Genomic DNA, 141,104 nt, shown 5'->3' with positions numbered 1-141,104 from the left:
ATAGGACTACGTGGGCACTCAGTATGTGCTAGGCACAGTAAGGCTAAGAACTCTACGTGCATTGGCTTGATTTGTATGACAACCCCACAGAAGCTGTGGTCTCTTACAATACCCATTTTACAGATGGGTCAAATGAGTCGCTGGGGCCTCAAGAGTTAGAGCTGAGATTTGCACCTAACTAGGTTCACCCAGGAGCCTGTAGCTTTTGCCTGATCCACGAGTAGGGACACAGGCACATGTTAACAGGCCATCAAGACAGTGCGACCATTCAGAGCAGGACAGCGAGCCTCTAGAGTGGGCGGGGAGGAGACTTGCACTGGCCCATGGGCGGGAGAGGGAGAGGCAGCAGCACCTGTTGGCTCCTTCCAATGGTTACCTGGAAGGAGCGAGGGTCATACGTTGCTGGGGATCCAGATTTTTATGTGGATGCTCCCAACACTTAAATGCTACCCATTCCACAATTTAAACAACTTGGTGAATGCCCAAGAAAGCATGTCACAGAAGGTTGGGATTGAAAGACTAGGAATTTCATTGCATCAGATGGTTTGGTTTTATGTATGGGGAAACTGAGGCTCTGGGAGGATCTGGGCCAGATCACCCAGAATGTCCTAGGCTGGTTGGCCTCCTTTTTGGTGCTCATCCAGGAGCTCAGGCTACACCTCCTGCCCAGGCATTGGGCTGAGGGACCTGCCTTGGAGTAGGCCAATCTGGATGCAGGTGTGGTCCTCACCCTGTGACCACCGCCCCAGGCCCCTTCCCCAGCACACACACTCCCTTCCCTAGGCCTGCCGGCCATGCAGTCCGTTCCTCGACCAGCAGAAATTATTAAAGACTCTGCCCCCAAGGACTTCTTTTCCCTAGCATAGTTCTGGCACAGAAAATTACAAACCCAGCTGAAGGGGTTGGGGAGGGTGGTGCAGGTGGAATTTGGACAGGGACAGAGTCAGGTGGGTGGGAGGAGAGGAGGAGAGTGGACCCCATGCAGTCAGGCTATGGATCCAGGGGAAGGGGGTGCTTACGGCGGGGGCAGGGAGGCTGCTCCTGAAATAAGAGAAATAAGCGGCGCTGCTCAGTGGGGGCTTCCAGAGGGGCCAGCAAGGTGGACGAGCAGCTTTCGGCCTTTGAGCGGGGGATGGGACGGTGGCCCCTGTTCTCTGCCCCTCCCTGTCTCTGGGGCTGTCTGCCTTCTCTCTGTGGACCGGCACATGCTGCTGGGCCTTGGTGCCCAGCTACTTTGTTGCCATTTCCTCCCTCCCTCCCACCCTCTGCGGCTGCTGCCTGGCCCTCCGCCCCCTCCCTCCTGCTTCCTGCCTTGCTCTTTACCCACCTCCTCTCTCATCTCCAGCTCGTCCACCTCACCCCTGTTCTCTTTGGAACAAGTGCTATTGTTTGGCTAATTCTAAAAGTCGTACTTGTGTATCACACCCCGCCCTCCAAGCCATAAACAGGGACAGGAGGAGACCACCTGTAAGCCTCGAGTGCTCATCCCTGCCAATCACAAGGGATGGTCCTTCCAGACTTGCTTTCGGTGCCCAAAATATTTCTAAAATTTGAGATATTATTATATGCACTGTTTTGTAAGCAGCCTCCTTTGCTTAGCTGTATACAACAGACGTCTCTCCATGCCAATAAATATAGATCGACAACATGTTTTTTAATCGCCGCATAGATTCCATCATAAGGCAGGGCTGTGATTGACGGAAGGACTCCCACATTGCTAGACCTTCCCAGCAGGTTCTCTCTTTTCCTCTTGAGTCTCCCAGGACCCTGGAGGGCTGGGGGGTCCAAGGTGTTTAATACCAGCTCCCCTGCATCAGACGTGTGCCATCTCATTAGCGAGCCTGTCCCCCCAAGTGAGGCAGGCAGGAGTCACAGTAGCAGCAAGAGGCCTAATTGAATGTAACTAATTATTCACTCCTTTAAATGGGCCTGGGAGGGACAGAATTACTCACTCTGAACTGGGGAGACAGGGAACTGGCCGGCTGGCAAACAAATCCTGGGGCCTGCAGAGAAGGCTCTCCTTGGAATACTAATTAGGGCAGAGCGATGGGATAAAATCAGGCTCACGGACGCCTCTCTCTGCCCCCTTCCTCATCCAGGAAGTTGGGGTGTGGAGGAGGAATGGTTCTTGTGTGATTCTAACTGGAGGACCCAGGGAGGGGTCATATGGGGCAGGGGGAAATGAAATGCTGAGCCTGGGGCCTCAGGCAGGCCGTGGCTATCATTTATTATGAACAGAGAAAGAAGGGCCCTTGCAGGCCGGGAGGGAAGCAGCCAGGGTATGTGCGTAGGGTGGGTGTTAGCAAGCAACTTCACCCCACCTACAGCCACCGTGGGGTCCCAGCTGACTCTGAAAACAGAGCCCCTCCGCAGAGTCCCGAGCCCTACTAAGTGACAGTCCCTGTACCGAAGCCTGGATGCCCACAATCCTTTGGATACCTGCTGTCTCCTGGGAGGGAAACGGAGGCTCAGAGAGGAGAGTGACCCATTGATTCACGATCAGGCAGCCGAGCCGGGCACAGCTGGCATTCTGTTCTAACTGCAGAGCTTCAGTTCCTAGACCCTAGGATTCCCCAGGCTTCACCACTCCAGAACAACAAAATAACATTTCTGTGGGGCAAGGTTGATGACCGTCACCTAGGCAGCAGAACTGTCAGAACTTCCTCTATGATTCCAACGTTCAGCCAGCATTAAACTGTTGGTTTAAGGCTTTATTACCCGACTGGAGTCTGTGCTCCGACTTCAGTCCTGTGGTTTGTGGGGTCCATGCTTCTTCTCCGCCAACTCCTCCCAAGCGACCTCTAGGTCCCGATCTCCCCTGGGACAGAAGAGTAGCCCGAGGGAGGAGGCTAGGGTAGCGAGGCTTGGATGTCAAGGGAGCTGGGGTAGAGGAGCTCAGTGGGCTTCAGGGAGCGCTGGGCTGCACCATGTGGGCAGCGTCTGCAGGTCAGAGGTGAGAGGTTGGTTAGGGTTGTGCAGACATGGCAAAGGGAGAATCAGGCTCTGGAGAGATGCGGGGTGGAGAGATTGGGTAGGGGGTGGTGGGAGTGGCCCATGACATGGGTACCGTAATTATAAGTCTAGATGCCATTCACGTGTTAGGAATATCTCTCATATTATCTCACTTGGTCCTCGCAACAATCCTTTGAGGGCGTGTGTTTATTCTTGCAGCAGAGCAAGGTCGGCTCAGAGAGGTTGAGTGAGTGGCCCAAGGCCACATAGCAGAGCTAGTATCAATTTCTGGCTGTCTTTACTTCCCAATCCCATGTTCCTTTCTCCTGTGCTGCATTGATTCTGCTATTGTGTTTGTGATCTCTTCACTAGTAGGCGTTAATGTGGGCGTGCTACTATTCTGTGTGTGTGTACATGTTTGTTAGATGTGTGTGTGCTTGTGTGTGTGTGTTTGCCCTCCTGAAAGGAGCTAGCTGTTGACAAGTCTCCTACTCACACCCAGCACAATGCCTCCTGCTGACCAGCCAGACAAGGGAGGAGGGGCCACCCCACTTCCTGCTCCCTCGGCCCCCCAGCCAGCTCTGGTGCCCACACAGCTTGGGGCTGCCGGCTGAGGAGGGTCAGGGAAGGCTGGTCCTCCCGCAGTGGGTGACAAATAGCCTCGTTGGTAACAAAGGTGGAGCAGAACCTTTCTAGTTCTCTGGCAGAGAAGCCCCCCTTTTCCTGGCTTTCAAGCTGCCCCGCACCTCCAGTGAAGGTGGCAGGAAGAGGTGGGCAGCACCCTGTCACCCCCGCCTCCCCTTCTGCTCCCCTACCCAGGTTCTGGGGACTCTGTGGGAGCTCCACAGAGGGGCAGCAAATTTATGAGCCCAACACTGATTCCCCAGTCATCTCACCTGCTAATCCATCTTTCTGAAGCCAGGGATGAAATGGAATTATTTCAAAATAAATCTGTACAGATGATGGAGGTGTGAGGGAGGTCGGGATGTGAGCTGCAGAGGGGGTGGAGTTCCAGCGGGAGGCCACTGCCGCTGCTCTCTTAGGGACTCCGTTGGCTTCCCTCCCTCTGAGTCTGGGGTCAGGGCTGGGGTCGAGCTCTGACTGTGCCTCCACATTTCCCTGAAGCCCTCTGCCCTCTCTCACCTACAGGGTGGGGCAGGCCCTTCCAGCTGCTGATGGGTCCTGAGTCACCCACGCTTCCAGGCCCCAGGGTCAGAGAGCCAGAAGGGCAGTTTGGGGGAGGAGAGAAGGGGGGGAAGCAGAGGGGAGGGGTGGGGGGAGAGAGGGGACAGAGTGTAGCACTAAGGCCCTGGGTGATGCTGCCCATCATTACCCGCCTGTACTCATGGTCAACGACCGATCCAGGGGCCAGGGAGGGGCAGGTCCTGGAGGGAGGCGCCCCACAGTGCCAGGCAATAACTCTAACCTCTGGGAATGAAGGGAAGGGACCTGGTCCCGGATACTCGGACAGTGAGGAGGCATCACCAGGTTTCCAGCTGGTTGGGAGGTCACTGGGGACTGTGAAAGAGTACAGCTGGGCTGGTGGGTAACAGCCAAGTGCTCGTTTTGGTGCAGGGCAAGGGTTGGGGTACCATGCCCCCCAAAGTCCTGGGCCCCCTCTCTCCCCTTGGGATGGGTCCAGAGCCCTGAGTATGAGGTCCCCTGCTTCCCCTCCACCCCAGCCGGATGCCGGGGGGCTCCTGCACCCCGAGCACTGAGCTGCACAGGGACTCAACCAGTCAGCTGGGATATGACCACTGGGCCTCCTGAGCACAGCCAGCCTTGGCCACAGGGAAGCCATGAGGTCCTGTGAGGAATCTAGGTGGGGACAGGAATGACCCTGGCCCAGGACCCTTTCTCCTCCCCTTCCCAGGAAGGGGCACAGTGGCTTTGGAGATTGATAAGGGCCAGACAGGCAGACCTACTGGTGTCGCAGGCCGGGCGGGGTGGGTGTCTGAGTTCAGCCCCAGGCTCTCAGTGGGTGCGGTGGCAGGGGAGCCAGGCATAGGCTGCTCTGGAAATGAGATTTGCCTGGTTATCTGTGCTGGCTCAGGCTGAGGCCTTGGGCACCAAGCAGCCCATCCAGGGAGTTAAGGAGGGGCTGCACAAACCCTCCCCCAGGCTGGAGGACAGAGCACCTGCTGGAATATGTGCGTGTGTGTGTGTGCGCGCGCGTGCGCGTGTGCGCACGTGCATGCACACTTGTGGGGTTTTGCCTCCAGAAGTATGTGATTTTCCTGGTTAGTGTGGATGTCCATCACAATGTGTGTATACATGCTTTACCTCCTGCCTGTGTGTGTTGCTGTTTCTTCAGTGTTGTCTGTGTTGCTGACATTGGCATGAGTGTGTGTTACTTGAATGCATGTGTATATGCATGCACACCCACATGCTCCAGATGGTTCTGTGTGTGCATGCCCTGTTCACACCCAGCCCACAAAGAAGCCTGCAGGCCCAGGCACAGCCTAGTGGACAGAACCAGGTGGGCCTGGCAGGCAGGCTGCAGACACCCAGGGGTGGTCTGGGTCAAACTGGGCCCAGAGGTGGGTAGGGCTGGGCGTCTTCCAGAGGCAGCAGCCTGGCAGGGAACAAAGGGGCAATCAGCTGAGAGGCCACAAGAGCACTGATTGAGGAAGAGGAATTAGTGAGGAGGCTCACAGGGCCCTGCAGGGGGCGGTGGGCGGGCAGTGGGGGGGCGCTGGCACTGTGATTAGGAAAGAGCAGGTGCAGGGGGCTTACCTGAGCCACGGGAGGGTGGGCAGTGGTGGGGAGCTGGGAGGCAGAGAGGAAAGCCTGAGAAGGGAACAGGGATGCTTGGAGCAGACTGCCACCTGGACCCAGAACCTTGGGGGAGAAGAGTCAGGAGTCCTGGAGAAGGTACAGCACGGAGAGCAGATGTCGTCCGCACCCTAAGTGTCTGCTCCCTCCTGCTTCTCCAGAGCTCGATGTGGGCCTGGTAGTGCACTAAGCTCCTGCCGCATAATCCTTCCAACACGGAGGCTGGTTCTGTCATTGGCCAGGCGAGCAGATGAGGGAATGGGTGCCCAGAGAGGCGAGGTGACTAGCTTAAAGCCAGCCAGCTATGAACACAGGTCTGCTTGCCTTTATTTAATTTTTTTGTGGTGCCGAGAATTGAACTCAGGGCTTTGCATATGTTAGGCAAGTGCTCTACCACCAGTCTACCCCCCGCCCCAGCCCTTCTGCTGGGTGTCAGCATGCTTATTTTAACGTTATGTTGCCATGCCCCTCCCCAGGCCTCTGCTACATCACTAGTGGGGAGAGATTTCAAGAAGACAGATTGCTGATACAGAAGAAAGGAATTTACACATCCACCCATCCAACAAAACAGATTGACCTGGGAGGTGGTGAAATGCCCATCCCTGGAGGTACACAAGGGATGGCTCACAGATGAAGGCATTGCTTACTAGACGGAAGGCTGGATTCTCTGCATTCTTGTGAGGTGGACTTCAGTCAGAGCCCCTGAGCGCCATGTTAACTCACTGTGTGACCTTGGGCCGCTTGTTAGTCCTCTCTGTGCTTCGGTTTTCTTGTGTATAAAGTAGACGGTTATAAAGATTGAATGGGTCCTACATGTGAAGTGCTAAGAATAGTGCCTGGTGCCTACTAAGCACTCCCTAAGTCCCAGCACTGCATTTTGAGAGGAGAGGAGCAGTGGAGGCCAAAGAGCTGGGGAGAAGAGGTGGGGTGCAGGATGAACAGAAAGCAAAGGGAAAAGCAGGTTTCTGGCTGTGAGGCTGAGCCAGGAGGGCTTGAATTGGGCCCAGGTGATCTCTGGAAGGCGTCCCGCCTCCACACTTCGTACCAGGCCATTCCTCCAGCTCTTTTCTGTGCAGTCTTCCCTTCTTCAGTCCAATCTCTGCCCCCTTAATTTAACCGCTCCTGTCTCCTCATCTGCAAAGTGTGCCAGGAGAACCCCTGGAATGGGGGCATGATCTTGGGTGACTCATCATCTGGGTCCCCTGGGGACTTTCCAGTTCTCTTTTGATGCCCATTTAGGGGCTGGTTCGTCTAGCACACCTCTTGCTGAAGGGCGTTTAGACTGGGTTCAGACTACTGGGAAACAGCTGTGTCTGGTTAGAACTCAGTAACACTAATTGGTTTTTTTGTGGGGTTTTGTTTTTTTTTTTGGTACCAGGGATCAAACTTTAGTCCTGCATTTGCGAGGCAGGCGGCAGAACCACTGAGCTAAATCCCCGGCCCAACACTAATTAGTTTTAAAGTTCAGTTTCTTCCACCTCTTCCTGGCTCCTCAACACCACTGTCTCTTGTTTTTATCGTGCTGCCTGGGTGCCTCCCTCATTTCCTTCTTTGTTCCTCCATTGTGATGGTCCCCCCACCCTGAAGGTGTTCTTGCAGTCTGCTCCAAACCCCCTCATGTTGAGAAGCCCATCTAGCCCCATGGCTGAAACACCAGTAGTGATTTCATGCTGCTAACTTTCCAGCTCCCTTCTTGACATCTCCACGTGGATGTCCAACAGGTGTCTCTAAGCTAGGGGTCCTCAAGGGAGCCCTGTTTTATCCCCAACTCTGCCTCCCCTGATCTAAGAGATGGCTAAACATCTAGGTGTTAGCAGGCATGGTGGTGATGCCTGTAATCCCAGCAATCTGGGGGGCTGAGGCAGGAGGATCACAAGTTGGAGGCCAGCCTGGGGAATTTAGTGACCTAGTGAGACCTTGTTCCAAAATAATTTTTAAAAAGGCTGGGGATGTAGCTCCGTGGGAAGGTCCTGGGTTCCATCCCCAGTACCACACACACACACACACACACACACACACACACACACACACTGAAGAAAAGTGAAAAGACACCCTCAAACCAAAACCAAACCAAAAAAACATCTAGGACTTGTCATTGAATCTTCTCAGTCCTTGCCTGCCACATCCAATCGGTCAGCCACCCCGCCAAGTTCACCTGCAGACGCATTCTGACTGGCCAGTTCTCTCCATTTCCTCCTGTCTGGTCTGAGCTGCCTCACTCCTCGCTTTCATGCTGCAGCAGTCACTGTGCGGGGCTTGCTACTTCTACCTTGCTCCTGCAGCCCACCATGAAGCAGCCAGAGGGGCTTTTAAAAGCATGAACAGATTATGTCACCCCATTGCTTATAACTCTCAGAGGGCATTCCCCTGCGCTCACACAAATCCGGCCCTTTTCTCTGGCCTGCAAGGCCTTGGGGGTGGGGGTGGGGGAGTTCCCTGTCCATTCTCCTCCTAGCACATTGCCCTGTGCTATCCTCGAACATTCTGAGCTCAGCTCCTCTTTATTGCCTTGCCCAGATTTCCTCCCCATGGTCTTGGCTCAGCACTTTCTTCCTTTAGCTGGTCACTTGGGTGTCACCTCCTCAGAGAAGTCTTCCCTGACCATCTGAGAGTATAGTCACCCCTGGATGCTGTCTTCCAGCCCTCTGTGGAGCAATATGAGCAGGAATGTCACCTGTCTTGTTCAGTGCCAACAATGGAGCCTAAGTCACAGAGAGGATTATTAAGAATTTCTTGATTGAACTAATGAATTGTATTTATTTTTATAATTCCCTTTGTATTACAAGTGTCACTTGTAAGAGTAAAGCAAAAAGGATCTATAAGAGACTTATATCCAAAATATACAAAGACTTTTTACAACTCAACAATTAAAAAATATAATTAAAAGCTGAACAAAGGATGTGAAGAGACTTTTCTCCAACAAAGACACACAAATTGCCAATAAGCACAAGAAAAGATGCTCAGCGTCATCTGCCATTAGGGAAATGCAAACCCAAACCACAGTGAAATACTTTGAACCACAGTTGCATATCATTTCACTAGAATGGCTAAAATAAAAACAAAGATAGACAATAAGAAGTGTTGGCAAGAATAGAGAGAAAGTACAATGCTAATACAATGCTGTTGGGATTGTAAAATGGTACAGGTACTTTGGAAATATTTTGGCAGGTACTCAAAAAATTAGAGATGGGGTTACCATGTGATCCAGAAATTTTCTCCTAGGTGGGGTCCCAAGAAGAATGAAAAGACACATCCACATGAATATTGACAGCATTATTATTATTATTATTATTATTATTATTATTATTATATTTTTGGTACCAGGGATCGAAATTGGGACCTTTTGTTTGCGAGGCAGGCGGCGGAACCACTGAGCTAAATCCCTAGTCCCCAACAGCAGTATTATTCAAATAGCCAGAATGTAGAAAAACAGCTCACTGTCCACTAACTGATGAAATGGATGAACAAAACTCTGTGGTATATGCATGCAATGCAGTATTTTTGACAACAGAAAGGAATAAAATACATACATGCCACATGGATGAATCCTCAAAACTGTGCTGAGAGAAGCCAGTCACAGAAAAGGTCATATATGGTATGACTTCATTTATGTGAAATGCCCAGGACAGGCAAATCTACACAAGTAAAATATATATATGGGGCTGGAGGACCTAATGGGTACAAGATTTTTTGGGAGGTTAGAGAGTGGCGATGTTTGTGAAACTGTCAACACAAAGTCTCTGAGCTACATTTTACAAGAATGAAGTCTATGCTATTTGAATTATATCCCAATAATGCTGTTATTTTTTCAAAAGAGTAAAAAGCAGTTGACTTTTTTTCCTTTAAATTATCAATAGCACAGGGCCACCTGAATCTTGGTGAAGTCATGGAAGAGGACTGTGAATGATTGAAGCTGGCTTATGGGCTCATAAGGATAAAGTTTAGAGACCTCGCTTTAATGACCAAGGCTTACTCGAAACTCCAGCTGCACTCCTGTCCTTCTTACAGTGGCCATGGTAGTCTGCTCCCTGTTCCTGCAGCACCTCGGATTCTTTCAAACCGCTTGTTGTTGCAAATGTTGGCCCTGCCTGGGACGCCCTTTCCCCTTTTCTCCACCAGTCAACATAGATGGGCTTGCCAGGGAGGGGCACAGGGCAGGCCTGTCCTTGGGGGTGCGTTACAGTGCAGAGAAGCAGGCAGATGTGGTCGGAGCCCCTGCCCGGCCCACACAGGACAGGGCAGACAGCGGAGCACTCTGCACAATAGGGCTTCCAGAAGAGTCCCGGGCTGTGGGGTGTCCCCTGGAGACCCTGCCACAGCCTGAGAGATGAGGAGGCCGCCCTGGAAAGGGCCACTGTAGCTGAGGAGTTAGCCAGGCAGAGAAGAGAGGGAGAGGGCCCCAGACTCCAGATGGTCCGGGTGACAGCTCCCGGAGGGCAGCGTGGGTTTCAGGAATCATCAGAAGGTGGGGTGAATGGAATGTGCCCCCGGAGGTGGGGAGAAGGGCTGCATCTGCCAGGGAACGTGGGTGTGTCTGGAGCTCAGTGAGCTTCCATGCTGCACATTAGGGTGATTTTTCCTTTGAATCACTGATCATCCCCACATTAGTCATCCATCTGTTTATTATCTCTCCCCCTACCAGAAAGGACACAGATTTTGTGCTGTTCACTGCTGTGTTCCCAACAGTCACAACAGTGCCTGGCTCATGTAGACACTCGATAAATACTTATCGAATGCATGAATTTACTCGCCTGTCTCTTCTGCTTAACTGAGTTATTTAAAATCAGAGACCTGGTGGATTCATCATCATGTCCCCAAGGGCCCAACACAGGGCTTGGAATTCACTTGCTGCTTTATAAATATTTAAGGAATAAGTGAGTGAATGAATGACTGAATGAACAAATGAATGAATGTCTCCCCCAAGCTGTTACGAAATCCTGAAGGGCAGGGACTACCCGATCTATGTCCCCAGTTCCAACACATTTCCTGGCAGGGAGCAGCACTCAATAGATGTTTGTTGAACTAAATAGGAATCTTCTGGACAGGGCCCCTGGGCAGGCCTGCAGCAGAAGCTAAATCCAGAGCAGCAGGCTCGACCCTGCTAGTCCTTGGGCAGGAAGAGGAGACGTCCAGCTGGCCAAGGCGATGTGAGCCTGTGGACAGGACCAGCCGGGTGTGTGTTGCAAGTGAGGAGACCACGAGCATGAAGGAGGGCTTCCTGGAGGTCCCGGTCATCTGTCCCCTAGCCCTGCCCTCCTCTGGCAAGTGACAGGCAGCTCCACCACTGAGGTGCTGGTGCAGCTGGGGGTGGTGGTGGGATGGGACAGATGGTGGGAGACAAGGAAACTCCTATGTTCTTCCCCATCTGTTATGTTTAATTGACTTCCCGCAGAAAGAAAAAAGAAAATAAACCAGTTGCAAGGATGAAATTGCTAATTAAAAGTTCCCCTGATTAGATAGACAAATATTTACCAATTACGCCTGACCCTGTCTGTCCCTCTGATGTCTGAAAACTTCCCCATGAGCACCAGGGCTGCATCCCACCCAGCTGGTTGCTCTCCCACCAATCATCTCCTGGGGCTCAGCCTGGCTCTGGGTACAACAGGGTAGAAGAGAAGCAAATACTTGCAAAGAGTCATTCGACAAACCCTCACAATGCCTAGTGTACATTCAGGCTCATTGCTGGGCCCCAGAAAGCCAGGATTTCCATGGACAGTTTTTACATTGTGTGCTACACAAAGGTACACACGACAGAGTTAGAGCTCTACTTGTCAACCTAGAATTGCAGGTGCCAGAAAAGGGGGCTTTTCCTTTGCATGATGAGGGATTAGCTTGTGAAGCCAAATCTGTGAGATTGTTGTGCCTGCCAGAGGGGGCATAATTTCTAATTCACATGGGATGGGCCAGGGGCCGCTCTGTGGAGTTCAGCTCTTGATCCTTAAGGGCTCTTGGTATAGTGGGGAAGAAAAATACCCCTACGATAAGGAAACATTCATTTAACAAACATTTATTAGGCATTTAATGCTTGCCAAACACTGTTAGGTGCTAGGGGAGAAAGATGGATAATACACATTTCCTGCCTTCTCGGAGTCCAATCTAGTTGGAAGAGATGTGCATCAGTTGGCTTTTCATCGCTGTGACAAAGTACCTGAGACAGACAACTTAGAAGAGGGAAGATTTATTTTGACTCATGGTTTCAGGGGATTCATTCTGTGGTCTGCCAGCACCATTGCTTTAGGCCTGTGGGGAGGCAGAAGCATCCCGGCGGAAGGGCATGGCGAAGGAACGAGGCTCACCCTGTGTATATGGCAGCTGGGAAACCGAAAGAGAAAGAGCCAGGGAGAAAGTGGCTGGGCCCCATCACACCTCGTGATCCACTCCCTCCAGTGATGAAGTTAGAGCACCATGATCCAATCACTCCTGAAGAAGTTCGTCAGCTGGCGACCAAGCCTTTAGCACATGGATTTTGGGAGGATTTCAAATCCAAACCCTAACAAAATGGACAAATGTGCCTGAGTCAGCCTTTCCTTTTTTTGCCTTCCATCCTTCGTTCCAAATAATCTTCAGGAATCCCTGAGAGATAAAAGTCATAGCGCTGGATTTATACCACTTACACTCAAATCCTGGCTCCATTACATCCTGTCTGTGTAACCTTGAGCAAGTTATCTCACCTCTCTGAGCCTTAGGTTCCTTTTCTGTAATGTGGAGATAGTATTGGTAATAGCATCACAGGGTTATTATAATGATCAAATGAGCTAATGCTTGGAACGCATGCCTGGCACATAGTAAGTGCTCAATAAAGGTTAGCTATTTTGTGTGAGTGTTTTCATACTTACTGTGTGTCAGACCCAGTCTCTTGGGGACACAGAGTTGTACTGGTCCTGTTTCTTCTTCCTTTAGAACATGCACAGAGAAATCCATCAACACACAGTGGCTCACACACACTCAGGTTGTGCTGAAAGAAAGTTGTAGCAATGGAGTGTGGTTCTAGAATGAATGAGTCTTGTCAGAAGATTTGGGGTTGTCTTAAGTCCAGGCTGGGAAAATGCAATGGTTGCCTGGGAAGGTAGTGAACTCTCCATCACTAGAGGTGTGCAAGCCACAGTGTGAGGTAGCCACAGAGAGGACCCTGGCTGTGGGAGTAAAGCAGTGCAGTTACACGAGGCGGACCCTAGTGTCTGGTAGGACAGGCCCCTCTTGGGACAGTGAGACAAGTTTCCCAGGACCAGCTGGGCAGGCTTGTGGAAGCCTGGCACTAGGTAATGTCCTGGGCTCCATTCCTGTCCCAACGGGACAGCTGGGTTTGCTATCCTCCGGGTCAGTTCCCTGGGGCACGCACTGAATGGCAGGACCACAGGGAGAGGCAGCAAGAGCCCACCTCCGGCCCCTAGTAGGAAGCCCATGGTGAGGTAGTGTGACCATTGTCCTTTTATTCCCTCTCCCTGAGCCTCAATTTCATCATCTGTAAAATGGGAAGAGCACGGGCCAGATAACATCAGTTTCTCTCTCTCGCCCATCCCCAAATTGCAGACAACATGTATGGATCACTTAGTACATGCCGAGCCCTGGGCTAAGCCTGTGGCATGTAGCATCTCATTTAAATGTCTCAGCCACATAGGAGACAGGCACTATTATTGTCGTGCCCACTTCACAGATGAGGAAACTGAGGCCCTCAGAAGTAAAGGAGGTTGTCCAAGTTCACCCAGCATGGAAGTAGTAGAGCCAGGTCTTAAGTTCAGGCCTGGCTGCCCCTGAACCCTGGGATGCCAGTAACCTCCTGCCCATCGGTTCTGCCAGGCTCTCTAGGATGGCCCCTGCATCCCCCCTCCCCAGGCCTGGGAACACTTCTCTACTTCCTGTCCCCATGCTGGGCTCATACCACGAAAGCCCCATGCAGAGTCTTCTACTCTAGAGGGATATATATTATCTAAATTTGATAAGACAACTTAATTCCACTCCGTGTCTGTTACCGGCGATAAAACCAGGAGACTTTTATGACCCAGCGTCCTCGGCAAGATTGTCAGGAACTTATTATACAAGGTCTAACTGGATTTCTCTCTGCAGATGGCTGGGAGCCATGGGCTGGAACGCAATTCGGCAACACATTTGGGGGAATAAATGCAAAATGCTTGCTCCAGAGACTTAGATAAGGCAGCAGGCCTCCGAGTTCCCTGAGAACTGGCCCTGCCTCTTCTGGGCCCTGCAGGGTGATGTGGGGAGGATTTGCCCCCTCGGAGGAGGAAGGGCTCTCTCTCCCCCTCACTCCTTGATCCTCTGCAGCCCAGGGAAGGAATGTTAAGACTTGGGTGCAACAAAGCAACTCTTGGAGAGCTAGGGATTCTGGGAGAGGTGAGGAAGGGGTGGTACAGGGGATATGGGGGCTGTGTGCATTCAAAGGGGGGCAGAGAACAAAGGACAGGGGGCCTGGCTAGCCTCATCTGCTGCCTGAGACTCCTTCCTACAGCCCAGAGATGCCCGGCTCCTTCTCAGACAGCTCCAGGGGAATGTGGACCCTCACATCAGGGCTCCCAAGATGACCCCGCTCCTGAACATGGGGTTCATACTAGGGCCAGATGATCCTCTCCTCATAGATGGGCTCACAGACACTCCAAACTCAGCACTCTCCCTAGGACAGGTCTCCCACTCGGGCTTATGTGCAGGTTGGGCACCACCCCAACTCAGACACCTCCCCAAACTAGGGTGGGCACCCAGCATCACTCCCAGCAGGACTGGAGGGTCACCTCGGATCCAGGCATCCCCTGACCAAGGTCACACTGAGCTTGGGGTCCAGCTCTACCAGTCCCAGCTCCCACCCAAGGGCAGGGAAGCTGCTTCCTCACCGATGGAGTCTGCAGTCTGACCTGGCTTTGCCCTGTAACTCTGAGCCCTTTCTGCAGGGCCAGGGAGGCAGCCAAGACACAGCTGCATGCCTTTTCATGATGGCGACAGGTTCCGAGGAATGTGTCATCGGGTGATTTTGATGTGCGAACATCATAGGGTGCGCTTTCACAGATGAAGAGAACTATGACACCAGTAGGCTGCGCGATTTTTGGTGCGGAGATACTGAAGATTGAACCAGGGCCTTTGCAGTGAGTTACATCCCTAGCCCGTTTTTATTTTTTAAGACAGGGTCTCACTAAGTCCCGAAGTTGCCCATGCGGGCTCCAACTTGCCATCCTCCTGCTTCGGTCTTCCAGAGTGTTGGGATTACAGGCATGTACCCCCGGCCCAGTTCCAGGCTGTGTAATCCCATGCGCCCACCACAGAGTGTCTGGTCTTTGACCAGGGCAGTGCATGACCATATTTTTATCCGTCGCTCGCCTCCCGGCTGCCTCATTTACCTCTCTTTTGATGGGTTCCGTAGTCCACTAGGGGAAGTTCCATTTCATCTTCTCAGCCCTGTCTTGCCTCCTTCTTGTGCCATCCCAGTTAGATCCTTCCTCTCCAGGATTTGTGGAGAGGAGGGTAATGTTCCCAGCACCCTCTGTGTGCCAGGGCTGGTATATCTGTGGTCTCATCTATTCCTCGCCACAACATTTCCGGCTCCTGCAGCTGAGGAAAGCACAGAGAGGTTAAGAAACTTGTCTGAAGGTGCACAGCCCAGAAAGGTGGGAGCTTTTCTCCGTCGGGATAGCTGGCCCATGACTTGGAGCAGAGCTTGGGAGGGCCCCGTGGATCTGGGGTTTGGAGGAGCCGCTGCCTGGGTAGAAGGCTGAGGCAAGTGATGTCGCTGAGCCCGAGCTGGTAGTGTTTCCTCACTGGCAAAACAAATTATTTCCCGCAGACAGGAGGCTGGGGGTGGGGACACAGGAGTGGAGGACACTGCGGTGAGATCAAAGGCAAGGGCTGCCAGGGCCAGGAGCTGGGGGCGGGGACAGAGCTGGCCTTTGCCAGGAGACGGTGATGAGTGGGCCAGGCCCCAGCCAGGGGTGCTGACGGCAAGCGGAGCAAGCGGAGACTCGGCTCCTGCTGGCAGGGTGGGAGTCAGAAGTCGCCGCCACCCTGGAGAAGCAGGGAGGGCCTCTGAATGCTAGCGAGCTCTGCTGTCTTGCAGGGTGCAGGGAGCAGGCTGGAGCCTACGGTCCCCGGTCTCAGTCTCCTCATCGTCAGCTCTGCGGGTCCCTGGACTGAGGATGAGGCGAGGACCAGGGCCTGGGTGGGAAAGAGCCTGGCTGTGGTAGGGAGAACGTGCGTGTTGGACTCAGGCCCTGCCGTTTCCTAGCTGTGTGATCTTGGCCTCTTCACTTTGCCTCTCTGAGCCTCAGGCACATGCAAGTGGGTGCAGTGATATTGACCTGGGGGCCCGTGAGGGCAAAGTGTGTGCTGGTTCAGCAGATGGGGCCTCATCTATGAAGGGCTCCCCAGGTCTGCACCCTAATAAGCAGACCCTGTCCAAGGAGGGTGGAGCCTGAAAAATTCCCCAAGTCTCCTAGCTGAGAGGGATTTTATTTTTTAGAAGAGGAACGAGTCATAGCATCCTCAAAGGATTTTCCCTCTTGGCTCTAAAAAAAAAAAAGCTAACATCTTCATTTCCAACGCCCCCCTTAAGCTAATTTGTGGAAAATTAAAATGGGGAACTCAGTGAGTCTGGCATTTTAATTGGATCTTCTCTGGCGTCCTCTCTAGGATTCCCTGATTAGCTGCCTCCTTTAAATCCTCCCTGCTCTGTTTAGCCTAGTTCCTGCCTCAGTGGAGCCTGGGACCTGCAGGGTGGCCCACGCCCCTGGGTGACTCTTCACATAGGAAAGGGTCTCTGCCTTGTCCCTGCTGTGCTGAGACTCTGTGGTTGGAGGGGCCCAGGTTGGACGCTCTGACCGGCAGACTGACTGCATCTGTTTACCTCATCAGGAAATGAGGTCACCTGAATGACTTCCCTGGGTCCGAACCACCCCCTCCTGAGATGGGGGGGCTCCCCCAGGCCCTGAGGGCAGAGCCACTTCCCACCTCTACCAGGTACCTGGTCTCTACTTCTAAAGGCAGTTAGCATCTGGGCATGGTGGTACAGGCCTGTAATCCCAGCATTCTGAGAGGCTGAGGCAGGAGGATCATAAATTTGAGCCCAGCCTGGGCAATTTAGAGATTTAGGGAGAATTTGTCTCAAAATAAAAAGGCTTGGGGATATAGCTCAATGTGGAAGGCCCTGAGTTTAATCTTTACACTGGAAAATAAAAGCCAGGTAGAGGCTTTCCCCACTTCCAGGGATTTGAACAATAACAATAACAAGGACTGTGATGTGTCTTGTGTGTTCACTTCCCATCAGGTGCCACCAGTAGAATCTTGCTTTGTCCTCAGAGCAACCAAAGGAGGGGAGACTATTATTATCTTCCCATTTGATGGATGAAGAAACAGAGGCTCAGAGAGGATAAGTAACTTGCTCACAGCCACAGAGGTGGCTTTAGTGGCAGAGTCAGAATTAGAATTCAGGTCATCTGGCCCCCAAAAGGTCAGCTCAGGCTCACTTTCCTGGTTTTGGATGAAAATGTTTCCCCTGGCCCTGGATTCAAGTGTGTCCCTTGAGGGGTAGGTGGGGGGATCTACCCCTGGCAGCCAGCCTGGTTGAAGGCTGGCAGGTGAGGGATAGGAGGGTGAGAGGGGCCAGCAGCACCCCATCACCCCCAGGCCCAGCCCCAAGGTGGGACTCCCACTTCTGCCTGGTAGGGGCTGCAATCAGCACCAATCAGCCGCTGCCAATCACCCCACATATGGGGAGGGGAGCTCAGTGGCACCAGGAAGGACTGGGTCCCTTCCAGTCTGGATTTGGCACAGTGGGATGCTGACTGATGTTCTTCCTTTCTGGGCCTGTTTCCCTAGCTACAGATAAGGCCAAGTGAAAGCAGGAGGTCTCTAACTCTAAAAGCCAAGGGAAAGAGCCTTGTGGCCACCCACCAAAAGCCCAGGGCAGTTGCGTAGCTTCCAGCTGGGGGCATGGACTGAGCTGGGTTTAAACTTCTGTGCTAGAGCAACTACGTGAATCAATCACCTCTCACTTTTTGCATCCCTTAACCGGGAGAAAGTTAAAGCACTGACATCCACCTCTTATAGTTGTTGGGAGGATTCAATATGGTAACGGGAACGGTTCCCAGCATATAGTAAGTGCTCAATAAATGGCAGCTTCTGGGTAATGCTGACATCATCTCATGTTATTCACAGAACAATCTGGTGAGGGAGGCATTGTGGCAGACAGGGAAACTGAGGCTCACAGAGGAAAAAGGCCTTGCTTTGCAGAGCTAGCTTCTTTTTATCCCTGTCTTCATCTTTATTCATGCCAATCATCCCTGACCATTCACTGAGTGCTCACTGAGCTCCACACCCATTATTGAAAGAGATACACAGAGGTGCTGCCTTCTAGGGATCAGATTCCCGAAATTTGAATCCCCACCCTCCTGGCTCCCCTGGGAGGATCCCTTCCCCACCCCTTTGGAGGAGCTGGAGAGGATCTAAACGGGGAGGCCCAAGGAGTGGAAACCGGGCTGCCTAATGAACCCCCTTCTCATAAACACTGCATGGAAATTCCTTTCATAATTACAATGAAAGCTATCAAGCTATCTAATTTAATTTCTTTGTGAAAATAAATAGCTAAAGTGGCTCTAGGTACTGGCATAAATACCTCAGGCAGAACAGGCTGAGATTGTTGCTCAAGAAGGCCCGACCGACCAGCCGCAGAACACACTCACTAAGTACTCCTTTACGCCCCCCGCATCAGCAGAGGCAGGGTTTCTGCTGAGTGAGTGGAAGGTGAGAGCAGCCACTGGGCCCATAGCGCTAATGTGGGGTGGAGGGGAGGGAGCAGAGGGAAAATACACCGTGTAATTAATCATCCGTCTTTGCACATCCATAACTTTTTATTAAACAAATATGCAAATGCTGCCTAACAGGCCGCCTTTGGGCTGGGCTGCCTCCCGATGCCTGTTAGACAGCAGCTCAGCCCCTGCGGAGGAGGCCTGTCTGTGAAGCGGGCCAGGACTGGGCCAGTCTCTCCTCCCTCCCTCACTTGCTGTGGCTCCCCTGGTCTGCTGGTCCCCACCTCTTACCTCGATGTGCTTGCCCAAGGCCAGAGGACTGTGCATTCTTAATACCACTGCTCAGTATTCTTACCTCCCTTCCCTGCTTCCTGGGCTCAGTATCAGTCATCATCCTCTTGATGTGGCATCTGTAATCCTCCAGCCTCATTTCCTGTCGTTCTCCCAATTGCTTGGTGTGCCTCAATGGTACTGGCCTCCACCCAAACCCTGGACCTCAGGACCTTTGCACCAGCTGTTGTGTGGAATACTGCCTTTCCATGGTCAGTACTTTCCTTTCATTCAAGTTTAAATGGAATGTTGCCCAGTGGAAAGTACCCTTTTCACTTTGATGCTACCTTGCTTTACTATTTTTTTCACTGTTACCTGTTACTCTGTAATTTTCTTTTTTATTTATTGGTTTTTCAAGTTTATTTTTCTCGCTGGCTAGAATGTAACTGCCAAGGGAGAACAGTCTTGTGTTACTCATTGCTGCACCCTAGCGCCTAGAACGATGGTTGGTAAATCTCTGTTCCTTAAATGGTTGAATTGCTCCTCTTCTTGCTCCCCAGTCACCCTCTTCTATTCTCCATTCCATTTGGGATCATCTTTTAAAAACACAAATCTTGCTGTAGTTCTTTGGGAGAAGATCCAGACTCCTCACTGGAGCTTTTCCTACCTGGCCTCTCTCTACCTTGCTAGCCCCTTCTCTGCCCATCCTGGTCCCTTTCATCACACACACACACACACACACACACACACACACACACACACGCACAGCACCCACACAGCTGATCCGGGAGCCATACTCTCTTCTGTGTGCTTCTCTGCCAGGTCTGCCTGGTATCACCGCCTCCAGGAAGGCTTCCTGCCTGATCAGCTTGGCCTTCCTGTTTTCATTTTTCTGCTCACTGCCCTACTTGCCTGTTTCCCTTCCTGGGTGAGGAGCTTCAGGAGGGCAGGGGTGGGGCTGGGGTGGGCTCCAGAGTCTGTATCAGAAGTCTGGGTTCAGCCCACCTAGCTTGCAGGACAGCTCTGCGGTCTGCCCGCTGGAGTAGACCCCTGCAGGCGATGCTCAGGGGTGTGGAGGCATCTGCTACTCATGCCTTTGTGCAGAATCCACCAGAGTGAGGGAGACCCAGGAGTCTGCTCCTAATAAACAGAATCCCCCAAGAAGAATGGGGCTCAGTCATCTCAAAGGCAGTGGCTTCCATCTTGGGCATGGTTTCTTGCTGATATCTTCAGCCAATAGACACGAGACCTGGGCCCCAGCTATGGGGCCTGCCAGTCAGAAACTCAGATAACAAACGTTTCTGGTTTTAAGCTGCTAAGGTTGGGACTCATTTATTACCCAGCAGTAGATATCTAAATGCTGGGTGGTCATGGGCAAGTCACCTGACTGTTCTGTGCCTCAGTCTCTGTATCTGTAAGATGGGGGCAATCACCCTGCCTACCTTGTGGGGTCGTCACGAGGGCTGAGTGAGTTAGTGTGCGTCAAGCACTTCCAACAGCGCCTGGCACACAGTAAGTGGTATATAAATGTAGCTGCTGTGACCTCATCAGCGCCTAGGAGAGCGAAACAGAAGTCCACTGTAAGGGTAATACTGCTCCTTGATACTTGTCCTGCAGTACATCTTCTAGAGATGGCATTCAAGGCTTTTTACAAACCCCTAACCTCTCTCAGCTTTGCAGTTGTGTTTCTGAACACTATTTTCATCCCACCCATACCTCATTTCATCCTTGCCACAACCCTGTGAGGTAGGGGCCCGTTAATAAATGCAGAGCCTTGGGTTCAGAGAAGTTAAGCCCCTTGCCCAAGTCTCACAGCCAGAAGCAGATTAAGCTAAGATTTGAATCCAGGAATGTCTGATATTTTTGTTCAGTTTATCTGTAGGTCCTCAGCGCCTCCCATAGGTGCGATACAAAGTGAAGTGGGCCTACACCCCGGAAAATGTGGCTCCCCACCCCGTCCGTGAGGTGAGAAAGCAACAGCAAAGGTCGGCCCTGCTGAGAGGTTTTGGAGAACATCGCTTAACCCAGAAGGCTGCACCCCCAGTGGGGGCCGGGGACCTGTGCCTGGTGACTCTGCTCAGTGGCCCAATTAATGGAGGGGGAGGCCGCTGCGGCGGGAGCCAGCAGGGAGACTGCCCATTAGCCCTAATTAGCAGCCCGTCTGGAAACGAGCTTGGGCTGAAATTAAGATGCTGTCAGTGGGTCCCAGCTGGGTCGTAGCAGAGTAGCAGCTGCAACGTTTCCAGAGCCTGAGCTTGAAACACCCAGCTGGGAGGGCCTTTCTGCCTGCCTCCACGTGGGCCCAGCGCCCGGGAAGGAGGCAGCCAGCCCCTGGGCAGCTGGGCAGTGATCTCCAAGCCCCTCCTGAGTGCAGGGGACTCACAGACCTCCTGTGTCCTGGTGCCTCTGTGGGCCCTCAGAGACCGCACCTATGTACCCATTTTGCAGAAGAAGAAACGAGTCCCTGAGAGTTTTAAGACTCAGTTGTGTCCAAGACAACTAGGGAGCAGCAGAGCCGGGGGCCCCCCGAGCCCCTACTTGGGTCCAAGGCTGAGGGTGGGAAGGGGAGGCCGGAGAGATCCTGATTCGGACTGGGGCTGAGTCACCAGGAGGACAGAGCACGGGGCTCCAGGTCGCTGCCACTGCTTCCTCCCGCATCCCCGAACGTGGCAGAGGTCCCAGTGCCCTCTTCTCTGGGGGAGCAGACAAGTTGTGCTGGGAAAGTAGATTAGGTGAGGGGAAGAGGGAGGGGTGGAAGAGTCGGCAACAAGTGCCAGGCAAGGCCCAGCTGCCTCCCAAACCACCACTTCCTCTCTTCAAGGGCTAAGAATAAACGGGGATTTAAAATCAAACTTAAAAAAAAAAAAATCACAAAAGCCCAAAGCTGCCTTCCAGGCAATCAATGGCTGTGATCTGTGCAGCAGATGTGCCAGGGAGAGAGCCCCACAGGAGGCAGGTGGAGGACGGGAAGCGGCCGGCCTCGGCAGTGCTGTTGCTCATAGTAGTAATGGACAGGGCACCCAGGGTACCAGACACTGCTGAGTGCCTTGAGAGACTGACTTGAATCCTTGGCTCAGCCTCGTCGGGCTGGGTGTAAATTGGTCCCTGCAGCCTAGTTTGGGAAGTAGTTGCAGAAGGAGGCTTCCGGCAGTGAAGAGGTCTGTCCAGGGCCAGAGTGAGATTTCCAAGCCTAATCTGTGGGTCTCTGGGCCTTCCATGTGTCTCAGCCACACCACGTTGAAACGAGAGGCTGTCTGTGCCGAGGGAGCTTGAGGCTTCCCCTTAGAGAATGATTTAGTCTTTTCTGATGAGTAAGTTTGGAAAGCGCAGGGGAGAGAAATCAGGCAGCCAGTGGTGACCAGGGAGGTGTGGGGGCAGATTGCCTGCCTGGAGGGAGGCGAGGGCCTCACGGCGGACCAGTGCTACCCTTCCCAGACCTGGAAGTTGCGGGAATTTCCCCTGAGCCTGGGGCCTCCTTCATCCCAGAGGCCGACCAGAGTATGGTGAAGCACCTCCCATGAGCCCTGTCCTTGCTGTTTCACCAACAAAGTTTGATGGGAACGCAGCCACACCCCCTCGTTTAAGAATGCAGATGAGTAGTCAGAGCTACCACCTGGCCCTCGAAGCTGAAACTATTTACTACTGACCCTGTACAGAAAACTGCTGAAATCCTATCCTATGAACTCTATCCTAGATGGCATAACCATCCACCTTTAGATCTCACAATTCCAGAATATCAGAACTCAAAAGCATCTACAGAAAATCTTCTGTCCAATAGAGGCACGGAGAGGAGAAGGCACTCAGCCAAGGCCATACAGCAAGTAGTAAAAGAATCAAAAAGAAAATCCCTGGCAAGACCACCACGGCCAGCATGTTAGTCCCAGGAGCTCCTGAGGGTTGGTCTCAAAGCTAGAGTCTCCAAAGGGTGGTTTGTATGCCTAACAATGAACTGTCACCTGCCAAGAAAGGTTGCTCCTGCCTAGCCCTCTCCCGGTCTTCTAATTACCTGGAGGAGAAAGTTGGGCTGGCGATCACACGTCTGTAACACACTGCTCAAATTCTCTGGACTCCTCCTGGGTGACAGAGAGCGCAGGACCCATGGAGGCATCTGCAGGCAGCATTCTGGGGCTGGCATCAATACCACTGTTTGATTTTAGTGTGCTCAGTTTTACATCACCATCGATGTCCTGCGTTATTCCTTTCCTACTTAATGTACTGATATAAGTTTTGCTTTCAAAATAAAATTAGGTATAAAAAGGGGACTGTTAGAGGAAGAAAAATGTTAAGTAAGTAATAGCCCAAGTGCTACTTGGATATGGCAGAAGTCATAAATATGGCATTCGAATGGCTGAAGCAGGGAAAACGCTGATCGATTCCATTCTATTTCCAGAGCTGAAGCTCTAAGGCTCTGGGATTTGGGAGCAGACACAATCTTACAGTGAGGGTGCTGCCATGGAGGCTCAGGGTGGCTATGCACAAGGCTGCTGGGCGCTCACCTGGACCAAAGTGCCTTCTAATTTACATGAAGGTGTGCTATGGGCTGGGAGCCTTCACCTCTGGCTTCTAAGCTGACATATAATTCTCCTTAGGACATCTTGGAGGTAGCCAGGTGACTGGCAGAGGTCAGAGTTTAGAGGTTGCTGAGATGGCCACTCTGCCTGCAGTGAGGCAACTCCCATCCCAAGCTGCCTGGTGGCAATGTAGGTCTTGGTGGCATGAGCTGGCCTGGATTCAGAGGAGCTAGGGCTGGGATCAGATCAACCTGGATTTGAGGCTAACTCTGCCACACCCTTGCTGTGCGACTTCAGGCAACTTCTTTTACCTCTCTGAGCTGCAGTTGGTTCAACTGTGATATGGATCTTCTTTGTGGTTGGATCTGTCTTTGTGTTGGATCTGTCCCCCAAAGGTATCCTGAGGATTTGGATTGGCTGGCGCAGGGGAGTGAGGGACATACAGGGAGCATTCCCAAGGCTGAAGGTGATCCTCTGGGGTTCCTGGGTGAGCAGTTCTGCCATGGTCATGCCTAGGTGAGCACAAAGCTGCAGGGCTGGGCTGCTGCCCATAGCCAGGAGCTCTGAGGAGTGCCTCCCACTGCCCTGCCAGGTTGATGGCAACTAGCTCACTGGCTGATGTTTCTAGTGCAGATCACAGGTAATGAGCTTTCCCTCTAGGACCTGAGGACATTCTAGAAAATCATGTTCTGGTTGGACAATGGGAGGGGAAGAGCAGGGCCAGGAAGTGAGAGGCTTCCTGTCGCTGCTCACCTCCATCCGCTCTCTGCCAGGGGGGGACCTGAAACCAGTTCTGGGGTGGGGCAGGGCACCAGGGCCAGACAGGAGGCAGGCCCTCTTCTTTCATGGGACACCTTTGTCCTGCCTCTGTGGTCATGGAGGTTGGCTCCCTAGTATTACAGATGGCATTACCTGTGCTCCAGGGTGCTCCCATCTTCTGGGTACATGTTGTACATTAAGTATGCATCCACTCAAGAGGTATCCATGGAGTGCTGTCCTCTGCCAGGCACTGGGGAAGGCTCTGAAGACCAGGTGGTGGACAGGACAGAAGGAGGTCCTGTCTTAAGAATATTCACTCACTCTTCTATTCAACAGATGCTTACTGAGCTCCTTCATATGTAGCTACTAATGGCTAGTAGACATGCAGTCATTGTCAAAAAGGACACCATCCCTATGCTTGGTGGCATCATTTCCACTTTAGGGACAAAACTCCTGGCATATACAACTTAAAGGAAAAAAGGTTTGTTTTGGCTCACGGTTTCAGAGGTTTCAGTCCATGGCTGGCTGGTTCCAATGTAGAAACATCAGAATGGAGGAAAGCTGCTTACTTCATCATGGTCAGGAAGCAGAGAGAGCAGGAAGTACCAGAGACAGAGAGGGGGACATCCTTCAAAGGCACACCCTCAGTGACCCAGCCGGGACACACCTCCTAATAGCCCATTCACCTATGAGCTCATGAGTGGATTATTCTCTTAATGAGGTTAACATCTTCATGGTGCAATTGGGTTTCAAAAGCCCCATCTCTGAATACATGAGACTTCTGGGAGTTCTTCTAGACACAAAGCATATCTGTGAGGCAGCTGATCTGTGTTTGGGATGAATGCCGGTGGGTGTTCCTGATAATACAGGTGACAGGTGACAGACCTCTCAGAACACTGATGATGGGCACTGATGGTGGCTCAAAGTCATCACTGGTGATTTCCATCAGGGATCGTGTCCTTGGGGGCAATGTTGCTAAGCACTGATAGGGCCCAGGACATGCAATGGACACTGATGCTCCTGTGAATCATGGGTGGGCCTGCTGGGGTCCCCCAAGGCCACTAGTGCTGGCCACTGACAGTGCTCTGATGACATCAGTGATGGGCACTAGTGGAACAGGGACCTCCTTTGTTTCAGCTGCATGTCTCAGATGCCCCTGCCCCCTTGCTCCCTCTCCATCCAACTTAAGGGCTTGCAGGCAGGTGGACTTGGGCCGGCCCTGGGGCTTACAACATGATGCAAGTGTGGTGGCCCCATGGCTTCCCCCTCTCCGAAGGCTGGCTTCCCATCAGAGACCAGTTGATCCCCTTCCCTGGGAGTTTCTCGCTGAAGCTAGAATGTCATTTTCCACCAAAAACCCCTTCTTCTTTCTGGTAATTACTGAGAATTACTTATGAAGAGAAAGAGTGCATACACGTATTGATTACCACCCTGAGAAGCTCAGGAATCATTTCAAGTAGATTAACCTAACTTTCTTTTGCCTTTTGGGAAGTTGGACTCCGAGTTATTTAAGAAGATTAATCAGCTCTTAAGAGATCCAGACAGACTTCCCACCTCTCCTATCTCCTTTTGGACTGGCTGAGGCCACGTCACTTTCACCCTGCCTGCAAAACATCCTCTCCCCACCCCCCGCCACCCTGTCTGTGTTTCTGCAATCACTGCCTGGTGCTTTGGGTCAGCAGGGTTCTTTGCAGGCCTCTCTTGGGGGCAGCCACATCTCTGGCTGCTGTTGGTTTAAGTGAAGAGCCTTGTTGCCAGGATCTCAGGCTGGGCACAACCTCCAGGAGGGCTGGGCACCTCAAGCAAGTCTCCCTCACCCAAGCTTGAGTCTCCACAGCTGCCACACAGGCTAATGCAGCTGTCCCATTCCTGGAAAGGCAGTAATTTCCTCTTGGTATGAGCTTGCATGTGAGTTTGGCAGATCTACCTTTCTGAACCACTCTTCCAGGTGCCCAGGAAGCCACCATTTCCGGGAGGAGTGGTTCTGCTTAGTGCATGGAGAGGAGAAGACTAGGAGGAGAGAGGAAGCCAGAAAGAGGAAGGGGAGGAGGAGGGAAAGACGGTGAGATCCCAGGGAGGACTTAGCACCTACCTGGTTGGAGTAGAAAGAGGCCATCAGACTGGAGTACAAACCTCAGCTCCTACCCTTCCTGGATGTGTGACTTTGGGCAAGTCACTTTGCCTCTCTGAGCTTTAGGCCCTTCATCATTCAAATAGGCTGAGTAGTTCCCCCCTCACAAAGTTATCATCACCACTGCCCAATGAGGGCAGGTGGGTGACAGGCTTCAAACAAGGCCTGGGTTGCTTAGTAGGTGCTTCACTGATAGCAGGCAGATCTCACCAGGCCCAGACTGGGCAGGAGCCTCAGTAGATCTTCTGTGAAGAGTTGCTGTCTGGTCCAGGACTTCATCTCTGCTTTGGGGACCTCCATTGCTCCTCCATAACCTGTTACCCAGTTGGAGACAGAAGGGGAGCGGGAGCCCGGGTCTCTGGAGGTGAGGCTGCGCTTCTCAGCTCCACGGTCCAGGATATTGCAGAATCTTGCAGGCGCTCACTGTGCCCACTCTGCTGCTTCTCTCCCTTTCCAGGAAAGAAGTGTGAAGTCGAATGGGTCCTGAGGTGGAGTATTTTCCAAATGTCAGTGCAATCTGTAGCACATTACAGCTAAATGCGATCATCTCAGTGCCCGCTCTGAATGTCAGCGCACGGGCCGTGATGGAGTGACAAGCAGTAGGTTGACAGGTGGGGCTTGGCTCCCTCTCCTGGGAGCTCAGCCTGGCCGGTCAGGGAATTGGGCTGTCTTGGGCTCAGCAGGCAGGGACCAGAGACCTCTGTGGGGACACTCAGTGGGCAGGGCGGGGGGGGCACGTCCTGCACATTTACGTGTCCACAGACTCTGGGTCCCATGCCTGTACCCTTCCCCTGCCTCCTCACCACGTGTCAGTGTGCACACAAGCTCACTAAGCACAGTCCGGGACCTGTGTGTGGTGTGTGCATGCATTCTCCGTCTCCAGGTGCCAGCATCTACCTGTGCGCTTGCACACATTAGTAGGAGCTGTGGGAGTGTACATGCATTTGCACTGATCGTTGGATTGTGGGCATCTGTGTAGGTATGTGTACCACCTACTCATGGGGCCTTGACATTTGCTGTCTACACAGGCTTTCCTGGGCTCACATGGGGAGTTGTGCGTGCGTGTGCAACTGTGCGAATATGTGATTGTGTCTGACTTCATAGTCTCAGGGTGTCTGCATGCGCGTGTGTATGTATTTCTAGGTGTGTACATCCCATCTCAACTGCAGAAGTAGGAAGGGAGCAGGATGGGGAGGAGCTCTCTGCCACCCTGCCCTGGTGTGGGGTTCTTTTGACGGCTGCCTGCTCGGTGGGGCCTGTGATCGGCTGGGCGGGATGGGGATTAAATTGCCTCTAATTACCAGGGAGTGCACAGGGAGCTGTGAGGCTGGAAGTATGCGGCGTGAATGCCAGGGTCTGCCAGCCACAGCAGGATTAAAAGTCCCATGGCTGGGGATTTAGCTCAGTGGTTCCACCACCTGCCTCGCAAGCACAAGGTCCCCAGTTCGATCCCCAGTACCAAAAAAAAAAAGCCCCATGGATGTGAACGCCCCTGTGGCTGTGTGGATGCGAGCACCTGTGACCGTGTGTTGTGTGTCTCTGAGTGCAGGGCTGAGTGTTAGGTATTGTGTGAACACAGAGGCATTCCCTGTGTCTATCCCAAGGGCTGTCACTGTGCCTGTATGAGTATGCTAGCGGGCATCTGTGGGTCTGAGGGCTGTGTGTGAGCTGTGACCCGCGTTGCTGTGCCTCCAGCTTGTGTGTGAGGGCCTGCATGGGAGTCTTTGGGTGTGTGTCTTTGAGTGGGCTTCATAAATTGGCTGGGTCCCTATGGTTCCTGAGTAGCATGTGTGTGTGCTTAAATGTGAGCATCCAAGCGAGTCAGTGGCTGTGAGAAGGGGGAGGGGGAAAATACTCCCCACGCCCACTCCACCCCAGCTGTGGCCAGAGTCCAGGCCTCCTCCCTCTGACTTCCACCACAGGGAAGGAGCTCGCTGGGGCTGTGGTGACAGAGGGGAGATTACGGGTAAATTGTGCCCGCCTAAGTTTCATATGTTGAAGTCCTAAAACCTTGCCACTTTAAACGTGACTTCATTTGGAAATAGGGTTGATGCAGATGTAATTAGTTGAGATGAGGTCGTATGTAGTCAGGCGGGTCACTAATCCAACAAGGCTCTGTCCTTGTAGAAAGGGGGATTTCTGGCGGTGACACAGGCATGTGTAGAGGGAAGAAGAAGGGAAGAGACACGGGCTAGAGTGGGCATCTACGAGCCAAGTAGAACAGCCTGGAGCGGCTCCGGCCCGACAGCCCTCAGGGCTCTGATACTGGGAGAGGAGGACTTCCCGCTGTCTGACACCCAGTGTATGGCTTTTTGTTATGGCAGCCTGAGCCAGTGGAGCTGGGGGAAGTGAACACCACAGCTCTTCACCTACCTGCTCCCTTCTCCTCCCTAAAAGCCCACTTCCCAGGTGTGTGCTGCGGCCGGTGGCTGCCTCCTTTGTGCTCTGCACACTGGGCAACTACTGGTCTCCGTCCAGCTCTGAGCTCTCTCAGATCACCCCACCCCTGCCCCTCTTCTGGGTGTCCTGGAACACATCTTGCTTCAAACTCCTGCCAAGCCTGGCTCATCCCCTGTTCGTTCAGAGGTAAGCGCACCGACCTCTCCCGTGTGTCTCCGGCCCCACTATAGCTCCACGTCCTTTGTGCAGCAGGTGTCCCTGGAGGCCTTCAACCTCTTTCTGGGCATGGGGCGGGAAGGGGAGGCCTCATCTCTGTTCTCCCCCTCCCCACATCACACTCCCCTCCCCCTCCTCAGAAGAGCTGCCATTTATTCTGCACTCACTCGGGCCCGGCCAGGCCTTGGTATTGGAGTCTCCTCCTCTGAACAAACACTGGGCCTCGAAGCACTTTGTAAAGCCCCATTTCCAAAGAAGAAGTGACTCCCAGGGAGGAGAAGTGAGCTGTCTCCAGTCACACCTAAGATTCTTGGCGGTCAGCTCAGGAAGGAGCCGTGGGAACAGGCAGGCTGCCCCTCTTGCCCGCTCCCATTTGCAGCTGGGCCGACTGAGGTCCGAATGTCTCCCTTCCCTCCACCTGGCCCCAGGGCTCCTCAGGTTCCCCCTTCACGCTCCGATCTGTCACCCTACGCACTCTGCCTGGACCCTGCTCGCTCTTTCCGTTAGCTCTCCCGTGCATGGGGTGGCCAGCCCTTCTCTCCCTGCTGCCCCTCCTCTTTCTGATCTCCAGTGCTGAATTTCTAAATCTTATGCCCAGGGCCTGCAGGCCCCTCAGGCTCAATACGTCTAAAATCAAACTGATATCACCTGACCTCACATCTAAGTCTTCTCCCAGGCTCCCTGGCTCATTACCAGCTTCTCTGCCCCTGTCACTCAAGCCCGAAGACTTTGACCTCTTCTATCCACCACCCCCACATCCAGTCAACTGCCAGCTCCTGCCAGACTTTCTGCTATATATTCCTCAAACCCGCTGTTGCTGACCCAGTTTAAGTCCTGCTATTTCTCTCTGGCTCTTAGATTCCTATGTCAACTTCCCGTATCTGCCTGTGTTAGGCTTCGGTATTTGGGAAGACCAAAATGACTCTGACTTCACCAAGTTGAAGTTTATTTCTCTCTCATGTAAACCAAGTTTGGAGATGAGAAGGTTGGGGCTGGTATGGTCGTTCCCTGTCCAAAGGAATCAAATCTCAGTCTAGTTCACTGTCTGACATTTATCCTCGTGGTTCAAGGTGGCTGCTTGAGCTCCAACCATCTCAGCTGTGTTCAGCTAGCAGACAAGAGAAAGGGGCAGAAAAAAAGAGGCAAAAGGCATGGGTCAATAGTTTTTTAAAGGAGTGACCCAGAAATTGCCACAGGCCGATTTTGCTTAGTTCACACACTTAACATAGCTGTGATAGAGGCTAGAGAGTGTGGTCATTGTAAATACGATGGTCATGTGCCCAGTGAAAAATTGGGATTTCCTGACTAAGATGAAGGCCAGACTCTGATACCTTCTCTTATCATCTCTCACTTTCATCTATCTTTTTTTCACCCTCTGTTCCACCCTGGTCACAGTAGCCAGAACGATCTTTGTAAAATGTAAATTTGTACAAAGGGTTGCCATGTTTAGCAAAGAAGGACACAGGCTTTCCAGTTAAATGGGAATTTCTGATAACATGTAAGTGCTTTAGGGTAACAATGTCCTATGCAGCATTTAGGATTCTAATACTGGAAAAAGTATTTGTCAACTGGAATTCAGCTCTGCCTGGGGGCCCTGTATTCCTCCGTCAGTCCGGACTCTGCCACTGTTACGGGTCGCCATTGCTCTCCCGGGTTTGACCTGGCCCTTGACTACGGAGCCTCTAGCTGGTCTGTGATCTGTGCTTCCTAAACAACCACCCCCTGCTCTCGGTGTCTCTGGGTCCCTGAGCTTTCACTTTGGCGGTTTCCTTGCCCTGTTCATCCCATAGCATCTGTATCTCTAGATTCCTCAGGACACGGCAGGGCTGAGAAACTGTCAATGCCAGTCCAAGGCCACCAGCAAATAAGTGGCAAGGTTGGAGTGAATTCTGGGGCATCATGACTCCTTCCACAGTGCTCTGCTCCCTGTGTCTGGGGCCTTCATTCCCTGCAACCCGACATGAGAGCACAGCGTCCCCAGCACACAGGGGGTTAAGCCAGCCTTGGAGTTGGGAGCTGGAGTCCATGGAGTCCTTCCTGACAATAAAGCTAATGAATCCCTCCTTGCCATTTTCTCTTACACAATAACATTTAATCATCATTTGCACAGCAGATGAGAAGTTTGCAGCAGATGCAATTCTACGTGCGAGGCGATTTGTGTGTGTGGGCGCCATTCCTGCTGTCCCCAGCACACCTGACGGTCTGGGGCTGGGGTGGGCTGCACCCCGGAGGGGGCATATGTGCCTCCACGTGCTGAGAGCAGACTGCATCCTCGCAGGGGAGAGGGGCTCCGGAGGCACGTGTCTGTTTGTGTGTGTGCTGGTCTGTGGAGCCAGGCACATGTGGCATGGCTGTGGGGGAAGGAAGCTTGGTGGGCCTGCCTGAAAGGAGCACATGCACAGAGGGGGTTCAGTGCCTAAAGTGGAGGTGCCTGCACATAGGAGGCAGATGCACAGGAGTCCGTATTCTTGCACGTGTGTGCATGAAGGTGTATTATCTGTGCGCTTGTTGGAGGCAGCCTGTCTAGGTGCTGACGGGTTATATATATTATGCTCGTACACGCAGACGTACGGGCTCATCAGTGCAAACACAACTCTGGGCATCAAGCACTTGAATTTGGAGTTTGTAACCAACTTCCTGAGGCTATGCATGCTTCCGGGAGCATGCATGCAAAGTGCACATGCATTAAGAGTGAGTGTGTAGAGTTCTGTGTTCATGTGCACAAGTGTATCGGGGGCTGTACACCATACACATGTGCTGTGCACTTGAATGGGAGCTCCTGGGGAAGGCACATATGTGTACACGGGCATGCTTGAATAGGAAAATATGTTCACCGAAGAGTACTGGTAGGCACACATGTACACATACATGTACAGGTGCGCAGAGACCATACTTCCAGGAGGCACAGATATGCTCTGTTTACAAACATGAGTGCACACACAAGGCTTTGTCTCTATGCTGCATATGACACATTTGCAGAGTGCAGGGATACCCCGTGTGCATGGCTCTGTACACGCATGTGTCTGTGTTGTGCGAGCAGGTGTTACCTGTGCTCTGGGACAGTGTGCGCATGTACCATGTGCTCCATGCTCCTGCACCCACGCGTGCACTGAAGCACGAGGCCTCTCACTTCAAAGTGAGGGCTGACAGGGTTACATTTTTTAAAGGCTCAGCGGCCAGTGACAGAGCTGGCCTGAGTGCACTTGCTGGCAGGAGGTAAGTGGAGCTGCTGATTTCATGACCTGGGGTGGGCGGTGCTGATGGCTGGCTGACGGATGCGGGCGCTTAGCCGCCCCCTATGACAGCAGCAGGGTCTCTGAATCAGGAGGTGAGAGGCTGGTTCTTGACCTGTGGTGCTCGCCACTGGCTTCCTGCCTCCTGGAGCCCATCTGCAGCCATGTGTGGACACAGGTACATTGGTACACACCAGAGAGGCAGGCCAGGCTTGCACTGCAGCCAGCCAGCTCTGACCCCCTCCGGCGTGCTCCCCAGCTCGGCCACCAATCTCGAATGTCTCCCCTTCTTCCCAGCTGCTTCTCCCCCCACCCCAACTCCACTGAGAATCTGAGCCGCCTAGGTCCCGTGCAGAGCCGAGGGGTGGGGGCTGGGGAGGTTACAGGCTTTGTGCCCTTGAGTGAGACCCTCCTCATCCGTGAGCTCTGAGTCCCTTCTCTCAGCCTCATAAAATAGGGCTAATAAAAGCATTGGGTTAAAATTAAACAAGGCACATGATGTAAAGTGCTAAATACTGAACATAGAGTCCGTTCTCCATGAGTGTCATCTCTATTAATATTAATTACCTACAGTGCTTAGTACAGCACCTGGCATGCAGCTAGTGCTACATAAGTGTGCTGCCATCATCATCATTACCATCATCGTCATTGTCATTCACATCCCTGGGTTTTAAAATTCTTGGCCAGTTATGCATCAATTCTTGCTCAAGACCCTGAATAGTCTTTTATCCCGTGATAAGGATGGTGATGGTGATGGGGATGATGACAATAAAAGGGGATTTTTTCTGTTCGCTTTCCTAGATGCCTTGCAAGGAGGGCAGTCATGGTGAGCAGAAGGCCCATCGTTCTCTGAGCTTCCTGGGGAGCCACTGTGCTTATTTGGAGCCTGGAGGTGGGGGTGGGGGCTGTATTCTCTGCCTAACACAGGGGGAGGCTTTGGCACTCTTGGGGAACCTGGTGGGAATCAATGAGACAGATGGCCAAAGGCTGTGTGCCTCATAACAAGACCCTTCTCTGTGACCCCAAATCATGGGAAAGCTCATGGAGTGCTTGGTGTGAGAGGGCACCTCATGAGAGTTCTCACTCCAGGCTGGCCCAGTGCCCGAGCAGAAAGACAGCAAGCAAACAGGATGGCGGGGGGGGGGGGCTGTTGTTCCCTCCATGCCCCACCCCGAACTAGCAGAAACCGTGGGAGGCTGGAGGAATCACAGGCTGTTGGGGTGGGGGGCAGCAGTGGCAACCAGGTCCCCCAGAGCATGGACTTCAGATGCACCAGGATGTTTCTGGGGCTGCCTGGAACAGTGGGTTCTGGGGGACCAGAGGGCCCAGCTTTAAATCTTCACATCTCCCCTTACTAGCTGCTGGACAGCCGGGGGTGGGGGGGTGGTTCACACCTGATATCCCAACATTCCGGGAGGCCAAAGCAATTTAGCGGGACCCTGTCTCAAAATTTAAAAAGACTGGGGCTGTAGCTCAATGCAAAGGCCCTGGGTTCAATCCCCAGTACTGCTGAGAAGAGGGGCCTACCCCTTGGATCGTTGGGGATTGAGTTAATTCATGTGCAGGGCTTAGAGCGCACAGGAAGTACAGAGTCAGCTGCTGTCACTGCATTTTATCCTCACTACAACTGGTGGAGTGGTGTTGACAGCCTGTGCACTTTATGGGTAGGAAAATGGAGGTAGAGAGTGGGTAAATAACTTGTCCAAAGTTGCACAGTGGTTACATTGCAGAGCCATGGGCTCAGAAGGTGAACCTGGGAGAACAAAGTTGGTTTGTTTGTTTCTTTTTTCTAGTAAGATCTTTATAACCTTGGTAAGTCATTCCCCATGTGTGGGGTTTGAACAGATTTTGAAGGGACTTATGACTCCATGGCCCCCGGACATGTAACCTACCTGTAATCTCGGCAGGGTCAGAATCTGCCAAGGCAACTAATGCATGTGGAAGGAGCAGCAACTTGGAGTTAGGAGGCCTGTGTGACTCCAGTTTGGCCTCATACCAGCTGAGTGACCTTGAGCCAGTCACTTCATTCCTCTCTGGTTCCCCTCTACAGTGGAGGTGTCGGTGACCAGCCTCAGAATAGTCGCTGGGGTTTTGTCATTGAGATATGGTGACCATAGGTGGAAGAGCTGATTGTACATCTCCCCTTCCTCTGGTCCCACCAGGCCCCTTGGTGGTACAAGCCATGGGAACTACGGGCAAAGGGTCCTACGTGGGATGAACTGCAGTTTCCAAGTGGTCCCTGGTAGGGGACTCCACCCCCTGCCATTAGCCACCTCCAGGGACTTTAGCGGACATGTTCCAGTTGAACAAAGCATGCTTAGCCTGGCTTTCAAGTTCTTTTACGACCTGCCTCCAACTGCCCCTCCCTGGCTTACCCCTGACCACTGCCCCTGCCTGCCATCGAGCCCCTGGGACCACGAACCCTCCCTAAAGCTGCCACTTGCTCTTGCCCCCTGCCCACCTCTACCCTGCTCTTTGGACATGATCTCCTTGCTGCCTGGAATGTTTACACTTGCATGGTCATCTCATACTCAATCTTCAAGACCCAGCCAGAGTCATGTCCTCTGAGAAGCCCTCCAGGAGTTATCCAGTCTTTCTTCCTTCAGTGTTTCCAGGATCTTATTCTGTCAATTCTGCCACATCTCTTAATAAACACATGATTATTGGATGTCTTTGCTTCTGACCAGTTCAGTCCTGAGCTACTTGTCACCTGTGTAACCTTCAGCAGGTTGCTGCTCATGGAGCCTGTTCCTCACCCGTGAGGCTGCCAGTACCTAATTTAGATGAAATAATACAGGTAAGGTGCTCAGGACCTGCTGGCCATCTCTGGATCTATCACAGTGGACCTCGGCAAACATGGAGGGCTGAACGAAAGCTCCCTGGAAGGGTAACACAAAAAGGGTGAATGAGCATTTATCAAGCCTTTTCCATGTATCAGGAAGGGACTGAGGTCAGAGCTGATGACATCACCTATCAGCCTCAATAACCCTTTATGAGAGAAACTACCATCATCCCCACTTTGCAGATAAGGAAACTGAGGCTATGGCAGTTTGAAGACCTTGATAAAGGATGGCCAGCTCACAGGAGCTGGAATTCACAGGGATCCACGTGGAACAAGTCCTTCACTTGGGGGTAGGACTGGGATGGGGGAAGAAGTAACCTACATCTTACACTCATGGTTTTACAATTGGACATTCTTGGTGATGACTTTGCCCGGGGCTTCTTAAGTTGATAGGGAGACATGGGTTCCTACATGAGACAAATAAGGACCCCTCCATGTCCAGGGGCTTCTACCCCTCTGTCTCTGGCCAGCCCTTCCACCCCCACCCCAAGTCTGGAGCTGCCCAGGTTGTCCTCTCGGGACACCTCTTTTGCTGATGTGGCCTCAGACTCCAGAGCCACTGGGAGCATCCCTGTCCCCCAGTCAGGGCGGATCAGGAGCTGACAGTTGGGGCCACCCCTGCCCCCGAGATGTTGGGAAAAGGAGAGGGCAGATGGGAGCCAGGAAAGCAGCTCAGATCCAAGGGGCAGACACAGGGGCTTCTAATAATGTCAGAGATGACAAAAGCAACAAAGGCGAACATTTATTGGACACCTACTATGTGCCAGGCACTGCCCTAACCACCCAACACACGAACCCTTCTTATCCTCACAACTCTTCGAGGTAGGTTCTGTTATTAACCTCATTTGACAGATGAGGAAACTGAGGCCCAGAGAAGTGAAATGACTTGTCCAAGGCCAGGTTAGTGCCAGAGGCCCCAGCATGCACCGGCTATGTGTTCCCGGACAGGTCACAACCACTTCTCTGGGGGGGTCTTCCCCATCTGGTACCTGCAGGACCCCACCTCGTGGTTACCACGACGACTCCTTACAGCGTCCCAGCACACAGTGGGTGCACAGTAAATGGTCAGCCCTCCTGTCCTCTTAACTTTGATGCAGGAAACCAGGGTGGGGGCATCTCAGCGCATCCTCCCTCCAGCACTGCGCTCCAAGCCAGGCCTGAGCGGCATCCTTCCTGACCGCAGAGTCACGCAGCGCCAGTCTCGCCTCTTTTAATGACATGGCCATAATTCTGCACCTCTGGGCCCGAAAGCTGCACCCTGGGGGGGCGCCGGAGAGTCCGCCCCTAACAAGCCCCCCTCCGGTCCCGCCGCCCTGGGAGGATGGGGAGGTTGAGGAAGGGGCTGAGTGGGGAACTGCATGGTCCAGTGGGGGGCTAGGAGGCTTGGCCCTCGTCGTCCACGCGGTGGCCGGCGTAGAGCGCGGCCAGCGGCCGGAAGCGCGGGCCCCAGCTGCTGAGATAGGCGAAGTCCTGCTCCGAGCTCGAGGAGCCACTGTGCAGCGAGCTGAGCGAGGCGGCCGGTGAGTCCGCCCCCTCGAAGGCGTAAGTCTGGAATGCGTCGTAGGGCGGCACCGAGAGGTCCCCGTCCGCCAGCGCCACCTTGCGGCTGATGAAGTCCCTGAACACTGAGAAGTCCGGCTCGGGGCTCGGCGGGCCCTGAGGGAGCGAGTGGCGCTCGGAGGACAGGTGGGCCTGAGGGGGGCTGCTCGCGCCCCCGCCCGCGCCTCCGCCGCCGCCCGCGTCGCCGCCCTTGAGCTCGCCGAAGTCGTAGAGGCTCCGCAAGGCCGACATGTCATAAGCCTCCGTGTCCTGCTCGCCGCCGCCCTCGTCGTTGTACTTGATGACGTTGTCCCGCATGTCCTCGTCCTCATCCGAGCTCAGGTGGCTCTTGTGGTGGCGCCTGAGGGTGAGGATCAGCAGCACCAGCACTGGGCAGGGAGGGAGAAGGGGGCACAGAGTGAGGGCCGAGTGGGGCCCAGGGCATTACTGGGACCCCACTCCACCCCTCAGGGGAGCAGGCCCAGCCTCAACACTGCATAGTTCCCTTCAAAAGCACCTTACAGTCAGAAATGAGCCGTCTGGATAGGTGGAGAGCTGCCCTTCTACAGAGGTGTGCAAATGGAGGCCAGATCACCCCTGGGGGTGGAGGTGGCAAACAGCAGTTTGGGGTATTCATGAGTGCCCAGGGCGGGAGCCAACCTCTGAGGTCTCTGTCCTCAGTTCTATGAAGAGTGCACCTCCCTGGACTGCCATGCTGGGGCTGTGAAGGAGTCAGCTGAAAGAGAAAGATGTCCTGACTCTGAGCTCTCTTCCACCCTCGCCCTCTCCTGTCTGCTCGGGAAGGCCTGTGATCTCAGGTTGCGCCCTGCACAAACGAGCCCCTTCTGAGCTCCAGGCGGGGCTCAGCGCCTTCACCCCCAAGCTCCCCTGGAAAGGGGTTTCTCCCTGTGTCACGCCAGCTCTGCGTGTGGCCCTGGGCCAGCAGCAGCAGCCGCCCCTTGTCTTCAGGTCCACCCTAGATTTGCTGGGGGAGGGGAGGGGAGCAGCCTCTGTTTTCACAAGGTTCTGGGTGATGAAGGAGCCACTGGAGATGAGAGTCACAGCGCTGCCACACACTGGATCCTGCTCTGTGGCATGTCTGCCTCCCGCTGCCTCTGCAATACACACCCTAAACTATGCCCTGGGACCTGGGAATGTTCCTCTAACTTGGTGCTTGGCATGTAGTAAACAATTGACTCATGCTTCTGAATGAATGAATGAATGAATGGAGAATTGAATGGAGAATATGGAGACTGGGTGAGTGAATGAATGTGAGAATAAATGAATGGTCTGTCCCCTTCTAGGGTTTTTTTTTTCTGTACTGGGGACTGAACCCAAAGTCTTCACATTGAGCTACACTGTCAGCCCCCTTTAGAATTTTTTGTTTTGGAGACAGGATCTTGTTAAGTTGCTCAGTGTGGGCTCAAAGTTGCAATCCTCCTGCCTCAGCCTCTCAGAGTGTTGGGATTACAGAAGTGTGCCACCACATCTGGGTTGGCTTTCTTCTTCAGCTGGCGGAACTCTACACCCCCCTTTCTCCTTCCACATCACTGATGCTCATTCTGTGTCTTCTAAGTGGGCCTCTCCTTCGGGTCAGATGACCGGGATTCAGAGCTGACCCTCCATCCACACTCCCTCTCTAGGTGCCCTCGTACATCTCCTGGCTTTAGTTCCATTTAGAAGACAACACCTTCCCTATCTCAGCAGAACTGTTCCCCTGAAATCCAGATCGTACATCCAATTTCCCACTCAATACATCCTCTTGGTTGACCAAGAGAATTTGAAATGTAATGTGTCTAAAGTGGCAATAATAATCCTTTCCCCTTCCCCGCCGTCAGTCTCCCCCATCTCAGTGGTGACAACTCCAATGTTCCAGTTACTCAGGACTTTCAAAGGTTTCTTTTGTTCACTGATGAACACCAGTGCCTGGAACAGTCTAGCATATAGGTAGGACTCGCTGGATAGATATGTAGGTAAAGGATGGTGGGTAGGTGGATGGACAGATGGGTGGACAGACACATGTTGGGTACTGGGGCATGAATTAGTCTCCTCTTGCTATTTCAAACAGTTCCAGCCAGGCCACTGGCCAGAGCCAGCTGCTAGGGCCATGGGGCAGGGTGCTGGCTCACCACTTAGCAAGGGAGCTTCTGACAGGGGAAGGGACAGACCTATGGGGAGGGCTAGAGGGAGGGAAGGGGTCAAGGGAGAGGTGGGGACGATGGGTGGGCAGCTTTCAGAGCTAGAAGCTGGGAGCTGCAGAGGGGATACCCGAGAGAGCAGATGGTGGGGATTGCGGGCGGCGGGCGACAGATGTGCCAGGCCTGATCAGTGATTCTGCCCGTCACCTTTAGAGCACTGATGTGCACTTTCTTCGTTTGTGGGCAATTAGGCAGAAATTTGTTTGCACTGCCTCAGAAAATGAAACCGCTGTAAAGTGCACTCTCTGGAAAAAGGTTTTCTGAGCCATAGGCTGGGCCCAGGGAGAGGGGGGCTGGGCTTCTTCCCAGCAAGGTGGAGCCTGCCCAGGGCCTCTACAAGGACCAGAGGTGCAGCAGGCCCTTGGAAGCTGGGCAGCAGCCATGCCAGCGGTGGGCAGCATGAGGTGGGGACAGCTGCCATCTCCCAGGAAATGAGCAAAACTAACATCTGTCACCTGCACCTCCCAAGAGCCCCCCGCTCTGGCTGCACCATGAGCCGAGAGGCAGGACTGGAGCATCAGTGCCTTTCTGTATTTGGGTGGCTCTGCTGCGATAGAACCCCACTTGATCCCTAAATGGCTCCTGAAATTTGACTTCTTCACTGGGGACACTGGAGTTCAGATGGCTGCTGATGGGGCCAGTACCTATGTGGATCTCGCCCCTCCCTACCATGTCTTAAGGTTTTGCCACAGGTGCCCAAAGATTTGCTCCCAGCTTAAATTCATAGCAGGTTAGGGGAGCAGGGAACACAGAGTGAGAGAACCTAACTGGAAGTCAGATGACTACTGAGTACCCTTACACAAGCCACTTAACCTCTCTGAGCCTCAGTTTCCTCATCTGAAAAATGGTTCGGTGTACCTGGCCATGCATTCTCTTTATGGAGACCCAGAAAAGGATCACAGACACAAGAGGATTAAAAATAGGTTTGGTTTTTAAACACTGGGGAGAGGTTTGGGCTGTGAAGAGGCTCAGGGGTCTGAACTGCTCCAGATGGGAGGCCACCATCTGGATTAGGTGAAAGGCTGCTCTGTGCTGAGGAGACTTCCCATAGGAGCTGCATTTAGATGGCGAACATGGTTCAGGCCAGTCCATTCTTCCATGCAGGGGAAACTGAGGGCGCACAAGGGCCAGCACGGAAGGTAACTTGGGGACCCAGGATGGAGGACAATCAGGAAGAGTGGGTGGTTTTGATGGACTCACCGACCAGGATGAGGACACAGACCAAGAGAGCGATGAGAGCCCCAGGGCTGAGGGAGGCAGCCATGACGAAAGCTGTGGTGTTGCAGGACTGGATGGCACCGGAGCTGTCACAGCTGCAGATGCGAATGGTGAGAGTGCCCGTGCTGCTGAGCGTGGGCGGCCCACTGTCCACCACGAGGATGGGCAGGAAGAACACGTCCTGCTCCTGCCGGTTGAAGCCCACGTGCTGCGTGTGCACGGCAGCTGTGTTGTCTGCTCCAGAGGGAGGGGGTGGTGTGTGACTTGGGGCCAGGATCAACGCGCCCCCACCGCGTCCCAGGGACCCCATGATTCCTCCTCGAGATTCGCTTCTCTACACCCTGGATTTCTGCCTCCCACTGATTCTTAGGTCTGTTCCCAGATCTCCCTCAAATTCTGCTCCCAGCTGCCTGAGATCCTGTCCTCAGCCACATAACCCGCAGTTCTGTCCTCAGCTGTCCCAAAATTCTGTTCACAGCTGTCTCAGATGCTGTTTTCAGCTCTTGTAAGATTTCGTTCCCAGCTGTGCCAAGGTACTATCCTCAGCTAGTCCACGATTCTGTCCCCAGCTGGACCAAGGTCCTGGCCCTGGCTATGTAAAAAAAAAAAGAAAAAAATTTTTTTGAGCCATGCATCTCAACAGCTTGCTTTTGTTCTAAATTCCACTCCAGCCCAGAAGTCCTGTGGTGTTTGGGTTGTGGTTTGCTGGCCCCTGACAAGTCCAGGGTCATCAGAGAGGACTGGGAAACTGGCTGGGACCTGCCTTTGGCTGAGGGACCTTTCTGTCTTTCATGCCAGCCGAGAGGCCGGGCCCTCAGGTTGGAGGCCTGGCCTCTGGGGCCTGATGAAGGGACCCTAAAGCATCATCACTCACATCTCCTTACCCTCATCTTTCCTTTCTACCCAGGCCAGAGAGGTTGGTGAGGCGGCACAGAGGGTGGTCACTCTCAGCTCCAGTCTACTCGTGAGAAAGCCAGACAAGCCTCAGGGACCTGTCTGTTGGCTGTTGGGGCACAAGACCCAGTTTCTCCGTCTCCCCTGCCTCCTCACATTTGCCCTGTACCAGTCAGGCCACCTGACCCCTGATCACTGCTGGTTCCTCTCAGTTCTGCAGTGCGGTGGCATGAAGGCTGCAGAAACTTGAGGGTGGCGACTCTCCCTTACAGCCAGCTCCCGAAAGGGGGCTCTGTCTTCTTGCAGGGGGGGCTTTTGGCCCTTCTCCCTGCCCTCGAAGTCTTCAGACTGGACTCCGACCTCAGACTTTGGAAGCCAGGGTCCCTACTGAACTTTGCAGCCCCAGATCATTCAGACCAGCCTGTCCTTGTATAGAGAGGGAAACTGAGGCCTGAGGGGGCTAGTCGGGAAGGAAACCCAGGGTCCCAGGATAGAGCCGATTCCTTCTCCAGCTGTCCCCCCTTTCAGCACTCCAGATATGGACTTCCTCTCACAGACATGGCGCAGGAAAAAGAATCCTTGTGAGGGCTGACTGGTGACCTTGGGCACATGCAGGAAGTGGACTGTAGGTCTGCATGAGACAAGGTTTGTCATGACTTGGTTGCCCATGAGGTGACAAGCTCAGGAGTCTTATGGCCCTGTCAGCTTTTGTCTAAATTTGAACATTTCCATACAAATGGTAAAAAAATAATACTGAGTGTATCATTTACTGGCTTGGAAAACTCAGCTTCCTTGAGCCTCAGTTTCCTCATCTGTAAACTAAGAAAAAGCGTATCAGGTAGATGTGAGGGTTTAATGGGAAAATTGATGTGTAAGCTTTAGAATAATTCCCAGCACATAGAAATTCTCCATAAATACTTGCTAATACATTTTGCAGATTCTGCCCCATTTGCTCTGTGCCTTCCCCTGTGTCTTTCCTCGTAAAGTTCCTGCTCTCTGGAACACCCTCTCCACCTGCTTGCCTGGGCACATTCCTCATCCATCACGCTCCAGCTAAATGTCACCTCCTTTCCACGGCCTCCTTTCTCTGCTTCCCTGGGAAGGAAGGATTTATGGGTCCCCCTCCCTGCTCCAACGACACAGGTGCCACGCACAGTTCTGCCACGGCACTTGTGAGGTTATGGAAAGCTAGCGTGCACCCATCCCTCTGCTACCCCGACAGCCAGGGCCCGGCACTGAGCCAGTCTGCAGAAATGACGCCCGAATGAACCGCATCTTTCAGCTAACTCGTGGTCGAGGGTCAGCGCTGCAAGCTCTGGCTTGAGCCTCTGATTCAGACTCTAGTCCTCCTGTCAAAGGGTGAGTCAAAGCATCTGCCTTTCGCTGGGGAATAAAGGAGATGCAAGAGCAAGTGGAGAAAAGCAGGAATGGTGTGGGACTCATTTGTGGGACTGACTGGATGCTTTTGGTACATTAAGAACTCTGTGGGTAACTTAAATCCATAGCAATATTTGATCTTCCCAACAGCCAAGAGCTGTAGCATTGCATTTCTGGCATATATGGAAATTGAGGCTCAGAGAGAATGACTTGTTTTGAACGTATCTAGTGAAATCATTCACCCATCTCTCCATTTATCATCCATCCACCCATCCATCCATCCTCCATCTATCCACACGTTTCACCACAGTCTATTCATTTTCCTTCTTTCTTTTTTTTCCTTTTTCTGTCCTTCCTCCTTCCTTCAAATAAATCTTCATTAACTACTATATGCTAGGCACCAAGCTAGTCACAAGAGGGAACTCACAGAGAGCTAAATCAGCTGTAGTCCTGGATCACAGCTCAAATTCCAATGTGAGACACAAATGCTAATTAAATAAATCCACAATTTGGTTTTACAATTACAAACCATGGTGAGTGTTGTGAAGGAAAAGTAGAGAAAAAGCATACGACAGAGGACTTGATCTAACCTGGGAGGTCAGGGAGAGCTTTTGGAAGAAGTGGTATTATTTCTGAGCCTTGGAATAATGAGGCCAGGGGAAGGGAATATCCCAGGCAAAGGCCTTGAGGTGGGAAAAAGCAGTCCTTTGGGCGGGAGGGGGAGGCAGGAGCACATCATGGCAAGTTTGGGAGGCCGACTCTGGTAAGGAGCTTGGTTCTTTGCTTTTTGAGATAGGGTCTCGCTATGTCCTCCACTGTCCTTGAAATCACTATGTAGCCCAGGCTGGCCTCAAACTCCTGGCGATCCTCCTGCCTCAGCCTCCCAGGGGGTAGGATTACAGGTATGCGCCACCACTCCTGGTTATTTTCTTAAAAGTAGTGGGAGGCCACTGACTGGTGGGTTTTAAGTAAAGAAGTAAATTAGTAAATCAGGACTCAAAGGTATAATAGATGATGTGAAATGGGAAGGAAAGGGGCAAAGGGGAAGGGGAGGTGGGAGGGGTAGGGGAAAGGAAAGAAGGGAATGGAATTAATATGAGAAAATGAGAAAATGGAAACAAAGTCTTTGTAAAGAGGGAGGGATGGAGGGGTTGAAGGGAGGGCAGGGGAAGGGGGAAAAAATAAGAACCAAGAGAGATTGTGTAAAGGTGCAAATTTCCAATGATGAATGTCATTATATGATATACCTAAAATATACCAATAAAATTAATTAAAAATTTTTTCATCAGTAAAAAAAGAAAAGAAAAGAAAAGAAAACTGACCAATACAGGGATCATGTTCCAAAAAATTTTTTAAAAAAAGAAGTAATTTAGTGACGTACCCATTTATTCAACAGCAAATAGGAGGTGAGCACCCTGTACAGTGGACCCTTGACTTATGAACTCAATTCATTCGTGAGAGCTGGTTGTAACTGAAGATGGTCAATGAAGGCTCAGGCTCCTCTACACAGCCTTCAAAGTCTCTCTCCTGTACACAGGCAGATCTCAGTATCCTTAGAGAGACACTGGCCCAGGATTTCTCAATTAACCCCACACAAGAAAGGATGTCGTCATGTTCCTTCCAGAACTCTTTAAGGGTTAAATCCGTATCTGAGACCATCTGGAAGCACATGTGGCCGGCATTTGGGTTGTAACTCAAGACTTTGTTGTCGTAAGTTAAACCCCAAATGCTGGTCGTAACCCAAGTCATTTGTCTTTTGGGCCGGTTGTAACTTGAGGGTCCACTGTGTGTGTCAGGACGGTTTTAGGCCCTGGGGACATCATAATGAATAAGACAGGCCTGGTGCCTGCCCTGGAGGAGCCCACCTTCTACATAAGGGAGCTTAGAGTGTAAAATACAGGAGTGGATGTGAAAGAAAAGTTAAAAGCGCTTCGTGTGAGCTTCTAGTTTAGTGGTGGCACAGAGAAATTGGCAGATTTGAGAAAGGAGAGGCTGGCCCCAGCTCAGGCTTGAACTGCCAAGCAGGAACAGAGATGTTTGCCTCTCCGGTTGCCGCCGTGGCCATGCTGCCATATGTTGTGAGAGATGCGGTCCCTGCTACTCCTCCGCCTCGTGAAAGGGATTCCCCAGTACCATCCTTGAACCCCTCAAGCTCCCCTCCCGGCAGCAGCTGCCTCCCACCGAGGAAACCGCTGGGCCCCCAAGCCCCACCCCACCCTTCTAGGCTGGATCTCCGCCCAGGCCTGCAACCATGCATCTGGCCTGATATCCATCAGTGTCAATCCCTGGCTACAAAAGCAATATTTATAAACCACGTTTCCAAACTGGCAACACATTTGTACAAAGAAACAGATGGGTTGGGGTAGCCGTTTGTCACCTCCGATATTTATACAGTGAGGAGGAGGGGCCTGGCGCGCTCCGGGAAGGGGCTGAGGGACTGGCGGGGGTGCCTTCTCTGTCAGCTCTGACCCCAGCGTGCTGCTGCCACCCTCTTCCCAGAGACGCTCACACCAGAAGGAGCTCTGGGAGCCACAAGCCGAAGAGAAACAGCTGGGACAGAACCTCTGGCTCCTCGGGTTGGGAAGACTTTGAACCTGCAGAATTCAGTCTAGGCCTCTCTGCATCTCCTGGGGCAGCTCAGGATATTTCTAGACTATGTAGGCTGGGCCGTACCAGTTGTTAAAATACTTCCAAAAAGGTTTAAATTGTCATGGCTCTCAGCCCTCTCTCCCAAGTTCTTCCCGGTGCCTCACTTGGCCTTTCTCTCAAGCATCTGCCTAACTTCGACACTGTCAAGCCATGAAGGAGTTAATGCCAGGCACAGTCGGGGCTTCGGGGTCCTGCCCGCGTGGCAGTGAGCATCCTTTCTGGTCCTATCTGATCGGCTGCACTGCTTGTTACATAGTTTTAATATGGCTCCCGGAACTGCAAATAGGCCCGGATGAAGAGTCTTCTAGGGGTTCTCCCTTTTGAGGGGTGGAGTATAAAGGTTCTGGGGGAGAACCTGACCTGTCCCAGGGCCAGAAGGGAGCAACACAATCTGGACCCCAGGGTCTCTCTGATTATATCCCCTCCTGGTCCCATCTCTCACTCCCTCTAGCCATGCAGGTTGTCTTCTGTACTTTGAACGGCCCAACCCTTCTACCTCAGGGCCTTTGCACTTGCTGTTTCTTCCCCCTGGATAGTTCTTAGTCCAGTTATCTGCATGGCTCACTCCTTTGTTTCCTTTAGATCCCTCCTCATTATGGATCCCCTCAGATAGGTCTTCCCAGACCCCCTTATTTAAAGTAACTTCTACTCTCATCTGGCTTTATGTTTTGGTTTAAGGTAACACATTTCAATGAGCATCTACGATGTGCCAGGCATTGCTCTAGGCACTCAGTAATGAGCAAAATAAAATCCAGACTCTTGTGAAGGAGATTTCATTTTTCCTCCTTCCACTAACCACCTAGCATCTCCAACATATTATTTGTTTGACTTCCGTCTCACCTCATTAGTGCATAACCTCCCTGTCCTGTCTGACGTCGCATTCCCAGGACCCAGAGCAGAGCCTGACTACAGGCACCGTGTCTCAGTAATGACCAATAATGTGTTCAATAAGTAATTGCTGCACCTAGAGGTCGACACGTTCTAAGTATAACTATGGATGTTTAGTAGCCCTCGTCCTTCTGGGCCACCCAGCCCTCAAGGAGGGGCTGTGTCAGCGCCAGTTTACAGATGGTGAAACCGAGATCCCAGGAGGGACAGACACTGGCCAGTGTTACACACAGAGCCACCAACAGAACCCGGCCGGCACTGGCACTGGGCGGAACCTGCCTCCCTTTCAGTCCATTCCTTAAGGGCTGAAACTTCAGTTTCACGTGGACGTGGGTTGGAAGTGGGTCCCACTCATATTCAGCCCAGCATGAGTGGGGAGATTCACTGCACAGATGGTGAGCAGAGAGCAGAGGCAGGGCCCCTGTACCTGACACCCAGGGGACCTGGACGGGTTCCTTTCCCTCTTAGAGCCTCAATTTTTTTACCAAAAAATGGGAAGGAGTAGGAAAACCAGCCTCCAGGGTGTCATGAGGGTGCCAAGGGAAATGTGAGTGCAGGAAGCACTTCTGAGCGCACAGGGAGGGGTGCGTGTGTGTGTGTGTGTGTCTTCTTTTGTCATCACTTAAACAGGGTCCTCGCCCCAACTCTGACCTGATCAGCCCCCCAAGCCCTCTCTAAATCTTTCCAATACTATTCCCTACCTTTGGGATGCCCCCTCTTCACTCTGCCAACCCACAGCCTGCAGGGGACTGGGCCCCAGCCCCAGTCCGGCCCAGACTTCCTGTGATCCTGGACCTAACACTTGCTCTCTGAGTGTCTCAGTCCCTCCATCTTTAATGAGGGAAGAGGGCAGGAGAGGCAGGCCCCTCCCTCCAAGCATCTGGGGATGTGGTGGCTCGCACCTAACTCACCTTGGATGTCAAGTAGAGAGAAATGAGGATTACTGGGCGCCTCAGGCACCAGGCGGAAATAGAAGCGGTGCCCACCCTGGGGCTCATCTCTGTCCACCACACTGATGGTCTGGATGAGCTGAAGGGAGAGGAGGGGCAGGGGGTGCTGGTGAGGCAGAGGCCATCCTGGGCCCAGTTACATGGGGCCCCGGTGCCCAGCCCCTCAGTGGTACCTGGCCTGGCTTGGCATCCTCACACACAGCTGCCTCATAGGGTGTGGCTAGTTCTGGGGGATTGTCGTTCACGTCGAGGATTCGGATCCTTAGGGATGCCCGGGATAGCTGAGCATGATTGTCTGTGATAAGAGCACAGAAGTAGGGTGAGAGGCATCAAGCATGAGTGGTAGACAAACTCCATCTGCTACCATGACAAGATTAGGCACTGGGGTCATGCTGAGATTATTTTTTGAGTCGGCCAAGCTGGTACAAGGGCCAGGACTGCACACATCTGGACTTAGGGGAATACTCATGACCATCATCAACCCCACCTCCATCACGGTACCATCACCATAATTACCACTAGCATTGGCACCACTGGCATCATTACCGCCCCTCTATGATGATAAACACCAGTACCAGCTCATCCCCAATGCCGCCATCAGCACCTGCACCATCACTACCTTCACCATCCCACCACCATTACGCCACGAGGACTAACACTGTCATCTACCAACTGAACCAGCTGCGCCACCATCGCCATCCACACCACGGTCACCAGCACCACACAGTTGCCATCACCCCCAGGAGATCATCAGCATCACTCCCGTTGCCACTCGGATTAGCACCCTCATTATAGCCACTAGCTCTACCCTCACCATCTCTCCAGCATCCAGAGTATTAAGAGCATCTACAATCACCACCTTCACCACCACTAGCATCCCTCTGTCAGCATCACCCAAAGCATTACTACCATCATCACCAGTGCCATCCCCATCCCCACCATAACCGCCACAACCATGACCAGCCTCACTCCTGCTACTGTGACCCCACATAATGCCCGCTATGGCTATCACATCCCCCAGCCTCACCTGTCTCACCACCTAGGGTGCCCAGAACGTGCCTGGAGCATCCACAGCTATTACACCCCTAACCCCTGCTCTCTGCACATCTCCTCCTGAAAGGGCCAGAAAAGCCCAAGGTTGTGGCCAGCAAAGCCGCTAAGTCCCCACTCCTCCGACCGAAGTGTCCTTGAGCTCAAGACCCCTGTCTCATTTCTCTCTGGGTCCCCAGCACTCTGGGATGTGGCGCAGAGTAAGTAGGCTCTCTACGTTTATTGAGGGATGGAGGAAGCCTAGAAGGATGGAGACTGTAGGAGGCCTGGATTCCAGGTGTAGCTGTGATCCTGACCCACTGACTGGTCTTGGGTAAGATCCTGCTGTCTCTGATACCAGCTTCCACTCGGGGAAAAGGAACAGGGCCTGGCGACTAAGGGAAAGGATCTGAGGCTAATATTTGAAGGGGCTGTGTGATTGGAGTCAGGTCACTTAACTTCTTTGTGCCTCAGTTTATCACCTGCAAAACAGGTCTAAGAGTAATAGGTTGACTAAGAGTTAATATCTGTTAAGCACTTAACACGGTGTGTACGACACATAGTAAGTGCAATATAAACAGACATCCTAGAAAGGATCCTAGATGCCACACCCCATCCCAGCCTGGCCTCTGGAAGCAACAGTCTCATGTTGGTCCTTCCTGGCCTCCCACCCCTGTCCCTGGGCATTGAGTGTCCTTACCCCAGCCCTAGCTGTCCTCACCGTGTGCTGATTGCTGACCTGCTCCACTTGCCACTGACCTTAGAAGCATCACCTGGGAGCAGAAACTCCACCCACCTCCAAGCAGGGACTTGGATGACAGGAGTCTCCAGCCAAGAGCCCCATGAGTTTTGAGAGGAGTGGACCGGTCCGGCTGCCTCCTTCTCTAAACCCAGGGACCTACTGGATGCTGACGCCAGCTGCTGGTGTGTTGATAAAAAGAGAAAAGGAGACAGGAGGGCAGGTGGGGCCACCTTCCGGAGCCCAGGGGAAGGAGGGGGAGTGTTTCATTAGCTCAGGGCCGAGCCCTCCCTGCAGTTCCCCTTCGCCCCGACACCTTATCGTCTAGGCTCATCCAGAACTGCTGTCTCAATGATTAGAAGGGGCTCTTCTCAGGGCGAGAGGTGGAAGTGGTGACTGGGAATGCCGGGTGAGCTGTTATTTTTAAAGCACATCGCCAGACAACCTCGACAGACAGATTGGGGTGCTCTGGAGAGGTGGAGGGCAAGGCGCACAGGCGCCCCCTCTCCGCATCTCCCAGCTGAAGCCAAGGTAGGCTGGGCTGGGCCAAGGCCTGAGGGCAGTTGGGGGCGGGCGGCAGGGCTGAGGGAGAGATGTAGATGGGCCAGTGTGCAGACTGAGGAGGACAGACTGCTCCGTGGCGGTCACCCCCCTGAAGTGTTAAACCCACTGCAGGGGAGGCTCCCACTGTCACACTGCTGCTGTGGGTTACACCCAGGCCTCTCCTACCTCCCCTTTTAAAATGTTACAGGTCACCCCTTGGGAAAGCCCTGACCCCTCTGACATGAGCGAGGCAGACAGCTGAGTGGGCTTCTAAGTTGTCACAGCTGCCACCTGCAGAGCTTGTCCTAGGGAACTGGGGCTGGCCTGGAACTCCCAGAGTTACAGGCGGTCCCAGTGCCCTTGACATGGGGCCAGTAGTTCTCTGGCCTGACTATAAGTTGGAATCACCTGAGAAGCCTTTAAAAATACTGGTTCCCAAGGCTTGGCCAGTGGTTTTTTAATAGTTCCTGAGAGTACTCTAAGTGTATCAAAGATAGCAAACCACGGCCCTAGGGTGACAGGTGGAGGAGTCCAGCCTGATGTCCGGCTCTGATGGCTCCTCCACAGCCCTCCTGATCATGATCTGTGTCATTTATAATAACCAATAACTTCTGTGGCTGCCACCTTACGTGCTTCTGTCATAAAACAAAGAATCTGCTGGTTGTTTCATCTTGACTTTTGTGCAGAATTTTCCAAATTATGATGCCCTTTCTTATCTGTGACTTCATGTGAGCCTCAAAACAACCCCCAAAGGAGGTATCATTAAATCCATTTTGTAGATGAGAAAACTCCCCACAAGGGATAGGAATTTCGCTCGAGACAAAGTGAGTCAGCAGCTGGGCTGGGGTCGGGCCGTAAGTCCCCTGATTCTAAGACTTGGTCCAGGTCCAATGGCAGGGGCTTCCTGCTGCCAGGGTCTTTGTCCACCCAGTGGCAGCTGCTGCTCAGACACAGGCCCACGCTGACCTTACCCAGTGGCCAGGAGCAGCTGCCCCATGGGGGCTTCGTCCCCATGGCCCTCCCCCACCTTGGCATCTCAGTTCAGCTGACTGACATGCAAATTAGTTTAATTATTTCTTCTTCTAAAATAAATTATATTTTGCAGTAGCTGCAATATGTTGTGTCAGGCAAAATTACATTCAATATTTTTAAACTAATTGATGCAGCCTTGAGGAAGGCTGATTGACAGCCCGGAGCCGAGCAGGTCTGCAGCCTTAACCGATTCCTAAATTAAAATTAAACGTGCTCCGGCCTGGTGCTTCCTCCTGAGCTGGCTTAACATCAATCTGAGAGGTGGCAGGTGGGGTTCCGGGGCTGAGGGGCCCGAGGAGACCGGGCAGCTCAGTGGGTGCCTCTGGGAGGAACCCAGCTTGGGCAGGAGAAGGCTGTGCAGCGTGGCAGATCTCGTCCCCTCCTTGGCCTTCGCGTTCCTCAAGCGCAGCAGATGGGGTTTGGACTGGGCAGTTTGGAACAGAGACTTGTGGTTTTTGCTGACAACTACGGGATTGAAGCCTCCATGGCAACGAGCAAAAACAACCTGGTCTCCTGGTCCAGTGGCAGACATTGGTCTAGACTGTGACAGGGATATCTGTCCTGGAGTAGGTGACATTTCTGCTGAGGGCTGACTGGGAAATAACCAGGGAAAGGGGATGGAGAGGGAAAGACTGTTCTATGGGGTGGGATCAACATGTGCAAAGGCCCTGGGGTGGGAAGGAAGGAAGGCTATGGATCTCTTCCATAGACCCATCTCTTCCAAGACCCCAGCCCCTGGCAGAGTCACTTGCCTGGCATCTGGACCAAGCTGAGCAGGAAGTGGGGGTGGGATGGGTATGGTGGCAGCTGGAAGCCAGTGAAAGGAAGAGGAGATGGGGCCTGGTCTGGCAAGCTGAGCAATGCGTTCCTTCTCAGAGGATGGCAGCAAACCCTTATCGAGCACTTGCCACGGGGCGGGATCCGTGATGTGCATCTCGTCCTGTCGGCTACTGCAGGAGGTCGGGACCATTGCCGTGCCACTGATGAGGAAATGGGCTCCAAGGAGTGGGGATATTTGCCCAGTCTCACAGGGAATGACTGACAAAGCCAGGACTCAAAAGAGGCCTAGCTCCCTCGGGACTTTTGGACCCCAAGGCAGTACTACCTCCCTTAGTGTCCTTCTTGCCTGCAGGGCCCTGGAGGAAGGCCCCACCTCCTCCAGGAAGCTTTCCTTGACTGCCCTCTGCCATAAGCAGTCAGGATAAGTTCAAGTCCTACGCATCCACCAGGCGCTGCACGTCATCCTGCTGCTGCCACCCTGGCTCCATCCTCACCTTCCTTCCTTCCCTCTGCCAGGTGTTTGCCCAGCTGTCCTCTTCCTCCCTCGTTTGCCCCCGGCTGAGGCTGCCCTGCTTTACTTCTCAAGGCAGTGCTCATCTCGCTCCCCTATGGTCTTATTCAACTCGCTTCTCCTCTTCTCCTCCCCTAGCGCGCCAGTGGGATTTCTATGTTGTTTACTGCTGTACGCCCAGCACACAGTAGGTGATTAATAAAGACATGCCACGTGAGTGTCCTGTGGCAGCCCTGTGTCCTGACTTCTGTGAGGGAGGCTGGGAGGGCTCAGGGAGACAAAGCCCTTCCTGATTGTCTGGGGCTGCAACCCTCCAGATCCCACCGCGGGAGAAGGGTGCAGAACGGGACCCTCTCCCTGCCTCTCTCGGGACCAGCATCTTCTCATCAGTTAAAAAAAAAATGGAGGTGGGCACTGTGGATCTCGGCTGTCACAGACAGAGAGGCCTTGAGAGAGAGGGAGAAGCGGGGTGGGAGTGGGAGTGGGCAGGAGTGAGAAGTGGGGGAGCGGAGGACAAGCGCCCCTCGAGCAGCTGCAGGGTACCTCCCTCCCACCCACTTGCAGGGCTGGGCGGGGCTGATGGACCCTCTCCTCCGTGGCCCCCAGCCCTCCCTCCTCCTGAGGGAATTAAATTGCCTCTGAACACCAGGCTCTGATTGGCGCTGGCCAGCTGGGCAGGAAGATTGATCATCTCAATTACCCACTGCCAAGACAGGCAGCATGAGGGAGAAGGGGCTGGGTGAGCAGGTGGGGTACTCCAGGGAAGAGGTGCCCAGCAGCCAGGATGGCCTCCTAAACTCCCCACCCTGTCCCCACACCCCTCTGGTGGGAGGAGGAGGTTTGGGGAGCCTTCTCTGGCTCTTAGGGATGTGGAGCATCTGGTTTGACTTCCAGTTGGAAAGTGGAGGCTTTGACCTTGTCGGGGAAAGGGGACCGAGGGGTGAAGAAGGCTGCTGGCTGAAGTAGGAGCTCTGACACCATAGCACCCCCAAGCTTTGGGGGAAGAGGGATGGGAGAAATTTCCATTCGGGGGGGTTAGTGGTTCCTGATGTTTGGGCTGTCCCACTGAGACTTGATGGGCCTCACAAAAACTTAGTCCTTGTTGGCATCTATGGTATTAATGTGGCACAGGATCCCAGGTGTCACCCAGCCCGAGAGGAGCCCACACTGGATTGACTTGTCTCTGATGAGAGGGAGTTCACTACCTCAAGAAGCAGTCCCTCCCGTGCAGAGCTGCCCTCTGCCACTGCCACCTCCCTGGGGCTCCCTCCCACTGCAGCAGAGGGGACACACGCGCCCTCTTCCTGTCTGTCCCTCTCCAGCCCACTCTGCCCTGGAACCTGAGGGAACCAGGGGGACCCACATCTGCATGTGCGTTCTGCTCCAAATCCTGTCTGGTTCCTCAGGGGGCCTCGAGGCCCTTTCTGTACAGGCCAGTGAGCACTTCACTCTCACTGCAGCCCACCAACTCCAGCCATACCTGTTCCTCTGCCTTCAGAATGGGCAGGGGGCACCTGGCTTCCAGGCCTTGGCACCCAGGGCTCTTTCTGCCAGGGGCACTGGAATCCTCTATCTGCTCCAAAGTCTTCCTCAGCCTTTGAGACCTTTCTCTGTCCTCAAGGGGTGGGCCAGGCCCTCACTCCTCCTTAGGGCCCCCGCAGGGCCCCTAACTTGCACTGAGTTGTCACTGACTGCTGCCCTCCCTCTCTGCTGCCCTCCCAAGAGCCCTATAGCAGTAGACAGGCCTGCTGTCACCAGGTCTCAGTGTCAGCCCCTGGCTGAGAGAGGACTTGGGGGAAGAGACCCTGGAGGAAAGCAAGCACTATGCTGACCAGACTCTGCAGTGACCCCCACTCCCTGCCCTACTCCTGCCTCCAGGCCCTGCAGACCCCTCTGTGGTCCTCCGAGGAGCACTGGTCTGGAGTCACATGGCCTCCTCGGCAGACTGAGGCAAGCTGCCCCCTTCCTAGGCCTCAGTCTCCCCAGCTGTGAATCAAGGTACAGTGGGCTGGAGCCCAACATCTCTGACGTTCCCTCGCTCCTCCAATTCCTCCTCTGCTCTGCGTCAGGCAGGCACTGTGCTAGGCACTTGCTGGTTGCGATTTCTAATCTCCAGGGCATTTATGTTTAATGTGAAACACACAGACAATGTCTGGCACAGGGTAAGCTTTAAATAAACAGAAGCTGCTATTGTCATTAGCTGTCATCTGCAGCATCCAGTAAGTAGGCATTATTGTCACCATTCTACAGATGAGAAATCAGAGGCCACGAGAGAGGAGGGAGTGACTGTCCAATCCCACTGATCTTGGAACTGCGAGACCACAGTCCGGCTCATCACGCAGCTCTGCCTCCTTCCTAAGGGGGTGGGTGCACATTCCTGGTCTACATTTGCCCACTCGGTAAATATTGATATTGCCTGACGCATGCCTGGCCACAGAGACGGGACACTGTCCTCATGGGAGGTACAGTCTGCTGGGGAGAAGGGATCGCTCAACACTCACAAAAATACATCTGTAAACTGCAAAGTGCACTCAGTGTTATGCAGGAAAATGCAGGGCACTGGAGATGTGAGTCGGTCTGGGGTGACCCAGATGGGAAGTTTCTAACCGTCAGGTTAACCTCTGGGTCCTGGACAGCTAGACATCACCCCTCCAAACCAGCTGCAGGCCTGATGATCCTGAGGAGATGGCTGTCTGCAGCCCCTGGGGACCCCCAGGGCCCAGAACACATGCCCCAGACCCCCGCCCCCGTCTCTTTGAAGACTGTCCATTTCTAGCTGCCCTTTCCATGGAAGGATTCAGACACAAATTGTACTTTAAATTCAATATCGGTCATTAATATTTCATGATTACAAAACGTTAAAGATAATGTCAGTGGAAGGAGCGTCTGCATGGGCAGAATGGATGACTCAGAAGTTCGGGGAGAGGGGAGCTGGCATACTAAGTGGGTTGGGAGTCTTTGAGGTAATCTGGTGTGACAGGCGAGGCTCCCGGTTGAGGGCAACATTCTCCGAGGTGCTCACAAAGCTTCGCGGCTGTGTATAAATATTTCCCCTCTGATTCTTGTCACCCACGTTTGTTACCCCCTGTGCATCCTCTCTGTTTCAGAGGAAGCCGGATGGGCGACTCCCAGGGAGGACACAGGGCCAGGCAGGCAGAGCCTTGGCATTGGGCTTGGGGCGCTGCCTGGCTCCTAGGGGCAGGAGGTCGGGGGTGGAGCCCTGGGCTTGCAAGGACAGGGTGTGGGGTCTAGAGGCCATTGCTGTTCCTCCCTGAGCCTGTTTCCTCACCTGTAATATGGGGATAGATAATTTTGTCTTCATCTCACAGAGGTGGCAGGAAGGTGGTGGAGCCGGTGGGTTATTTGCCCCAGCTCCTGATCTGTGGCAGCTCCAAGGAAATATGATTGGAAGGTCAGGGGTGAGGGGCTCTGGAGTCAGGTGGGTGGGGCTGGGACTCCAGACAAATGACTTCCTGTCTCCGAGTCTCAGTGCTGTCATCCACACTTTGGGGACAGTGGTAAGATCAGCACCTTGGGCTCAGCACTGTAAAGGGCCCGGCCCAGAGTTGCCGCTTAAGCCAGGTGCAGAGTCCAGGCCATCCGATAACCACTGAGTGAACGCTCACTAGGTCCCAGCCACTAGGCACAGTGCTCTCTATATGTCATGTTTAATTCTCCCAGCTGCAATGTGAAATGGATGCGTTTCTTTCCCATCAGTGTCCTGGCTGAGGGATGGGCAGGGGTGGCAGGTTGCAGCTCAGGGAGGAGGTCTGCATGTCCTTGGGAAAGTCTCCTAACTCTCTGAGACTCAGTTTTCTCACCAGCAAAACGGGTAGTGATCATGCTACTGATCAAGATGCAGGATTCAATAAAAATATGAGCGGGAAGGCATCAAGCCCAGAATATGTATTTAATTGTCAGTGTTTGGGGAGGTGCATCCCCTGATCCTTTGTCCTGTGGAATGGTGCCATTACAGGCTTGTATGCTACCCTAGCTGTTTTCTAAGACCTGCTGTGTAGAAGCATAATGCTTAATCCAGGAAGGGGCTCAGTAGTGGTGGGACTTCAGGTAGTGACAGGCAGTGACAGGCAGGTGGGGGTGAATCTTTGTGGAAGGGAGAGGAGAGCTCTGCTCAGCAGGTGGGCTATGACCCCTCCTGCCTCTGCCTGCAACCGGCAGCCTCAGTTGCTTCCCGGGGAGCAGGTTTGGGAGGGAGGGGCAGAGGGGGAGCTCTCTTCCCAAGTCCAGCCCCACTTCCTCTCCAGCCACCTTTGTTCCCTCTCTTTCAAGTGGAGGAAGAGCGGATTCAAAGGCTGGGAGCAGCAGGCACTGAGAGTGGAGCTGGCTTTGTGTTTTCTTTTAAACTGCAGTTGAAAGAGAGGAAGGGAACTTCAGCCTAGGGACTTCCTTGCCTGCCCAGAAAGGGGCAAGGGCCCTGCGGCCTGGGAAGTGGGAGGGAGGGAGAGGAAGAGGAGGAAAGCGGGGAGGGGCTGCAGCTGGCCACGAAGGGGCTGGTTTGAGCAGTGTGTGCTGCCTGCGGCTCAGAGATCAACAGTGTTTCTGGTGTTGAGACTGCTTCCCGGTGGCTCAGTTGGCTTCCGAGATCTTGGGAAATGTGTGTGTGTGTGTGTGTGTGTGTGTGTGTGTGTGTGTGTGTGTGTGTGTGCTTGGAGAGCAGGTGGAGGCAGAAAAGTGGTGGTGGGCAGTCACCCTGCCCGCTCCTGGTGCCCAGTGAGGCTCTGCATCTCCACGGCCCAGCCCCGCCCCAACCAGCTTACACTGCCCTCCGTGCATGCCTCATGACGCCAAACTGCCTGTAATACGCACACAAACAAGGCTCTTCTAGAAACCTCTCCCCACCTGTGACTCACTTGAGACTCAGGCCAAGCACCTTGTCATTGCCCTGACCCTCCTCCATCGTCAGGTCCCACTGACGCAACCTCCAAGGGTGAACTCCAAAGCTAGCCACCTCTTGCCTCCCCTGCCATTGCCCTTGGCCGGGCCAACACCCCACATCCCCAGCACTATGGCATTTTGCTTCTAACTGAGCCTTGGCTCCCCCTTCAGCTCCCAGTCCATGTCCAGTATGGCAGCCAGAGGTGCCTGTAGACGCCTTCCTCTGCTCAATCCCTTCCTGTGACTCCCACCTCACTTAAAGGCCAAAGACCCCATAGCGTTGCGCGCTCTACCCCTCTCCAGCCAGGCTGGCTACCCTGCTGTCCCTCTCACGAGCAGCAGCCACAACCTCATACCCTCTGCACTGGCTCTTCCCTCTGCCCGGACTGCTCTTACCCCAGAAGTTGACATGAGCACTCATTTTACTGAGGTCTTTGTTGAAATGTCTTCTTCCCAGAATAGCCTTCCTCTAAGAGAAGCAACTCCCCTCTTCCTTCCCACCCCCTTTCTCTGCTTTCTTTTCCCCTCAATTCTTGGCACTTTGTATCACCTGACACACCATGTCTGTCCTTTCTCACTGTCCATGGCTGAGCTCTCTCCTATGGGGACAGGTACCTTCCCCATCTCGGTCAAGGCTGTATTCCCAGACACTAGAACAGGGCTTGGCATGTAGTAGGTGCCCAATGTACAAGGGAGGAAAACTTGTCTCACAATCAGTCCTATTCCCTTGGATTGGCTTGGCTTGGGACTCCTCCTGGCTTGTTCCTGAAAGTCAGCTGTTGTCCCCCACCTTCACTCAAGTGGGATCTTTGCCCCGCCTCCCGGGGCCTTGATTGACAGTTCAGCCTTTGCCCCACCCCTGACATTAGCCCCGCCCACCCCACCCCTCAGGGTTGGCCCCTCCCCCCATATTTGACTGGGGGCACCACCCAGCTCACCTGCCTCCATGGCCAGCACGGTGATGTTGTGCCAGCCAGCTGTCTCACGGTCCAGTCCCTTGCCAGTCACGATGGCACCTGTGTCGGCATCAATGTCAAAGATCTGGTCCAAATCCGAGTCGCGGTCAATGGCATACCTGAGGGGTGCAGTGCAGGGCTGATTGAAGGTGTTTCAGCACCAGAGGGAGCCTGTGCCCTTCCAAGAGAGGCACCACCTGCCCCAGGCTCACAGGAGGCAGGAACCCCTCAGAAGGGAGGAGCGGGAAGCCATCTGGGCTTGCACCTCAGGGACACAGTGCCTGCTGTGTGTCCATGGGCGACCCGCAGCATTTATGAGCTGTTTCCTCATCTGGGCAACAGGGCCAATAATCATTTGCACTCCACTCTTGTGAGGGGAGGAAATAGGTAATGTGCTTGGCACATGGTGACAGATGTTCCATTCTTATTTTTCAATAAGAGGTGACCCTGGATTTGGACTTGACCCCTGGGAACTAGGAGGGGGTGGCATTCAGGGGAGGGGCACAGAGGCAAGTGAGACTTATTCAGGAGTGGCTAAGGGTGCAGAGCAGTCAGACCTGGGAAGCGTGGTGTGCACCGAAGCTCACAGGCACGGAGCTGAGTCTCGAGTGGCCTGGGGAGCCAGCGGGGCATTTTGAGCAGGAGGGAAGGGGGTGGCTATGGGTTACAGGGGGCTTATCCGCCGTAACAGCCAGCGGAGGCCCCTGACCAGAGATAGGGCCCAGCGTGCCATGGGGAGGGCTCTGGGCTTGGCCGCCAGCTCCTCCCGCCTGCAAAGCACACAGCACGTACAAGCTAATCTGTGGCTTTTCAGTTGCTGTGTGAAAAAGCCCTTTGTTCCGCCTTCTTCCCGGGTCTTTGTGTGGCGGCTCCAGGCCTGAAAAGCCCGTGTCCAACACATGTCTCGGGCGGCAGCAGCCCAGAGAGGCCCCACCAGTGCCGGCCCTGCTTCTCCACACTGATAACGCTGGCAGGGGCACAGCCAGGCTGTGGGCAGACAAAGGCCTCAAATGCCAGGCAAAGGCTCATTGTGCAGCCAGGACAAAGCATCCCAGTGGGGAGGGAACAGCCGGAGCCATGGCCCCTCCTTCAGGCAGGAGGAAAGAAGCCCCTCCTCCAAATCCCAGAGAGGGAAACTGGGGCCCAGCTAACCAGAGGCACTGCCTGCTGGAGGCCCAAAGCCTTGAGCTGACCTTCAGAGGGGCCTTGGCTGCATGGCCAAAACTCTCTGGGCCTCAGTTTCTCCATCTCTTCAGTGGGGATAATGACACCTGTGGGGCTGCACAGATCTGAAAGCAGTCAGCTGGGGCTGATTCCTCAGCCACTCACTCTTCCTGTGTGACCCTGGACAAGCCCGGGACCCCCTTGGCCTCCACCTTCTATGGGTGACAGCCTCTATTCTATTCATATTCACTGTTGTAGAGGAGGGGGACATGGGGCAAACTGTAAAGGGCTGCAAACAAGGGCAGAGCGGACATAGCCAGCCTCCCGAATGTTCAGTTCATGCTCCTTCCTGTCCCCAACCTACTATGCCCGCACGCGTGCTCCCTGCCCCTGACCAGTCCAGGTCTCACTGACGTGGGAGGTTGACACCCAAGATGATCATTCCTCTTCCTAGCACACACTTCACAGTTTGTAGAGCACATTTTCCCCAGCTGTCCCCTTACCCATTCCTTCATGCCCCAAGCAATCAAGTGCTTCCTCTGTGCTAGGCCCCAGGATACACAGGCCAAGGGTACAGGCAAGGGCTCTGCTGGGCAATGAAGCCATGGAGGCTCGAGAGGAAACTTGCCAAGCTCAGGGCTGCTGAGTACAGCTGTACAGGTTGTGTTATGCACAAAGGTACCAGACTGAAAGGGGAGAAGGGATGAGTTCCATCCAGCATTCGCTTGGCAAGCCATGTGTTCTGGCACAGGGAGGATCTTCTCCAAGAGGGGGCTTTTTCTTTTTTTTTTCTTTTTTTTTTTTTTTACCAGAGATTGAACTCAGGACCTTGTGCTTGCAAGGCAGGCACAGTGCCACTGAGCTACTTCCCTAGCCCGGGGACTTTTTATTTACACAAAGATGCCACCTGGCTAGTAATGATCCTGCCTGGGTTGCACAGCAACTCTTAGGAAATTGGAATTTGTACCCAGTTTGGAGGCTACGTACCAGAGATCTCTCTAGCTTGTTGCACCACCAAAGGCCTCAATGCACTGAGCCTCAGGTCTCCTTTGCTCCTAGCCTGGCCTTCGCAGATGTCAGGATCCAGAGGAGGTATGACAAGTCATTCCAGCCTTCTGGCTTCAGCTTTTCCCTTCTCTGCTTAGACCTCTCCCCTCCCTCCTCCCAGCTTCTCGCTGGTTCCCTCCTAGAGCAGAAGAGAGGGGCTGGAACCTAAGTGGAGGCAGCTGTTCCCAAGGCCGTGGGGGTGGGTGGGCAGGGACACATTAACCAGCCAAAGACTAGGGCTGCAGGTCAATGTGGTTGGCTGGCTGGCTGAACCCAGGTGTGTTTTTGTTCCAGCTCAGGGAACAGAGAGTGAGTGGGAGGGAGGGATGGGAAGGGCTTGGTGCGTGGCAAGGACTGTGACCTGGCAGTCACGGGGTAGGGCAAGCTTGGGTTGTAGGTACAGCACGGGTTGTGTGTCTGGTTGGTGTTGTCAGGGTTTGTGTGACATGAATGTGTGTGTGTGTGTCTGTTGTGTACAACACAGCGTGTTGCAGTTGGAGCAGCAAAGGCTCAAGAGGCAGCTGCTCCACCCTGGGTCTGAAGCCAGGTCCCCGCTGCCCCCAGACAAGTCATTTGAGTCTTAATTTTCTGCAAAACAGATGTGAATCCTACCCTGGGTGTTGTTGGGAGGATGAAATGCATACGAGGTGCCTTGCTGAGTTCCAGGAAAATTACTCCATGAGTGGGAACTACTCTCATTCTAATTAGGACTCAGAAATGTCTGGCATGGAGGACACAGGAGTCCCCTCAACCCAGTGTGTGGCCTGTGGGGGGGAAGTGGGAGGGAGGGGCACAGCGTAGGCATGCTGGAGCACTGCCAGAGGTCTCAGGCAGGAGCAGCTGTGGCCTGGGAGGTCCCTCTTGGACATGGCTCTTCTGCTTCTCATTTGATCAGGCAGGGGAACAGAGCAGGTATGGGTGGGAGGGAGCAATGTGAGCCTACTGTGTGTGTGCACACACGTGTGTTAGCATGCATGTACGCTTGCCCATGTATGCAAAGGAGACTGGGGAATGGGGGCTGCAAGTGTTGCTCTGATGCCATCTGCCTAGATTTGGAACCTAGCTGTGTGACCTTGGGCAAGCCACCTAACCCCTCTGCTCTTCACTATCTTCCTCTTGAAAATGGAGGTAGCAATACCTATCCCACAGGCTGGCTGTGAGGCTTACACACGTGACTACCAACCAAGCACTCAGGACAGTGCCGGCACCACCGACAGGATATGGCTCAGCTCTCATTTTTATCGGGAGAGCTTTACTTTCATGAGCTCCTCAAATCATCCCCATACCCTCACCCTTCCTGCTTTACAGGTGAGGAAACTGAGGCTCAAAGAAGCCAGGTAATTTTCCCTGGGTCACAAAAGACTAGCTAGTAGCAGAGCCAAGTTCCCATCTGATGTCTGTCCAGATCTCCAGATCTAAGACCCACGGAGGGCCAGCCCAGATACACCCGCGGGCATTCCATGCACTGTGGATGGCACAGAACACTGCTGATGTCAGGGTGGGGAAATGGGGTGGGCATTGCTGCCTGGCTTGTGTGAGCATGTTTTTTTTCCTGCATAAATGTATGCATGTATAACACATGGCCATAACAAACACAAAAGGCAGCAGGCTCACATAGGCACCAGCTTCCTGCATGAGGCACAGAACACGAACCAAATGGGGCAGCTCGCCCAGGCTAAGTGGGGCAGAAATCTCCAATACAAAGCAGGTTGCCTGCGCCCACCCCATCAAATGACTCCTCTCTGCTTACCCCATCCTACCTGTGACTCTGTCCCTCACCCCCTTTAAGGTACATACTCAGAAGGCTGCACACAATGCCCAGAAAGGTGCATGTGGTTAGTACTGGCTACAGAACAGAGAAAAATGGATGTCCAGATCACCAAGGAAAATGGTAATGTGCATTTCCCGCAGGCCTACTATGTGCTAAGCACTGACTCCTCCCTCCAACCCTGGGGCTTCTGAGCACAGAACATGGTACATAGTAGACCTTTAACATGTACAAATGAAGCAGGAACTATCACGAGGCCCATTTTAGATGGGGAAACTGATGCTCAAAGAGGGGCAGTGTGGCTTGCTCAAAATTCTGCAACTGAGTTGGGCTTTGGACCCAGGTCTTCACTGACTCCAAAGCCCATGCACTTTCTGCTGCAGCCCACCATGGAATGCTGGGTAGAAGTGAAGTGACCACTTCCTCTGGCCCAGCACGGACTTGCTGGTTTGGATGTTTAAAGGTGGCTCAGGGTGGGAGTAAGGCTGCTAGGAACAGGATTGGGCTCATCAAGGGCCGGTCCATCTGCAGGGTCGCTTCAGACACCCGAGCCCTCTCCTCCTTCCTCCTGGAGCACCCTAAGGCTTCCTCCTGCCTGTGGGATAAAGTCCCACTTCCTCACCAGGGTCCTCCACAGCCTGTCGCCAAGTGCCTGTCTGTCCTCATCTCCCACCAGGCCTGATGTGGGCTCCTCCAACAGATGGCCCTGCTCTGGAACTTAAACTCCTGGGTCTGTCTGTTCGGGTCACGTGGCCCTCATTGTGACTCCAGTGAGGAGCACCCTCTCCCCGCTCCATGCCTTGGTGCAAAGTTCCTGCTCCTCCTTGGAGCTCCCCAAGTGCCTATCCCAGCCCAAAGCAGTGAGATGAGGACTGTCACTGGATTCACCTACGAAAGGCTCAGGCTTTCACTGGCCCATGTCTGACTCCTCCATGGCCTGAGCACAAAGGAGGGCACAGTACAAATATGGAAACGTCACTGTTATGGTTTGGATCTGAAATGTCTCCTGAAGGCTTCTGCGTTGAAGGCTTGGTCCAGGTACAGAGGCAGGGCCTAGAAAGGTGACTGGATCATGAGGGTGCCAACCTCGTCAAAGGATTCATCTGAGTAGGCTATTAGGAAGAGTGGCCCTAACCTCTTCCTCTCTGGCTCTTTCCCTCTCTCTGCTTCCTGTCTGCCATGAGGTGAGCAGCTTTCTTTCACCATACTCTTCCACTGTAATGTTTCTGCCTTGCCTCAGGCCCAAAGTAACAGAGCCAGAAGACCATGGACTGAAACCTCTGCAACCGTGAGACAAAATAAGCCTCTTCTCTTTTAAGTTGTTTATGTCAGGTATTTTGTCTTGGCAATGAAATGCTGACTGACACATGAGCCAACAGCAAAGACAGGAAGAAGCAGAGGTGAAGTGGCAGAGGGCTGAATTCAGGAAGCTGTGAGTTAAATCCCAGACCTTCCCCTCGGACTGGATGACCTCGGGGAATTCACTTGCCCTCTCTGTCTCTCACTATAATACTTCCAAAGGGTAGGTGCAGCAATACAAGGCACCTTGCAGTCCCCCAGTGCAAAAGCCCTGGAAAGTCAGTGCACAGTTCATTTCTGTCCTTTTCAGGTGCTCACTGTGCCCCATGAACTGTGGCAGATGACATCTCTAGGACCCCACTTTACTTCTTCATTTCCAGGAACATGCCATTTTTCTTCCTGCCTGCCACAGGAACATTGCACTTGCTGCTCCTTCTACCCAGAACGCCCTCCTTCACACCTCTGTCTGGTTGGCTCTGCCCTGATCTCAGCTCCTTTCTTACATCCTTGACCACCCAATCCTCTGTTTTCTTCCTAGCTCTTGTCAGCGTTTAAACATTTGCTGACTGTCTCCTCCCAGGAGAAGGCAAGCTCTAGGTGGGCTGAGCTCCTGTCTTGTCATCTGCTTCCCCACTGCACAGATGACTCAGTGACCCTTAGAGCCTGGAGGTGGGACAGAGCAGGCTCTGGGTAGCACACACGGCCTGTGGGGACCCCTTTGGGGGCTCCTGTCTGTTCCCATGTCTATATCCCCTTCCTGGGAGCCCCAGCCCAGCTCTGCCCTTGGCCATTATCCTGGTATCCCCAGGCAGGGCTCAGGGCCACACGAGGATGGGGAGTTGGGTAAATATTTGTGGTGTTAAACTGGACCTGTCTGAAGCTCCTGTCTGATGCATTTGAGGAGCCCCAGGGAAGGGGCTGGCGAAGGAGATGAAAGCAGGCAGAAGCTGGTTTCAAAGTTGGCCCTTTTGGTGCTGATAAAAGGAGAGGGCAGCAGAGAGGCTGGGGAGGGAGAGGAGTTGACTGAGGAGGGATGTGGAGAAGAGGCAGGCACACTGACTACTGCTCTTGCACCCCGAGAGCCCACCAAAGCTGCCCCCTCTCTGGGCCTCAGTTTCCGGGCAAATGGGGGTGACAGTGCTCTCTCTGGAGAGGCTGGGGCCTGGCCATAGGCCAAGGCAGGTATTTCCAGCCTGGACTGACAGCCAGGTAGAGGGAGATGAGGGATGTCGAGGCAGGCAGAGGCGGGGCAGTTTGGGCAGTGAGGGGCAGAAGCAGAGCCGCAGTTCTGGTTTTGGACTGTCTGTGAGCAGCTCAGCCTGCCTGAGGCTCCCCTCGGCTCCCCTTTGGGGCTCACCTCCCTCTAGCACAGCCCACTCCTCTCTAGGCCCACTGACTGACGCTCCTCTGCCCCACACATCTGAACAAGCTGTTCCTCCTCTTTACACCTGACCAGACCAGGTGCCCAGCTCAGTTCAATTCTTCCCTCTTGGGGACATCTTCCCAGAACCCTGAGGCAATTTCCCGGTCTGAGAGCTGTGGGCAGTCGAACAAGACAGCATCTTTGTGCCTCATCACCTAGGGCTGCCATGTAAGGTTGCACAAGCCAGATACTCAACAGTTCCTAGAAGACTGTTCAGACAGACCAGGATGGAATGTTATCCTGTGGGACTGTACAATGCAGCGACCCTTAAATTCACTTCTCCCTTCTCTCTCCTCAACAGAGTGAGGCCCAGAATCAGCTCAAGGATTTCTCACTGACTACACACAGCGGTTGCAGGAAGGATCAGGGAGCCCAGGGCATCTTCCCCATCCATGGAACACTGGGGACCTGCTCACCCCTCCTGTGGACCCTGCCTCTGGGTCACCTTCCTGCCTCCTCCCACTTTGTTTTTTTTTTTTTTTTGTACTCGGGTCCTTGCGCTTGCTCAGCAGGCGGTGAAACCACTGAGCTAAATCCCCGGCCCCCTTCCTGCCTCCTCTTCTATTGGACTTTCGTCCAACTTCAGACGCCCAAACCCTGCAGCTCCAGGGCCTTCCGGGGACGCCACCTGCCCCCTCGGTGCCCCGCCTGTCTCTCCATGTGCTAGCTCTTGCCTCCCTGGCATTCTCTGCAAGGCTCCCCTCCCTGTGTCTGCTTTGCCAGGCAGCCTCAAGCTTCCTCTCTGTACTGGCTCCTGTCTTCCTCTACCTCTCCCTCTCCTGGGTGGCCTGGCTACCTCTCCTGTCTCTTGGTCCTTCTCTACTTGCACATTTCATTCACTCAGCATAACTCCCATGAGTGTCCCCAAGTGCAGGGCTGCAGGCCAGGCTCCGAGGACCCAGTGGGGAACGAATCAGGGCACATCCCTCCCTTCATGGAGTTTCCCTTTGAGTGGGGAAGCAAATAGCATCCCCAGAAAAACAGTTCAGGAGAAGTATAGTGAGGGAATGCAGGGTGGAGTGTCAGGGCTGGTGTGGACATTTTAGGAAGAGAGGCCAAGCTGAGAGGGTGACTTCTAAGCAAAGAGGGAGGTTGGGGGAGGCCATTCTAGGGGCCAGCAGTCACACAGGCTCTCAGGGGAGGTGAGTGTGGTGAATTGGGGAGTGGGGATGAGGTGCAGTGGTTGGAGCAGCGGACAGGGAGGCGGCAGGGAGTGCACGGGAGGGGGTGTAGAGGGTATGGGAGGCCAGGCCATGCAAGGTCAGGGGCACTGAGAGGACGTGCCTGGCATCCTGAGCCCTACAGGTGCCTTGGGAGGGTTTAGAGCAGACAGCAGGACCAGACTAGCTTTTGCCAGGCACGGTGGTGCACACCTGTAATCCCAGCACTCACGGAGGCTGAGGCAGCAGGATTGAAAATTGGAACTCATCCTGAGTAATTTACCCTGTCTCAAAATAAAGAAATAAAAAGGGGGTGGGGGTGTAGATCAGTGTGAAGGCCCTGAGTTCAATCAGCAGGACCACAAACAAACAAACAAACAACACCTGTGTGGATTCTAGATCAGAGAGGGGCAGGGAGAAAACCAAGGGCCTCTGCAGAGACCCAGCAGCTCCGGTGGCCTGGCCGACTGGCGGACGAGGGGAGAAGCAGCCTGGCTCTGGGCATGTTTCCAGGCAGAAACCCCAGGGTTTGCGGAGGGAGGGCAGAGAGGAGCGAGGGTCCTGGAGACGGGCGTGACTCCCCGCGAACAACAGCTTTGGTTTTGATTTGCTTTCCCTTTCGCTGGAAAGACAGGGGCTGGTTCTGAGCAGGGTGACTCGAGGTGGCTGGTGGGCACTACGCGAGGGTGCTGAGAGAGGCAGGCCCAGCGTGGCCGCCCTCCTTCGCTCTGCCCCTCTGTGCCCCTCCTGACTCCCCTGGCTCCCTCTCTGTGCCATCCCCTCTTTGTCCTGGGCTCCCTGGTGCTCTCCTCCTCCTCCCTCCCGGCCTCCTCCCCCCTCTGCCCGCCTTCGGTCGCGGGCCATGGCAGGGTAGCAGGCAGCAGGCGTCGGCCCCGGGCAGGGGTCTCACCGGACGGGCCGGTTGGCGGCGTCGGGGTCCCGCGCCGTCACCACGCCGACCAGGGAGCCCACCTGCGCGTCCTCCTGCACCTCCAGGAGGCCGGAGGGCGGCCGGAACTCGGGGGGCTCGTCCACGTCGGTCACAGACACACGCACGATCGCCTGGTCGCGGAACGTGCCCAGGTCAGCGAAGCGGGGGTCCACGAACTTGTTGAGGGCCTCCAGGACCACGGTGTGCACGGGCTGGGATTCAAAGTCCAGGCGCTGGGGAGGGAACAGAGGGCGGGTCAGCGGCTGGGGCTTGGTGGACAGGGCACAGGAGGGATGGGGCTGGCCCAAGGTCACAGGTTAACTCAGTGGAGGGCTCAGTGTACTGAGGTTGCTCCTTGGAACTGGCTGTCGGAGACTCAGACCAACACTTTCCAGCTGCAGGCGGAGAAACTGAGGCTCTAAGGGTAGCAATCTTGCCTAGAAGCCAACAGTCGCTCTAGCTGAGTCTGAACGCCCAGACTTCCTGCCTTCCTGCATAGCAGGTTGGGACATTCATTAATTTTTTTGAACAAACACAAAGCACTTACTATGTGTTAGTGGTTTAATTTATTAACTCAGTTTCACTTACGGCAATTGTATTATTATCTCATTTTACACCTGAGTAAAGGCATAACTTGCTCCAGAGTCACTAGCAGAGCCAGGATTCAAACCCAGGCATTGTGGCTCCCAAGCCCTGGCTGTCACACTGGTGGACAGGGTCCTGGATTTGCAGTCCCACAGACCTGGGTCTGATCCTGGCCCTGCTGCAGACCACTATGACTGGCATCCTAGTTAGCCTCTGGGGCCTCAGGGTAAGTAGAAGTCAGTCCCTGCTACCCAGGAGGTGGTGACTCACAGGACTTGCATCTGATGAGCCCGGCTGCCTTGTGCTTTCCTGGAGCCCTGGCTGAATGCACACTGAGCTGTGTGACCTCTGATGAATGAGCTCCCTGGCTGTGCGGCAGCTCTGGCCAGCTAAAGACAGCGTTCAGAGCAGAGAACTGCAGCGGTGGAGTGGCAGATGGCCTGGTTGCATGGAGTTGTTATGCTGGCCAGAGACCCCCAGATGGTGCCTCTGTGGACAGGGTCCCCTCATGCTTCCCAGAAGGCCCACTCTGCCTTCCCTGGCAGCACAAAAGGCCACCCCCTTTTTCCATCCTGCTGCCTGGGAAATGAGGGTGCAGGGAGGCAGGCAGGGACCCGGCCCAGGAGTGAGCCATGGACTCAGCCTGGAACCAGGACATCAATCAGGTGGGGCTCTGCTCCCTGCACTGTCATTGATACCCACAGAAACCTCAGTGGCTCTGGAGCAGGTGGGAGCTGTGGGGAGCCAGGACAGAGGAGCTCTATGGGTGTGGGAACCCCAAAGCCAGGCTAGGGGCTGATTCTGCTGCTCTAGGATGGTAGGCCTCTCTGGGCTTCCAATTCTATATCTGTGAAATGGGCTCATCTTACAGTAAGTATGCATAGAGAGCAAAAGGCTCAAAACCACACGAGGCTTAGAAGGGTGGTTCTGGAGCCAGAATCCCTGGGCGTAGCCCTACTGGGTATATGTGGTCCCCGGCAAATTACTGACCCTCTCAAGGGCTCAGTTTCTCATCTGTAAAGTGGACAATGATAAGACTTGGTTAGTGTAGAGACTGAGTTAATATGTGGGAAGCAGCAGAAGAGCACCTGGCCTATGGTAAGCACTTTAGAATTGGCCACGGTGGTATTATCCTCCAGAAAGGCACTGAGGGAACTGGGTACTTTCTCTACCCTCCAACTCTCAAGGCAAGGTCAAGAGTGGGCCATTGTGTGCTTGCAGAGTGAACAAAGGGCCGCTGGGGGCAGACATCGGTGTCCTAGAAGGCAGAGCCCAGGTTGGTCAGAGAAAATCTGAAGTGGCAGAGCCCAGCTGAGTGGAAGGACTAGGAGCTGGACAACAACAGAGAGTGAACCTCCTGTCCCTGAGAGCACACAAAGGCCTATGACAACTTGTGGGCCAATGCAGAGGATTTCCGCCTCCCTGGGGGAAAGTGGGATTTTGTGGAGAGTCTTAAAGGCCTGCACAGCCCTGAGTTACCAAGCCCCTAGCCAAATCCTGGAAGGTGGACTTCTGCTTCCTTATTTGACCTCCACCCCCCTCTCCTAGCAGTGGGTGAATTTGCAGTTTTAGCTTTCTGGTTCCCGGGTCACCCGGTGAGTAAGGAAGGCTGTTAGGTAGAAAAGAGCTTTGAACACGCAGGACTTGGGTACAAATCCTAACTCTATCCCTTACAGATGAGATCTGGGGCAAAGCCCTCTACCTGAGTTTGTTTTCTCACCTGTAAACATGAGGATAAAGACCTCTCTTTTAGAAGAAAGGATAAGAATTAAAGGAAATTATGTGTGAAGGGCCTGAAATGGAGCTGAAGTAGCCTAAGTAGCATAGCATAGCATTTAAGAGCTCGGATTCAAATCTGTATTGAATCTTGGCTTTGGTAAGTAGCTGTGCAACCTGGAATAAGTCAGAAATAACCTTTCTGTGCCTCATTTTCTCACTTGCAAAACGGGAATGGTATTGTCAGTGTCTTCCCAGTTGGCCCCGGGTCTCTGGAGACAGCTCATCCCTGGGGTACAGTAACGTGGAAGCCTCCCTGGGCCTGCTGTCCAGACCTGCCCCCCACCCATCTGGAAGCAGCCGCACCTTCTGTACTACTATGATGGCCTCCTGAGTGTCGCTGTCCGTGGTGACTTTGAACACATTGCCACTGCTGCCGCTCTCGTCCTTAAGGTGGTAAGTCATGTCCGTGTTCTCGCCCACGTCTGAGTCCTCGGCCTTCACTCGTCCCACAGCTGTGCCAATGGGTGCCGACTCCTGGATGCTGAACTGGTACATCTCTGCAGGGACATGGCCATGGGCAGGGAGGGGACAGCAGATCCTGGTCTCCACTGGCCCCAGGGAAGGCAGGAGGGGCCCAGATGTTCGACCATGAAGGATGAAGGGGTATTATCTACAAGGGGCTCCCAGCTTGGCCAGGCAGGGGTAGGAGAGGCTTGTCCTATGCAGACTTTTGGAAGCGGTGCAAAGTGGAGGATCCTTGTGCTGACCCTTGGGTTATTTACCCATTGATTTGGGAAAATGCCCACAGTTCCCTGGGTCTCAGTTTCCCCATCTGCCTAGTGAGGGTAACAGATGAGCATAAAAATAAAGGCTAAGGCTCTAGATTTGGTTCTAGCTGTGGACCCTGAGGCCTGGATCCCTCATCTGTAAAGTGGGAACAAGGGCGCCTTCCTAAGGCAAGGTAACGATGATGCCTGTAAAATGCTCAGCACGACACCCAGCACATGGTAGCTGCTCAGTAAGCAGAGCAGACTGTATGAAAATGATTGGCCTGTGTACTGACTCTCCTGCTAATGCTAATGGTGTTTATTCCTTCATTTCTGTACCTCTGCTGTCCTAGAAATAATGCAGTTCTGGCCTTGGGGTTCCAGCAACAAAGAAAATAGCCCCAAATCCCAGCTCTCGGGTGCTTTCCTCTTAATGGAAAGAGAAGGGCACTAAGCAATCACTTCAGGAAAAATGAGTGTCTAATGGTGAGAGGAACTCGGGAGAAAAAGCAGGGAACACATGAGAGCGCTGAGGAAGGGGCTGCAGCATTTTACACAGGCTGATCAAGAATGGCCTCACCAGGGCTGCAGTCCAGCTCAGTGGCAGAGCACTTGTCTAGGATGCAAAACGCCCTGGGTTTGATCTCAGCATCATACACACAAGCACACACACACATACACACACAAGGGCCTCACCAAGGTGACATTTTTGCGCACAATGGAGGGAGTGACCAAGCAGATACAGTGGTACCTCGGTTTACAAACTAAATTTGTCTTACGATTTTGGAGAAGACGGCTGTGTTTGTGCTTGTGTGGGGAAGATGGCTGTGGTCGTGTTTGTCACCCGATGTGGAGTTTGCCAGTGGAAGCAAAATTCTGCTGAATGCTTTTGTTGGTGAACCAAATTGTTTCCAAACAGAAGCATTCGTGAACCGAGGTATTACTGTATTTAGGAGAGAGCATTCTAGACAGAGGACATAGCAGATGCAAAGCCCCTCCATGATGAACCAGCCCAGGTGGAGAAGGGGCTGTGGGAAGGTTGACGTGCCTCCTGGGGCCTGCACACATCTGGGTAACTGTGTGCAGTGATTGCCTGGGTCACTCTCCATGGCAGCCAAGAGGCCCTTTCTAAAACCCAGGTTGAACATGCTGCTGCCTGCTTTAGTCCCTTCCGAAGCTTCCCACTGCCCTGGGGATGGAGTTGTGCAAGGCCCTGGCCTGTCCTTCAAGACCCTGCTGCTGCCTGGTCCCTGCTGACATCTCCGCTCCAAGTCTGGCTACGGAGAGGTCTGGGGAGAGAGGCCTCTCTCATTTCCAGGTCCAGGTTGGGTCCTGCCCTCGGCCCCTCTCTGCCTCCCCTCCTCGATTCCCTCAGCTCCTCAGGGCCCTCCTGCTCCTGCTCCCCCCACTGTGGGGATTCCACATTTCATGCTCGAGCTCTGTGTGTGCTCTTGCCTCACAGTGAGCTCCGGGAGGCAGCAACTGCGCTGCTTATTCAGCGGGGACTGCTCGTGCCTGGCCGTACACCAGGCTGTCACACAGAGGACAGGCGCTAGGGGCAGTGAGTATATGAAAGCCCAGCAGGAGCCACCGGAACACACTTGTCAGATTAGCACAGATTAAAGCTTTGACAATCCCAAGTGCTGGTGAGGGTGTAGCACCAGTCACACAAGTATTTTTTTCCTCTGGGGGAACCAGTTTGGCTTTATTTAATAAAGCCTAGTATGCCATGGCCCAGCCATTTTACTGCTCTGTATACACACTAGAGAAATGTGTGCAGACGGGCACTAGGAGACATGTACAGTGATGTCAAAGCAGGATCCTTCATAAAGGCCTGTTCACAGCAGAATAGATAAAAGATGGAATACTATACCAAGAAAAATGAATAGACCTATGAATCTAATGCTGGAAAAATAAAAGGGGGTGGAGGGAAGGTGAGGAAAGAATTGAAATGTGATACATACATGTACCAATTTTCCACAGTGAACGTAACCATTATGTACTGTAAACATGTATTAATAAAAGTAAAAAATTTTTAAAGAAAATGAATAACACTACAAACAATGGTGTGAGTTCATGTACATAATTTTGAGAGACAAGAAAAACAAATCAGAAAACAATTTGTATTTTATGATTCTACTTATGTGAGGTTCAAAACTGGATGTAATTAGACTATGGTGTTTGGCAGTGCACACAGAGCCGCAGACTCTGAAAAGAAGCAAAGCAACGATGAAAAAAGCGGGTGTTGGTTAGCACGGGAGGAAGGGGTGGGGTGTTGTGACCAGGAAAGGGCACAGTGGGGCTCCTGGGGTCCTGGCTGGTGATTACTAGAGTGCATGTTTTATAATTTATTTGTCGACTGGACATTTCTAGTTCATGCCCTTCTGTTTGTGTGCTCTACTGCACAATAAAGAAATGAGGATGAAGGAAGAAGCCCGTCTGGGACCCTAGTCTCCTCCTCTGGGCGCTGCCCCCCTCTTCCACTCAGAGCCTGGCTTAGCTGAGCACAGGCGGGTGGGTCCCCCCAGCATGGTGCTCCCAAGCCTCCCCATCAGAGGGTGGGACCAGGCTGGGAGTGCGGGCCATGGGTCAGCTCCTGAGCTGCCCTTCCTGGTGCTGGTGCCCATGCTGGCTGGCAGCTCTGCCCACCCCGCTCTGTCTGGGCTGAAGCTCTGGGCCACGGTGATGCTGTGCGCTCAGCTAAGGGATTGGATTCCCTTATCTCTCGGGGGTCAGTCCCCTGTGGCAGGGCCTAATGTGAGAGCAGCAGACCTCAAGTAATGACTCGCCCGATAGGAATCAGCCCGGCTCCCAGAGGCATTTAGTCTCTGCCAGCCTCGGAGGCTTCCCTGGCCTGAGTGGCTCTGGCTTGAGCCAGGGACTGAGGGGCTGGCTGGGCTGCTGGGGAGGTGGGGACCTGGGCCACAGAAGCCCCTGATCCCCCACTGTGCCAGGAGAAGAGAGTGGAAAGACGCCCTGATTCATGAGCACAGATGCCTGCCCTCCAGGCTCAGAGGACGAGGGACTGCTGCCTGTCATTAGGGTCAGTGTCTCCGGGCACAGCCCAGAGTGTCTGCCCGGGTGTGGTGGCTGTTGCCTTGGATCCTATCCCCACGAAGCCACCCTGACACACACCTTCTCTTTGCCAGCTTAGGCTAGGGGTACCTGGCTATGCAAGATTCCAGGGCCAGGGAGGGGTTGGGGCCTGGACAGCAGTGTGGGCTCATGCTCTACAGGGGCAAGGGGAGGGGTGGGGAGGTTGCCGTGTTCCTTAGATGGCCAGGGCTTCCTCTGCAGGAGGCCTGGCTGGAGGAGGCCTGTGGGTGAGCGGACACCCCGGGTGGGCACACACACACACACACACACACACACACACACACACACATGCACAGATGTCGCCTCACTCACTCTGCGGGAAGCGGGGCGGGTTGTCATTGACATCGGTGACCACAATGGTGACAGTGGTGGAGCCCGAGAGGCCACCCAGCTGGCCCGCCATGTCTGTGGCCTGAATCACCACCTCGTAGCGCTCCTGGCTCTCTCGGTCAAGGTCAGGCACAGCGGTCCGGATCACACCTGTGGGTGGGGGAGGATGGGGGATTGAGAGGGGTTGAGGGAGGGTGATGAGGGGAAGGGAGGCTGGGGCAGAGAAACCTGGCCCTGCTTCCAGCCTCTGGGGAGGCCCAGCACCCTGCTGAGCTGTGGGCTGGTTCAAGTTCCGGAGGATGTGGATGATGCAGAAGACACTGGTGTGGCCACAGTCTGGCCGGGCTTACACAGGCCACTTGTGTAAGGCACTCACACCCACAGAGATCACCCACACACGCACACATGCACTCAGATACACTCTCATGTGTGCACACACACACATTCACACTCATACAACTATCACACACTCTGTCAAGCATGCATCCCCTCCCACACACACACATTCATACCCACTGTCAAATGCCCACACACATGCTCCCCTACACACCGACATTCATATACACAGACACAACACAATAACAAAAGTAAAGATCACTTGGTTTACTAAGATGTGGCCTGTGGAATAGAACCTGCCACTGTGCGACACCCCCACTTTGGGGCCTCAGTTTCCCTACTGACATTCTCTGCGTGAGCCTGGCCTCTGTCTGATGTGTCCCCGTCAGTAACACTCAGTGCAGAGTTGGGTATGGAGTAGCAGCCCAGTGAGTGTCTAATGAAGTGAACAGACACATCCATGCTCAGGTACACCCACTCACCCAGCCATGCCCCAGTCCACACACTTACGCGTGGTACACATAAGAACACACACAAAGGCACACACTGCCACAGCTGCCACCCCACATTCCTATCCACCTGCATCCCTCTCCACGATCAAATCATCTCCCATCCTGGGGCCCAGCCCTGCCCCCACCTGGCCCTGGATCCCCTGTCCCAGCACCAGCTAATTGCTGAACAGAGGATCCTCCAGGATGCTAATGGGAGTAGGGGAGGGAGCAGAACAGGGTGACTACAAGATTAATTCTGCCCGGCAAGGCCAGGCTTCTTGTCTCTCTGCCAGCAGAAGAGAGTCGGGTGGGGAGGGGAGTTGACCAGGTGTCCAGAGCCTCTCCCAACACCCACTCCGACCTGCCAAGTGCCAGGTGGTGACAGGTGGCGCCCTGGGCCTAAGCGCCAGGTGGAGTCATGCACCAGTAGCCCCATGATGCGCCCCATAAAACTCAAGCTCTGACTCCTGATGTCCCCAAACAGTCTCTGGATTCTAATAAAGGCAACGGAACAGGAGGAGAGGCAGTAGTGTTTGTATGTGTGTGTGTGTGTGTGTGTGTGTGTGAGTCAGGGATGGGGAGGCCTCAGGGATGGATGGTCCTGCTTTTTGGGGATCACATGGAGACAGAACAAGCATTCTGTCTAATCAAGGGTCATAAGGACCGCTATCCACAGCCTTTTGTGGCTCCTCAGTGGGGACCTCCTACCCCCACCTCATGCCACGGCTGGTCTCACACGGGGGAGTCTCCAAAGCAGATTGCTTTGAGATAAGTCCTAGATCTATCTTTTTTTTCTGGCCAAGTGATTTTGGGCAAATTCCTTTACCCTTCTAAATCTCAGATTCCTTATCTGTTAAATGGGGACAACTACAATACCTACTTAAAGAATAGAATTTTTCAAACTTGGCACAAGTGACATTTTGGGCAGGGTCATTCTGTGGTGTGTGTGTGTGTTAATGTTTGGCGCTATCCCATACATCCTTGGCCTCTATTTACTACAGGACAGTATAGCCCCTACCCAGTTCCAAAAAGGCCTCTAGACTTTGCCAAATGGACCCTGGAGCGAAACTGCTTGATAATCAGTTAGAAAAACTGAACATGATAATCACATCAATAACAAACACTTGTTATATACATTTACTTTGTCCCTGACACCCTTCCAAGCACCTTAAGTGAACTGCTTCATTTAATCCTCTCAACAACCATTAGGAGGCAACTGCTAGGACGCGACCCATTTCACAGGCGAGAAGACAGGCACACACAGAGGCCAGGTCCCTTGCCTAAGGTCACATGGCAGAAAGCACCCAACAGGTATTCAAATAGGCACTCCAGGGTCAGAGTCCACCTTGGAATTGCCCTGCAGGTCTCCATAAGTGTCCTCATACCTCTCAGTGCAGGGATGTAGCCCCTGGGGTACCCGCTTCACTGTCCTCCGGGCGGGCCGATGAGGCCAGCTGTTTTCTCAATCCCGCAGTCGGGCCCCTGGCCTATTCCCTAGAGCTGTTCTGAGATGCTGGGGATGGGAAAAGTGCCCTTCTGGGCCTCTGTTGGCCTCCCTGCTGAGCTTTGGCAGCTCTGGAAGGTGGAGCCTGTCACATCCTCTGCCCTGGGGGTGGGAAGGGAGGCAAGAGCAGATGGGAAGACAGAGGTGAGGAAGAAGGGTGATGGTAGAAGAGAAAGAAAGAGAGTGACAGAAAGAGAGAGAAGAAAAGAAGCCCCGGAGAAAGAGACAGAGAAACGTAGTGAGAGACAGGAGGGAATGAGCTGGGCAGAGAGACACACACTGAGACCCAGAGGCAGAGGAGAAAGGTGGGGAGGGAAGGAGATGTGAGGGGAAAGGAGAGGGAAGGAGACACAATACGACAGAAAAAGAGAAAAAGAGAAGGGCCGGAAGGGGGATACGGCCAGGGAGATATGCAGGGAAAGACAGAGAGAGAGAGACACCAGCAGCGACACAGAAATCTGGAGGAAAACAGAGAGAAGGAAAGAAAAGGGGGCAAAGCGCAAAGGAGACAGAGTGAGCAGACATGTGCAGACAACAGGGAGGGAGGGAGAGGGACCAGAAGTGGTGATGGAAGACCGTGGGAGGGAGCAAGGAGAGGCTGGCAGACAGACTGACAGGGCAGTGGCCACCAGGCCAGAGATCGGGGGTCCCAGGCACGGGGTCTCGTCTAAATGGCTAGCCTCCCTGCTCTCCCTGCCATTTCTAGCTCTAGAGGAGCTGAGGACACTGCGCTTCTCAGTCAGAAACTGGCCATAAAGTCTCACAGTGTATAATTCAGGTGCCATCCCTGCATCTCTGAGGTAGGAATGCAGAGGCCGCACTGCCCCTGGATCCCAACCCCAGGTCACACACTATGGCAGGTTGCTATGGGAAGAGCTCCCCATGAACTACATTGCTCAGTGTTTACAACCTTGGATCATCCCCTCCCACACTGAATCTGACTTGGGCATGTGGCTGGCTTTGGCCTGTGGGACATCAGCCACAGTGACAAAAGCAGAGGCTTTATATGTCTTTGTGTGCTAGGGCCTGTCTTCTGAAATCCTGAGATCACTGTGCAATGAAGAAGCCCTGATGAAAGGCCACACACAGAGAGAGGCCCAGGCATGCAGCTGTCCTCCAGCAAGTCAGCCCCCAGCAACCTGACAGCCAATGAATGACCTCCACAAAGGCACTGCCCAGCCAGCCCACAGAATTGTGACAAAGAATAGATGGTTGTTTTAAGCCACTTAAGTTTAGAGCATTTTGCTATGTAGATAGTGGACAGAGAAACCCAATTGGTGGGGCGGCCCCTCTGTTGGTTTTGTCTGACCTTCACTGGAGGATCAGCCGGGTTAGAAGGTCCAAGATGACCTTATCCACACCTCTGGCAGTTGATCCTGGCTGCTGGCTGGGACACACTGGTTCTCTCATCCTCTAGTAGGCTGGCTTTATTACATGGCGGTCTCAGAACTACAGCAAAAGTGAAGGCTGCAAGGCCCCTTAAGAGCTAATCTTAGAATTTGCATAATATCATTTATGCCACACTCTATTGCCCAAAGCAAATCACAGGTCAGCCCTGTGTCAAAGGAGAGGAAAACAGACTCCACCTCTTCATGGGAGTGGCAAAGACGCATTACAGTTGGTGCCCTGCCTTTGTAAGTTTTGTCTCTGTAGGTTGATCTGCATCCTTGGATGCAACCAACTGCAGATCAAAAATATTCAGGAAAAAAAATTGTACTGAGCAGGTGTAGACTCTTTTTTCTTGTTGTTATTCCCTGAACAATAGGGCGTAACAACTAGTTACGTAGTATTTACTTACATTAGGTATTATAAGTAATCTAGAGATGATTTAAAGTATACGAGAGGATATAAGCAAATACTATGGCATTTATGTAAGGAACTTGAGCTTGCATGGATTTCTGTCTCTGCAGGGGTCCTGGAGCCAACTTCCCACAGATACTGAGGGATGACTGCACTAAGAGGCTGTGCAAAAAGATGGGAGAAATTAATGGTGTATTTTCCCCTTACCATGTTCCACTCCTCACTACCTCCTGAGGCTTTGAGAAGCATCATGAAGGCGGCTGCACTCCTGAGGGGTTGGGGGCACAAAAACCTCAAGTCAGTCCATGAAGGTGTTCTTGAAACCTGCTGGCTCGGCAAGTCCACTTTTTCATCATTCATTCATTAGCCATATCACTGGAGCCGCCTATGTGCTGGGGATACCCAGAATCACATACGAGCAGGGTCAAAGGGAAGGACTCCAATCGGACAGACACGGATTCATGTCTTCATGCCTTCTTGCCACCCTTCCCATGCCATCTGACTTCGGGCAAGTTCTTGAATCCATCTGAGCCTCTCTTCCCCATCCTGTAAGATGGAGATACCCATGCGGTGTGGCTGTCAAGAGCTTAGATGAGATGAAGCTTCCAGCAGCAGGTCTCACAATTTGAAGATGTCGCACTGATCCCTTCCCTCGAGCCCTGAGTTGGGTACCTCAAGAGTAAGTTCCACAAGGGCAGAGATCCATGCTGGTATTGTTCGTCAGTGTATCTATCGGGCCTGGCACAAAGCACTCAGGTAACATATGGACTGGCGGATTGGCTCCTACCGCCCCTCCCTTGCCTCCTTGCAGCTGGGTGTAACTGCCTATTTGTTTCTAGCCCTTGTGTCTCTGTGAGGGCAAAATCACGTCTAGTTCATCAGCCTGACCCCAGGATCTAGCAGTTCACAGGTGCTCAACAAATGTTAGTTTCATTTCTTCTCAGTAAAATGGACGTCTCTGGCCCAGCTGAGAATTTTCAGGAGAGATCTTGAAGTTTCTGAGAGTCTTTCTATTCCTGCTGGGTGGTGGGCGGGCGCTGGTAATTATAACCTGGCCACGACTCCCTGCAGGGCTGTCCTCACCCATCGCCCCCAGTTCCAGCTGTTGTCCTTGCCACCCCTGCTGGCCCCTCCAAATGCTGCACAAGGGCCCCTGGAGCCCATGTGATGCCTCATTAGCCCATAAATGCCATCCCTGTCGCCCCCCCGGGGGGCTTGCTGGCAGGCCTGGCCTTTAAAACACACAAGTTAATTCTTCCTCTGGCACTTGGGCCTCGGGTGCCCCACCTCCTCCCTCCCTCACACCTTCCTCTCAGGCCTCGTTCCGGTTCTGCTCCCTGCTATCTGCACAGCAAGAACAGACTGTACCTTGCAGCAGCTGCTAAATATAGACCCGCATCAGCGGAATATTCCTATCTGGGGAAATGGAGCTGGGGCTGGGAAATGGTACCGGGGCAGCACTGGCACTGGTGCTCAGGGCAAGGGAAGGAAATGTCTGGTTCTTTCTGGCAAATGTCAGAAAAGACCCTTTGGACTGAGGAATTGAGGACCCTACAACAAGGACCCAGTTTGAACTCCTTGCCCTGCCTTGCATGATGTTCCTTTTCTGGCTGCTGGGGAATTGTTCCTGCTCTGCTGGGGTTCCAGGACCTCCCACTGGCCGTCCTCCTCCCCATCCTCTACAGTTCCTCTACAGTGATCCTTAGAATGTGGATGCCCTCCCAACTCTCTTGGAGTTAGAGCTTTCATCTGTTCACTCCTACCACCTCCCAAGACTCAGTCCTGGCCTTTCTCTTATTTCTGTGTTCTTTTTCTTCCTCTCCTCCCAAAAACTTTTCTACCCTGAAGCCCCTATCTTATCTGGGCAGCTGGATGAAGACTTCACCACCACCACCAGCACCACCACTGTCCCCTACACCAAGGGCTGGGCTGAGCACTTTACATGGTCCCTGTTCCTTTGGCGCACAGTACTCTTCCTCAGAAAGCCCTGTGGGTCATACCTTCCCTCTCTTTGGGTCTCTACACCAAAGTTGGCTCCCCAGAAGCCTGCCTTGTTTTTTAAATCTAATCCTATTCCCTACTCTGTTTGATGTTTCTTCCTTGTACTGATTGTTACTTGAATTATACATGTATGTTTATTTTCTGTCTCCCTTAGGTCAATAAAAGCTCCATGAAGACACTCTTGAATGTGTCCGCTACTGTGTTCCTAGTGCCAAGGCCACAGCCAGGCATATAGGAGGCACTCAACACATGGCTGAATGGATAAATGAACTCTTCCATTGAATCCTCTCTACAGTCATAGGAGGGAGGTTCTGTTATCTCCCTTGTTCACATAGGAAGCCAAAGCTTAAAGAGCATCAACCATTTTCACAGCTCCATGACCATATTTCGGATGGCCCGGTGGGAGTTCTAGAGGTTTCCTTCCTTGACTTCTCTCATTGTAAAGCCAGTACAGTCAAAGCTGGATTCTTCAGCTCTGCACCAGACTCCAGGACACATTTGCTAATTCCTCTGCTCCTAGGTGGTTTTTGTAATCCCCATCCATTCTTCTGTGTCTGTAGGAGCTGCCCCTTGTACAGATGAATATGCAGGTCTGGGTCGAGAGAGGAATCAAGGGCTCTTAACTTTGGGGACTGAGTCAGCCCAGTGGTTGCCCTTTCCAGAGTCTCACTGTACCTCCTGTCCTCCTCAGCATCCCGAACACGTCATTCTCAATTCATCATCATCTCTGCCTTCCTAACTAGATAGGCAAATTAAAGAATCCAAGTGAATGCCGAGAAAGATGGCAAACTTTTGGTTTTTGTCCTCTGGGGCCCTATGTTGGTCACCCCATGCTCTGGGGCCTTCCTGCCTCCAATTCTTGTCTCTGAGCCAAACTCTACAGTACTTGCCCGAGGGATCTTGTTAAAATGAAAACCTGAGCATGTCACTTCCCTGCTTAGAAGTCGTCAATGAACCCGCAGTGTTGGTGAGGAGGAGGGGAAACAGGAAGTGTCATACGTGGCTTGTAGGAGCATAATTTGGTATATTTCGGCATTATCTATCCTATTCCAAATGCATGTGCTCTTCGAGCCAGCTTTTCCTCTTCCTGAAAATTATCCTGCAGATAGACTCACATGAGCACAACATCATGTATGCAGGAGGTTATTAACTGTAGCATGGTTCACTGTGGCAAAAGATTAGAGGCAGCGTAAGTGTCCATCAGTAAGGGACTGGTGAGATAAATTTTAGTGTATCCATAACAAGTATTAAATAAAAGAATGAGAAAGCTCTTTGTGAACTGATCTGGAAGAATCTTCAGGATGTACTGTTAAGCCAAAGAGGCAGGCAAGATGTACAGTGTGTGTTTATAGCTACCATTCATGTAAAAAATAAAACAAATACTTGTGCCTTATTTTCTTGAACATGCATAGAATAGCTCTGGAAAGATTCACAAGAAAATTACATTGGTTGCCTTGGGGACACAGACTGGATGGCTTGGGGACTGGATGGGGAAAGGAATTGCCACTAAATATTCGTTTGAACTTTTTGAATTTTGAACCTTGGAATGTATAATCTATTTTGAAAAAAATGACTTAATATTTTTCAAGTGAATGAGTCTAAGCTCATAGGATATGTACAGCAAGTGGCTACCCTTGGAGTTGCAATTACCAAGGGAGTGGGAAGCTCTTTCTTTTTAACATTTCTTTAATATTTGAATGTTTTCTAACATGTATTACTTTGGAAGGAGGAAAAAAATAATGAAGATACTATGTGTAAGAGAACACAATTGTAACTGTGCGTATAGACTGGAATCTTCCCCTTCCCACAAACAAAGCGAAACAAAGACATAAACAAAAACCCCAAAGCCAATCCATTAGACCCTCCCAACTCCCACCATTGCCCTTAGAATAAAATCTAAGCTCTGCATCCTGCCTTATGCCGGTACAGCCAGGCCCCTACCAGCCAGGCCACATCACCTCTTCCCAGGCCTGGTTCTTCCAGGGGACCTGCTTACAATTCCCCTCATGCCTCAGGCATTTCTGCTCCTCCCAGCCCTTGCCTGTACCATGCCCTCTGCCTGGAATGCCCTTCCCTGAGCTCTCCATCTGGCCGACACCTTCCTATCCTTTGGTGCTTGCTGCTACTGCCTCCTAAAAGCTGGAAATCCTAATTGGCCAAGCATATGACTGTCCCCTGCCCCCACTGCCTGTGATGGCATTTGTACACTGCGCTGTCTGATGTCTCACCTCCTGCCTATCCCAGGAGCAGTGAGTGCACTCCGTTGGAATTGGGAGCTCTCACAGCTGTGTGACCTTGAGTGAGTCACTTCACCTCTCTGAGCCTCAGTCTCTTCATTCTGTCTGCACTGGCACTCGTTCAAGGCTCCTCAGAGATTAGTCAAGTTTCGGCTCAGAGGAAATGAAGTGGGGGACCATGGATGCTGCACCCTTCTTTGATGGTGTGTTGTGTGAGGGAGTGGGGAGTGGTTTTGGTGGCCAAATAAGCAAATGAGAAGCCATTTTTCCAAAATGGTCTCTAAGCATCTCTGTCTTTCTATCAGCTCCTTGCAACTGCCACGTGAACAGAGATTTCCGACCTGCTGAAGAGATGCCCCTCTTCTCCCTGAACTTAGACCTGTGGCCCGGTAAGGACTCCAGGGACAAAGGAGGCAGATGATTCAGAGATCTGGGGTCCTTACAGGTGCCCAAAGCAGTTGCCTCTGCCCTTTTGGTTCTCTGCTAGTCTTGCGGGAACTCCCAGCCCATATTTTTCTGTCCCACTGTCCTGCCCCTTTCTTGCCTGATTGCCTGAGACCCTGGAGTGTCCTGCAGGTCAAGGTGCTTTTCAGTGCTGTTGGGTCAGGTCTGTCCCATCCCACTGGCTCTGTTTGCAAGCACGCCCTCAAGGCCTGACCCCATCCCTTTGGCCCGCCTCTCACCGGTCCTGGGGTCCACCGTGAAGTGCTGCTCGCCATCCAGCACGCTGTATACAAGCCGGGCACTGCTGCCGTAAGTGGGGTCATCCGCATCTGAGGCCATCACCTGCATCACAGATGTGCCTGGACCCGGGGGACCAAGCGAGACAGCGGTCATTTGGAGCTGCTGTGCTTGTCCCTCCCACCTCTCTCCATGCCAGAAATCGGGGAGATAAGCCCCTTGTGGAGGTCACCAAAGCCAGCCCCTCACAGGCCCCATCCCACACTGAGTCCCAGTGGCATCCTGACAGGGGCCTTCCTGGTGGCACAAGGGTGACCACGGAGTCAGATCTGGGTTCAGCTCTCCGTTATGTGGTTCTCAGCTGTAGGATCCTGGCAAGGGAGGAACCTCGCTAAATCTCCAATTTCCCTTCAGCAGAACAGGGGTAATCTTAGTCCTTGGTTACCAGGTAGAAGGAGTGAGTTTAAAACTCAGCGTAGGGAGGCTCAGGGCAGTCTCTTGGAGTTGGTGGTAACAATCATCGTTGGTTAAGATCATCACATCATAGAGTTAGAGCCCAGACTGGAAGCCCGGAAGCTGCCTGCAAAGCCCTCTAGATCCCTCACACTCTTTCCTGTCCCCACCAGAGCAGTAGGGCACAGCCCAGGGGACAAGCAAGTTCACTGGGGCCCAGAGGCTAGTGTCTCTCGGCCCTTGGCCAGGAGGACGGCAGTGCCCAGCTTTCCCTTCAGAAGGTAGCTCACCGTGAGCCCCTCCCCCAGGTGCCCAGACAGCCCCCCACCAGTCACACAACACTGATCCTCATGCGCTGCACGTAGGCTGCTGGGGAGAGTATAAATTGGATAAAAGTCCATCAAACAGCGGCAATTAAGTTATTGATTTTCGACGCTGCCTCATTAAACTGGGAGCTTCTCCCGGCCTGTCCCAGAGATGGCTCTAATTTGACATCATGTTCAATTTGACGAAAGCAGGGCTTGGGGACGTGAGGCTGGACCCGGTGGGGGAGGGGTCAGATGGAGGGGCCAGCAAAGCTGTCTGGTCCATCTGAACCTTTGCAGAGAAAAGGGGGTGCGAGGGAAGATCCAGAGGGAGCCTTGGAGGCTCAGGATATGACCCAAAGGGAGGAGACAGAGACCCCATCCAGAGAGATGCCCTCTGCTAGGTGCCCTGCTGGGGGCTGGGTGAGGCCTTCCTGGGGCTGGGCAGGGCACTCTGGGCCGGCAGAGTGGCAAGCTAGGAGGTGAGACCAGTTCACTGCTTGGCTAATGAGTGAGCCTGGAAGTGCTACTGCAGCAATTCTGTAAGCCCAGCCCACTGCCTGCCTCTCCCGCCTCCAGCCTGGGGCCTCCATCATTGAGCAGACACATGTATTTATTTTTCACTCCTTTGCATTTCTCATTTTCCTCTCTGGGTCCCCCTCCCAGCTGGAGTCTCCTAAGCTGGCCCTGCAATGCGCTGCTCTTTGGCAGCTCCAGCTCTCTGTCAACCATGGCCAAGTTGCCCAGAGAAGCTGGGAAAAGGAGTGGGGGAGCCCCCACCCCCTGATGCGGGTGTCCAGGGGTCTCCTACGCAGGGCCAAGGACTTGACCCCAGGTGCCTTCTACATATAGAGAGAAGGGAAAGGAATAGACTTCTCCTGAGCACTCATAGAACACCTGGCCTCATCAGCCTCTTAAATCCAGCTCTGTATCTCCACAGCATCTCAGAGAGGCAAGGTGGGCCTCTATGATGTCACAGGTCAGGAAACAGGCCAGACAGGGGAAATTCTTGACTGAGGGTGCAGGGTGATGAAGTGGGGGATTTGAATCTAGGGCTATGATACCAGAGTGTCAGCACAGGTAGAGTTACTTTGGGGACAGCGGCGGGGTACACTGAGTCATCATCAGTGATGGCAGTACCACTTAGAAGTTTGACCTTGGGCATGGCATGAACCCTTTTGTGCCTCAGTCTCCTCATTTGTGAAATGCAGGTGACAATACTACAAGCTCCCGAGATAATTTGAGAATTCGAATGGATTCTTGTGATCAGCACCAAGGACAGCACCGCCCCACAGGAGGAACCCAATAAGTGCAGGTGCTTTTCTTCTCCCGTGGCACAGCAGGCTATATACAATGGCACGGTCGTGCCTCCCTCAGATGTATTGAAATGGGGGACGATTCTTAAAGCCCCGGGCTTATGATGAGTGCTCCATAAGTGGTGGCTGTTGTAAACGTTAGGAGGAGAGTGTCCCTGCCACCCCCCCTGCCTGTTCCCTCCACCCCATGAGCAAGCCGCAAGGCCAGGCTGAGTGACTCCCCAGGGACATGGGAGCTGAGCTTCTCTCTCTCTCCCTCCCTCCCTCTCTCTCTCTCCCTCTCCCTCTCTCTCTCCCTCTCTCCCCTCTCCTCTCTCCTCTTCCCTTTCTCTCTCCCTGGCTGCGTCCCAGGGACTCCCGTGGGGATGATGGAATCATTTCCTCAATCCAGGATTCTTTATTGCAGCCATTACAGTTAATGCCAACATGTGGGGACAGTGAAGGGTCAGTGATTCGCCACTCCTCTCTCAAGTTCCACAGGAATGGCCTCCTCGAGCCCCACACACCTCCCACCTTCCCAACCAGTCAGCAGCTCCCCAGAATTGGCAGACTAAAGGCTGCCAGGCTTGTGGCTGCTGTAGGCCACCTTGAGTGCATCCCCCCCGGGCCAATTCATGAGGTTCAGCAGTTCACATTTTACCACGGACTCCCATGTCCATTCTGTCCTTCAGACCCCACACCAACTCTGTGGTGTGGATGGAGTGGAGAGGACACCCCACTTTCTAGGTTTGCTGACTTCTGTGGTGTAAAGACTTCTATCATGGCCCAGTTTCAAGCCACCAATGTGATATAAACTGGCCTGAAAATTTTCTGAAAATCAATATGTGCCCCTCGCGAGCTGAAACCCAAGGCTATTTATTATTCAATAACAATGGTAATGAACGATTATGTTTATTGACTAATTACTTTGTACTAGATACTATGATATACAACCTTTACGTGAATTACCTCATGGGGTTTACAGGAGAAAATCTTACAATAAGCTCTGCTAAGCTGTCCACTTTACAGATGAGGGAGTGGAGGCCGAGTTAATTTCCTCAGCTATGAAACAGGAGTAAGAGCACTACCAAATTCTCGTGCTCATTACGAGAACTTAAATAGATGTCAAGGTCCTGCACCAAAGGCAGTGCTTGGCCAAGTTCAGCTGGCAAGGACGTGAGTGAGACAGGATTCAAATGCAGACAACTCCGATGTCCAAACACGCGCACCCCGCCTTACAGGTAGGAGGAGAGGGTTGATGGGAGTCGAAGTAGATGGGCGAATGAGGGAGGGGAGGGCAAAGGGGAAGGGGAGAGGAGAGGAAGGGGGCAGGAGTGGGCTTCAGAGTCTCCCTTGCCAGCTGCTGGGTCTAGCCGATGGCAGAACAGGGCTAGACTTAGTCGGGAACGTGTGGCTCGCTGTCCACGGTGCTGCCCCAGCCCCTCTGCTAAGTGGCGGTTAAGAGAAGTGCTGCCTAACCGAGTCTTGGGTAAACAGGCGATCAGGGCCCAGGGATTCGAGTGGAATGTTAAATATGAAGTGGCTGGTCCTTGGAGGGTACAAAACCAATGGTTCTTAACCTGGCTACACATTAGGATCTACTGGGAGCTTTAAAACAAAACTGAGGCCCGGTCCCGTTTCAGGCCCAGGCAAGGGAACTTTTGCAAGCTTCAGAGCGATCCCAAAGTGTCCCCTGCACTAACAACAGATGTGCTAGACTTAACCTGTTATTGAACTGGTGAGAACACTGAGTCATGAAGGGACTCACTGACTTTCCAAGGCCACATCACTAGTAAGTAGTAGGGGAAGAATAAAACTCAGGTCTGTCTAGCCAGCTGAGCCCCTGCTGGAGCCACTGAACCTGTACTGAGACTGACACCACGGGGCAGCAGCAAGGATGCCTCATGTCACCAGGTCAGCTGAAGCCAGGGTGGGAAGTTGGGCACTCCCGGGAAGAGATGCCCCTCCTGTGTCCAAGGAGAACGGATGGGCTTTGGCATCACAGCTCTGGGTCTAAAACTCTGCCACTTCCTCACACTATGGTCTCAATCAAGTCATTCCTTCATCTGGCCTGTTTCCTCACCTGTGCTATCTGATCCACTCTCTGCATCTCTGAGATGAGGATTAGAGATGATGGATCTAAGAGGCTGGAGAGACCAGGGGTATAGTGGGTGCTTCACAGAAGTCTGCTCTTTTCTTTGCATCATGTCCTTGGCCCTGAATAGGAAACTTGAGTGCCAGCATTAGAAGGAGGGAGCTTGTCTATTCCTCACCTCTCGGGTATCAGGGTGGCTCTGACATGGACTGTCCAGGAGCAGGATTGGAACCTACGTCCTGGCTTGTCCCTTAATACTTGCTATCTTGGAGGTGCAATTAGGCTGCAGTTGTCCCCAGTTTCTACCTCTTCTTACACGGGAGCTCAGGAAGGGCAGACATATGTATATTCTCATTCCAGCCCTGGCCTTGGCTCTGTGTGCAGCTGCAGGAAAACCACCCAAGCTGACCTGGTCTCAGTCCCCCTTCTGTGAAATGGAGACAACACTTTATCCCTGCTGCTCCCTGGGTGTGGGAGACCCCGTAATGAGATGGAAGTGATAAAGCATTTTGCAAAAGAACAGAGTCCTCAGCCGAGGTGACCAAGTGTCATTATGATGAAGATGTTTGTAATTATTATCATTCTGCTTCTTCCCTACTTCCTTTGCTACCCTGCTGGGCCTGGGGATACCCTAGGTTCACATTTAGTTTCTCAAATATTTATAAAAAATGAGTCCTACCCCCTGCTGCTGCCAGCACTGCACAGAATGCTTTCTATTAAAAATTCAAAACCACTTGTCGAGTCCCGGGAGCACTCAGATTACACAGGAAACAAGCCCTTTCTCAAACTCCAGCCTCCCTGTTCCCTCCCCAATTCCTTCTTCCATCGTCACTTATAATCACGGCTTGCTAGGCTGGTCTTGACCTTGCTTCCCACCACCCTGACCACGGCAGCCTAACATAGACGAATGATACACAGGAGACACAGGAAAGAGTGTGTGTGTGTGTGTGTGTGTGTGTGTGTGTGTGTGTGTGTGTGTGGGTCTGCAAGGCTGAGGAGAGGGTGCAAGTCCCAGGCAAGCAACAGGGAAGGCCCCACACACAGACAGTTGGGTCAGAGACAGAGAAATGAGGGACAGAGGAACACGGGGACAGAAATAGTGTGACAGGAAGAGGTAGAAACGTGGGGGCAAAGAAGGAAACTCGAGTCCCAGACACAGAGACGGAGGTGCCTATGAATCAAGGGTCAGGAAGCAGGAGGAGGGGCAGGGAGTGAAAAAGTGAGGTCTGGCCCCATGAGGTGAGGGCTTTCTACAGAGTCACCAGTGAACTTCCAAACACCTTCCCCTCACTTTCTCTCCTTATGGATCCCAGACACGGCCTTGCCCATCCAGGCAACCCCGAGTGTGTGTGTGTGTGCATGTGCGTGTGTGTGGCTAACATGTTCCCCTGAGACAGAGGACTCTCCTGCCACCCCAAATTGAAACCCACAGGCTCTACTGTCCTTTCAGCATTTACATGAGGTGCTCTGTTAGGTAGTCTAGTGACTTCGTTTATTGGGGACAGCAACATTGTAAGTGTCTACAACCACATCCCTTCTGCCACTTGCACAAAGTAAACATTTTTTGCTTGCAACTCGGTTCCACTCATGCTCTCTGCGTCTACAGCACACCCACTATGTGCCAGGCCCTCGAGGGCAGGACGATGGCTTTGTTGCCTTTGTACCTCAGCACTGTGCGCACACGGGGCCTGACACAGAGACCTGCTAGAAGTTTGTTGAATGGTTTGTTGATGGGAAAGATAGAGAGAGATGTGGACGAGCTCCTCCTTGTCCAGATTACCTGGGTCATGGGGCCAACTCCCAAGGGCCAGGGCCTCTGCTCCTCTCTGCTGCCTCTCCCCACCAGGAACTCCAGCCCCCTTCTCCCCGACCTGGGCGGTGAGAGCCAGTGCCGTTGCTAGGCAAAGAGATATTGCACGTATAGATCTTCCTGGACTTTAATTAAAAACATCTTTAGAAGTTGTCTCTGCAGAGGCCAACGATTGATTCCTGGCTTGGGCCTGAGGGCTGCTGAGCCACACTCTCTCTGGCTGCAGCCGGGACCATCAGCGGCTCCCAGATTGCTGCTGCCTTCCCCAAATGAGACCCTTGAGGGAACACACTGCCTCCTGCTGTTCTCCGTTCCTCTCTGCCACTGTCCCCGAATGCCCAGGGTTTGGGAGTCAGACAACGTGTTCTCCCACTTTTATACCCTTTCCTCTCCTGAGGCCCACTTTCTTTGGCTGTAAAATGGGCATGTTACCACTTCACTGGATGTGAAGGTGATTTTCAAGCTGTGAAGTCCCGTGCAAGAAGTAGACTTGACTGTTTCCCCAAAGAAAGCCATGGGTGGCAAGTCCAGTGTAACCTGGGTTCTGGTTCCGGGTTCTGGCTGTGGCTCTTACTGTAGAATCTCAGACAATCACTTTATCTCTCATTGCATTTATTTCCTCATCGACAAAATGAGGACAGTAATACCTGCCCTGCTTATTTCCCAGGATTGCAGGGATAAAGGGAAATAGCTCTGTGAAAGCAGTGTTGGCTGATAGCTATTATTTAGTGAATATCCCAAGCAGTGCAGGCTGTACTACAAAGCAGGCTTTTTCCATCCATTACAGATGCTGCTCACAGAGGAAGTGGAATACACAGGAATGTGGCTGCGGCAGGGCCCGGCCCATTCTTCCACATTCTTCTATTGAGCCCCAATTCCGTGGTCCAGCAGTGGCAATTCTAGGCCATGTGGGCCACCGCATTTTCCACCCTTTGCCCATGGCAGACATCATTAACCCACTGTGGTGTTTTTTTCAGCGGAGAGACCTTTGACTCCTCAACACAACCTGATAGCCACTACCAATTGACCAGAGCTGGTGCAGGGAGTGAAACTGATCTATAGACACTCTGAGGTCAGGGGAAGTGTCTTGCTCATCTGCACATTCCCACATAGCTGGCAAAGTGTCATGTATACAGTAGGCACTAAAACATATTTACTGAATCCAAAGTAGCTACTTATTTTTCTATCCTCTCTGGATCTATATAAAAAGTGGGTCCTATTAAATGTTTGCTAAGGTAGATGACTCATCTTTGCAAGCCCTGTCAAGCCAAGTACACTGAAGACCTTGTATATAATGGGTGCTAATAAACATTTTTGGATTTAATCCAGTTACTTATCTTTACATCTCCTGCAGTGCCCAGAATAAAGTAGTGGCTAATATATGTGTATTGAATTGGATTTCTCTTCCCTGTATCCTCACTAGTGCCAAGTATAGTGTCTTGTACACAGTTGGCATCCTTAAGTAGGTGAATTGAACTGGGCATGGGAGCCCTTTGCTGGCTACTGGTCAGGTCATGATGCCCCAGGAAAGGGGTCCAGGCCCTCTACATTAAAAGTTATCCATGCGGGGGATTTAGCTCAGTGGTTTCGCCTCCTGCTGCGGAAGCGCAAGGTCCCGAGTTCGATCCCCGGTTCCAAAAATAAATAAATACATAAATACATAAATAAATAAACAAACAAAAGGTTATCCAGTCCTGCTTTTCCCTCTATCAAAACTCACTCCCCTGTTGATTTCCTTCAGCCTCCAGCTTTAAATCCCTCCTCTCTGATGCTGAGCTGTGTCTCTAGCCCCATCTCTGCTGGTGTTCATGCCCCTAGTCCGTGTGTCCCCTAGGCATCTCCACTGGAGTTTCCAGTTAATGTGTCCATTCTAACGTGCCCAAGAATGAACTCTTCCTTTCACAAACTTGCTTTTCCTGCAACAGTTTCTGTCTTAGTCATAGCAGCTCCACATTCAGTCGTTCAGGTCAAAAATTTCTTCCTGTCTCCTCTGTCTCTCATTCCCCACATCCAGTTCCCTCCCCAGGCCCTGTGGGCTCTGCTTTCAGCACACACCCAGAATCCCATCTCTCCTCACCACCTACACCGTGCAAGTCAGTATTGCCTCTTGACTTCACGATTTCAGTCTCCTCCTCACTCACCTCCCTCCTTCCAACCTTTCCCCCTAGGGTCTATTTTCAACAAGGCAGACAAGTCATTCTTTTAAAATATAAGTTTGATTATGCCACTCCTCTGCTTCCCATCTCCCTCAGAGTACAGCTGAAAATTTTCTAATGGCTACTAAGTCCTGCAAGATTCAACTTCTGATCTTTCTTCTAAGGGATCTGGACATTGTTCCCCTCACTCCTCTTCAGCCACACCCATCTTACTTTTCCTCAAACACAACAAGATCTTTGCATTTACTATCTCTGGTATCTGGAACATTCTACTGATAGCTTAGTGGTTCTCGAAGTGTGGTTCCCAAACCTGCAACATCATCTGGGAATTCGTTAACATTTCTAACAGCCCAGAAAGCCTCAGGGTGGAAGGTGGGAACCTGGCGGTGTAGTTCAGTGGCAGAGCACTTACCTAGCATGCACAAGGCTCTGACTATAGTGCCACAAAGGAAGACAGAAACCAACCAACCCACTCATCCACCCTGGGGGAGCGGGGTGGCAACCTGTGCTTTAACAAGCTCGCTTGGTAATTTGAGTACACAATGGAATTTAAAAATCACCATTTTACATCTTCCGTGGTTTTTTTCTTTTGACTGAATGTCCTCTTATAATGAAGGCCTTCTCTGACCCCTTTACCTAAAATAGCACTCCCCCCAGACCACTGCAGTTTCCCTTATTGTGCATAGTATTCACACTGCTGGGTATTGTATATTTCCTTGTTTCTTTCTTTCTTTCTTGTCTCTTCTCTGCTCTGATGTGGAGGCCTCCTAAGAATCCCTCATGCCTGGTATAATGCGGAGCATGCAGTAGGCATTCAGTCAGCATCTGCAGTGTGGATGAGCCTTCTCAGAGCTCAGAAGGGAACTTGGGACCCAGAGGATGATGTGGACTTGCCCAAGGTCATGTGGGCACCCGGCCTCCCAATTGGCAGCTCAGGATATGCTTCGCTGCGTTAAGCCCCCTTCCCCGGAAGTGTGGCTTATCAGGGCCTCTGACACACTTCCTTTCCCTTTTAAGCTCTGAGTGGTTTAATTTGTGAGCGCTGCTGCCTTTCATGTCCCAAACTGCGTCCCTGTTCCCTCTGATGGCTGAAGCTGCCCAGATCCCACTGCCGCCTGTCGGCCCCGCCCTCCCCTGCCTGGCTCAGGAGGCTCAGTAATTGTGACTGATTTTCAGAGCTGCCTGGATTCTCCACAACCACCCTAGTGTTGGATTTGTTTCTCCTTCAAAAAGTTCCTCAAATGAAATAAACTAATTTAACTTCTGCCTCTTCCCTCCCTGTCTGGGGTTCCCTGACTTGTCCAAATGGAGTCACCCTGCCTGCTTTGTTGCTAAGTGCAATGAGACAGCTAGTGGGCTGGGAGAGGCAGGTGAGGTAGGGCTGGGACTTCCACTGGTGCTCATGAACCGGGGATTTGTTCTGCCTCCTACACTCTGTGTGACCTTGGATGAGCTGCTGCCCTTCTCTTGGACTCAATTTTCCCATTACTGTCGCCATTCCAACAGTCTAGGGGCCAAGCCCAGGGGATGCTAACTAACATCAGTCCCGCTGCCTCTAGAGCTGCAAAGGCTACCTGCTTCCCTCGAGTCCTTCGGATGTAGCTGCTGCTTCCTTCTCTAGCATCGGCTTCGGCTTACTTTCTGGCCTGTTCCATGCAGAAATGCTCAGGCCAGACCTTTCAGTCTGGGAGTGGGGACTGGGAATTCAGGTTTGCCTCTGGCATGGTGTGTGACCTTGGGCATGTCACCATCTCTCTGGATCGTATTTTTTCCCATTTGCAAAATTAATTTCTAAGTTCTTGCCAGGCTCTGAAATTCCACTGGTCTTCGGCACTGACAACTTCTGAACGCATCTCTCCAGCCCAGGCCTCTGCACTGAACCTGTTTATTCAACTGTCTTTTTAAAGCTCTCCACTGCTTAATAAGCACTGCTAATTTAGCATGTTTGAAACCAAACTCCTGCTCTCCCTTTAGCTCCCCAATCTGCTCCTCCTATCTCAGTCAGTGGAAATTCCATCTATTTTACCGCTCAGGACAAAATCCCAATAGGCATCCTCGAGTTTTCTTTCTCTCACACCCCACATCCAATCCATTAACAGATGCTTGCAGCTCTACTTTCAAAATATATCCACAAGTCGACTTCATTTCAACACTCCCACTGGTACCACCTTGATCCAAGTCACCACCATTTCTTGCCTGGGTCTTTACAATATCCTTCTCCAGGAGCAACCAACTCTTGTCCTTGTCTGTCCCCCTGTTGCCACACCCCTGCCTATCTAGTCTTCATTGTCATGAGATCCTGTTAAAATGAAGTTACGTCATATCGTTCTTCTGAACAAGACCCCCCACTGACTTCCCAGTTTGCTCAGCACAAAAGGCAAATCCCCAGCTATGGCATGATCCCCAGCATAAGTGGCATGATCTAGTCACCTTGCCACTTCTCCTTGAGGAGAATTAAACCCCAGGGCCTTTGCACCTGCTATTCTCTCTGCTTAGAATGCTCTTCTCACAGGACCCATCTTTTCACTTCTTTCATTGCTTCAATATCTCCTCCTCAGAGAGGTCTTATGGGACCAATACTTTGTTTGCTGGCTTCCTTAGGGAAATGTGCCCTTCACTGAGAGCAGGGAGTTTTGTCTGCCTTTTCACTGCTGTGTCCCCAGTGCCCAGTACATAGTAGGTACTCAGAAAATAACTGTTAAATGAATGAATACATTCCAGTAGATACAGCATGTCACCAGCACACACAGGCCATGCATGCATACATCTGGACACGAGGTAGAAGGCACACATATGTCAGGCAACATGTGCACCCATAAGTGTCTGCAGAGCCCACACTCACACTGTTCCCTGTTCTCCTGGTGTCCCCTGTGCCCCCTGCCCCTATTCTCTCTAACCCACTCTCTCCTCTTCCTCTGCTGGCTCACTGCGCCCTTCCCCAAGACCCCAAGTAACCCTGGCCTCTGATGTGCAGCTGTGGAGCCGGAGGTCAGACAGAGGCAGCACAAAGCTGTGGGCATGGCTAAGATCAGCCTAGGCCTGGGGCACAGAACACTCAGCCTAACACGGTGGGGAAGGGAGCAGCAGCTCCTGGCTTGGGCCTCTCCCCCTATGGCTCCAGTTTCTGCCGGAGCCTCGGGAGCTCTGGGCTAAGTGAGGCCTTGATGGTCAGACACCTGTCTGGGGCTCCCACAGTGGGCAGGAGGGGCAGAGTTAGCCAGCATTTAGCCTCTGTCCTGTTCTGTGCAAATGGGTTTTTAACTATGGCTGTGTCTGATGTCTTTGTGCAGATGTGCGTTTTGGAGGGTTGGCTTCCTTCTCCGCATGTGCACAACCAGCCTTTGCCTGGCTCCATGGCTGTGGCTGAGACTGTACAGAGGCTCCCTGCGTGAGGGCTGGGTCTGGGGTGTGGCTGGGCCCTGGTCTGGTTGCACCTGGAGAGGGGCCCGCCTCTGCGGTGTGTCTGTGCAGTCGAACTTTCCTGAAGGTGCAGCACCTGCTGGGCCTGTGTGTACTTCCGGGACAGAGCACTGCCTGCCTGTGGGGCTGCCTCTACAGTGCGGTCGTGTGTGGTGCATAGGTAAGCCTGTGTGTGGGCGGGGCTCATGTGTCTCCAGGTATGCAGCTCTGTGTGCGAGACTGTGCATGTGTGTGGCCATGTCTGAGCATGACATTCACGTGCAGGTCCTTGTCCCTGGGGGCATTGTGCATGGATGGGGCTGAGGTCATGTGTGTAGCCTTGTCCAGCTGGACAGCTGGACCTGTGTTCAGGACTGTGCCCACCCTGGTGGTCAGCTGGGCTCATGTCTGTACCTTGCATCCTGGGGCAGCAGTTCCTGTCTCTCCTGCTCTGCCCAGCAGTGGCACTCAGGACCTAGCACCTCTCTCCAGTCACCTAGGCCTCACCCCACCCAGTCCCACAGTGCCTGCAGCCCACCTGTGGGAGAGAGCTCAGCCACGCTGCCAATGTAGGGGCCGTGCAGAAAACGCGGCTCACTGTCATTGATGTCCTGCACCTTGATGATGAATTCCGACTCAGGCTCCAGCAGGCGGTTGGTGGCACGGTCCCGAGCTTGAGCCCGCAACGTGTAGAAGGTTTTCTGCTCGCGATCCAGACGCTCCATGGCATGGATGTCACCCGTCAGCTCGTCTATTAGGAAGATGGTCCCGGCGCCCTCACCTGAGATGGTGTACTTGATGGCCCCATCACCCTCGTCTGAGTCCGAGTGGATCTGGGAAAGTAGGGAGGAAGGCAGGGTGGAGGCCGGGAGGAAGCTCCTCTCTGCCTCCCAACGTGAGTCCCACCGTGGGTCTGTCCCTAAGCACATCTGTCCTTCAACACATGCTGGTGCCTTCACTGAAGACACTGAGGCCAGAAGACAGGCTCACGCCAATCAGAGTCTGTCTCTACCCTGGGTGTCTACACAGTGGTGGTCTGTGACTCACCTTGCTCTGGCCTCATCCTGTAATCCACCTTCCCCTCAGGCCCCTGAGCTCTCAGCCTCAGTGGAAATCTGAATGAGTCCTCCCTGCTTACAGTCCTCCCATGGCTCACCATTACCTTACAAAGAAGACCACAGTTCCTTTCTTACTTCTCTGCCTTGTAGCAGGCAGAATCCTCAGGCTCTTACTTTGAGGCTGGTCCTTATTTCTCTGCCCACTGAAAATCTACTCACTCTGCCAGGCTCAGCCCAAATGCCATCTCTTCTAGAAAATTTTTCTGGACTCCCCTCTCCAGTGCCCTCCAAGATCTCTTAGTACTATAGGCATCATTATCATGTTCAGTCTTGTAGGATCACTGTAGCCAGAGGTTTGAAATCCTTAACATGCCTGCAGATCATCTGGGCATCTTGTTAACATGCAGCTTCACACTCAGTAGTTCTGGGTGGGGCCTCTGAGCCTGCATTTCTAATGAGCTGCCAAGCTGCAGGTCCATGACCGTACTCTGAGTTATAGATCTATCTCCTGAAGGCATGGAGCCCCAGGAAGTTAGGGTGGCATCTTGAGCATCTCAGTATACAGGGGACAGGGGGCTCAGGACTTAACACACAGCAGGGACAGAGGCTGGAAGAGAGAGGACAGGGGATGGGGCTGGCAGGCATTTCCAGCATACCATGTTGGGCAATAGGTACCCTGGTCCAGGCCAGGACTCTAAAAACAAACCTTACTAGAGTACTTTTTGCTACTTTGTTTTACAGATTTTCTTTTCTTCCATTTTCCTACTAAGGATCAGAGAAGTGGGGTGACCTGCTCACACACTACCCCTCTATCCTATGCCTCTGCAGGACTCCCAGGAAGGGAGGGGCCCTGTAGCCTGGCTGAGCCTTGGCTTCAGCATCAGCATCCTGTGAGTTCGTGTACAAGTTGCTGCACCTCTCTGGGCCTGTCCCTTCATCTGTAACAGGGCGATCAGAGTAGCATGCCCTCCTGGAGGAGCCGAGTGAGGGCTCCACCGAGTTGAGAATACCTAAGGTCCTTAGCAGCTGCCCGACACCAGTGACGTGCACTACATTTACTAGCCAGCGTGGCAGGGCACTGCCCATGGAATGGCACTGCAGCAGGGCCCCACTGGTCCCGGCAGGGATGGTATGGTTGCTGGACCGCAAAGTCCGGGGGACTGAGCGTTGGGACAGGGAGTGGAGAGGGGCTGTTTACTGTAAGCATGGAGGTTTTGCAGGATTTTCACAACCGGTACAACTATACCTGTTTGTACTAGCTGGAAATCCTCTCTGCCCAAGACATAATAAGTGTCTAATAAACAGTAGCTATAGTTATTATTATTATATTAGTACTAAATGTTCACTATATATAACTGGAATTTCTCTCATTCCGGTACGGCTAGGCTTTAGACCCCAGGCTGTCTGTGTTCCACTGAGATCTCTTGGAGAGAAACCAGCAAAAAGTATGTTTTCCTGCAAACAGAAACACCTAAGACTTTACCCTCCAATGCCCAAATCTCCAAGGCAGCCCCAGCGGAGGAAAATCCATCTGGATGAAGCTGGAGACTCGTGGCAGGTCCCTGCTCTCTCTAAGCTTCCAAGGCGATGGGGTATGAACAAGAGAATCCCTAAAGCTTTACTTGGGCCAGGGTGCCGTGAACCCCAGCTCCCTGAGCAGGGGGCAGGTGCCAATGAATCTGTCAGGAGAAGGGAGGAGGGCCCACCCCTGCCACGAAGGAGGAGCAGGGTGTAAATTCTGCGGGTAGAACTTTGTGTCTGAAAGGTGGATTATAGAAGTGCCATTTGGAAGATTGAATGGCCCATAAACATTTTCATATTTCATTAGCCGATTAATGGGCATCTCTCTCTTTTTGGCGAGTCTGCTGATTCTCAGCAGAAATTGCGGGGAGTAAATGGAGGCGTCTGGTGGAACCTTTCCGGGTCCCTGTCCTGTTATAGATTGCCCCAATTAATGCCGGTCCTGGGCTCCACTGAGAAGCCTTCTTCCTGTCCAGTTACTGTTAATAGATTTCTCATAAGTGGCTGGATTGTAAAATCCTCATAACTCAGTTTAATGCCCCCAATAAAATTATCTCAGGACGTCGGCCCTGAATCATTGGCAGTGCCCGGGGTGAGGAGACCTGTCTCGCCTGTTGGCTGTTTACGCTCTTCTTCCCAGGGGAGATGGGGTGGGAGAGGGTGGACTTGTTTCCTCTTGGAGTCCCTCTTGCTCCCCTTTCACAACCTGACCTCTGATCTGCTTATTTAATGGCAAACATTTCTGAGCAGTGTGATGGAAGAGATGCCACTTGGGAGGAAGTTTAACAACAATAATCTTACGGGTCTCTGTCACTGCCCTATGAAACATTGCTATTCCCATTTCTAAGATGGGTTAGCTGAGGCAGAGAGGGGTAGTCATTTGCTCTGTGCGAAGCCCAGCTCCCAACTCCACCACTCACTAATGGTGTGGCCACGGGCTTGTTAATTTTACCTCTTGGAGCACAATTTTCCCACTTGAGACATCAGCTGGAGCCCTACCTAGCGAAGGTGTGGTAAGGAGTAAATGAGAGCATGTTGGCAATGACTCAAGCACTATGTCAATGGCTGTTTCTTTCTCTTTCTGTCTCCTGAATCTCCATTCCGTCCCTGTAGCCTTTGACATTTTAACTCAGACCTCAGACAGGGATCACTTATCAGTGAGGAGTAGGGAGGAGGAAGTGGAACCTAGCGGTGATGTCATCGATGTTCTTCTGTGAAGCATGACTCGGAGCTAGCAGTGGAGCCCAGAAGCTGCTCTCTGGGGACTTCAGAGGCAGACAGGGCCAATCGGCTTGGGCAGAAGCTAAGAGCTTGCAGCTGTGGATTTGCTCTAGGCGGGGTCCAGACTCTGGAATGGAGTGGAGAGAGAGCATCTCTGACTCTGTCCTGAGAAGATATTTCGCAAGACTCTCAGCTGTGCGGAAAGGCTTTGGGATGATGGCCCTCTTATTAATGGAGCACCTACTATGTCTCAGACATGTTCCGGGCTGTGTGCAGAAATGTAACTTGACTTTGTGGAGCATGTGAACGAATCCCCATTTACCAGGGTAAGAGACCAAGATGGGCCAGGTCTGTTTGACTTCAAAGTCCAGGGGGGTCCCTCTGTGTCATCAGTTAGTCTGCTTATTGCATCTCTAGCAGCAGATGAGGGACAAAAGGGGGGAAGAGTGGGCTGCTGGGCAGTCACTGGGCTGCAAGGCCGGAAGCAGACAGTCTCGATACCAGCCTTTTCCCTGGGTCCAGCAGGTCACGCTCATTGGTGGCCCTCTTCTCTCTGAGCCTCCACTTCATTATTCAGAAGGGGGCTTAAGTCACAAATCAGGAAAGATAATTGGCTTTGAAGTTGAAAGCAGCTCAGTGCTGACTCCAGCTTTGCCACTGCCCTTGGGCTAGTGGGCACCTTTCTCTGAGCCTCTATTTTCTCCTCTGCAAATGGGGCTGATACTGTTTCCCCACAGATTCTGAAGATCCATAAGGTAATACATGAAAGGGTCTGGCACACATACCAGGTGCCCAGTGTAGATCTGCACCCCCACCCTAGTCTCAGAAGGGATTGAAGGATTACCTAATTTATCTTCCTGACGTAAGGGCCATAGACCCAATTCCTGATGCCCTGGAGATCCAGGGACCTTCAGGCAACACCTTCTTGTCTTTGAAACTCAGCTTGTTCCCCGCTCCAGGCAGCCCTCTCAGATGCCCTCCTCTTTGGGTGAGAGACCTCATCCTTCCCTGTCCCCATCCGGTATGGTATACCCTCCTCTCTGCTCCATGCTGCCTGCTGTGTGACATCCTGGCATATCTGTGCCTTCAGCTGCCTTGGGGCTCATGGCAGAGGCCGAGTTCCATTCTTCTGTCTGAGGTCCACATGCCTGGCACACACTGGGGCCCTGGCAGTGGGCAGTGGGCAAGCTGAGTGTGTGTGCACACAGGACAGCGTTAGACTGCAAGCTCCTTGGGGGCGGAGTGTGTGTATGGCTGTCCGTTTCCATGCCTCCAGCACCCAGCACCTCGCTCAGCACCGAACACATTAAAGGCACAAATGATGACATAAACAACTGTCTTCTGGGATTTATGAGGGACATAGTCACTCTGTTCATTCCCAGGTACACACAAGCTGGATTACGGAGCACAGTGGCTGGGCACTATAACATCCTAGGCACAGTTCAGGGCCCTTTTCCACCGATTCCTCATGATAATCCTGTGAATCAGAGACTACTCTCTCCTGGTAATACAGACTGGCAAACTGAGGCCCAGAGATGGCCTAAGTCCTACCAAAAGCCACATAGCTAACAAAAGGTGGCCTGGAGGCTGCTCTGACACTGCATCCAGGATTCTTACTACTGCATCTGGTGAGGCCGGCCCCAGAGGAGAAATCCCCCAAGCCCCAGCCCTCCGTCATAAACAACATGGAAAACACAAGAGTGATGGTTTCTCATCCCAGGGGGCTGAAAAATGGGATTTACGAGGCCATTAATTACTTCCTCCTAATTAAATCAAAATTAAATGTGAGCAGAGGTACGTTTTCCTTATTAAAGACAATTAAACGGACAGTGTAGCTACACAAATAAAACGAGTCCAGGATTTAAAAGGAAAGCAAATCAAATAAAAAGCCTCCCCCGGAATATGAGGGCGTCTGTCCACACCGGCACAACTCGTAAACCAGGAGTTCATCAATTTTCTTTAAATATTAGCAACTTAATTAAATCTGCTCTCCTCCCCACTTTAATCCTGCTGTATATCTAAAATAGATCTCACCGCCCACAGGAGTTGGTCGTAAGTGCTGACCCTATAATTCTATCTTTTTTTAAAAAAAAAATTAAAAATCCTACAAAATCTACCACCAGCTGACAGAAGCCTCGGGGGAAATTACAGTTCGGAAAAAGGATTAGTCAAAGTACCCAGATTTTAGGGAAATGATGGGAGGCTGGTCTGAGGGTGCTGCAGTGAGAAGGTGAGGAGAGGGGGCCCAGGAGTGAGGATGGGGTAGGACTGTGCAGGGAGCTGTCTGGGGGCCCTCGGCACCCACCGCAGGGCCCGAGGTTCCTGTGGGTGCCGACAGGAGGCCGGCAGTGGGTGAGTGATGGGGGAGGCAGTTGTAAAATGGGTTACTGCTGGGTGCCGGGGGTTCACCATGCCTGGTGCTGTTGCTAAGCTACCTCTGGAATTCGACAAGGACGGATGCTCAGATGCTCGGATGCTTGGAGCGGCTCCTTGGGGGTGGGGGTGGGGACCAGGAACAGTGAATTAGCTGAAACCATGGAGAAGTCCTTTCTCCTTGAGGAGCCAGGGAGCACAGTGTGAGCACGTGTGCGTGCATGGTGTGCGCACACACACCAGCTGCATACATGCACCAGCTCGGCTGGAAAAGGGACAGGTGGTTTTTAAAAGCCCAAGCTCACAGTGCTAGAATGGAGGGTAAGCTAGTGACAACCTTTTCCCAATTAGTGGTGAGAAACTAGGATGTCAGGTTGCTAAGAAGGCTTTGGGGACTTGGGCAGGGCGTTGCAGAGTCTGTGTAGATGGTATATCCAGGTGGTGGAAATGTGAGCAAGATTTACAATAACAACAACTAACACTTATCAAGCATGGGTCAGGACCCCCATTCTATTCTAGGTTCTTGACTTACACTGACTCCTAGATTTCTCACCACAACAATCCTTTGAGAAAGTCCTGGTAATAGGCTCATTCAACAGAAAAGGAAACCGAGGCAGAGAGGTTAAACAGTGTGGCGGAGGACAGAGGGATCATAAACAAAGAGAGAGCTGGATTTGACCCCGGGCAGTCTAGATCGTCGGCCCTTGCTCACACCCCAAGACTCCTCGGTAAGCAAGCGTGCAGGGGCAAATATTTGCAACGAGGCAGAAACTTCTCCTTGCTCGCTGCACAGAGTACCTCTGCAAGGGTGGCCTTGAGCATGGGAGAGCAGGGGCTCTGGGTAAGGGAGATGGAGGGGCAGGAAGACAGGCTTCTGCAAGGAAAGGAAAGGTCCCCAGGCCTGCTGCGGCTCATAGCAGATGCTTAAAGGAGACTCTTGAACCAAAGTAGGCATGGAGCCAGCGGCAGGACTCTTTCTCTCTTTTCTTTGCTTTCTTTCTACTGGGGTTGAATCTAGGGCCTTAACACTAAGCTACATCCCCAAGCCTTTTCTATTTATTTATTTTATTTAATTTTATTTATTTATTTTTGTTGTTGTTGGGTTTTTTTAGGTACCAGGGATCGAACTCCGGTCCTTGCGCTTGCGCAGCAGGTGGCGAAATCACTGAGCTAAGTCCCCGGCCCCATAATTTATTTTATTTTGAGACAAGTCCTCACTAAGTCACTACATTGCCTAGGTTGCACTCGATCTTGCAATCCTCTTGCCTCAGCATCCCAGAGTACTGGGATGACAGACATGTGCCACCATGCTGAGCATGACAGAGAGGTTAGTTGGCCTGGCTTCTTGGTTGATTCTGTCACCACATTGCTGCGTCACTTTGGCATGCTGTTCTCCACACTTTGGTTTCCGCGTCTTCTTCTCATAATGAAAGGACTTACTGGGATGCTCCACTGTCAACAGACTGTGCTTCAGGGAGATGGAGGGGCTCAGCTTGTGCCTTTGAGGCAATAAGTATCAGTGGATAAAGGTGCAGGTGGTGATTTTTTCTCTGCTCTTTAGGACTTGGGTGGCTGGAGAAGTCTTTCCAGAGCCCCAGCTGCTACTGCTAACTGTAACGCTGAGCGCTTAGTGTGACATTTAGCAGACGTCAGAATCCTTCTTGCTCTCTCTGGGGTCTTCCTGGACCCCCAGCCTCTGCCCCAACCTGGAGATCCCTGCCCGGTCTGGAGAGTCAGGCCAGGACTGGCCTTTTCTACCTGGAGACTCAGAGACTCCAGCTCGCTCAGGTTCAAATGCTGGCTAAGCCACTCGCCCACCCCATGACTTTGCCCTCTCTGACCTTGGTTTCCTTGCATACAAAAGGGAATGCTGATTCCTACCATGCAGTTTGAGGATTAAGTACTTTATATGGGAATAATAAAAAACCAACCACAAACAAACAAGCCACAGGCCGACCGCTTTATGTGCTCTGTTTTCTTTTTTAATCCTCAACCGTGGGAAGTGGGCTCTCAGAGTTCCACTTCACAGATGGAGATGAAGTCTCAGGGAGGTAAAGTGAGCTGGCTGGCAGAGCAAGGTCTCAGACTTGGCGGTGTCTGCCTCTCAGCCTTCCATGTCAGCTACTCCATCCTGAGCCACTTGTGCAGCTCCGGCCAGCAAAGGCCCCTCCTGCCCGACATGTACCCTTCTTCCAGCCGGGGGGGAGCCACAGTCCTGGGCTCTGCCTCGGGACTGCCTAATGATTTCCAGAAAGGCTGTGTACCTGCCCAGCGCTGTCAGATCCTCATCTGGCTCAGCTGTGGGGATGGACTTCAACCACAGGTAAGGAGGGGAGAGAGCCTGGGACCCAGGACTACTGCGTCCACATCAGAGCAAAGCTGGGTCTCCCACAGGCCAGCCCTGAAGTTTACATTTAGACTTGCCTCCTGTTCTTGTCCACCATCCTGATCCTAGGGCCTTAGAACCGCTCAGCCTCCCCGTCCTCAGACATTTCAGCACACCACGAGCTCCAAAAAGCTTGCCACTGCCAACCAAAACTTTCTGGAAAGCTGGTGGGCCTTAACAAAAGCCAGAGAATTGTCCCGGGGCACCACCCTGCTTTCATCCTCCAGTCATCCTCCCCTTCAGCACACCAACTGCTGACAAGTCTCTGAATAAGCCAAGCTCCTTCAGGTCTCTGAAGTCTGCATAGTCTTCCCCATCAGCTTGGTGAACTCCTACACGTACATCCAAACCCAGTTCAGGTGTTTTCTTCCTCGATAAAGCCAGCCAATGGATAGCACTTAATGAGTGCCTACTCAGTACCAGGTGCTGGTTTGTGAGGTGTTTTTTTGTTTTGTTTTGTTTTGAATATACCAGGATGTCTGCTATTCTGTGGAGCCCCAAATGGCAGAGGCTAGATCTTACTCAGACTTGCCTCCCCAGTATCACACCTGGACCCCACAAGGTGCAGGGATTGAATGGATGAATAGAAGTCCTTTTCAGTTCCTTTTACTCCTGGGGCACAGATCTTTAGCCAGATGAACCAGCATTTACTCGGAGAGTCTGAGAAGGCGACTTTCATTCATTCAGTGAACCAAGTGTGAGCCATGTGTTTGGCTGGGCACTGGGGATTTAATGGTGAGCACTACAGACATGGTCTGAGAGAAAAGACACATGTAAATCACACGGTCAACCAAGCAGAGGCATAATTAGGGCATCAGGAAGGGAGGACACCGGGATCTCAGGACATGTATCAGGGGATCTATCTTAGCCTGTGTGGTCAGGGAAGGTTTCTCTGAGGAAGTGGCCTTTGAACTGAGACCCACAGCGTGAGTCAGGTAACTAGTGGGAGGAGCAGCAAAGAGCAGGTCAGGGGAGTAAATGCAGGCACAGGGGTCGTGGCAGGAGGGCATGGGCATTCAGATGGGCACCAGACAGGAAACTCACAGGCAGTTTGACAGGTCAGGCTTGGGGGCTGGGCCTTCCGGGTTCACGGCAGGGAATGTGGGCGTGGCTGACGTGCACAGGAGCTAGGTGGCATTTTAGGCAGAGCGGCCAGAAATGTGTGTGCTAAGATTAGATCAGCAAGCTAAGTCCCTCCTGCATCTAGCTACCGACGCCCTGGGTTTGCCCACCAGCTCCCTCTTCTGTAGGATGCAGAAGGCGGAGGTTGAACAGGGTACGGGATAGTCGGGGTAAGGGTAGAGTTCTGAACTCAGCTGCCCGATAGCCCGGGGCACAGCTGGAAGGAGGCACAGGGACAGAGAACCGAAGCGGGGCAGGCGACCAGGGTCTCTGACCTGTACCATGCGCCCCGCAGCCGGAGCTGGGCAGCGCTGGGCCCCAGTTTACCTTGCCCACGTACAGGGGCTCGGTGCCCGTGTACTCCTCCACCACGAAGAACTGGTTCCACACCCAGCCGCGCTTCACTCGGCCCGCACCGGGCGCGCCGTCCTGCTGAGCCCCGGGCCCTGTCGCCGACAACGGCGCGGGAGTCCCCGCCGCCCACAGGCGCCCGGGCAGCGGCGGCGGCGGCGGCAGCAGCAGCAGCAGCAGCAGCGTGGGCGACAGCGCTGCTCCCGCCCGGAGCGCCCTTCCGTCCGGCCGCGGCCTCATGCTTGGCCTGAGCGGCGTCGCGCCCAGGAGCACGGAGGGGAGGCACCAGGGCGCCGCTGCTCGGTCGCAGGACGAAGCGGCGCCGCGTCACATGGTGGCCTCCGCCTGGCCGCCAGGACGCCGCCCCCCGACGGGGCACCCGGACGGGCCCGCAGCTCTGCACGCCGCCCAGCCGCGGGGGCGCCCGGCTGGAGGGGGAGGGGCGCGGCCGCAGCAGGGCATGGACGGCCGCGGGGTCCCCGCCCGCGCCCCCTCGCCGCGCCCCGTGGAGGATCACCAGGCCGCGCCGCGGCAGCTCCCGAGGGCTCTGTGCGCCATGGTCTCTGCGCGAGGATGAGGCGGGCTGGGGACTAGCTGGTCCTTTGATCCTTGAGGACTAGGGGTCTTCGAGACCCATCCGGAGCCTGTGGGGGAAAGAGGAGACAACATCCGAGGGAGTTCCACAGCGGAGGGGCTGGTTGAGTCTTTCTTTGCCCTGTAGGCACTAATTAGGGACCTGCTGTGTGTCTGGCCCTGTGCAGGGCGCAGGACCAGGACGGGACAGACGCCTCTCTGGGAGCCCTCTCCAGCACACCCCAGCCTTGGACCCCGGCTGTCCTTTCCCAGGGCACACCCCTGCTTCCCCTGCTGTCCTCCCTCTGCTCCCGCCTGCTCCCTCCCAGCTCCCTGCCCCAGTCACTCCTCACAAGTCCCTCACCAGCCACCATGTTCAAGTACCAGCGACCTCAGGGGCTGCCTTTTTGTCCCTGGCTGACACTTCTGGCTCAGCCCAGCCCCAAATTCCCCACCCTGGCTTCTAGAAGGGGTCTTCACCCCCTGGGTGCAGAGTACAGCTCCCACTTCCTGCCCTCCTGCAGCCACACCCCAGGTGACAGGGCCACCTCCCTCTCCTATTCTTTGTTTTTGGTACTGGGACTCGAACTCAGGACCTTGTGCTTGCCAGGCAGGTGCAGCACCACTCAGCTAAATCCCCGACCCCCTACCACCTCCCTCTCCACAGTTCCCCTGTTGGGCTGCAGCACTGGGGTCTCAGAGGCCCTTGCTTGGAGGTGCGTTGTGTGACACTGGGCAGGGTCACAACCCCTGTGAGCTTGCCATTGGTGTCTCCACGTTTCCCCAGAGACATGTCTCCTCTCCTCTCCCACCCCGGACCAGCACTGTGTCCAGAGATCCAGCCATGTCTCCTTCCCCACCCCCACCCAGCAGATCCTGCTTTCAGCAAGAAAGAATCTGAGGGACTCACGCCTACTCAAGCCCTAATGATGAATAATGGCTTGATGTGGGTGTTTACAGGGGACAGCCAAGCCAGCTGGCTGTCACGCTGTCACAAGAAGACTGAGAGCAGGTGAGGGGCTCAGCCCCCTCTCTCCTCCCCATGCCTAGTGCCCAGCTGGCTCGGCTCAGTTCAACTACTCTGTTCCATGCACCAGGTTTGGCCCGGATGCTGGTAAATGGCCCCATGTTTAGTGGGGTGGAAGACGGGGATCCTCCCATTGTAACCAAACACCAGGTAGTGTGTGAGCCGCTCCGAAGGTGTGTGTGAAGACCACCTGAGGCTGCGCAGGGAGGGAGAGGGCACATGGGTTTGGGGAGAATCCAGGGGTCCCTGGAGGCGAGGAAGAAAGGGCATTCCAGGGAGAAGAGTGGAAGGTGAGTGGGAGCGGCTGGCTAGGTTAGGGAGTTATGGTGGGAACGCGGAGGTGTGGCTGGGCAGAGGCTGTGCGGGACTGACCTGTTCGAGCCAGGTCTTCTAAGGACACAGGAAGTGGCCTGGTTCTCTCAGGGAGAGACACGCAGACTGTCTCTTCTGACCCAGCTGCACTGCAGCCAATTCTCAAAACTGAAATTCTGAAGGTTGGCACTTTAGACCCATTTTGCAGATGGCTGACTCTCCTGTGCTTTTTCACAGTCTCGGCTCCAGAAATTCTTTATGGGAGAAGGGGTTTCAGGGTAGGGAGCGCCTGTTGGAAGGCGAAGGTGACAGAGAGGGGTTGAAAGTGCATTTCTGGCTGGCAGCATGGGAAAGCATCCAGGCCCCAGGGAAGGGTGGAGGTGGGCGTCCCTGAGTAAGCTGCCCCTCTGCCCCTCCGGTCCTACTCTGTCCTAAGTGGGTTCTGGAGGACCCGTGACCCACTGTGAGTACCCCAGCACCCCCACCCCAGCTCCTCGCCCATTGTCTGGGCCTGGGTGTGTAGTTCCCCCTCCCTTGTGGCCCTGCTCTGGATCCTGCAATCCCTGAGTGTGCTGCTGCCTCTGGGGACCCAGCTCTGAGCCCCACATGATGGGCTGGGCTGGTCGTGATGAGGCTGGAGTTATGGCAGGAGAAGGCAGCTCCAAGTCTTCATTTCCTGGAGCTTGTGACTTCCCTGCACGCACCCTGGAACAGCTCCCCCCGCTCTACCAGCCAGTTCCAGGGCCGCACAGCCCGCAGGGATTGGGGGTGGGATTTACTGGGAGATGGCGCTGCCTCTAGCGGGGTGGGCCAGGGGGGCCCCCATATCCCCTGGCACCTGATGTCACTCTGCCTCTTCCCACCCTGCTTCCACCCCTCCCTTCCCCCTTTATTTTTTTGTTTATAATGCCTTTTACAGGGGGAGGGAGCACAGTACAATTCAGTCATTAAGTGATGAATGCAAGCCAGGAGACAGAAATGCATTTCATTCCTTCATTCACTCCTTCATTCACTCCTTCACTCCTTCACATATTTTTAACATCATTTCTCCATGTAAGACAGCAAGACGCAATTGGGAGAGAGATCCATTTTTTCTGGTCGTTCACTTACTCTCCACAAATATTTACTAGTGCTTCCCTGGTGCCAGCCCTCCTGCTTGGCGCTAGGGAGGTAGCAATAAACAAAGCTGACCTGGTGGGACAGATGGATGACAAAGGAGTGAATCTACAAGATGGTTTTGGGGGTGCTGAGCATTAAGAAATTAGGCAGGAAAGAGGAGAAAGGACTGATAGGTGGAAGGAATGGAAGGTGTGATGGTGGAGGAGGGATCAGGGAGCTGGCATCTGGCCGAGTCTGGAAGGATGAGCAGGAGCCGGGCATGAAATAGTTCCACAGGAACAGCATGTGCAAAGGTCCCAGTGGCTGAGCACACTGGGGTGCACAGGATGCTAATGCACAGGGCAGCTTGGATGGGAGTCCGGGATGTCAAGAGGAGAAACACACTTTGTGGCAGCTGCCCAGGGTAGAGGCTGAAGTCAAATTCTCCCTTCATAGTGGCAATTCGAGTCTGAGAGTGTTGTCCATAATTGTACAGCACACTTAAGGCCTTGAACCCTGGATGTGGGCTCCTCTGAGTGAGGGCAACTTTGGGGAATGGGAAAGGTGCCCAGGTGGATGTGGCCCACTGAAGGGTGCACTGGGAGGCACAAGGCTGCCCCCTGGTGCAGGGCACAAGCCGCATTCCTGTGTGAGGGGCAGCCCAGCCCACAAAGCTCCACCTCTCTTCCCCACCTGGCCTTTATACCTCAGCTGCCAGGCCCTCCCTCAGGCAGTTGGCCTGGCTCCCTGGCCACCTGCCAACTCTTCGCCACTCTGCACACCCTGCCAAGGCTGCCGCAGACACCCAGCCTCCTCTTCCCTCCCCTCCTCTCCTGCTCCTGGGTGGACTCTGTCCTGGATCCAATCTGTCCAGGGAGGGAGGGCGCTGGGGAGCCCTGGGGTTGCATCCAGCTCTCCAGGGACTCTGAAACATTGGACATGTTGGTGGCCTTCCTGGGCTGCAGGTCTTCGCCCACTGCACAGAAAGGTTTAATCCCAACAGGATTGAGAACCGATCCCTGGCCCATTCAGGGAGTGCTGGCTCTGCCCTATCTATGCTGCAGCCTCCCCTCCTGGAATTCCTCCCTCCCCTCCTGCCGTTTCCAAGTGCAGCAAGCAGCGTCTGCGGTCACAAGTGTCGGTGAGCACGTGTTTATCTGCACATCCATTCACTCTGCCGCTACTTATGAGTTCCCACTCTGTGTTGTTCTGGGCACTGGGAAAATAAACAGGAGGGGCCTCGCCCTTGCAAGTTGGGAGACGCAGACAATAAGCAAATAACATGTCTGCAACAGTTTGCACATGGCTTATCCCTTCTGAAACTCACGCTGAGAGTTCATGGTTGTTGCATGGGTGTGGGGAGGTGGGGCCTTTAAGAGGCAAGTAGGCCAGAAGAGGAATGAATGCAGTTCTCTAGGGACCAGCTTTAGCACCTCGAGGGCAGGTGGTCGGAAAGCCAGGCAGCCCCTCTGCTTTGCTTTGTCTCTTTTGCATGCATTTGGCTTCTCCTTCCCCTTCTGCTGTGCTGCGATGCCTTCACCAGAAGCCACTGCTGTGACCTTGGGCTTCCCATCTTCTACTGTGAGCCAAAATAAACTTTTCTTTATAAATCACTCAGTCTCAGGTATTCTGTTACAGCACCAGAAAACCAACTAAGATGGTGTTATGCAGACAAAAACAAAGCCAATTAAGAGGGTGGTGGAATTTTTTAAATCTGTGTATCTATCTACTGCTATAAATGATTATGTATACAGGGTGGCTTGGCATTAGGATAACATAAGCAGAGATCTGAAATGAGGGAGGGAGGGGGAGCTGTACTTAAAACTGGGAGAAGAGCATTCCAGGCTAAGGGAACAGCAACTCCAAAGGCCCTGAGGTCAGCAGGGTGAAGGTTCCAGTGTTGTTAAAGTGGGCATGCGGAGATGGGGGTCAGAGAGATATGGAGGTGGGATCCAGCCATTAAGGTCTTTTGGGGTTTTGCCCCAAAGTGAGGTAAGACCCTTAGGAGAGTTTGAGCAGAGGAGAGATGTGAACTGATTTACATTTCAGAAGTTTACTCTAGAGCCGGCTGGAAAGCTGGGGCTGGGAGCAGCTGGAGATATTTCAATCCTCCAGTCCTTGTGGCTTGGACAATGTGGCAGAGTAGAGGTGCTGAGAAGCAAGGCTGAGATGGCAGATATGTGGGTGGGTCAGAGATGGGGTGCAAGGGAAAAGGAGAAGCCGAGCAGGCCCAGGCCTCCAGTCTAAGCAAGGGAATGATGGGGCTGAAGACGCCTGGGGATGGGCAGATTCAAGGAGGCGCTCGGGCTCAGGCCGTTGCCTCACAGCAAGCTTTGGCTGTGCTACATCCCATTCTGGGTGCCTGGGGTGGAAGTCCTGGCTGCAGACACAAACCTGGCTTTGGATGGGAGTCCAAGGTGAGTCAGGCTGAGGTCCCCAAGCAGCAAGCACAGCCAGGGAAGAGCTCAGGCACTGACCTGGGTGTGCATGAGGAGAAGAGGAAGGAAGAGCACAGAACCCGAGGAAGGGGCTCCCAGGCAGGGCACCTCCTGGACACTGAGGGGACCCACTGCCCTGAATCTGCTGTCCAGCTTTGCCAGGGACGGTCGACAGCGTTACTAGAATCCTGTCCCCTCCCCCTGTACTCCCAGCATGCATGATAAATTCCTTGGTCATCCTCCTGGAGTTAATGACACAAAGGTCACTGGTGACCTGGACAAAAGCGGGGGGCAGGGCACTGGCCTGGCTGGAGCGGGCTGGAGAGTGGGGAGAGGAGGCCAGGATGTGTATGGCCAGCAATGGCCCCTCTTGGGATTTGCAGAGCTTCCTTGCCTGCTCCCCCCAACCCTGGTGGAGATGGCTCAAGACAAGGACTCGGGACATGAATTGGGTCCAAGAACGCCATCAGGGCAGGATCTGTAGCATTACATGGGCCGACGAAGCCTCACTCTGCACCCTTCCTCTGCACCCCTATGTCTGCTCATGGGCGTCCCAGACACTCACCTACCGGTGCCTGGACTGTGACAGAACCCCACCATCTGCCAGGGATCACAGTTGCTCCAAGCCCAAGCCAGACAGGGAGGCCTGCCCAGCCACAGCTCGTGCCTGGAGCCATGAGTGTTGCCCCCGGGTGCAGGAAGAAGGAACAGCCCCTGGTCCCAGTGTGCCCACGTCCTCCAGGTCCTAGGGCTTTGGGAGGGGACCCTCTACAGCTCCAGCTTCAGCTTCTGGAGATCCTCAGATAACTGCCAGGCTCTGGGTCCCATTGAGGCCCCATCACTCTGCTGTATGGAGTTGGCAGGGCTCTGGGGACGAATCTAGCAAACTGACATAGCACAGATACCAACCCCAGAGACAGCCATGGCGGGGCTCAGTTGCCCCTGAGAAGCAGGGCTGGAACACAGGCAGGCCCAGGGGACCCTTCCCTGTGGCAGGGACAGGTGGTAGGGTGGGCAGTCCCCACGGGGTGGGGGCCAGGGCCCTTTGCCAATGGTGAGGATGTGCAGTAGAGCACTACCAGGGGCAAGTGCTGACCATCAGCCCTGGGAGCAGCCACACTGATCCCTGCTCCCAAGGCCTCGAGGCCTAGGGTAGAAAATTCATTCATTCATTCCACCAACCCTATGGAACGTTCCCTATGAGTAGACATGATATCGGATATTCTTGGAATGATAGAGACACAAGGACAATTTCTCTTTCAAACAGCTCACCATCTAGAGGCTGGGAGCATTCACACAGCATTTACATAGCACCTCATGTATACCATGTACTCATTTATCTATTCAATAACATTTACCGAATGCCTACTGTAAGCCAAGCCCTGTTAATTAAATGGACTCATCCAGAGATGAATAAAAGAGACCACTATTTTTTTTTTTTAAAAATCAGCAAAACAAAAAAGTTAACGAGAATATAGCATAGAATAGAGAGTACAGGGAGCTCACATCTAGCTGGGAAACCATGTACGGCTGCCTGGAGGAGGGGCCCAGGAGCTGATCCTTGAAAGGTGGGGAGAATTTGGTCAAGGGTAGGCAGAAGAGACAGGAAATGACAGGAGGAAAAGACCCAAGCAGAGGGATCCTCCAGACAGAAGCATAACAGCAGATAGCATCCTCTGGGCAGGGTTTATGGGGTGTAAAAGAGTGATGGGAAATGCAAGATGTGGCTGGCTGCAAACAGCCAATCATGGCACATCCTTTCTTGTTTCAGCTTCACCTCAGCGCCCCCCAGTTTGGCCCTGTACTCAGGCTCTCCTCTTGAAGAATGATTAGTCTAAGGGAACAAGAGCCATTCCCCCCCCCCCAGTAATTGATTCAGAAAATATCGTGTGACACAATTCTGGTCAATGCGATATAAAATACTTTTATTCTTAACAAAGAGATGCCTTGAGCCGAGGATTTAGCTCAGTGGTTCCACCACCTGCCTCAAAAGTGCAAGGTCCTGAGTTCGATCCCAGGCACCAAAAAAAAGAGAGAGAGAGAGGGAGATGCCTTGGGCCAGGGATTTAGCTCAGTGGTGCTGCCACCTGCCTTGCAAGCGCAAGGTCCTAAGTTTGATCACCGGCACAAAAAAAAAAAAAAGAGAGATGATTTAAAGATAAACATTTTGTTTTCTGCCTGTGTGAGTAGGTAATGGCTGGAGCAGCAGCAGCCATTTGGGGATGATGAAAGGAAGTGCTCCAAGAGGCCAAAGAAATCTACTAAGGGAAGATGGAACAATCTGTGTCCTTAATGATACTGTTGAACTATTGATTTGAATTGCTCCGGGTCTTGAATCCCATTCTAGGCTCTGCTTCCTTTAGATTCTCATTCTCCTCTGAATGCCCTCAGAACTGTCTAGCTGAGTCTACCTCTGGAGCTAGGTGACAGCTGTGACAGCAAGGTTCTGAATGAAAAAGCCCACATCCTTGTCATTCTTCCAGAGCAGAGCCAAGCAGAGAGTTGGGCATGGGAGGGACTCAGGGGAGACTTGCTGCAGACCTTGCAGGGGCTGCATGGGCATCTCAGCAAGGAGCACCCAGCGCCGCTGGACTGCAGTGGTTCTGTGCACTGCCGCTGCCCGTACTGTGTCCTTCTAGAGGCTGGGATGAGTGGCCAGCACGTCCTGTCTTGATTTCTCAGTGCCCTGGCACCGTCACACCAAGGCTAGGACTGCCAACTCAGTGGCTCCCACCTCGCCTTTGTCATCTGGCTGTCTCCCTGGGGACAGAGGAAGGGCTTCATACCCTACTCATCCCACAGTGGTTTCCCAGCCTCTTAGTCTGCCAAGACCAAGGACAGGGGGTCGGTGACTTCCGGCGGGACGAAGCAGAGGAGACTCAAAGTGCAGCCTCCTCCCCAGGCTGATTACCCTGATTATCTCCTCACCCTGCCTTTGGAGCAGGATTGAACATTTCGGGGACTGAAGTCAGACTAGGGTTTGGGTCCCGGGTCCATTTCTCAGCCTCAGTTTTCTCACCTGGAAAACAGGGATAGTAGAATTTCTCTCAGGCCAAGGCAAAGGAGAAACGAGATGGTGAGAGGGATGGGAACTCAGTGCCTGGCCGTAAATGCTGGCTGCTGTGAGGACAGTGACTGGAGCTCCGATTATTTCTGGTCACTTGACAAACGGGACTGGACCGGCCCCTGTGATGTGCAAAGTATCCTGGCCACGTACAGGGTTCAGAGATTCCGTCTACTCGGTCATTTATTTGTTCACTCGTGTGTTTAACAATTGCTGACCAGGCCCCTACGTGCCAAGAGGGGGGGACACTCGTATGGGGTGAGGGTAGGTGGTCCCCGCTCCTGTGCCGGGCTGGTGCCAGGGCTAGGAGGAGGCTGCTCATTCATTTGTTCTTTCATTCATTCTCTCCCTCTCTCCATGCTCGCCTGGCTCCCAGGTCTGCCAGTGGGAGCCGTGCCTGGCAGTCTGGCTCCTGTCTGCCCCATCCGAGTCTCAAGGGCACGGTGCCCGCTGGATCCCAAGCCCAGAGCTCTCTGTGCTGCCTCTCGCCTGCTCCCTGGGGCGGAATTATTTCTCCCAGCTTGGTGCTCTTTCATTTGGGGCCAGAACAGATCCAGGTGAAGGCAGGATTATCGGGCACAGAGGGCGCTGGGCAGCCCGCCTTATCTCTGCTCACCTTTCAGGGCCTCTGCCCCCAGGTGGAGGGCGTGGGGAGCCACACAGAAGGACCCCTGCACATGCTGAGTGTGGCTGAGGCCAGGCCTGCGTTTGCGTGGACACTGACAGGGGTGGGGCAGCATTCAGCGCGCAAGACCCCAGCACCAGAGACAGCTCCCTACGCACGGAGCTCGGTGAGCACAGCAGTGGGAAGTGGCTGCACCAGGCTGCCCGGTCTGGGTGGTCGCCCTGTGCCTGGCAGACAGCACACTCACGTCTCAGGGGTGTTTGTCAGGATCTGCCAGGGCTTCTGGGCTTGGCAGCTGAGCATCACCAGGAAGGAAGGGCGGGAGGTCAGGGCGAGGGGATGATCAGAGCCAGAGCCTTATGCACCCCGTGGTCACAGTCACCATCTGCAAAGCCCCAGTCTGAGCTGAGCCTGCGCCAGGTGTGCTGCCATGAAGTAGGCTCAGTCTGGGTGGCTCTGCTGTCCAACCTCCCCAACTCCTTGTCACTGGACTCAGGCTGGCATTTGTTCCTCACTATTTAGAGCAACAAAAGTTTTCATACTCAGTGACACCACACACAGCCGTCTGAGAAGAGTACGCCTATCTGTCTCTGCTTCAGGTAGAGACAGGCACAAAGAGGTCACAACCTTGGCAGGTTATGGAGTCCAGATTTGAACTTTGATCTTTTGACTCCAAAGCTCAGATCTTTGGTGCACAGGGCCACTCAGGGCCCTGAGGGATCTGAGCCTGTCCACTGCCCACTATTGTCACCACCTCACTGCATGGGGGACCCATCTCCCCAGGCAGATGGAGACACCTGCTGTTTTTGACTTTTGTGCCTCTGGGCCTTTGGTCCTGCCATCTCCTCTGCCGGGAAAGCCCTTCTGCCTTGTGACCAGGGGGGATCTCTACTTCTCTCTGCCCCTCTCCTCCTACCTCAGGGTGCTGCTCAGAGAGGGCACCCTGTGTGTGAGCAGCAGACGTGCAGCTACATGGACCAGAGGGACCAGCAGGGCTCTCTCATGGCCACCACACTGTTTCTGCCAGAGAGTCCCTCTGTGGAATGGTTTCCTTCTGATGGTTCCATTTATTGACTCATCAAATATTTATTGAGCACCTACTATATGCCAGTACTGGAAGCTAAGGATACAGCACTGGGGAAGTCAGGCAAGACCCATGCCCCACGGCTGTCCACGGTGCACATATGGTCAATCCAATAATCTCACAGGCAAATGTTCTGCTATCAGGAGGTTCATGTTCTACAAAAAGAAAGTTCAGGTGCCTGACCACCAGAGTAGTGGACACGACCTCATCGGGGTTAGTGGAAGCCCTCTGTTCCCAGACAGAGGTTTGGGCCGAACCCTAAAGGACAAGTGTGACACACTGGGGCACAGGTTGGATGCACAGGGCCACCGTCTGGGGGCTGAACATGGTATGGTCAGGGCCAGAGCAGAGCGGGGGGCAGAGAGGCCACTCAGGAGGGGCTGTGGACGTGTGGATTGGGCTCGGGAGTGAGAAGAAGGATGGTTTAGGCAGAGAGGAGGTGACCAAACGCATGTCTTTAAAGGGCTTGCTATGCTTGCTACTTAAAGAAAAGGCTGTGGGCCGGGGATTTAGCTCAGTGGTTTCGCTGCCTGCTGCACAAGCGCAAGGACTTGAGTTCGATCCCCGGTACCAAAAAAAAAAAAAAAAAATTAAAAAAAAAAAAGAAAGAAAAGGCTGTGGCTATGGGGGTGCTGGAAGCAGGACCAGGAGGAGGCACCGGCAGTGTCAGGGAGACAGCAGTGGTGGTGGGGACCAGGGAGGCCAGGGTGGGATGGAGAGGTGACAGCTCTGAAATATTTCGGAAGCAAAGTGGAGCAGACGCAGTGAGGGATGGGGTGTAGGGGACGAGGGTGGGAGAGGGATCAAGAGGGACTTCTCTCTTTTTATTTTTGTTTGAGCTGATATTTACCAATCACCTAAGAGCCAGCACCAACCTAGCACTTGACGTGCACTGCCTCGGTTACTCCCCACAGTGGCCCTGTAAAGTACGTCATCACCATCCCCTGCACAATCTCCTCACTCCAGGGAGGACACTGCAGCAACAGGACACCAAAGGACTTGTCCTGGGCTCTGTCCCTTTGGGGAACAGCCCTGGCAGTGCAGTGGGACAGAGGAGACAGGTGGCATCCACTGAGCTGATTATGAGTCAGTGAGAACAACGATAGTTAACATGCATGGAGCTTCTGCTATGCCAGGCTCAGTGCCATCCAATTAGCTAAAATAGGAGGCGGCACTTAGTTCTGTGCAGGACACTTTATATCAATGATCTGATTGAAGGCTCACAACAGCTCTCTTTAAAATCTCTGTTGTAGAAGAAGAGACAGTGGCTCAGAGAGGTTGAGGGACTTGCCCAAGGCCACACAGTTCATTAGTAGTAGCTCTGGATTTCAAGCAGCCTGTGGCCAGGGGAGAGGAACGAAGCCAGGTGAGGAGATGCTCAGTGTCTGCATTTAGCTCTGAGCATGAACCACGCCCTCTGACCAGCACTTGGCATGTCTTAATCCGGGCCCAAGTCTCTCCTCCAGTCTGACCTCCCATGCAAGTGAGGCACACACGCGTGTGCACACACCTGTCAGCTGGCCAGCCCACCTGCCCAGCGTGGCTGCGTGGCCCCTCCACCCCAGGTGCTGCTGCACCTGTCCCCACCCTGCCCCCACCCGGCCCACTGCCAGTACCATAGGCAGAGCCAAGCTGTACATCATGTTGACAGTAGAAATTACATCCCAGGCTGCTGTTTTACACCTCGCCCTGTCAGAACTCACTGCAGCCCAGTGATCAGGACAAATTGAATACCATCCTGGCCGTGTCAATATTTATTCCATCTCACAAACGTGGCTGGATGGTGGGCAAGGCCCGTCCCTGTGCCAGCCAAGCAGAGCCCCGGGTGCCCCTCCCCCTCCCAGTGAACCACCCCCTCCTCGCTTTCTGTCCCTCCTCCTCCTCCTCGTCTTCTGGTAATCAAAATCGTGAAATTTAGCTTTGATACTGAAAATTGCACAAATCATAAATGCACAGGGTAACTAATGACTACAGAATGAACCAGTGGGTCCACTCTTTGGTCAAAATTCTGACAATGTCCCCTTGTCAGAAGCCCACTGTGTGTCCCTTCTTGACCTAACATTGGTTCCCTGCATCCTGGCTTTAGTAGGACCAGGTTGTTACTCTTCTTTACTGGGTACCACTGCACTATACATTCTTAAACATCTTAGCTTTTCGTTGTTGTTGTTCTGCTTATTTTTAAAAAATTTTTCTGGTACTGGGGATCGAACTCGGGTCCTTGCGCTTGCGCAGCAGGTGGTAAAAACACTGAGCTAAATCCCTGGCCCATGTTCTGCTTGTTTCTCAGCTTTCTGTAAATGGGGTCCTGCTGTACACACTCTTGGATCTTGCTTCCTTTCCTCCACATTATTTGTGAGACTTGTCTTTCCCCTCACCTGGGTCTCTTTTCCCTGCTGTATAGTACTCCACTGTACCATGACACCATGCTTTATCAATCCATTTGCCTTTTTCTTTTTATTTCTCCATTCTTCCTTCTGGTCAGTTTCTTCCTTCTCTTCCATTTTTTCCTTCTTCTTGCCCCGTCCCACCTCCTTGGCTGTTGGTCTCTGCTATGCATACATATCATGCACACACTTGGTCCTAGCTCCTCCCTCCTACCAGGGTCTGGGGCTCCTTGCCCTTCCCCAGATCTTGAAATAAACACATGACTCCAGCCAGAGGAGGATCTTGGACTTGAATCTGTTGGAGTTTATCATTACGGGGCTCCCTGGGGGCAGGTGGGATGGGGCACGGCAAAGTCCTTTGCCCCATGAATCCTGGGGGTCTGGGGAGAAGGCCTCACACCCACTCGCCCTGCCCTCCAGGCTGGGGGAAAACCGAGGCAGTCTTGAGTGTGGGGATACAGGGCTGAGGACGGGGCGGGGCTCAGCACCGGAGGGGAGGGTGGCACAGAGCCCGATGGGGTCCGAGCCCCAGTCTCAGGTGTCACTCAGGGCCCTTGAGCACCCACCCACCCAGCATGGGTTCTCACGTCCGCCACGGCAAGGAGAGCTGCAGGATGCCCCGAGAGAACATGCGATACGTGTCATTCCCATCCCCCTCGGTCCTGTCGCCCTTCTGGAGCTGCATTGATGAGGCACATATTCAGGGCAGTTAATTTTTATTGCAACCTGAGCAGCTGACATTAAGGAATCTGTCCCTTTGCGGTGTGAGAGAAAGTTCTCCAGGCTGGGAGGCAAGCTGACTAGGCTGCGTGGCTTTGATCCCACCATGCTGGGTGGCCCAGGATGAGTCTCCACTTCTCTCGGCTTCTGTACAACAGAACCGCAGTTCCCAGGGCTCATCAGGGGAGCAGTGTCAAGGGCGGTTTATATGGAGTCCCCCAGATCCCCTGGTCCCGTTACAACAATAAAATCTTCACAGGCAGAGAATGTTACAGGGTGCTTTCTGTATGCCGAGACTCATGCCTGTGACGAGCTAAAAATAAGGCCTGCATTTACTGACCCTTGCACTCAGCTCCTTGCATGGCTTTCCTTGTGTCATCTGCACCGCAATCGATTTTATTATCATTACTACATTTTGGATGAAGACACTGGGGCAGTTACTTGACCAAGGAGTCAGCCAGCCAGGCAGTGGGAGGCCAGGGCGTGGCGTGGGGAAGTCTGGCTCCAGAGCCTGCTGAGGTCCAGGCAGGCTCCCTAGCAGGCACTGCACAGGCCCTGAGAGCCCCGAGCAGGAGCTCAGGAAGCCAAAATGGAGATCGAGTATTGTACACCTACTGTGTTCCAACCCTGAACAAAGCACTACTCGCTTCTTGGCAATTCATGAGGTACGTGTGAAGGGCTCACCCCAGCACCAGCACCAACTCTTCCTGTCACGTTTAGGCCATGCTCCCATCACGTTCCCAATGGCTTCAGCTCTCCAGGTAGGAGACAAGAGAGGCACCAGGAAGACAGGGGCCTCTCCAGTGACACCCAGAGAGGACACAGCTAGAGAGCTGGAGCATTCACCCCAGCATGCTGCCTCCATGACCCCACTCTGCCCCACAACTGAATGGCATCCTGACGCTCTAGGCCTCAGTCTTCCCATCTGTAAAATGGAAGACCTGGGTACGTGGACTCACAGTCTGTGAGCGCAGTTTCTGCCCTAGCGTCATATGCCCTTGGTGAGTTTCTTCTCTCTTTGGGCCTCAGTCTCTGTCATCCTACCCAAACTGCATGTAAAAGCATCTGCAGAACCAGCCTGGTGACGGAGGCCCCGGTCTGGCTCTGTGGAAACAGGCCCCGAGGTGGAGCTTTGCCTGCGGGTGCTGGGCCAGAGGTGAGCGGAGCTGGGCTGCAACACTGTCTAGCAGAGGCCTCGCTGGCCCCACGGAGAACTCAGACCGGGGGACTGGCCTTTGAGTGCCCCCATTACCAGCCACTGGCCCAGCCTGGGGGAGACAGCTCTCTCTAGCTGCGGGGAGGTACCGAGGAGGGTCATGGCACCGCACAGTCAGGGGTGGTGGTACGTTTCTGGGTGGTACGTTCCACTCTGTCAAACCGAGCCACAGCTTGGGGCCTGACCTGGGCTCTGGAGACAACGGCAGGCGAGACGCAGCCTGAGCCGCGCTTAGCCAGCTAGGCCCTGGGCACTCCAGAACCCAAGCCCTGGGTCTGTCGCCTGCTGTGATTGCAGCAGGATCAGCGCCCCAGATCTCCTTAAAGCCCAGCCGCCGCCACCAGCCTCACGGTTCATCTCTTGCGGCTCCCCGAGGTCCCGGCGATTATGCTACTGAAAATTCTGCTTTCATCTTGTCAACCTCACAGTAAATTACAGGCCCGGGGAGGCGTGGGCCTCCTCCTTAAACAAGATTCAATTCCACTTAGCTGCCCCCTTCCCACCCCACACACGGGTTCCCTCCTGCCCGCCACCCCTGCTCAGGATTTATGGCCTCTCCTGCAGGCAGCTGGTAACCATGGCAAGTTCCTTAGGGATGCTGCGGGCTCAGCAGCCCCAGACTCCAGTGCGGCTGGCTCCTCCTAGGCAGGGGAGGGGAGAGCCCCGAGAGGCAGACTGGGTTCCAGAGGCCGGCCGAGGAGGGGCAGTTAGCAGGGACCTCAGCCAGGATGGCCCTGCCACAGCCATCACGTCTAATGCTCACAGTAACCGCGGTGCAGGCGCTGTGGTCACCCCCACTGTCTGAACGGGCAAGCTGGAGCCGAGTGGCAGACCGACTGCCGAGGTCACACACCAAGGAAGCACCATGGCACACTCCTCTCCCTAGCTGGCTGCTGTTGGAGAGTTGTAGGCCCTGGCCCGCCCAACTCCTGCCCGACTTCGTGGCTCCCACCCCGTGCTCACTTTCTTCCACGGACAGGAAGATCACTCCGTTCTAGGGGGCCCACTGCCCCTCTAGTTTGGCACTCCAGGCCCTCTGCGATCTGGCCGCTAACTTCTTCTACAAACTTATTCTTCATAAATCACCAGTGCTACAGGCCGTCTGGGAGTCTCCTCCTGGCCTGGGTCTTTCTTGTCCTGTTCCCTGTCCCCTTATGGTGACTTCCTCTCCCTTCATTCCTGTAGAACATCAGAGCAGGGAACCCATCCCTTTCCTCATTTTCCTGGTGGAGAAAGGCCCAGAGAGGGTCTAAAGTGCCCTTGTGCACTGGCTGAGTTGACAGTGGCTTCCAGATCTTCTGCCAATAAAATTTTAAAGAAGATTGAGTGCTCGATAGCATCATTCTAGGCATTTTGCATGTGTAATCCACTTAATTCTCATGCAGGCCCATAAGGCGGATCCCGTTCCTGTTGGAATCTTGCCATGGGCACGAAGCAGATAAGTCAGGTGGCTTGTCCAAGATCACACAGACAGCCGACACCTGAGTCTCGCTCCTGACCAGCATGCCCCCACGCACACTCCATGCCACCCTCTCCACTCCACATGGCTGAGCAGATGGGACGTGCTAAGAGTAGCCAACATGCCAGGGGGAGTAAGGGTGGCCACTCTGCCAAGGAACCTACCACTTTTATTCTGGGACCTACAGCCTGGGGTCAGTACTCCCCTCCCCCGACCCTGCTCACTAGGGATCGCCATTCCCATTTCTTGTCCACATCCTCAAAGATTGCCAGCCTTGTGACTTCTTCCTATTGGACATCTCTAAACCCTAGAGCCTAACCTAGGCACCCGCACATAGTAGGTGCTTAATAGTCTTGCTTTTTTTTTTTTTTGGTACCAGGGATCGAACTCGGGTCCTTCCATTTGCGAGGCAGGTGGTGGAACCACTGAGCTAAATCCCCGGCCCAATTCTTGCTTTCATCAGTGGGAGTCATGTGGGCATCCTGCAGCAGGTGACATATGAACTAATCCTCGAAGGAGAAGTAGGGGTTTCCATGTAGAACCACAGGGAAGGGAATTCCAGGTGGAGGGAACAGCTCCTAGGAACCCTTGGAGGAATAGTTGAGGTGCTGGGAGCCAGGATGAGCCTGGGCAGGTAAGGTGTGGCCAGGCTGAGAGCCTTGCTAAGGGTCTGGGTTGTTAACTTAGAGGAGGCAACATTCTCCCTGACCTGGTTGTGTCCAGAACAGAAGGGTGGAGCACACTGGGAGGGAATATTTCTCATGTGTCCAACAGCCCCGGGTAGATGGGACAGTTGGAGCTGCAGGCCCCAATCCAGTTTGGTCAAATCACCTCCCAGACTGTGAGCAGGGCCCCATCTGAGGCAACAGACAGGCAGCCCCAGTTCCAGGCTTGCAGGAGGTTGACTTTATTCCCTCTCCTGACAAGCGATGGAGCTGGCAGACAAGGCACCTTCTTCCCTAAGCTCCTGTCTCAGGCCGGAACAAGAAAGTAAGCAGCACTTGGCACCTTGTTCAAGCCCTAATCCTCTCCTTAAAGTCGGTAAAGCTACGGACTCTATGGATTCCCTGTCCCAGTCTCCAGGGACACTGCATGTCCTGAAAGAAACAGAGCTCACATACAAGGCTCCACTGTAGCGGTGACATGAGGGGGGTGGCCAGACCCAAAATCTGTGCTCAGCTTTATGAGGAGGGCAGGAGCCAGGGCAAGAGTGTTTGATATGGGAGTCAGACCTGGCCTAAACTCCCAGCTTGGAAGCTGTGTGACCTTGAATATGTCACTTCCCCCCTCTGAGCCTTAATGTTCTCCTCTGTAAAACAGGGAAAAAATATCCTTCCAGGTTGGCTTTAAAAAAAAAAATCTTTTGAAGCTTGAGTAGACAAGAAATAGAAAAGTAATCCTCTGGAAAGAATCAAGTACTGCAACCAGGTGAGGTTTGATTATTATTTTCCACAAGTGGAAGCAGATCAGAGTCATAAGAGTGAAAGATCCTAATAACAGCAGCTGCTGTTTGCGGAGCTTTCCCCACCCTGGGCAGAGCCCAGTGTGTACATGTATTCCGCGGGTCCTGGCGTAGTGAGGCGAGGCGAGGCTGGCCATCCCAGGAGGGTTAGCCCCTGATACTGGGGAGGAAACACCTCTTTGCATCAGGCAAGATGCTCCTCCACTCATCTGAGGACTGTCCCCTAATCTGAGTCCTGGGGACACCCACACCTCCCCAGAAGGCATCTGAGAAACTTATACGCTGGATTCTTCCTTCCTTTGCTATGGTTTGTCCTCTCCAAATCTCCTCTGGAAACGTAATCTCTGGAACGAGAGTTTGAGGTAGGACCTTTAAGAGGCGATTATGGCTTTGCCCTCATGAGTAGATTAATCCATTCATGCCATTAATAGATTAATAGATTAATGGAAGGTTATCTCAAGAGCAAATCTGCTACAAAAGCCAGTTTAGCTAGGTCTCTCATGGGCTTCCTGTCTCTCTTCATGTGATGCCCAGTGCCACCTCGGGATTCTGCCAGTAAGGCCACCACCAGATGCAGCCCCTTGACCTAGGCCCGAACTGTAAGCCAAAATAAACCACTTTTCTTTCTAACTCCCAGTCTGTGGTGTATTAGCCATAGAAAATGGACTGAAACACCTGCTTTATCCTCAGCCTCCTCTAATGGGGTCCTGGGTAGCGGCTTCTAAACACACTCAAGTAGATTCGATCTTTACAAAATGAAAAACCAAAATGCAATCACATACCTCCCTATAACTCCCAACTTTTCCTTTGATAGGAAAACCCAGCAGGTTGGCCATTCTCCCTGGCTCTTTCCTGACCTCCTCCTCTCCTCTCAACCCTCTGCCATCTGGCTTTCACCCTTAGCATGTGTCAAGATGGCTCACGAAGGTCACCATGACCTCCATGTTGCTAAATCCAATGGATGTTCTCTGATCTCCATTTTCCTCAACTCTTAGCAGCATTTGGGACATGAATCTAAACAACTGAGTTCCTCCCATCTCTTTAATTCCCCTATCTCTCCTTTGTAGGCATAGTGTCACATATCCCACCTTGAAACTCCTCACTCTTTCCCTGGACAGTATCATCAATGCCAATGGCTTCACTTACCATCAGTACTATGATGGCTCCCAAACTCAGCATCCTCAGGCCTGATCTGTCCTCTGAAGTCTAAAGGCAAAAACAACCATCCTCTCCATACCTCCATTTAGATGCCTCTATGAAACCACATTCAGCATGTCCAAAGGCAAATATATGTACTTTTCCCTTAAAATAGGCTCTTCTGCAGGTCTTCTCACCTCACTGAGTGGCCCCATATGTGTCAAGTGGTCTCAGCTGGAAGGCTGGAAGGGACACATGACAGCAGTCATCCCTGCACCCCCAGTGGGCAATCAAGTCTGGCTCACTTTACCTCCTAAATAACTCTCTCAATTGGCCACTTTGCATGGTCATTGTTTCCACCTTAATTCCAAGCAGGGATTCAGGATGACTTTTAGGTTTTGGACTTCACATTAGATGGTGGTGACGCTTGACAGGAAATTGGGGGAAGACAGATTGGGGAGGAAGCAAGAGGTTGGGCAAGTCATGTTTGACACAGTCTTGTGATGCACCCATGGAGATGTGTGGCAGGCAGATGGATGGAACAGTCTGGAATTCCAAGGAGAGGTCCAGTCCGGAGAGGTAAATCAGAGACGCCTCAGCATGTAGATGGCATTTAATGCTGAGGAAATGAATGGGATCGCCTGGGGAGAGATAGCAGGCCCATGAGTGAGCCCTGGGCCCTCCAACATCAGAGAGAAAACAGAGAGAGAGGCAAGGCACAAAGATCCAGAAGCTGCTGCCAGTGGGGTCGGAGGCCATTCAAGTGACTGCAGTGTCATAGAAGCCAAGAGTGCTACCAGAGATCAGCTTGTTGAAAGCTGCTGAGAGGCGGAGTAAACTGAGGGTGGAGACGTGACCCCACAGCTGAGCAGAGGCTGTGTGTCCTTGCTGAATGCACTAGCATCTGTCTTCCCTGCTCCAGTGTGCTGTGCTTCCCAGGGATGTCGCTGGCTTGTCCACACTGCCCCTCTCCTGCTGAGCTCTGGAAGTATTGTTTTCTGGTGTGTCTGGTTATCTCTGACTGTGTGCTGACCACTGTACTTAAAATTTTATTTTAAGGAAAAATTTGAAGCCAGGATAAAGCCATTTCTTTTTTTTTAAGCATTAGCATTTGGCTGTGGCTGCTAACATTGTGAGATTCCTTTAAATAATATTTCAGGCTTGAGGTTCACTGGCATTCCCAAGTTGTGTAGATGAGGCTTCCAATCCGTGATTCACCCTTCCCCAGGGGCAAAGCCCTTCAGAGTTCCACTTTATTTGGGTGAGGGTCTCCAGCTTGATTTCCTTCCTTGTTCAAGCCATGAACTTTGATTTTCATTCCCCTTATGCTGGGAGATCATCAGAAAACAAATTCAAACTCTCTGGGATCAGCACATGCCCTTAGGACAAAAGCTGTTTCTTTAAGTCTCTGACTTCTCTGGGTTTCAGTTTTCCCTTCAGTTTTGACCTAATAATTCCTGGTAATTCCTTACAAAGAGCTTACTTGTCAGCTCTTTGATGCTTTAATAAGATGCCTTTTGTATTTTAGCCAGCATTCTTAGCTCCTTTTAGTTGAAGGGTTGGTCCAAAAACCCCAGCATCCTGTTTCTAAACACAGAAATAGCTAATCTCTAGGACTTTAGCACAGTGCATGCCACATCATAATGGCTCCGTATTTGTGGACTGAACGAATGAAGTGAACTTAGATCTCTGACAGCCCTACTTTTTTTTTTTTTGTATTAAATTCTTTTATTGGTACATTGTAGGTATACAACACAATTACATTTCTCATTGGGAATGGTGCCTTTATATAATGCATCTTGGTTCTTATTTTTTCCCCATTCCTAGCCCTCCCTTCACCCCCTCCACCCTTCCCTATTTACAAACACTTTATTTCCATTTTTTCCATTTCTCATCATTTTTTCCTTTCCCTTCTTTCCTTTCCCCTGCCCCTCCCACTACCCCTACCCCTTTGGACCTTTTCTTCCTATTTTACATTATTGATTATTCATTTGAATAATTGGTACATTTTAGGTATACAATATAATGACATTCATCATTGGAAATTTGCACCTTTACATAATCTCTCTTGGTTCTTATTTTTCACCCTTGCCCAGCCCTCCCCCTTCAACCCCTCCAGTCCTCCCTATTTACAAAGATTTTGTCCCTATTTTTCCATTTTCTCATATTAATCCCATTCCCTTCTATCTTTTCCCCTAGCCCTCCCACTTCCTTCCCCTTTGCCCCTTTTCTTCCTATTTCACATGACCAATTATACATTTAGTCCTTATTTACACTTTCAGTTTCTCACACCAGAGAAACTGTTCGGAATTTATTCATGTGTGTCCTATTGATTTCACTTAAGAGTATTGCCTCAATGTGCCTCCACTTAGCTATAAATGTCTCTAATTTCTCATTTTTTATGGCTGAGTAGTACTCCATTTTATAAAAAAACCACATTTTCTTGATCCAGTCTCCAGTTGATGGGCATTTGGGCTGTTTCCAAGTTTTAGCTATTACAAACTGTGCTGCTATGAACATGGCTGCACATATATCACTGTGGTATGATTCTTTTAATTCTTTGGGGAAGATCCCCAGCAGTGGAATAGTGGGGTCAAATGGGACTTCCAGTCCTAGTTCTTTGAGGTATCTCCATACTGATTTCCACAGTGGTTGCACCAGTCTACACTCCCACCAGCAGTGGAGCAGGGTTCCTCTTTCCCCACAGCCCCGCCAGCATTTGTTATTGGTTGATTTCATGATAGCAGCCATTCCTTCTGGAGTGAGGTGGAATCTCAGCATTGTTTTCATTTGCATCTCTCGAATGACCAGTGATGTTGAACATTTTTTCATGTATTTATTTGCTATTTCTACTTCCTTGTCTGAGAAATGTCTGTTCATTTCAGATGCCCATTTTTGGGTTGGGTCTTTAAATTTGGGAGGTCTGATCTTTTTAAGTTCTTTATAGATTCGAGATAGTACAGCCCTGCTTTTTTGAATGCACTGGACATCACGCTCACAGGGCAAGATGCTAACAGACCTGGTAAGCTGTGCAGGGAGGCGGGGCATGGGCTGAGGAGGGAAGGAGGGCTATGGGATGGGAAGGGACACAGGCAGGGGCCAGCACACACATTACTAGGGTGAGTACATGGATGGCACTGCACCTTGGCAGCTGAGCCAGGGCTCTGGGAAAGCAGGGCTCACAGGAAGTGGACATTATAGGCCAAGACCAAACTGAGGCTTGAGTACGTGAGGGATCCAAAAGCTTGGGGTGGGGGGTCAGAAGGGAGGACCAGCCAGGGAAGGGGCCAAGGGAGGCCCAGGGCCCAGTGTGAATGCAGAAGCAAAGCCCAGGCAGGGGCAGCTCCCTGCAGCCACTGGGAGGAGGGAGGCGGAAACAGCTTTTGTTGAAATGCACACATGGTAATTGCTACAGAAGAGTTTTTCCTTCTTTTAAAAAGCTTTCTCCTCTGCGTTTTCCTTGGTCCCAGTTTCAAAGGAATTTTAATTGCAAAGAAAATTTTGTCATCTCCCTGGGGGGAGAGGGCTCCGCAGCTTCAAATAGTCATGCCTGGTGCTGATTCTTCTCCAAACTGGGGATTTTCACGCTTTGGCTGCGTGGAAGATGTCTGCGGATCGGGCAGCATGCAGGGAGGGACAGGTGAGACAGGCCTCGCTGTTCCTTTCTGGGGCAGGGAAGGCTGAGCTGGCACTGGGGGGGGGGGGACTCTTGCCTGGGCCACAAGAGCCTTTGGTGCCAGCCCGAGCACAGGTACTTAGGTGACTGGTGCCAATCTTACTTTGTCCTGGAATCCAGCTCATTTGTAATTATGTTAAATAAAACAGTCTGTCCCATCCCTCAGCTTCCATCCACTCATTCTGGACCCTTCTTCACACGGCAGCCCATTTGGAAAAGCTGAGTGATTTTTAAAAAGTTAAACAAATTTACCACACAATACAGTGATTTCATTCCTAGGTAACTGCCCCAGAGAAATGGAAATATATGGCCACACAAAAACTTGTAAACAAAGGTCCATACCAGCACAATTCAACTCTAGGTGGCAACAAACCAGCAGCCTCCCAGCCAGAGTACAGATAGACACACAGAGCATAGCCACATGAGGGAGTACTACTAAGCAGCGAAAAGGCCTGCCAAGATGCTAAATGTGGCAGCTCCTCAAATGCTTCAGGCTTCACAAAAGAAGCCAGACGGGAAAAGCAAAGCAAAGCAGCACATACTGCAGGACTCTGTTTCCATGAAGTGTCCAGAAAAGGCAAATCCATAGAGACAGAAAGTAGATTAGTGGTTGCTGTGGACTGGCGCTGGGAATGGGAGTTGATACAGGTGGGCACGGAGGATCTTTTGGTGGGGGGAAGGCACCTTCTAAGACCGGGAGGTGGTGGTATAGTTGTACAACTCTGTAATCTACTAGACATTATTGTGGTGTGTGCTTACGATGGGTGAATTCAGGGTATGTCAATTATACTCAGCAAAGCTGTCAGAATAAAAATGGCCCCTGTTTCTCCCAGAGTAAAAGCCAGCCTCTCTACAAGGCACTACATGGTCTGCCCGGGACCTCTCTGACTGAGTCTCCTCCTCCTCTGCCTCCCTCCTTCTACTGCAGCCCACTGGCTCTGGGGTCCCCTGAAGAGGCAGACAGCTCCTCCCTGAGAACCGCAGCACTGGCTGCCTGCAGCTCTCCCCTTGCTTCTGCTGCTCCCCGACGTCCCTGCCTTGCCATTTGAGTACATTTGTCCAAACGTCACCTGTTCAGTACAAACTAAGCCAGCCCCTCCATCAACAATCGCAGCCCCTCTCCAACGCTCTGCCGGCCTCCCTTCCTCTATTCCTTATTTTTCACTGTGCTTATCACCTTCTCTCACTTACTGCATGATTTAGTTATTTATTATGCTTATTGTTTGTTTTGCTCTCTTCTCACCAGCATGTATGCCTCCCTGGGATAAGAATTCTTGTTGGTTTCTTTCACTGGCCCTTCAGGCACAGAGCGGTTCCTGGCACAGAAAGGTGCCCAACAAATGTTTGTTGAGTGGAGGATGAATTAATAAGGGACTCAACCAATGCTATCTAATGCCCTGACTGTGCCAGAAGCTGAATACTGGCAGCGCATCGGCGGGGGGTGGGCAACTCTGTCATCCCCAGAAGCTATTGCCTTCCTGGGAGAGGAACCACAGGCAAAAGATTTTAAACCAGGGATGGAGGAGAACACCAGCCCCATCACCGAGGATTCACCAGTGGGACCAACGCCACTGAAGGCTGCTCTGGGAGAAGGATGAGGGGGCCCTTGCTGGAGATACTGCATAAGCAGAACTTAGGTAGGTAGAAAGGAGGGAAAGAGGGGTCCAGGCCCAGGGAACAGAACTGCAAAGGCCCAGAGGAGAGAGACAGTGTATCATCCTGTGTGGGGAAATGTCAGATGTTTGTGCCACTGGGAACATGAACTGTAAAGGGGACGGAGCAGATATGTGACTGCTGAGGTGGCTGGTGCCAGACTGCAGAAGGCCCGGGCATGGTGCATCAAAGTATGTAGCAGTCAGCTCACCAGGCTGCTAACCAATCAGAAAAAAACAATGGCTGCACACAGCTGGGACACTTCGGCTGAATCTCTGCAGTGCCCCCAGGAGAAGAGGCCTGGACTTTAGCTGTGGTCGTGATCCCTGAAGGTTTCAACAGGGGAGTGACAGTGATTAGATTTACCTCAAAGGATCGCTTCAGCTGTCAAAAGAATAGTTTGGAGGGGCCAGAGTTGACTCAGGGAGGCTGGGCAGGAGGCTGTTAAGCCAGTCTGGCAGGGAGAATTGACAGGAGAGGGTGATTGATTGGATGTAGTGGCTGGGAAAGGGAGGGATGGTGGATAACAGCATAACTACGGCCAGCCCTGAGTGCCCAGGGCCATGCGTTTGGGAGGGCCGCATACAGAGCATCTCCTCAATGCACGAATCGCAGACCTACTACCAGGAAAGCACATTATCATCTCCCCTCCACAGATGGGGAAACTGAGTCACAAGGCGGCCTTGAGGTCCTGAGTGGTATGTCCAGGACTCGGACACAGTCTGACATCGTTGCAGGCCTTCAGGAGGGAGTCTAGGTTGCTGAGTGAGAGGGCTGGGCTGGGCTGGGGTGGGCTGGGCTGGGCTGGGCTGGTGGGATGAAAGGAGAAACCAGTGTTTGGTTTTCTAGAGAAGATGCTAAGTCCTAAAAAAGTGTTTTCTCCACCCCAGTGCAGCTGTCCAATGGGCAGGTGAATATGTGCATCTGGGGTCGAAAAAGAACTGAAAGCAAGTGAGAACTGACTGGAGCCTTATCCCCCAAAGGCGCCCCCTGAAGGCAGCTGAGATGACTCCAGACAGGGTGAGGAGGGAGAAAAGGCCCAGGTCAGGGCGGAGATCTAAGGGTGGCAGATGGACAGGACAGGGCAGTAGGAGGATCCCTTCTAGTGGGGTAAGGAGAATGAAGTCAATACAGATGCGCTGGTGTGGGAAGTGAACGTTACCCTAGAAGGCGCTGTGAGAAGTGCTTGGCAGTGCTCAGCTCTGGAGAGCACCAAGGCCAGCAGGGTGGTGGCATCCTCCTCCCAACACCCCCCACCCCGCCCCCCGGTCTCCTCCAGCCTTTCCTGACACAGAGCCCAGCCTGTATATGTGGAACCCAAACCATGCCTGTGTGTTTTAAAAACATCATTGGGAGGGCCAGGGATTTAGCTCAGTGGTTCCAGCACCTGCCTCGAAAGCACAAGGTCCTGAGTTCAATCCCCAGTACCAGCACAAAAACAAAACCAAAAAATCACCTGGAGAATAACGTGAAATTTAAAGTTATTTTGGTTTTTTTCCTCCATACTTAATTGTGTGTATGTGTGTGTTTAAATTAGCAAGTGTTGTCAAACAGATTAAAGGGCAGGTAGAGGCAGAAAAGCTGAAGGTGACAGAATGGTAAGCAGAGGTGGACAGCAGGAGAACGCAGGGTCAAAGGTCAGAGTCAGAAGCATGTGGAGCAGGGCATGACCCCAGATCCCCAGACCAAGCGCCATCCCCTGCCCCTGGGTGAAGGGATCCCATGTGAGGACAGAGGTGTTATGCTGCTGGTGACCTTATGACAGTGGTACTGGGGAGGGGCGGGCAGCAGATTGGAGTGGGTTAAGCAGTGAGTGGGAGAGAGAAAAAGCAAACTTGGTAAGCGAGCTCCAAAGGGAAGGAGGGAGGGGGCGCAGCTGGGAGAACCACGGCCAAGGGAGGGGTTCCCACAGGAGAGAGAAGCATACGTGCGTGTTCCAGGCTGACTCTGACACGGGCAGAAGGTAGGAGGTGACGAGGAGGAGTGGTCCCTGGGGGCGGGGGCTGAGAACACAGCCAGGCATCACTTCCTGGGCTCCTGGGGACGCCGTGGGGAAGCCGCCCCTCCAGGTCTTTCCTGTGTGGCTGTGCTTCTCAGGCTGACCACTAATCCTAGGCTTCCAGGGCTTTCTCTCAACTGCTCGGGGACACTGTGACAGGAACAGGGGACACTGGTGGCCGACTGACCGGGCTCATCCTCTGGCTGGCAGAATGGCCTTCAGTGCATCCTTTCCAGCCCTGCCCCTGGGCTTTGTCGCCTCCACGGTGCCCCAGGAGGCCAGGACTCCACCATTCAATGCCCCCTGCTGCCCCAGATGGTGATGTCTGGATTAGGGAAAATCTGTGAGGGACAAGGTGGCTCCCTGAGCTGCCCCAGAGATGGCTAGTATAGATGTCTTCACATTACCAGGAGAGGCTAGAATTGTTTTGAATTTTGCACTTGGAATTTTGTAAACTCTGGGCTCTGGGTCCACAACTCGAGTTCTAACCCCTAAGGAGGGAGGGAGAGACCATGGCTGGGGCAGGGGCTATGCTGGGCTCTAGAAAGCCATGCTCTGGGCCAGGTTGTGTCCCACCTCAGTCTGGAGGTGCAAAGTAAATTCTACACCTGCCTGGGCCGCAGCATTCTCATCTGAGACCTGGAGAAAGTCACTGCTCCCACGGTTTCAAGGTGATGGCTACGTGAGACAACACATACCACTCTTAGAACACAGCCAGCGTTCAGGATGTGATAACTATGATTATTATTCATAGGTACACCCTGGTCTCTTCAAATGCAAAATATATAAAAGCCACGACCCGGGAGTCTGTACTAGAGAAACTCTGGCAGGCGGACCAGATACAAACTTACAATCTGTCACTGCAGCACTGCATTAAGAAGAGAAAGAGGAAAATATCCCACCTGTCTATGGTAAGAGAGTGGACAAATAAAATACAGCACATTCATACCACAGAGCGCAGCCACCTAAATGGATGAGCCATATATATACATATATATACATATATATCAACATGGATAGCTTTCAAAAACATTGTTGGAGAGAAAAAAGCAAATTGCAGAGTGACACATCCAGCATGAATCCATTTACATTAAAAAACACAAAACAATGCTACTTATATGCTGTGGGTACATGTAATGTAGGCTGAAGGATAAAAATGGCATACAGTGACACATACCGAGCTCATCACTGAAATTAGCTCTGAGAAAGTGGGGACAAGACCAGATTGGAGGTGGCGGGAAAGGAACTTGAGCTTCTTGCCCTGGCATCCTGATTTCCAAGAGAATGGATGGCTATATTTCTTATAAAATTAGTTTTTAAAAAGAAATTAACAACTTTTAAAAGTGCCTGCCCTGCCTATTTCACTAAATTGTTTGGAGGATCAAATTATACGTGTGTAGAGAATGTGTAATTCATTTTCTAGTTGGAAGAGCATTTTTTTTTTTACCTCCACGCCCTTCTAGCCTCTCCACAAGGCTTGAAAGGATGGGTGATCATTTGTATTATGTGGAGGAGCACAGAGAGGTCAAGTGATCTCCCCAGCTCAACACAGTTGCTGTGGGGCCAAACTGGGATTCACACGGGGACTCCTGATTTCCATAATGTGGGTCCCTCTTCCTGCTGCTCAGGCTCTGGAGTAAAAACACCTTTTAAGCTGTTTAGATTAAGGATGGTGGGCCACCTTCTCAGGGGGCCTGCTGTCTCCAGGCAGAAGTCCCATAGCCTCACTTGCAGTGGCCCCAAAGATTGCAGTGGTGGTCTGGAGGCTGCCTGCCCCCCCCCACTATTTTCTGAGAGCCCTTGTGTGTTGGACTCAGAGAGACCTGGATTTGAATTCCAGCTGTGTCATTTGCCAGCAGGTGACCTGGAATAAGCCACTGCCTTGCTCTGCAAAATAATACCTAATTCTCAGGTTGCTATGGGCAGAGTACACAAGGCAAGCACCCCCGGAGTGCTGGTTTCTGCTCCCTTTTCCTCTTCTAACCATTTTCCCTCTGCTAGCAGTGGCCTGGATGGCCCAGGGCAGTGTCTGACACCTTCCTGAACCCTGTGTTGGCCATGGTGCCTGACCTAAAATACAATGGACCCTTGACTTGCGAACTCAATTTGTTCTCCAGGGCTGGTTGTAACTCAAATTGGTCAATGAAGGCTCAGGCTCCTCTACACAGCCTTCAAAGTCTCTCTCCTGTACACAGGCAGATCTCAGTGTCCTTAGAGAGACATTGGCCCAGGATTTCTTAATTAACCCCACACAGGAAAGAATGTTGTCATGCTCCTTCCAGAACTCTTTAAGGGTTAAATCTGTATCTGAGACCATCTGGAAGCACCTGTGGCTGGCATACGGGTCATAACTCAAGACTTTGGTCATAAGTTAAAACTAAAATTGCAGTCATAACCCAAACTATTCACATATCAGACCAGTCATAACTCGAGGGTCCACTGTAGGTGTTCACAGAAGTTTGTGACTTGGCCTCTGGAAATGTATGGGGCTAAGCTATTGATGATGACAAGAGAAGTCAACACAATCCAACTGGGGTGGCAGGCTCATGTATGAAAGTGAGCCCTCCCAGTCTCGGCCCATTTCTAGAGTTAGGTTGCTGGGGCCATCTTGAACTCTGCCTTGAGGGTAATGGGGAGCCACTGAAAGTTTAATCAGGGAAGTGACATGTTTAAATAGGTTTCATAAAAATATACTGTGCGGAGTGTGGCTTGAAAGGGACAAGCCCTGAGGCAGGAGACCTGTGAGGAGACAAACAGCTCAGGTGACACAGGGGGCCTTGAGATCCCTCCTCATCCTGTGAGGTAAGTGGGGGACTGGAGGAGGCCAAGAAAGAGTGGGGTGTCTGTCTGGAGTTTGAAAGATCCACTCAGTAGCATTTCATAGGATAGAGAGAAAATACACATATGAGAACGTGTTTTGTAAACTTAAGAAGTCTTTTCCACCCCCTCTGACGCTCCACTTGGCTGTCACAGCCCTTGTCAGGCAGACAACATCCCTGTACCTTTGTATTCAGGGAGCATTGACACAGGCCTCCAGTAAATTCCCAGCTCACCTGAATCACTTGGCAGAAACAAGTTTTTATGTCAACTCACAAACCGACCCATGTAAGCCCTCCGACAAACACAGGGCATATTATTGCCAAGGCAGGTGGCCGGCAAAGGGAAATGGTCAGCTTTTCTTTTTCTTGTTTGTCACAGTCACATCTGTCGACCTATGCCTGGCATTCAGGATAATATCACAAATGCCTGAAACTTCAGGCTCAAGGGAGAAGGAGGAGGGCAGGTAGAATATGGCCAGGGTGAGAGAGGGTAATTGTTTATCACAGCCAAAGCTGCTATGCTTCTGAACACTTCCTGAATGCTGGGCACAGGTATCCATTCCTATGCCTGTCTCTGATGGGGTGCTGTCTTTGCATATGGTTTTTTACAGATGAAAGGATGCAGACCAAGGAGCTGAAGCATCTCTGAAATTCCCCCAGCTCCAAGGTCCACTATGACAGCTCCCTCCACTCACCAGACTTGATGAATACCAACACCTTCCTTTTTGTCCCCAAAGACACCGACACCAGTGATTTTCAGGTGATCACTTCTTGTATTCAAAACAATAATTATTGAGCGGCTACTCCATGCTCAGCATGGAGGAAGGAGAATAGCAATAGAAGGGCAGGTCAGGTGACAGAAATGGGTGCCTAAGAGGCCGAAGACTTTGCAGGTTGGATTTCAGAGCAGATTAGCCAGCCCAGGGACAGAGGGGTCTAGAAAGAGTGGGTGGGGATGGGGGTGGGGCAGGTGACCAGGAGAGGCAGCAGTGGAGTCTCACTTTCTTATTTATTACCTCTGGGCTCTCAAGCGCATGACTACCAGGCAAAAGTGACAAAATAAAAAGGGAAAGGAAAAAATGCCAGCAACAGCCGGAATAAAATCAGGGCAAATAGAATAAAACCTGACAGCCAAGTATAAATAAATATTCGTAAAAGAGTTAAAGGACAGATTAAAATAAAAACACCAAATGCAATTCTTACCCCTTGACAAATGCAGTGCGAATTGGGTTCTTTTAATCAAATGTTTGGCAGGTGTATGAATTATTTATAATTCAATATCGGGTGGTTAAATGGAAAATGGAAGATGTTCCATCGTCTTCGCAGAGCTTATCCGCTGTCCCCAGTGAGTTCTCCAGGGGGAGGGGAAGGGAGTGGGTGAGTCGGTGACTGCCCCTCCCCCCCAGCAGGTGCAGGGCTGGACCATGGAGCCCGGATCCCTGCCTCCCTGCCTGCTTCTGGGCATCACCATTTGTCAACTTACTTCCTCAACACAAACCTTGCTGCTCAGAGTCTGCTCAGGAAGGAGGATCTCTTGATGCTGGGGACAGGAGTAAGGACAGCTGGCCAGGTATAGGGAGCCGGGGGTCCAGGGACTGGGGTCTTGCTCCTGGGCCTCCACAGAGTTCCATGTATGTCCTACTGCACATGCCCCCTTCCTCGGTCCTACTCCCTCAAATGGGCTCCTTCACTGCCGCTGCCATCCTCTGCTTTTCTGGTTTACAGAGTGCGGTACAGCGTGTGGTCCTCACCACATTCGGCTATGGCAGGAAGTACGACCACTCCCATTTCACAGAGGAGGAAACTGAGACTCAGAGAGATGCTGGGTCTGTTCCCTTCCTTCCATGTCTCCCTCTCTCTCTCTTACACACACACACACACACACACACACACACACACACCATGAGTGAAAGCAGGAGTAAAAGATCCCACTGCAGCCAAATGTTGACTGACTCCCCTGAGCAGCAGATGAATGAGGCCTCGCAGCTAACAAACGGCTGTCGGAAAGGTGAGAGAATGAAGGTAATTAGTCCCCTTAATGCCGATTTCAGACTAATCTTTCACACTTAAGGAAATTGTTCCAATGATTTTCTTATTTTCAGGGGAGCTCGTTAAGTAAGAATTAGAAAAATAGATATGGTACAAGAGATAAGAAAATGGATTTTGTAATGACAAGCTGCCTAAACACACTGAGAGGGGGCTGCCTAGGCCAGAATGGAATGACAGATCCAGGTCCTCCTGGATTGGTGACAGTCAGGGGTACCGAGGGGCCTGGGCAGGATGAAGACCCTTGGGAGGACAGGGTCCAGGGCCCACAGCCTTGGCTGGGCCCTCTGCAGAGTGGGTGCTCGGTGCATGCTGGCTGCAGGTGACTATTTTGCATCCAAAGCATCTCTCTCAAGAAAAGGTTCACTTTCCTCAGTATCTGTAGAGTGAAGTCTTTGCCAGGATCAGGCCCCAGCACAGGGAATTCAGACCTCAGGGCCTCTGGATCCTCTGGGGATGCTGAGGAACATTTATTGAATGCCTGCTGTGTACAAGTTGTCATGCTGGGTGCTTTACCTCCATTTCATCCAACAGCCCAGTGGGGTAGATACACCTGTCGCCAATTTGTTATGGTGGACATGCATACTCAGAGACAAGGCCCATGATTGGCCAGCCCTGTTAGCTGATTTCAGTGTCATTCATCCTAAGTGGTCAATACCTCTGCTGGTCCAGTTGTTAAATATTTTGAATGTTGCCCTCGATCATGTGACCTGACCAATGCCACAGGGTGGAAGAAGGTTCCAATCTGGATTTGAAACCCATGGTGTCTAACGCCAAAGCTTACACCATTTCTGTCCCTCCAGGCTCCCTCTGTGTAATGAGTTCCAGTGGGAAGGAGGCTTAAAGGGGATAACGTGGAGCCAGAAGGAAGTGTATGGCCCTGCAGAGACAGAAGCCTCCACCAGGGGGGAAAGTGGGAGGGAGGGTCTGTTGGATAAGGTGTCTGTCCTTCTGGGATGGCACAGTGATTTTTTCCCCCTCTCTTTACTACCACTCCTGCCTCCTCATCTTCGCTTATGCTTACCTTCTTCCCAGCTGACCACTTTACCCAGCCTCGACTTCTCCTGGTCTTCATGCTCAACAGCTTCACATTTCCCCTTCACCTTGGAACCCAGGAAGAACTCAGGGGTCTCCATTTTTAGCTGCAGTGCATTCTGGGAAGTTTACATTTGCATGGCCCGTGACCATCCTGTGCATGGTCCAGGTCAGCATCATTTGCAGGACTGCTTGGTGATCTACTCTGGCAAAGGGGAAATGCCCTCTGATGGGCCAAAGGGAAAATGTGACTTTGTGAAATGTCGGTAACACTTCTCTTCCAGTCACTGGCCAGGTGGTGCATTCAACTCTTGATTGGCAACATTCCCAACTACATTGTAAACCCCTGCTGGCTGAATGTGTGCCTTGTGTAGAGAATGCTTCTAGCACGGTGGTGCTCAACTGAGGATGACTTTGTCACCTTTGGGACATTTGCAATGTCTGGTGACATCTTTGCTTGTCACCTCTGGGGGGCCGTTTCTGGCATCTCCTGGGTGATGTCCAGGGATGCTGCTAGACATTGCAAAGTGCACAGAACAGCACCCCATCAAAAAGAATCATCCAACTTAACATGTCAGCAGCATCAAGGCCGAGAAACCCCGCCCTAGGGTAATCTGCTCCAATTTCCCCTCTCAGTAAGTCCTTAAAGCTGGGGATAGGATCCTGGTCTCTGATATCTACCCGGGATTAAATGACACAAAGGGCAGAGGCCTCCAAGTCGAAGATCCAGCATTCTGACACTTTTTCAGTTCAACAACACACCTTGAGCTCCTGCCCTGTGCCAGTGTGGGATGGGTGTTGCGCAAGGAATGGCCGGTATTCGGTGGCGGACAAAATGTAGCTTCTGCCCACTGGGGACTCTCGGTGTAGCGGAGTTTGAGCTGGGTGACCTGACCCATGTCTTCCTCCTCTGAGCCCCAGTTTCCTCATCTCTAAAATGAGCACAGCACTGTCTCTCCCAGCATCTTCCATGATCTCTGTGTCAAAAAACTGTAGATCTTCTACAAACGTGTAAGTGGAGGAGTGATTCTCCTTCCTGAAACGGGCTGGGCAGGTGGTAGACAGTTTTTCTACTGGGAAAAGAGAAAACTAAGACTTTATCGAGCACTTCCTGAATGCTTCTCACAGGATCCTCCTGCCAACCCTGTAGGTCTGTGTTTTCATACTGGAAGTGCAGCTGAGGAAACTGAGGCTCAGAGAGGGAAAGAAACATACTCAAGTCTGGATTTGAATCCAGCTGTCCTGGCCCTTTCTGCTCTTCCCTTTTTGCCATCTCCAGGGCCTTTAAAGATGATGCTGGGCAGGGAGCTGAGGTCTGAACCTGACCAGGCCTGGCCCTCAAGCCTTACTCCCCTGCATCCCCCGGGGTCTCCGTCTCACCCCATTAGCTCTGCTTTAAAAAGTTCGGGCCGACCAGGGCGCGTTATTGCCCACATAAATCAGGCGGCTCCAAGTATGGAACACCTTTAAACAAACAGCTGATGGGAGTGAAGTTCCAGGATCATTATTAATAGCTTTTCATTTCGGTGGCCGCTGTGCTGTGACATGCCTTCCCAGCAGAAGCCCCACGCCGCCATCCCCATCGGCTGATCCCCCGAGTCCGCCAGTCAGAATGAATGACTGTACCTTTGTGTTAATTGTGGAGCCCAGCCACACTCGGAATGCTAATAGGGCCAAGTGGGAGGGGGCGGGTGCCAGTCTTGCCTGGTTGCTGGGCAGGGAAGGACCCCACCTCTGGTCCTCTGCAGCAGCCATCGGCAGGGATCTTTCTCAAATACTTATCTGAGCTCCACCCACCTCTGCTCAAGAGAGTCCCATGGCTCCCATGGCCCTGGGCCAAGCCTGGACTCATCTGTCTGCCATTCAGAGCCCTTCGTGTCTCATCCTGTCTACTGCTCCAGCCTCCTTGCTAGCAATCCAACACCACAAGCCTGGCACCGCTCACATTCCTATTCATTTATTCATTCATTCAATCAATCATTCATTCATTCAACAAACATTTACTAAGCCCTCGGAGGGATGCAGGGGATGAAGTGCTGAGCAAGACATACATGGTTCCTCATCCCACAGAGCTTAATACCAAGCAGGAAAGACAGGCGCTAGTGCTGGAGCCAGGCCTGCCTGGGCCCATATTCCAGTTTTGCTCTTTACTATCTAAGTGGCCTCGCACGGATGACCCCTCTGGGTCTCAGTTTCCTTCTCTGTAGAACAGGAACAATAACTGTAGCTCCCTGGTAGGGTTGTGTGAGGAGTTAAATGAGTATATTACTATACTTACTATCGCTTAGTTAGCTTGAAGTGCTCAGTAATTGTTAGCTATTATTATCATTAACTCCTGACTTTGTTAAAATGTAAGGTAATGACTACGAAAGACGTATACAGGGAACAAGAGAGCATCAGGTAGGCTCGGACCAGCCTGGGGCTCTGGGAAGGGCTCTCTGGGGTGGTGATGGCTCATCAGACAGGGGCAGGGCAGGAAGGGAGGGACAGTCAGGGGAGGGCACAGCAGGAGTAAAGGCCCTGGGGCTGGCAGACGGTGCCAGGATGAGGCAGGAAGAGCAGCAGGGAGCTGGCAGGGAAAGGGAGGAAGGCCAAGAGGAGACAGGAGAGGCCGGCAGGGGGCCACGCCTCGCAGGATCTCATGGGCCTTGTTAAATTTTAAATGTCATCCTCAGGGCCACGGGAAGCTCTCGGAGGCGTCCAAAGTGGAAGACTGGCAGGAGCTGTACTTGGTTTTCATAGTCACCCTCCCCTGCTGGTCCTCACTGGGAGATGGGAGAGCAGACTGGTGTCCAGGTGGCCTGGACCAGGTGGGCAGCGAGGGTGGAGAAAGGGGGCGTCTCTGGAGATACACAGAGGACAGCACCCTCAGGAAGTGGTGGGTGGTATTGCGATCAGGAGACGTGGGAGAGGGACCTGTCAGGAAGGATTCCGAGGGGGCCCCATCCTCTGATATGGGGAGTAGAAGGGGAGTTAACTGCAAGTTTTGAGGGCTGGGGGCCACGAGCTCAGTTCGCCACGTGCCAATGGCTGTAAGCCTCTGGGTCTTTGCATGGTTGTTCCTTCTTCCTGGAATGCCTCTCTCAATCTTGTCTGAGGGGAGATTTATTAATCACGCAAAGCCAGGCTCCAAAATCCCCTCCAATATAGGAAGCCCTCCTCCCTGGCTACCCTAGATTTGGCCTCTTCCAGCACCTGTACCACATATACCTTCTTGGCTCCCTCACAGCCTGCCATGCTGTTTTCCCCTACCCTCCTTCCAAATGTCGGAGGACCCAGAGCTTGGCACCAGTCCTCATTTCTGTCCTTGCCTGCTCCTTAGGTGGCCACATGCAGTCTCACGGCTCGAGACTCTACGGACTCACCCCTGACGCCACGGAGTCCAAGCCAGATCTCTCCCCCGAACCTCAATCATAGAGGCTCTTGCTTGTTGGACACAGATGTCTAAAATGCACTTCAAATGCAGCCTGTCCAAATCCAGACTCCTGAGCTCTACCCCAACACACACAAATCGTGACATAATAAAATAAATTCTAAAACTGCTCCTCTTCCAGCTCTTGCCCTTTTGGTAACTGGCAACTCCATTATTCCAGCTGCTTCTGCCAAAAGCCTTGGAGTCATTTTTGACTTCACTCTTTACCTCACACCCTACATCCGATCCATCAGCAAATCCTGCCAGTGCTGCCTTAAAATAGACTCAGAATCTGACCAGTCTCCCCACCTTCATTGTTAACAGCCTGGTGCAAGCCACCATCATCTCTCACCTGGATTATTGCAACAGCTCCTGACTGGTCTCCCTCCTTCTGCCCTTGTCCCCTGCAGACTGTTCTCAGTCAGGGTGTTAAAACCTAAATCAGATCAGAGCACTGCTCCTCTCCAAATTCTTTGGCTTCTCATCTTACTCTGAGTAAAATGGCTCATAAGGTCCAACGTAATTTGGCCTCTTGTTACTTCTCTGGCCCTTACCTACCCACTCTTTTTCAGCCAGCCTGACCTCTGCCTGTGCTCTGAACAGGCCAGTGTGATCCAGCCCCAAGGCCTCTGCACTTGCACCAGCAGTCTTGCCACAATGTCTGCAGGGCCCCTCTCCCCCTTCCTTTGGGAGTCTGCTCAAATAGTGGAAGCCAGCGAGGCTTCCCTTGACAATTCGAGATAAAACAGCTCCCCAGTTCGCCTAGCACCCGAAACAGCATATTAAATCTGATAACTCAGGCACTACCTCCTGACCCTGAAACACGCTTGCTACACAAGTACAGGTGCTGCCTTCCTTGCTGAGTGCTATATTCCCAGCATTTAGAATAGAGCTTGGCATATAATAGTTGCTCAGTGGATGTTTCTTAAATAATTCAGGAATTGTTTTGAACAATCTCTCTACTTTTTTTGTCTACTTTTCTCTCTCCCCTCATAAATACTGGGTCCAATTCTTCATACTCTCTCTGGTGTCCATCACAGAGCATGAAAAGTGGGTGCTTATCAAATGTTTGAATAAGCAAATGACTAAATGGTAGGTGTTGCAGATGGATGGCCTGGGGTGGTATGAGGGAGGGACTTTGGATAGACAGAGTTGCCTCCTGGAGCCCTTCCTGCCTCTCCCCCAGGGACTGGGGATCACCTCGGAGGAGAAGAAGCTGGAAACCAGAGCCAAGGGATCTCCAGAGGCCAGAAGACAGGGACTGGAATGTAGGAGCTGGTGCTGGAAGCATCTGGAAATGTTGGCCTCCTTGTGAGCTCCATGTTTGGGGCTAATGTTTGTTTGCATCAAGAATTCTGTTTGAGGTCAAGGAATCTGTAGTTTTAGAACAGGTCAAAGCTTAGGGTTAGGGTTTGAATTAAGGTTTGGGGCTTGCAGTGCAGACTGAAGTGTGGGATGTGAAGGACGTAATGGGTTTCAGGTTTGGGATGAGAGTCTGGGGGTTGGGCCTGAGGCTTATAGTAAGATGGTCTTGAGAAACGGTCAAGGGTTGGAACTGTGGTAGGAAAATGGAATAAAGGGTTCAACTTGAAGACATTCATTAGAATTTAAAAGCTTCTCTGACAGGACACTACAGGACAGAAGGTCACATTTTATAGCAACATTCTACAAGTGTTGCTTTCCACCAAGGACAATTGTGCTACCCAGGGGACACGTGGCAATGTCTGGACACATTTCTGGTTGCAACTAGAGGAAGGGCACTGCTAAGATCTAGCTTGAAGAGGCCAGGGATGCGGCCTGTCAGAATCAGATGTCAGTGGTGCTGGGATGGAGAAAGCCCATGCTAGGGAATTTCTCCATTCTCTGAGGGCTGGACAGGGGCTGACCCAAGAGGTCAGGGTGTGTGTGTTTGGGGGTGTGAGTCATAAAGTGAGGTACAGCTGCCCACCTGATCCTTTCCCTGGGATTTAGCTCTGCTGGGCTGTCTCTGGCACACCCAAGGGCTCTGAGAGGATGAGATGAGGGTCATGTAGGGAGGGAAGAGGTCGGAGCCAGCCCCAGGTGCCAGGGGACTCTTGAAGCTACAAACAAGCAGGGTGGGAGGCGGTGAGAGAGCGGGATCGGTAGCCTTGACAGGATCACAGAGGGCCTGAGCAGCATCCCTGGGAGGCAGGGGATGCTGATGGTCCGTAGAGAGATGGCATCTGGAGGGGGCCAGTGTCAGACCCCAGTGCCCTGTGCCAGGATGTTGTTCAGGACAGAGTCCTATCCTCATAGCAACAGGAGCTCACGCTTGCACAGCTCCTGCCCCATGCCACTCCAATTGCTCTGCATGGTCGAAGCATGTTTAATCTTCCCATCAAGCCCATGTGCCGGGCACTACTGTAATCCCCAGTTTACAGATGAGGAATGGAGGCATGGAGGGGTTAAGTGAGTTGCCTAAGTGCCCACAGCTCTGCATGGCAGATCTAGCTCCAGAGCTGGCTTAGGGATTCCATTCTCATTAGAGGGGCTCACAGTGGGGGTCCCCTAACTTTCTGTGTTGTGCGTCTTCCTCTGCCATCTGTTTATAAGATCTTATCACATCCTCTCAATAGTCCCCTGAGATAGACGCTATTATTACCGGCCCCTGATGAAACAGCCAAGTACCTCTCTACACAGCCAGATCTGCCCAACATCACAGCCACTTGTGTTTCCCCATGTTATAGCTGGGGTGCACCTTTGCACAGCCCTCAGTGTCCACTCCTATGGCTGCATTTGATTTTCACAAACAGCCTCAGACTTAGCGTTCCTTAACCCATGCGCCACTGACATGTGGGCTGGATTGTTCCCCGCTGTAGGGGGAGCCATCTGGTGCACTGTGCAATGTGCTGCAGCAGCCCTGCCTCTGTGCACTACCTACTGGTAGCATCCCTTCCCCCGAGCCGGGACAACCCAAACTGTATGCAGACAT

At 52.8% G+C, this 141,104-nt stretch overlaps 1 protein-coding gene and 2 long non-coding RNA genes across 5 annotated transcripts; 1 reads left to right on the top strand and 2 right to left on the bottom strand.

Annotated features, from left to right (window-relative positions):
* Positions 1-35,551: 35,551 nt before the first annotated feature.
* Positions 35,552-103,262, bottom strand: Cdh22 (cadherin 22). Of its 3 annotated transcripts, XM_004858113.4 has the most exons (11): positions 102,889-103,257; positions 93,419-93,713; positions 81,370-81,489; positions 72,300-72,467; positions 68,488-68,681; positions 65,800-66,053; positions 57,011-57,147; positions 46,716-46,837; positions 46,504-46,621; positions 39,767-40,018; positions 35,552-36,757 (listed from the first exon to the last, which is right to left on the bottom strand). In XM_004858113.4, exons 1-11 carry the CDS (start codon positions 103,150-103,152, stop codon positions 36,204-36,206), a joined length of 2,478 nt encoding a protein of 825 aa, XP_004858170.2. In that variant the 5' UTR covers positions 103,153-103,257; the 3' UTR covers positions 35,552-36,203. The 3 variants fall into 3 exon arrangements, with proteins under 3 accessions (XP_004858170.2, XP_021094668.2, XP_021094667.2); XM_021239009.2 differs by lacking the exon at positions 39,767-40,018 and having other exon boundaries at positions 102,889-103,260; XM_021239008.2 differs by lacking the exons at positions 46,504-46,621; positions 46,716-46,837 and having other exon boundaries at positions 102,889-103,262.
* LOC147822201 (uncharacterized) lies at positions 53,991-56,906 on the bottom strand. The gene is made up of 2 exons (XR_015446079.1): positions 54,466-56,906; positions 53,991-54,210 (listed from the first exon to the last, which is right to left on the bottom strand). It is a non-coding gene; the product is annotated as an uncharacterized LOC147822201 (long non-coding RNA).
* Positions 83,130-86,188, top strand: LOC110344545 (uncharacterized). Its single transcript, XR_002387169.2, has 4 exons — positions 83,130-83,205; positions 83,337-83,440; positions 84,450-84,661; positions 85,876-86,188. It is a non-coding gene; the product is annotated as an uncharacterized LOC110344545 (long non-coding RNA).
* Positions 103,263-141,104: the final 37,842 nt, after the last annotated feature.

The sequence above is a fragment of the Heterocephalus glaber genome, unplaced genomic scaffold (genome assembly GCF_053883595.1).
Source record: "Heterocephalus glaber isolate CG9 unplaced genomic scaffold, H.glaber_assembly_v1.0 deba00001673, whole genome shotgun sequence".
Lineage (NCBI taxonomy): Eukaryota > Metazoa > Chordata > Mammalia > Rodentia > Bathyergidae > Heterocephalus > Heterocephalus glaber.
Note: the sequence above shows the minus strand (reverse complement) of the source record. Positions and strands in the feature narration are given on the sequence as shown.

What these genes read in the sequence shown, in the direction of transcription:
- Cdh22 (XM_004858113.4), bottom strand. Translation starts at nt 103,152, where the DNA reads ATGAGGCCGCGGCCGGACGGAAGGGCGCTCCGGGCGGGAGCAGCGCTG. An exon ending in AGCCCCTGTACGTGGGCAAG is followed by an intron (nt 93,714 to 102,888) that starts GTAAACTGGGGC and finishes CTACTTTCCCAG; the next exon opens with ATCCACTCGGACTCAGACGA. An exon ending in CACGGTGGACCCCAGGACCG is followed by an intron (nt 72,468 to 81,369) that starts GTGAGAGGCGGG and finishes CCCCACCCACAG; the next exon opens with GTGTGATCCGGACCGCTGTG.